Below are 118970 nucleotides of genomic sequence, written 5' to 3'. Positions count from 1 at the left end.
ACGGAGAGGCTTCGCCCCGCCTTAGCCCTCAGTGGTTCACAGGCCCACAACAGGCCACAGCAGTCCATCCACCACACAGCCGCCCCACACTGAACCCAGGGTTATTGTGCGGTTCGGCCCCCAGTGGACCCCCTTCCCGGGAACCTCTCATACCAGACGAGTGTAACCCCTAATGTTTGCGTGGTAGAGTAATTATGGTGTAGGCGTACGTGGAGACAGTGTTTGCACAGCAATCGCCGACATAGCGTAACTGAGGCGGAATAAGGGGAAAAAAACATCCACAGGCTGGCCAGCACACCGGACCTCGACACTAATCAGCTGGGCGGATTCTTGCCGGAGACCGGCACGCCTTCCCACATTGAAGGTACTTACATGATGTAAGTTTAAGGTGGAGCCTGACGTTTCATGATGGTAATCTTACCTCACCGATTGCACATGGCAAACTGAACTCATTACTTATCGATGGTATATATATTTATTTCTAAACACAGTGTTCGTAGCTTCACGAAAAATGAGAGTGATCGATGTATTGTAGCTGTATGTAAGGCGCAGGGACATAAAGTTAAAATCTTTGCGAGGATAGAACATTGCGCGCGTGTCTTGAATGAACATGTTACCACGATTCTGTGTGGAATCTACGACTAGCCGCGAGGTATTAGCCGAGCGGTCTCAGGCGCTGCAATCATGGACTGTGCGGCTGGTCCCGACGGAGGTTCGAGTTCTCCCTCGGGCATGGGTGTGTGTGTTTGTCTTCAGGATAATTTAGGTTAAGTAGTGTGTAAGCTTAGGGACTGATGACCTTAGGAGTTAAGTCCCATAAGATTTCACACACATTTGAACATTTTTTTTTTAATCTACGACTAAACCAGTTGCGCTACACCGATCACTCGGCTTAAATCGTGCTAATGTGGTGTTCTTCCCATAATTACACGAGAGTCAGAAATTTAAATTGTTTTATCCACCTTCCCATCACTTATTGGTGTGGCGTGATCCCAGTCATTTCAATCATAGACAACCGCTTTTTGTGCACTATTGGTTTAATATTGACAATGAACGATGGAAAATTGGTTCTTAGCATTTGCTTTGCCGCACCATGACTATTTAAAAAAGTAAAGAAACCTGTGAGTACTCAGCTCTCATTGATATATGGTGCTCTGAGGTAGGACACAGCGATTTTTAAAGCCATTGTAATTCTTTAATGCTTCAACTTCTTTTACAGATCACCTGAAGATGCATCTCCACTGATGCGAAGCTGGTTGTGAAGTTAATAAAAGTGTCTTTACACCCAGGGCGGAAGATTTTATTCGTCACGTGCATTTTTGGCTGCGGTTGCCCGACCTCTAAAATAATACGGTAAAGCGGCCCATTCACAAGCCGGCCAACAACCCTCCCCCCAACCCCTACTGAGCGGGTCACCGATCCGTCTGACCAGCCGGCACGGTAACTCAGCGTGTTCGGTCAGAGGATAACGTGCCCTCTGTAATAAAAAAAAAACTGAGTTAACAGATCAACAACAAACTTAAATGGATGACTTTCGACGTCCGCCCAGAGCAGATGCAACGAACTAAAGCGAACAAAATGAAAATTAAAAAACAAAAAATAGAAAGACTTCAAGCGCACACTGCGACTTCGTAGCGGACTCTGCCTTGTCGCCTGACAGTTTTCGCCATGCCAAACCAGAAGGAAAAAGGACTGAATGTGGATCTTCAGGTAGATGTGGTGGCTAGCAGGTAGTAGTGCGCCGGTAGAGGTGATGCACCCAGACCCTAGACTCAAAACGCTATAAAATCGTATACCACAAATGAGACGTGTCGTGGCAGACGAGTTCGGCAGAGGCGGTTGGCCGAGTGGTCGGCCCGTGAATAGACAGCTTAGCGCCACGTGCCACGTCAGTCACGTCGGGCGGCAAGCCCTCAGTGAATGAATGAATGTCGTGTGGCTAGGGCCTCCCGTCGGGTAGACCGTTCGCCTGCAGGCCCTCAGTGAGTGCAGGTTGCGGCTAGCGGCACTGGCTGAGCGACGCTAGTTGTGGCGCTAGCCAGTGTACAAATTCTGCTTCCAGCCTGCCTGCCCCTGTCTCTTCCGCAACCATTTAAGCAGCTCAACCTGCCGCAACGGAGACACATGAATACATGTGTACTGCAGCATAGTGGTTAAAGCAGGCCAGCTTGGGTTTCTGTTACCCTGGCAAGCTTCATGGGACCCGTTCAGTCTGCTGCACCTAACAACAGGTTGTGCTGTACGCCCACCGTGACTACAGGGTATCAAGGTATATTTCTGCCTGTTTCACTGCTGCTCATTTACACTGAAGAGCCAAAGAAACTGGTACATCTTCCTAATATCGTGTGGGGCCACCGCGGGCACGCAGAAGTGCTGCAACACGACTTGGCATGTAATCGACTAATGTCTGAAATAGCGCTGGCGGGAACTGACACCGTGAATCCTGCAGGGCTATTCATAAATCCGTAAGACTACGACGGGATGGAGATCTCTTCTGAACAGCACGTTGCAAAGCATCCCAGATATGCTCAATAATGTTCATGAGTTGGGAGTTTGGTGACCAGTGGAAGTGTTAAACTCAGAAGAGTGTTTCTGGAGCCACTCTGTAGGAATTCTGGACGTGTGGGGTGTCGTATTGTCCTGCTGGAATTGCCCAAATCCGTCGGAATGCACAATGGACATGAATGGATGCAGGTGATCAGAGAGGAAACTTACGTATGTGTCACCTGTCAGAGTCGTATCTAAAGGTACCAGGGCTCCCATATCACTCCACTTACTCACGCCTCATACCATTACAGAGCGTCCGCTAGCTAGAACAGTCCCCTGCTGACATGCAGTGTCCACGAATTTATGAGGTTGTGTCCATACCCGTACACGTCCATCCGCTCGATACAATCTGAAACGAGACTCATCCGATCATCGAACATGTTTCCAGTCATTAACAGTCCAATTTCGGTGCTGACAGGCCCAGGAGAGGCGTAAAGCTTTGTGTTCTGCAGCCCGCAAGTGTACACGAGTGGACCTTCTGGTCCGAAAGCCCATATCGATGATGTTCGTTGAATGCTTCGCTCACTGACACTTGTTGATGGCCAAGCATTGAAATCTGCAGCAATTTGCGGAAGAGTTGCACTTTTGTCGCGTTGAACGATTCTCCTCAATCGTCGTTGGTTACGTTCTTGCAGAATCTTTTTCCGGCCGCACTGATGTCGGAGATTTGATGTGTTACCGGATTTCAGACACGTACGTTGTAGATTAATATAGTATGAAAAATAAAATTCGTCTTTGCTACGATGTATTTGGTTAATTTAGAGTCAACTATTTTGGTTAGAATGAATTCAGTGGACCTGCAATAAACATCCTGGAAAAAGTAATTAAAATTGGTATAACTGGAGTCATATTTTGCTGAAACACATTAATGCTACAGAAACTAGACTTCCATGATCTTACTTTAGTCGGTTTTGCAGTATAATAGACATCTTCAGGTTCATAGGTCAAAGGATCTTGACTTTCAGAGATGGTTTTGCTGACTGCAGAAAACGTGTATTAGAAGCGACTTGATGTCGGTTCCAATTGAGAATAGCCAGATATAATCGAACGAGGGTGAAGTTGGACAGAAAACCATTGATATCGAAATAAAAAAATAAGTCCGAAATATACCGAAAAATGAAAAAAAGGACAAATAAAATCCACCATTTTCTCGCCTACGATGACTAAAATGAATATGTAGTTCATTGAGTCTCGTCTTGTGATATTCGGGTAAAAATAAGACTTTTCATCAACACCTGAACCGTACTCATAACGCTGCAATGTAAGCTTACAAAGTAAATCACTACGTAGCGTATCGCAGCAGGAAGACGAGGAGACAAGCAAGGCTCCTGTAGCCTGCTTGGGTTGGGCACAGCTTGGCTTGGATGGGAATAGAGCAGTCTGCCCATTCTGCTGATAATGTGTGGCAGCTTGCCTGCCTGGCTAACAGGCAAGCATGGGCAGCTTTGAAGTGGAATGTGTAAACCTCCGGCCGGCCGGGGTGGCCGAGCGGTTCTAGGCGCTACAGTCTGGAACCGCGCGACCGGTACGGTCGCAGGTTCGAATCCTGCCTCGGGCATGGATGTGTGTGATGTCCTTAGGTTAGTTAGGTTTAACTAGTTCTAAGTTCTAGGGGACTAATGACCTCAGCAGTTAAGTCCCATAGTGCTAAGAGCCATTTTTTTTGTAAACCTCCGGCGCTAGCAGCCAAGTATCCGGTCATAGCGGCCTCGTGGTCCCCGCACGTTACAGAGCGGCGCGGGTAATGGGGGGGGGGGCGACCTGTACCCTCCTATTTAAATAAAGAAGCAAGTGGAAACATCCAAACATTGAGTTAGCTGTGACCATACACTTCTGACTGACAAGGGGAGGCCACGACGTTTGGAACGCAGATTTACTGCAAACTTCGTACACTCATAGTACTCAATGAGGACAACAAAATGTGTAAGCGGTACCGCATACTTCTCAAGCGTTATTGAGAAAATCGCAAGATAATTTCGGTCGTCAAAATATATATCTAAGCGTGGCCATTTTTACCATGAAGCTGCGGCAGCCGAGTGGTTAGCGTTCAAGTACCGAAATCGCTGTATCGAGTCACGATCGTCAGTTTTTTTTTATTTTCAACAGTCATTTTCTTTACTATTTATATTACAATTGATGTAATGGGGAAAATACGTGTAATCGGATAAATTTTTATTAAATTTACAATGTTATTTGGCAGTTTACAAATTTTTATTATCACAAATAATATTACATTCATAACTTTATGTTTTCCATGTTTTGACGAAAAATACCATCTTGCAATTTGTACTCGTAATGTCGAAAGCGACGATTAATTGTACATCTTCCGAAAGCCGTGTGTGCCGCTCAAAACTTTCAGGTAACCGGTAGCTTCGGGCTCCTTCCAGGTATAAGGGATTTCTCAAATCACGGACAAGCATACATTTTCAGTATGACTTTATGCGTTTGGTCGTTTACTAGTCGATAGTTATTAATCTTATTTTATTTGTGATAATAAAACTTTGTAGACAGCCAAATAACATCGTAAATTTAATATAAGTTCATCCGATTACACGTATTTTTCCCATTACATCAATTGCAATATAAAAAGTACAGAAAATGACTGTGTTGAAAATAAAAAAAAACTGACCAACGGAACTCGATCCATCGATCCAGCGGTTACGGAAATTGAACGCTAACCACACGGATGCCGCCGCTTCCTGGTAAGAATGGCCATGCGCAGGTATATATTTGAAGACCGAAATTATCTTGCGATTTTCTCAATAACGCTTGAGAAGTACGCGCTACTGCTTACACATTTTGTTGTCCTCATGGAGTACTACGAGTGTACGAAGTTTGCAGTAAATCGGCGTTCCAAACGTCGTGGCCTCCCCTTGTGAGTAGTAGCTTGGAAGGAGAAACACCTCAGGTAGGTCAGCAGGCAGGCCTGGACCTACACAAAACATCCTTTACCTCAGGCGTCATAGAGCCAGAGTTGCAGACCTCGGGTCGTAGAACCAGTCCCAGTAAGCCCAGAGCTGAATTCTTCATGTTATAAATAGCCCCACAGGTCTGAGCTGGAGTGTGCCAGTACTCCAGCTGTGAGGCAGTATACCTGGATCCTACACTATTAAAAATAGCCCAACAGATCTGAACTGAATTGTGGTACCATAGAGCCTGTCCCAGTATTCCAGTTCAGCCAGCATGGCAATGCACCATTTTGAATTGCCACCAATATACACTTACGACAACCGCTCTGCTTCCAAAGGAGACACACTAGTGCAACTGGGCTATTTTTCTAATTTCCAGCCAATTTTAAATTTTGCTCCAAAATTTGAATCCCCACCCTTTTATACGTAGGGCAATTGGCCTTTGTCAGAGGGGGAGGCGGTGAGAGAAACTCATGACTCATCGGTAACGCCTTCGGTGACACATTTTCCGCTCGTTCTCTCCTCTACGCGTCTCTCCTTTTAGCGAATCCCCTCGTCAGACTCATATGTAGGTTCATCAGTCCTATATTTCGTAAGACACTCCATAATTCCGTCACAAGCGATTCATTTGTGTCGAATTCAATGACTGAGTTCTTTTTCTCCTAGTCAAAAAAAAAGTTCAAATGTGTGTGGAATCTTATAGGACTTAACTGCTAAGGTCATCAGCCCCTAAGCTTACACACTACTTAACCTAAATTATCCTAAGGACAAACACACACACCCATACCCAAGGGAGGACTCGAACCTCCGCCGGGATCAGCCGCACAGTCCATGACTGCAACGCCTCACACCGCTCGGCTAATGGAAAAAGTTCAAGGCAATCGTAAAATGCGTTTTAAACAGCCACGTGCCGAGTAAAACTGTGAGGGACGGGAAAAACCCACCGTGGTACAACAACAAAGTTAGGAAACTACTGCGAAAGCAAAGAGAGCTTCACTGCAGGTTTAAACGCAGCCAAAACCTCTCAGACAAACAGAAGCTAAACAATGTCAAAGTTAGCGTAAGGAGGGCTATGCGAGAAGCGTTCAGTGAATTCGAAAGTAAAATTCTATGTACCGACTTGAAGAAAATCCTAGGAACTTCTGGACTTACGTTAAATCAGTAAGCGGATCGAAACAACATATCCAGACACTCTAGGATGATGATGGCATTGAAACAGAGGATGACACGCGTAAAGCTGAAATACTAAACACCTTTTTCCAAAGCTGTTTCACAGAGGAAGACCGCACTGCAGTTCCTTCTCTAAATCCTCGCACGAACGAAAAAATGGCTGACATCGAAATAAGTGTCCAAGAAATAGAAAAGCAACTGAAATCACTCAACAGAGGAAAGTCCACTGGACCTGACGGGATACCAATTCGATTCTACACAGAGTACGCGAATGAACTTGCCCCCCTTCTAACAGCCGTGTACCGCAAGTCTCTAGACGAACAGAAGGTTCCAAATGATTGGAAAAGAGCACAGGTAGTCCCAGTTTTCATGAAGGGTCGTCGAGCAGATGCGCAAAACTATAGGCCTATATCTCTGACATCTACATCTACATTTATACTCCGCAAGCCACCCAACGGTGTGTGGCGGAGGGCACTTTGCGTGCCACTGTCATTACCTCCCTTTCCTGTTCCAGTCGCGTATGGTTCGCGGGAAGAACGACTGTCTGAAAGCCTCCGTGCGCGCTCTAATCTCTCTAATTTTACATTCGTGATCTCCTCGGGAGGTATAAGTAGGGGGAAGCAATATATTCGATACCTCATCCAGAAACGAACCCCCTCGAAACCTGGCAAGCAATCTACACCGCGATGCAGAGCGCCTCTCTTGCAGAGTCTGCCACTTGAGTTTATTAAACATCTCCGTAACGCTATCACGGTTACCAAATAACCCTGTGACGAAACGCGCCGCTCTTCTTTGGATCTTCTCTATCTCCTCCGTCAAACCGATCTGGTACGGATCCCACACTGATGAGCAATACGCAAGTATAGGTCGAACGAGTGTTTTGTAAGCCACCTCCTTTGTTGATGGACTACACTTTCTAAGCACTCTCCCAATGAATCTCAACCTGGTACCCGCCTTACCAACAATTAATTTTATATGATCATTCCACTTCAAATCGTTCCGCACGCATACTCCCAGATATTTTACAGAAGTAATTGCTACCAGTGTTTGTTCCGCTATCATATAATCATACAATAAAGGATCCTTCTTTCTATGTATTCGCAATACATTACATTTGTCTATGTTAAGGGACAGTTGCCACTCCCTGCACCAAGTGCCTATCCGCTGCAGATCTTCCTGCATTTCGCTACAATTTTCTAATGCTGCAACTTCTCTGTATACTACAGCATCATCCGCGAAAAGTCGCATGGAACTTCCGACACTATCTACTAGGTCATTTATATATATTGTGAAAAGCAATGGTCCCATAACACTCCCCTGCGGCACGCCAGAGGTTACTTTAACGTCTGTAGACGTCTCTCCATTGATAACAATATGCTGTGTTCTGTTTGCTAAAAACTCTTCAATCCAGCCACACAGCTGGTCTGATATTCCGTAGGCTCTTACTTTGTTTATCAGGCGACAGTGCGGAACTGTATCGAACGCCTTTCGGAAGTCAAGAAAAATAGCATCTACCTGGGAGCCTGTATCTAATATTTTCTGGGTCTCATGAACAAATAAAGCGAGTTGGGTCTCACACGATCGCTGTTTCCGGAATCCATGTTGATTCCTGCATAGTAGATTCTGGGTTTCCAAAAACGACATGATACTCGAGCAAAAAACATGTTCTAAAATTCTACAACAGATCGACGTCAGAGATATAGGTCTATAGTTTAGCGCATCTGCTCGACGACCCTTCTTGAAGACTGGGACTACCTGTGCTCTTTTCCAATCATTTGGAACCCTCCGTTCCTCTAGAGACTTGCGGTACACGGCTGTTAGAAGGGGGGGCGGGGGGGCAAGTTCTTTCGCGTACTCTGTGTAGAATTGAATTGGTATCCCGTCAGGTCCAGTGGACTTTCCTCCATTGAGTGATTCCAGTTGCTTTTCTATTCCTTGGACACTTATTTCGATGTCAGCCATTTTTTCGTTTGTGCGAGGATTTAGAGAAGAAACTGCAGTGCGGTCTTCCTCTGTGAAACAGCTTTGGAAAAAGGTGTTTAGTATTTCAGCTTTACGCGTGTGATCCTCTGTTTCAATGCCATCATCATCCCGGAGTGTCTGGATATGCTGTTTCGAGCCACTTACTGATTTAACGTAAGACCAGAACTTCCTAGGATTTTCTGTCAAGTCGGTACATAGAATTTTACTTTCGAATTCACTGAACGCATCTCGCATAGCCCTCCTTACGCTAACTTTGACATCGTTTAGCTTCTGTTTGTCTGAGAGGTTTTGGCTGCGTTTAAACTTGGAGTGAAGCTCTCTTTGCTTTCGCAGTAGTTTCCTAACTTTGTTGTTGTACCACGGTGGGTTTTTACCGTCTCTCACAGTTTTACTCGGCACGTACCTGTCTAAAACGCATTTTACGATTGCCTTGAACTTTTTCCATAAACACTCAACATTGTCAGTGTCGGAACAGAAATTTTCGTTTTGATCTGTTAGGTAGTCTGAAATCTGCCTTCTATTACTCTTGCTAAACAGATAAACCTTCCTCCCTTTTTTTATATTCCTATTAACTTCCATATTCAGGGATGCTGCAACGACCTTATGATCACTGATTCCCTGTTCTGCACTTAAAGAGTCGAAAAGTTCGGGTCTGTTTGTTATCATTAGGTCCAAGATGTTATCTCCACGAGTCGGTTCTCTGTTTAATTGCTCGAGGTAATTTTCGGATAGTGCACTCAGTATATTGTCACTCGATGCTCTGTCCCTACCACCCGTCCTAAACATCTGAGTGTCCCAGTCTATATCTGGTAAATTGAAATCTCCACCTAAGACTATAACATGCTGAGAAAATTTATGTGAAATGTATTCCAAATTTTCTCTCAGTTGTTCTGCCACTAATGCTGCTGAGTCGGGAGGTCGGTAAAAGGAACCAATTATTAACCTAGCTCGGTTGTTGAGTGTAACCTCCACCCATAACAATTCACAGGAACTATCCACTTCTACTTCACTACAGGATAAACTACTACTAACAGCGACGAACACTCCACCACCGGTTGCTTGCAATCTATCCTTTCTAAACACCGTCTGTACCTTGGTAAAAATTTCGGCAGAATTTATCTCTGGCTTAAGCCAGCTTTCTGTACCTATAACGATTTCAGCTTCGGTGCTTTCTATCAGCGCTTGAAGTTCTGGTACTTTACCAACGCAGCTTCGACAGTTGACAATTACAATACCGATTGCTGCTTGGTCCCCGCATGTCCTGACTTTGCCCTGCACCCGTTGAGGCTGTTGCCCTTTCTCTACTTGCCCAAGGACATCTAACCTAAAAAACCGCCCAGCCCACGCCACACAACCCCTGCTACCCGTGTAGCCGCTTGTTGCGTGTAGTGGACTCCTGACCTATCCAGCGGAACCCGAAACCCCACCACCCTATGGCGCAAGTCGAGGAATCTGCAGCCCACACGGTCGCAGAACCATCTCAGCCTCTGATTCAGACCCTCCACTCGGCTCTGTACCAAAGGTCCGCAGTCAGTCCTGTCGACGATGCTGCAGATGGTGAGCTCTGCTTTCATCCCGCTAGCGAGACTGGCAGTCTTCACCAAATCAGATAGCCGCCGGAAGCCAGAGAGGATTTCCTCCGATCCATAGCGACACACATCATTGGTGCCGACATGAGCGACCACCTGCAGATGGGTGCACCCTGTACCCTTCATGGCATCCGGAAGGACCCTTTCCACATCTGGAATGACTCCCCCCGGTATGCACACGGAGTGCACATTGGTCTTCTTCCCCTCTCTTGCTGCCATTTCCCTAAGGGGCCCCATTACGCGCCTGACGTTGGAGCTCCCAACTACCAGTAAGCCCACCCTCTGCGACCGCCCGGATCTTGCAGACTGAGGGGCAACCTCTGGAACAGGACAAGCAGCCATGTCAGGCCGAAGATCAGTATCAGCCTGAGACAGAGCCTGAAACCGGTTCGTCAGACAAACTGGAGAGGCCTTCCGTTCAGCCCTCCGGAATGTCTTTCGCCCCCTGCCACACCTTGAGACGACCTCCCACTCTACCACAGGTGAGGGATCAGCATCAATGCGGGCAGTATCCCGGGCAACCACAGTCGTAGTCCGATCGGGGGATGCGTGGGACGAGCTGGCCGTCCCCGACAAACCCCCATCCGGACCCCCACAGTGATGCCCATTGGCAACAGCGTCAAGCTGTGTGACCGAAGCCAACACTGCCTGAAGCTGGGAGCGAAGGGATGCCAACTCAGCCTGCATCCGAACACAGCAGTTGCAGTCCCTATCCATGCTAAAAACTGTTTTGCAAAGAACGTCTGAACTAATCTACAGAGAGCGCAAACAAATCGACAAAATTTAAACGGTTATTAAAATACAAGATTGCCTAGTAAATGCAGTAATGATGCTACTTGCGCACTGCTGACACTGCTCGGCGGCGGAAGGAGACTACGCGAATTTACACTATTCAGGTACTAAAACGCGATGCTACAACTCTCAAATACTATAATACGCCCGAAATTTATGAATTAAACAATGCAAGTACCAAAAACACGCAAAGAAATCAAGAATTAAACTATGTAACAAATGAGTGAGCTAGGAGTATACATGACATATAACCAGTCCCAGTTTGGCGTGAAATCTGTTGTAGAATTTTAGAACACGTTTTTTGCTCGCGTATCATGTCATTTCTGGAAACCCACAATCTACTCTGTAGGAATCAACATGGATTCCGCAAACAGCAATCGTGTGAGACCTAACTCGCTTTATTTGCTCATGAGACCCAGAAAATATTAGATACAGGCTCGCAGGTAGATGCTATTTTTCTTGACTTCCGGAAGGCGTTCGGTACAGTTCCGCACTGTCGCCTGATAAACAAAGTAAGAGCCTACGGAATATCAGACCAGCTGTGTGGCTGGATTGAAGAGTTTTTAGCAAACAGAACACAGCATGTTGTTCTCAATGGAGAGACGCCTATAGACATTAAAGTAACCTCTGGCGTACCACAGGGGAGTGTTATGGGACCATTGATTTTCACAATATATATAAATGACCTAGTAGATAGTGTCGGAAGTCCCATGTGGCTTTTCACGGATGATGCTGTAGTATACAGAGAAGTTGCAGCATTAGAAAATTGCAGCGAAATGCAGGAAGATCTGCAGCGGATAGGCACTTGGTGCAGGGAGTGGCAACTGTCCCTTAACATAGACAAATGCAATGTATTGCGAATACATAGAAAAAATGATCCTTTATTGTATGATTACATGATAGCGGAACAAACACTGGTAGCTGTTACTTCTGTAAAATATCTGGGAGTATGCGTACGGAACGATTTGTAGTGGAATGATCATATAAAATTAATTGTTGGTAAGGCGGGTGCCAGGTTGAGATTCATTGGGAGAGTCCTTACAAAACACTCGTTCGGCCTATACTTGAGTATTGCTCATCAGTGTGGGACCCGTACCAGGTCGGGTTGACAGAGGAGATAGAGAAGATCCAAAGAAGAGCGGCGCGTTTCGTCACAGGGTTATTTGGTAAGCGTGATAGCGTTACGGAGATGTTTAGCAAACTCAAGTGGCAGACTCTTCAAGGGAGGCGCTCTGCATCGCGGTGTAGCTTGCTGTCCGGGTTTCGAGAGGGTGCGTTTCTGGATGAGGTATCGAATATATTGCTTCCCCCTACTTATGCCTCCCGAGGAGATCACGAATGTAAAATTAGAGAGATTCGAGTGCGCACGGAGGCTTTCCGGCAGCCATTGTTCCATACGCGAGTGGAACAGGAAAGGGAGATAATGACAGTGGCACGTAAAGTGCCCTCCGCCACACACCGTTGGTTGGCTTGCGGAGTATAAATGTAGATGTAGATGTAATCCCGTGCGGCTTTCTCCTAGTCGCCCCAACATATTCGTAATTGTTGCGTCCTGACTATTGAACTAATATTGTTGCACATTAAAACTGCAACACCATAAACATGACATATAACCAGTCCCAGTTTGGCGTGAAATATACTATCATTAGCATTTCAAAACAACTGGAGAAAGTAGGTAGGAGTGGTGCCATCTACGTTGTGACTATAGGGCAAGAGTGCATGATAGGTTTCTTGCTTAGAAATCACATTTGAATGTTGGTTGTTTTTGAGAAGATAATGTTACACCATGTGGCAGAAGGAGAAACGCCTACCAGCAAATGTTGAAATTCGTCAATTGGACAGGACTGTGATCCATGGAGACTGGGGTTTACCGTTGTGCGATACTACTGACCCCACTTATCGGATTCCCACGACTGTCATGCAAATATGAATCAAGGGGTTTAGGAGGACCATACTCAATACCATGCAGTATAGCAGCGGCCCCGTGCAAGGGCTCTCATACAATAGTCTGTAGTGTGACACCTAGGGGGGGAGGGGGGGGAGGAGGGAATGAAGTATTTTTAATATTTTGGAAGACGAATGGCAACTTGTAAGTAGCCATAAAAAAGTTCCAGTTATGACCCAGCTAAAAATCTGTGAAATACCGTACACTACATCATTTTCTTGAAAGAAAATCACCTGACCACACCACATTTTTCCTTTCCCTGAGGGCTAGGGGAGGACCAGGGCGACCTTGATCCCATGCAAGCAGTGCCAGAGAGGACAGACATATTGTTTCCTCACCTGTGTGGGGTCGTACAGCCATGTCACTTACTTTAAGTCAGCAAACTGATTTGTCGGTAGCAAACAAGTGTCCTTTCAAACAGTGAGAAGGCGTATGGAGCACCACGGACTGTCAGAATGGTGACCATAGTTGCGGTTTCCTTTGATGCGGTAACTGAGAGAGGTGGGCCATTAGAGATGTACCTAATGGCAATGGTGGACACAAGAGTATAATGAGAGACAGTTGTTCAGCAAAGGCAAACAAAGTTGTTGCATGCGTAAAGAAGGCATATATTGACTGGAAAAAGGCAACTTTTAAAGAGATAGCAAGATATTCAATAATGAGAGTAGAAATATGATATAATATTTTGAGTTCCCCCCCCCCCCCTCCCCCCGCCCATGAACCATGGACCTTGCCATTGGTGGGGAGGTTTGCGTGCCTCAGCGATACAGATAGCCATACCGCAGGTGCAACCACAATCGAGAGATATCTGTTGAGTGGTCACCCAAACGTGTGGTTCCTGAAGACAGGCAGCAGCCTTTTCAGTAGTTGCAGGGGCAACAGTCTGGATGATTGACTGATCTAGCCTTGTAACATTAACCAAAATGGCCTTGCTGTGATGGTACTGTGAATGGCTGAAAGCAAGTGGAAACTACAGCCGTAACTTTTTCTCGAGGGCATGCAGCATTACTGTAGGGTTAAATGATGATGGTGTCCTCTTGGGTAAAATATTCTGGAGGTAAAATAGTCCCCCATTTGTATCTCTGGGCAGGGACTACTCAGGACGATGTCATTATCAGGAGAAAGAAAACTGGCATTCTACGGATCAGAGTGTGGAACGTCAGATCCCTTCATCGGGCAGGTAGCTTAGAAACTTTAAAAAGGAAAATGGAAAGGTTAAAGTTAGATATAGTGGGAATTAAAGACGTTCGGTGGCAGGAGGAACAATATTTCTAGTCAGCTGCATACAGAGTTATAAATACAAAATCAAATAGGGGTAATGCAGGAGTAGGTTTAATAATGAATAAAAAAATATGAATGCAGGTAAGCTACTATGAACAGCATAGTGAATGCACTATTGTAGCCAAGATAGACATGAAGCCCAAGCCTACCACAGCAGTACAAGTTTATAGGCCAACTAGCTCCGCAGATGATGAAGAGATTGAAGAAATGTACTTTGAGATAAAAGAAATTATTCAGATACTGAAGGGAGACGAAAATTTAATAGTCATGGGGGACTGGAATTGGAGAGTAGGAAAAGGAAGAGAAGGAAAAGTAGTGGGTGAATATGGAATGGGGGTAAGGAATGAAAGAGGAAGCTGCCTGATGGAATTTTGCACAGAGCATAACTTAATGACTGCTAACACTTGCTTTAAGAATCATGAAAGAAGGTTATATATGTGGAAGAGGTCTGAAGACACAAGAAGGTTTCAGATAGATTACATAATGGTAAGACAGAGATTTAGGAACCAGGTCTTAAATTCTAAGACATTTCCAGGGGCAGATGTGGACTCTGATCACAATCTGTTGGTTATGAGCTGTAGATTAAAACTGAAGAAACTGCAAAAAGGTAGGAATTTAAGGAGATGGGACCTGGATAAACTGAAATAACCAGAGGATGTAGAGAGTTTCAGAGAGAGCATTAGTGAACAACTGACAAATATGGGGGAAAGAAATACAGAAGCAGAAGAATGGGTAGCTTTGAGACATGAAATAGTGAAGGCAGCAGAGAATCAAGTAGGTAAAAAGATGATGGTTAGTAGAAATCCTTGGGTAACAGAGGAGATATTGAATTTAATTGATGAGATGAGAAGATATAAAAATGCGGTAAATGAAACAGGCAAAAAGGAGTACAAAGATCCCAAAAATGAGATTGACAAGAAGTGCAAAATGGCTAAGCAGGGATGGCTAGAGGACAAATGTAAGGATGTAGAGGCATATATCACTAGTGGTAAGATAGATACTGCCTACAGGAAAATTAAAGAGAACTTTGGAGAAAAGAGAACCACCTGTATGAATATCAAGAGCTCAGGTGGAAAACCAGTTCTATGCAAAGAAGGGAAAGCAGAAAGGTGGAAGGAGTATATGGAGGGTCTATACAAGGGCAATGTACTCGAGGGCAATATTATGGAAATGGAAGAGGATGTAGATGAAGATGAAATGGGAGAATATTGTGTGAAGAGTTTGAGAGAGCACTGAAAGACCTAAGTCAAAACAAGTCCCCAGGAGTAGACATTTCATTAGAGCTACTGATATCATTGGGAGAGCCAGCCATGACAAAACTCTTCCATCTGGTGAGCAAGATGTATGAGACAGGTGAAACACCTTCAGATTTTAGGAAGAATATAATAATTTCAATCCGAAAGAAAGCAGGTGTTTATAGGTGTCAAAATTACCAAACTATCAGATTAATAAATTATGGCTGCAAAATACTAACGTGAATTCTTTACAGATGAATGGAAAAACTGGTAGAAGCCTACCTCGGGGAAGATCAGTTTGGATTCTGTAGAAATGTAGGAATGTGTGAGGCAATACTGACCCTGTGACTTATCTTAGGAGATAGACTAAGGAAAGGCAAACCTATGTCTCTAGCAATTGTAGACTTACAGAAAGATTTTGAAAATGTTGACTGGAATACTCTCTTTCAAATTCTGAAGGTGGCAGGGGTGAAACACAGTAAGTGAAAGGCTATTTACAATGTGTACAGAAACCAGATGGCAGTTATACGAGTTGAGTGGCATGAAAGGGAAGCAGTGGTTGGGAAGGAAGTGAGACAGGGTTATAGCCTATCCCTAATGTTATTCAATCTGTATATTGAGCAAGCAGTAAAGGAAACAAAAGAAAAATTTGAGGGAGGAATTAAAATCCATGTAGAAGAAATAAACATTTTGAGGTTTGCCAATGATACTGTAATTCTGTTAGAGACAGCAAAGGGCCTGCAAGAGTAGTTCAACAGAATGGACAGTGTCTTGAAAGGTGAATATAAGATGAACATCAACAAAACCAAAACGAGGATAATGGAAAGTAATCTAATTAAATCAGGTGATGCTGAGGGAATGAGATTAGGAAATGAGACACTTAAAGTGGTAGATGACTTTTGCTATTTGGGAGTAAAGTAACTGATGATGGTCAAAGTAGAGAGGATATAAAATGTAGACTGGCAATGGCAAGGAAAGTGTTCCTGAAGAAGAGAAATTTGTTAACATTGAGTGTAGATTTAAATGTCAGGAAGTCTTTTCTGAGAGTATATGTATGGAGTAAGCCCTGAATGGAAGTGAAACATGGACGATAATTAGTTTAGACTAGAAGAGAATAAAAACTTTCAAAATGTGGTGCTGCAGAAAAATGCTGAAGATTAGATAGGTAGATAGGTAGATAGGTGGATTACGTAACTAATGAGGAGGTACTGAATAGAATTGGGGAGAAGAGAAACTTGTCGCACATCTTGACTAGAAGATGAGATTGGTGGATAGGACATGTTCTGAGGCATCAAGGGATCACCAATTTAGTGTTGGAGGGCAGTTTGGAGGGTAAAAATCATAGAGGGAGACCAAGAGATGAATACACTATGCAGATCTGAATGTAGGTTGCAGTATGTACTGGGAGATGAAGAAGCTTGCACAGGGTAGAGTAGCATGCAGAGCTGCATAAAACCAGTCTCTGACTGAAGACCACAACAACAACAACATGTGGAATTAAATAAAATTGTTTGTGAAAATCTTTGAGAGTATGTGAGAAATCATAAGGGAACCCTGATTATAAGAAAGATACAAAACATCTGAAGAATACAGAAGAGAAAGCTGTTTTAGGTGCACATCACATTTTGTCATTTAAGGTGTTAAATGTCACAGGAAGTACAAATAGAGAGAAACCTGCACAAGCATTCAAATATTTCTTTAAAAATTGTATAGTTCAAGAGAGATTTACTCAGGCACAAAGATAGTTAACAAAGAAAATAATGACATCCAGAAACTAATTCTATATGAGATCTGCAAAGCCACTCTAGGTATGGAGAAAGGAGATGTGTCAAGAGATGATGGTGTTTCACTAGAAATGGTTATAGCCAGATGAAAAAGAATACAAAATGAACTTGCAAAAGAAGGCAGTTTCAAAAAATCAGGACAATGAATTAATTGTTCAACTTCATAAGAAAGGAGACAGTCAAGACATAACAAATTACAGACCCATCAGCCTCATGTCTGTAATGTACTAGATATTCACTAAAAATCTTGCAGAAAAAAATTGAATCAAGCAATGGAAGGAATTGACCTTATAAGTGGATGTGGCACAATGAACAATTTGCAACTCATGGACAAAATTACCAAGCAGAACAATCATAATGTCTGTAACTCATAATTCTGAAAAAGCTTTAGACTCAGTTTCAACCAAATCTGTAAGACAGAGTAGTGTTGAGTTATGTTAATTTGCTGAAGAATATAGGCATCAGTGCTGCACTTTCCATTACAATCAATTATAACAGTAGAAAATTCAGAACTGAAAGATGACTTGGGAAAGGAGATTCAATAGCACCAAAACTACAAAAACTATTCTCACCATTCTAACTGAAAAAAAAGAAGAATATTTGGTTAACAGAACATGTTTCAACCATTTTGAAAATGAGATTGTACTTTTTGCTTCTAATACAAAGTAGCTTCAGCAATTAATGGAAGAACTAAGTAGAACAAGTTTGAAAGTATGCCTGAAAATAATTTACCATGACACATAAAAAATGTATAATCAGCCAGAAAAAACTCCAAGAGATGAATGAAGATCAAGAAGATGACCTAATGAAAAGTGGATGTAGGACAAGCCTTCATTGTAAAGAGAAGTGTGGACGTGACCTTTAACCATCAAAGAATTTAGAATGACTGCTGCTGATGGTGATCATAATGGCAGTGTACTATTCAATTTTTAATTAAAATATATTGTTTATGTTTTCAAATTCCCACCTTTTTATTGTCATATGTGGCAATGTTTCTTTTTGTATTAGCTAACATATACTTTTTGAGGGCCACACAGTAAACAGAATCTATTTTAAGTAGTTGGTTTTGTTTTTCAAATAATAATTGTGATTGAAACTTTGCACTAGATGAGAGCACTAGTTGTGGTATTTTTATATTTTTTTAAGAATAATATTCTAACACTGTGCCATTCAAGCACACATTCTCATGTAGTGCATGAGCAGAGAGGATTCTAGCTTATCTGTTGCCAGGGTTGGAACACTATCTTCGTGCCTCCAGCTGATAAAGTTATTTTAGCTTGCTGCCATAGTATTAAAAAATTTATTTCAAATTTAAATTACAATTTACACAAAAACACATTTTGTAGAATATTTTTTTATTCTTGCACATATAATACTGAAACACAGAGTCACAAGTATTTGAAAGCCTCTCACTTACGTAAAATGGATCCCCTTCTGTGTTTGTATGTAAAATAAAATTATTAATATAGTAGCTTTGGCCCTGTGTGATATGCAAAACAAAACAGAAAATATAAGGAAACTGAAAAACATAAAAATAAGATTTAAACCAGTATTAGATCAATGACATACAATAACAAGCATATTTACAGATGAGGAATGACAAAAAAGACCAGAGCAAAAGAAAAGGTACTGGGCAATTCAGAAAGAGAACTTATTCAATAAGGTGACCAGAAAATGATTGACTGAAGAAGTACAATGAGGCTGTAAAAGCAGCAGAAGAATTAGCTTTGAGAAAAAGTTAATAATTAGCTTAGTAATCATTCATGTACTCAGTCTTTGGCAATGCCTATGGAGCTGGCACCCTCAATGCAGTGAATCTCTTTCAATCCTGGGTAGGGTCACCTAGGTTCATGGCCCTATTTTGGCTTCCCTGTGATGCTGTTGGACTAGCTCCCCTAATTGTAAGCATAAATTGCAAGTAGTGTATACCAAGCAAAAGGATTTTTTTCTGAAATAGCCCTTTATCTCTTTGGTAGACTGTTCCCTCATGTTGACCTGCCTTACATAAGACTAATTTCAGTTATGTGCTGGACTGAGACTCAAACCAGGATTGTTGAATGTACTCTTCCAATGTTAAGTCTAACTACTTTGTTGTGATATTTCCATTCTGCAACGTTTTGTGAAGTAGTCAATAATTTTACTTGTGTGTGAGGAGTTACTTAGGTTCTTGTATCTTTTGTTACACAGAACTGTTTGTCTGCTTGTACTGCAAACATTGGATCATGCCTTTGGAACATGTCTGATCTCTTTTAAAAACTTTTACACTCATTATTAGAACAGATGATGTAACTTACATTCATTCATTAACCCATTCATTCATTAACCCATTCATTCATTAACCCATTCATTCATTCATTCATTCATTCATTTATTCATTCATGCACTGATCATGCACAGTGCATAATGCAGGAGAAACTTTAAAAACGTGACACAAATAAAGGTGTAAACCAATAAAACTGTTAGAAAATGCTGTATTATTAAATATCAGTGAAATACTATGTTATTTGTGGTCACACAGACTAAATTTAGCACATGAAATTGGAGAACAGCTACTACCTTGAGAAAAGCAGGTGCTTTCTCAGATACATTAATATTCATCATAAAAATGTGATTACCTATCAGCCATAAGAACAGAGGCCAGCTTTTAAGAATGTTACTTCTTCTGGTATGCATAAAAAGTCTTACGCATCACAAGAGACCCTCTCATTCTCAGATATCTTACAAGAATGGTTGCTGCTGCTATTTATGGTGCATTAGATCATGAGTTTCTTTGTGATCAAAACACTATTTGTGTCCACTCATTTTCAGTTAAGGAAGATATGCTGGTATGAGTTGCAGCTACTATGGGTATTACTGCAATGGGAAAGGGCACTTTTTGAAGGTTACATGATCCATTGCATGACACTGTGATAACATGTATACAGTCTGAAGTAAAGTATTACTGCTAAACTTATAAATATGGAATAATATCTACTTAATGGTTCTTGGTCATTTCACTTATATCTAGTGGGTCAAGGGTGCAGTGATCACTACGAAGGAGTACAAGAGCCATTCTTTTAGTGTTCAGGATTGCAATGGCCCTCCTGCCTGAGCATTGTGGGTTTCATGAGTTGGCAAGGGACACAAGTGTCTGTTAGAGGTGAAGATGGCTTCAGCAAGATAGATGGTGTACATTTAAACTCTTTATTGCTCCAAGAAGCTACAACAGGTACAGGTGCATGCCCTCATCTAGTAGCTCAGGATCAACCCACAACGTCCACACTCCGCGGCCAACGTCAGTCGTCAATTGTGCTGTCCACAGTGGCAAGATGTGGTCTCATGAGGATGGTGGTAGCTGCACCCCTAGCAGTACCAAGGCCTTGTGTGGCTGGCATATTTTAACAATGCTGTGTCAGATCTGATGACCATTATGTTGTTGGTACGCTACTGGTGGAGCAGCTGTGCCGTGTCCGGTTGAGCAAGTGTTGGGCACCGACAAATGACTAGAAAGGTATCAGTTTGACACTTGCCACATATGGCAGTGGTTTACAGCAGGAAGAGCATTGACTGCTGCACAGCAGAAGCCAAAACACAGTTGCATCAATATCCCAGCCTGGCGAGATGGCCACTTTTCATATAAGACAAGGCTGTTCTTATTGTAGTTGTGGTTATGCACATGGCATGCCAAGGGCCATTGAAATGTGTCAAACACTGGTTATTACCCCTGGGATGCTGTGCTTGTCACTACCGGCAAGCATTCTGATTTCAACATTGGGTCCATATTCTGCCTGTGGCACTACACATATGTCTTTTTGCTTCTTTAATATAATACATTCAAGATTCATTTAAAATTCTTTGTTTATTGAGTATGTTAGAAATATATATGGAAAAGACAAGATGAATCTGCTGTAGGATTTGTTTGGTTTTCAGTCTACACACACTGATAAACATATGAAGTAATGTTAGTAAGAAGGGTCCAAAAGTTTGTTTTGGTTATGTGGACTGTAAAATATCTTTCATAAATGTTGTGCAGCTACTTCACATTTGGCAATTTTGCAGTATTGCAGAGAAATTGCAACAAAAATTCCAAAGACAAAATGATCAGCAAATACAATAATGTTACACAATCTGGAACATGAGCTGAGGAAAGCAGCACAAAACATAAAAGTAAAAAGTCTGCAGGCGTATATGAGCTGCCAGATACTGTAGTGGAGGACTGCATGGGTGGCACACAGGCTGTACTAACCACTAACAATTTCACCTCAGGCAACTTTTCAGAGTTTGTAAAATAGATCAGTAAGACCTATACTATAGGAGAATACTCCATAATATCCAGAAAACTACAAGCCTTTTCCCTGCTAGTATGGTTAAAAATTATAATATCAATTGTGAAAAACAGGGTAATGAATTATCTATATAAACATAGCATTCTGACGGAAGTTTAGTTTGGTATTCAAGGTAGTAAAAGTACGAAACTGCCAAATAGCACAGGTTATAAAAGTTGTACTGTACGCACTGGACAGTAACTGTTGTTAGTATCATCTAAGAAGACGCTGCAGATTATGTGATACAGTAAAAGATTTTGTGGGGTGAATGCTGACTGTCAGTTGAACAGGGTAGAGCACATAAACTTACTAGCAAAGAAAATATCAACATGTTATGCCATTGTTGTCCTGTCACATGTCTATTACAGCAGGTATCTTGTGATTATATACTATTTCTATGTGTATTCCAACTTACCCCCTCACACATTGAACCATGTACCTTGCCGCTGATGGGGTGGCTTGTGTGCCTTAATCAGCAATAGCCATGCCTGTAGGTGCAAACACAACAGAAGGGTTTCCATTGAGAGGCCATACAAACTTGTGCTTCCTGATGAGTGGCAGCAGCCTTTTCAAAAGTTGCAGGGGCAACAGTTTGGATAATTTATTGATCTGGCCTTGCAACAATGACCAAGATGGTCTTGCTGTGCTGTTGCTGTGAATGGCTAAAAGTAAGGGGAACCTAAATGATGATGGCATTCTCTTGGGTAAGATATTTCAGGGGTAAAATAGTCCCCCATTCAGATCTCCAGACAGGATCAACTGAGGAGGATGTCACACCAGGAGAAAAAAACTGGCATTTTATTGGATTGAAGCATGGAATGATAGATCCTCTAATCGCACAGGCAGGTTAGAAAATTTGGAAAGGAAAATGGCTAGGTTGAATGTAGATATAGTAGGAATTAATTAAGTTCAGTGGCAGGAGGAACAGGATTTCTGGTCAGGTTAATACAGGGTTATAAATACAAAATGAAATAAGAGTAATGAAGGAATAGGATTAACAATGAATAAAAAAATAAGAATGCGGGTAAGCTACTATGAACAGCATAGTGAACACATTAATGTAGCCAAGATATACACAAAGCCTGCAACACTAGTACAAGGTTTTATGCCAACTAACTCTGCAGATGATGAAGAGATTGTAGAAATGTATAAGTAGATAAAAGAAATTATTTAGATAGTTGAGGGAGATGAAAATATAATTGTGATGGGGACTGGAATTCAACAGTAGGAAAAGGACAAAAAATAGAAGGTGAATATGTACTGGGGGAAAGGAATGGAAAAGGAAGCAGCCTGTGGAATTTTGCACAGAGCATAATTTAACCATTGCAAACACCTTGTTTAAGAATCATGAAAGAAAGTTATATATGTAGAAGAGACCTGGAGACATTGGAAGGTTTCAGGGTAAGACAGACATTTTGGAACCAGATTTTAAATTGTAAGACATTACCAGTGGCAGATGTGGACTCTGACCACGATGTATTGGTTATGAACTGTAGATTAAAGCTGGAAAATTGCAAGAAGCTTTGAAATTAAAGAGATGGGATCAGGCTAAATTGAACGAACAAGAGGTTTTTGAGAATTTCAGAGGGAATATTTGGCAATGGATGACTAGAACTGAAGAAAGGAACATTGTAGAAGATGAATGGGTAGCTTTAAGAGATGAAATAGTGAAGACAGCAGAAGATAAAAAGACATGGGCCAGTAGAAATCATTAGATAATACAGGAGATATTGAATTTGAGTGATGAAAGAAGGATGTATAAAAATGCAGTAAGTCAAGCAGGCAAGCAGGCAAAAGGGAAAACAAGCATCTAAGAAATGAGACTGACAAGAAGAGCAAAATATCAAAGCAGGAATGGCTAGAGGAAAAATGTAAGGATTCAGAAGCATATTTTACTAGGTAAAAGATACCACCTACAGGAAAATTAAAGAGGCCTTTTGAGGAAAGAATAGCAGCTGTACGAATATCATGAGCTTAGATGGAAAACCAGTCATAGCCAAAGAAGGGAAAGCTGAAAGATGGAAGGAGTATATAGAGGGTCTATACAAGAGAGATGAACTTGAAAGTGATATTACAGAAAGGGAAGAGGACATAGATGAGAATGAGATGGGAGATGTGATACTGCGAGGGGAATTTGATAGAGCACTGAGAGACCTTGGTCAAAACAATACCCTGGGAGTAAATGGCATTCTGTCAGAGATAGGAAGAACTGTCTGAGGGAAGATGAGTTTGGATTCTGGAGAAATGTAGGAAAACATGAGACAATACTGACCCTATGAATTATCTTAGAAGATAGGTTAAGGAAAGGTAAACCCATGTTTATGGCATTTGTAGACTTAGAGAAAGTTTTTAACAGTTTTGACTGGAATACTCTCTTTGAAATTCTGAAAATAGAGGGATAAAACATTGGGAGTAAAAGCCTATTTACAACTTTTACAGAAACCGGATGGCAGTTATAAGAGTCAAGGGGCATGAAAGGGAAGCAGTGGTTGAGAAGGGAGTGAGACAGGGTTGTAGCGTATCCCTGATGTTATTCAATCTGTGCATTGAGAATGTGATAAAGGAAATCAAAGAAAAATGTGGAATATGAATTATAGCTCTGAGACAAGAAATAAAAACGTTGAGATTTGCCAATGACATTGTAATTCTGTTACAGACAGCTAAAGACTTGGAATAGCAGCTGAACGGAATGGACAGTGTCTTAAAAGGAACATATAACATCAAAAAAAGAATAATAAAGGTAGGGAACATAGTCGAATTAAACCTTGTGGTGCTGAGGAAATTAGATTAGGAAACAAGACACTTAAAGTAGTAGATGAGTTTTGCTATTTGGTCAGCAAAATAACTGATGTTACCTGAAGTAGAAGAGATATAAAATGTAGACTGGTAATGGCAACAAAAGCATTTCTGAAGACAAGAAATTTGGTAACATCAAATATGGATTTGTTAGGAACTGTTTTTCTATAAGTATTTGTATGTAGTATAGCCATGTGTGGAAGAGTAACATAGCTGATAAACAGTTTAGAGAAGAAGGGAATAGAAGCTTTTCAAATTTGATATACAGAAGAATGCTGAAAATTAGATGGGTAGACCACATAACTAATGAGGAGGTACTCAATAGAACTTGCAAGAATATAAATTTGTTGCACAACATGCCTAGAAGAAGGGATCAGTTGATAGGACACATTCTGAGACATCAAGGGATCACCAATTTAGTATTGGAGGGGAGTGCAGGTGTAAAAACAGTATATGGGGAGCAAGAGAGAACTACAGTAATCAGATTCAGAAGGATGTAGGTTGCAGCACTTATTCTGAGGTGAAGAGGCTTAATCAGGATAGAGTAGAGGGGAGAGCTGCATCAAATCGGCCTTCAGACTTAAGACCAAAATAACATTCCAACTTTAACTATATAAGAGCTTTTTTAGGACCATATGCACAATATATGAACATAATTTTCAAACTGCAGTGAAGGTCCATAATAAGAATAACAATTAAACACAGCAGTCAGTTCATCATAATTACCCATTTAAAGAGATGGATATTCTAGCATAACTGTATGAGTACATCTACTATTCAATTGTAAGTATTAGTAAAAATATTACAAACAGTTCCTTAATTAAATAAGAAAAGATAGGCAAGAAATGCAGGTTTATGGTCTACCTGGCAATAAAAGTGTACGATAAATTGCTCAAGGAAAACACAGTTGTACAACAAACTGTTCAAGAAAATGAAACTGATGACTAAAACATATTTAAAAAGAAAATTAAAGAATAGCTCATAGACAATATATATATGCCTAGCATTGAACACAGATATTATGTCTAGCATCTGTTATGACTTCATTTGTTTTCAATAAATTGATATTTCCATAATTTTGCAGGGATGCTGTTTTAGTTTAGTAACTGAAATACAGCGAGAGGTAACGTTGCTCAAGTCCATAGGTTTAACCTTAAAATACCGTACATGTGCCTACTGGGTGGTGCTAATTGAGCAACAGTGATTACAGGCAGCCAGACTAGCCATAGGATCTCCTGGCAATGACATATCAACTAAATGGCAGAAACAGTTCTTTTCAGAGCCCTTTAACAAGAAACATTCGACCAACTATCAGACTCCTCCAACTGAGTATTGAAAGCATTAGCAGGGCAAAGTGTGATTACCTGTCAAAAGTTTTGCTGGACAACAATATCAATGTCATCACCATTCAGGAAATTCGTGTTTCCAGCGAAGAAATATTCTGAAGCCGAGGTCCAGTTCCTGGATATTATGCACTTGGTGTAACTTACCACAAGGTGTATGGAATTGCTACGTATGTCCATAACAACATAAACGAAGCTTCACTGATTTCTGTAAGTGTGGAGGCAGATATCCATACAGTTGTCATACAATCACATGGTATTACTATTACCACCCAAAGCAACATGGCCTGATTTTGTCCTACACACAGCAGAACATCCTGCAATTTACACAGGAGACTTCAATAGTCACCACGAACTTTGGGAGTACTCTCAAAATGATGAAAATGGGAGCATGCTTGCAGAATGGGTCGAAGACAATAATCTTCATCTAGTGTTTGTTGCCAAAGATCAAGGCACTTTCAGGTCAGCTGCTTAGGGCAAGGATTCAAATCCTGACTTATGCTTTGTTAGCTGCAACAAAAGTGGCTTTCCCATCAATGCTACAAGGAAAGTGATAGACACCTTTCCTCATAGCCAACACAGACCTGTAATAATACAAATTGGCTGTGTGGTTCCTGTGATATGATCAACTAGGAATGCTTGATGGAATTATCAGAAAGCTGACTGGATGAAGTTTTCAACGGAACTGGATAAGACCATTCGCTGGATACCTCCATCACATAATAACTATCACCACTTCATTGGTGCAGTAACAGCAACAGCTAAAAAGTGTATGTCAAGAGGATACTGAAAAGAATATGTTCCAGAATGGAATGATGAAAGTGAAACACTGTACCAACACTTCCAGCAAAGTGGTGACCCAGAGATAGCTACGGAATTATTGTCCACCTTGGACATGTCTGGGAGGCAGAAATGGGCAGAAACAGTCGAAAATATGGACTTTACCCACTCAAGCAGGAAAGCATGGAGTCTTCTGAGAAAACTGAGAGGAAGTGCACCAGCATGCAGAAAAAATTCCGAAGTAACATAAGACCATATTACTTCCCACATAATTACTACCTCAAGAGTGCCTCCTGACAAGAAAAATACAAGACACATCAGACAACAGCTTTGTGACCTGAAAAAGAAGGCATCTCCCTCATCTGAGTATACCCACCCCTTCACAATTTCAGACATTGACTCTGGACTGAAGGACCTCAGACCTCTCAAGGTGCCTGGATTTGATAGTATCCATCCAGAATTCCTGATCCATATGGGAGGAAAAGCTAAGAAATGGCTGGCAGAATTCTTCACTGACATCCTGCTGACTTGTCAACTTCCATTGCAGTTTAAAAAGGCGAAGATAATATCTGTTCTGAAACCTGGCAAACCCAGCAAAATGGTAGAAAGCTATCGCCCCATTGCCCTACTTAGCTGCTGCTACAAGCTTTTTGAAAGGCTAGTATATAACAGAATAAGTAGTGCTATCCTAGAGAACATTCCAGTTGATCAGGCAGGCTTCAGACCAGGGCGTAGCTGCTGCAACCAAGTATTGTCTCTCACATCCTTCATAGAGTCAGGATACAAAATGAAGCAGAAAACATCTGTGGTGTTTGTTGATCTAACTGCTGCCTTCGACACTGTGTGGAGGGAAGGCCTTATCTAAAAATTTCTCCACATCATACCCTGCAGAACAATAGCTCAACTGATTAACAGCATGCTAAGCTATTGGAAGTTCCTGGTAATCACTGGAAGCAACATAAGTAAGGAGAGGAAGCTGAACAATGGATTGCCTCAAGGATCAGTTCTCTCACCATTACTGTTCAACCTATATCTATCTGATCTACCTGACACTTCGTCCAGAAAACACTGCTATGCCAATGACCTGGCTCTAGCCATAAGACACCAGGAAATGAAGACAACGGAAGAGATTCTAACCAATGACCTGTCTGCATTAGATAGTTACTTCAAAATCTGGAGACTCCAACCCAATGTGTGTAAAACAGAAGTATGTTGCTTCCATCTGAATAATCAGTTGGCGAATGTAAAACTGGAAGTAAGTTTCAGAGGCAGAATTCTTCATCATAATTGGAACCCAAAATATCTTGTTGTCATCCTGGATCATACACTATGCTTCAAACAACACCTTCTTAACTTAGCTCAAAAGTTGAGGAATCGAAACAACATTCTCCATAAGCTATGCAGAACTACCTGGGGATCTTCAGCAACCACCCTGTGATCTTCAGCTCTGGGCTTGATGTACTCAAGTGCTGAGTGTTGTGAACCTGTTTGGATGAACAGTCATCATACAAGGCTTGTTGATACCCAGCACATAATATCTGGCACAATCTGATCTACTCCAGTTTATTGGCTTCCACTGTTAACCAGTATAATGCCTCCTGATCTATGCAGATGTACTGCCCTTATGAGAGAATTCCACAAGATCTCCAGGAATTCTAACCTACCCGTGCATAGCGACCTGCCACTTTTAAATTGTAAGAGGCTGAAATCATGCCATCCAACTCTGTGCGATGCTGCTGACATGGTTGCTAAGGATTTCAAACCTCTTAAAGAATGGAAAGGTCGGTGGGAAGCAGTGACAGATGTGCACCTGCATAACATCTTCTCAGGTTATAAACTTCCAAGTGGATTCGACCTACCACGCAAGACCTGGACTACTCTCAACAGAATCCGTACCGGCCATGGCCGATGCAGGGATGCTCTCTTTAGGTGGAAGAAGCTGCCTGATCCAGCCTGTGACTGTGGCACTCCATATCAGACTGTTCACCACATTTTCAGTGAATGCAGGATTCGAGCCTATCACGGCGCCAAAGAAGATTTCCTGCTACCAACTCCAGATGCAGTGTGCTGGATTGAAGGACTGGATATTCAGTTGTAAAGACAAACTTAAGTTTCTTGTGTGTCAATATGTACATATGTATATGTAATTTAATTTCATGATATGTCTGCATTAGCCATGTGCTAAATAAATAATTTGTAATTAGCTCAAATATCTAATACCATTGTAAAAATAATTTATGTACAAATAAACAAAAACTGATTATATTTGCATATGGCATGAGTAAATAATCAAATAACTGAGTTGATAGATGTTACATGCCCTAGGTATCAGTTATATATACACATTTCTGTTTGAACAATTCATTATACTTTCCACATGGTTACAGAGCCATGAAACTCAATAAAATGAGATGTTGTTTATGGTATAAGCTTTCAATATCTTCTCTACCACTGTTTTCTAATGTTATATTGTCACAAATCTAGTTTGTTCATGATATTCAGACTGAGTTTTCAGATAGGTGCAGGGAGTAGAGGAAATGAGCTCTACCTACCAATGCTCAACACTTGGACTGACAGGGTATGTATGACTGGTGGGATGGGGGAACAAGCTGCACTTTCCTCAAGCAGTGCTACCATTATACTTGTGTATACTGATTCAGTGTGGTACAGTACAATGATCCCTTCATAATGACTATGGTACACACAGGTTCTAGTAAGTCTGTCAGTGAACCAAAACGTCAATAGTAGATTAAATGTATCCACAGTAAAATTCTTAATATGTTAAAATTTTTTGTAATGTTGCATATTATTATTGTAACATATCAGTTTTTTAATTTTTGAGATGGCATACCCAGCCATGGCTGGTGAGAACACAGACTTGATAATGAATGTTGGTAGTAAATGGTAATGATAATTCATTATTACATAAAATTCCCTCAGTGTCCATAATTTTTGAGAAGATTTCTTGTGGAGAACAGCGGTCTGGCCAAAAGTTCTTTAAAACTGGACACAGTGTCAACCACAAAAACATTTATGGTAACCAATTTTGGTCAGTTTTTGACCATCCTCAGGTCCTTATAGCATGATGGTAGGCAGTGGTGGTGAATGGAGCAGGTGCTGTAATTCTAACACCACTGCCAACTGTTATGATATGGAGATCTGAGGATGGTCAAACTAGTTACCACAAAATAAAGGTTTTTGCATTTGATACTGTGTTCATTTTTAAAATTCCTCAATATCTGCTTAACTTCATAATATTCCTTTTGTATATCACTTAATTCATTTATATTGTTTCTCCTTGCATGACTTCTTACTCTATTCATATATCACCATTTCTGGTACTCCATCAGGATACACAGGGTGAAGCAAAATTCATGCACTCAGGCTTTGCAGCGCGACTCCTCACAAGCCAGCGATAAAAAAAAAATGTCTCTCACAAAATTTCGTCTGGCGAGTACATGCGGCAGAAAAATGATGTTAGTGTGTGGCAATCTGGCAACAATGTATGGTAACTATCTCTATCAGCAGAAATTATTAGTGCTGTACAGTTGGTACAGTAGATAGAGTTTTGCATTAGCATGCAGGGGGTCGATGGTTCGATCCTGGGTTGAGGCGTATGTTTTTTATTTGGTAAATGTAGTAAAGGTGGTACGGTATCTGGCATCTTAATCATCAACAGCGATTGCAGCAGGTCCTCTAGAAAACATTTGCACTTACATACTACAATTACAGAAATGGAAGATTGGTCAGCCCTTTTATGTCGTAGGCATGAATTTATTCACACCATTTCATCTACTAGGTGTGAAACCTGTTTTCTTTGTACCCTCCTCCAATGGCCCCATAGATTAGTACCAACTATTATTCTTGCTTTGTTCAGGTTCATTACATTTCCTTAGGGCCTACATTACCAGTAGAGCTAGCAATGTGCTGTGCGAATAATGTCCAAACTCGATTACCATTTGTATGTGTTGTCACCATGGTCCCAATAATTATGCCTTTAAACACTGAGTTTGGTAACCACATGCTGTTTAATACGTATCTCAATGCATTAATATTATTATTGTTATTATTATTCTATCGATGTGGAAACCTCATGTCTGTTACTGTTAGGGAAACAGTGTAATTTGAAACCCAACATTTCACAATTAGCAGTATTGGGATGAATCATGCAGAACAATATCTGTCAGAGGGGTAGGGCACGTTAGGTGGAACAGCTCGCAGGACTGATGGCATGTTCATGCTGTTTGCACTGTCCAGCAGACAGGGACTGGTTGCCAGTGGAGTAACGCACCTGTGACAGACTCCAATGTACATGCATACACGTACTGAATTTTCTCATTGTAAACCTCTAAACCAGTGTGGCAGACGTATGGAATACACAAATGATGAGTATGTGGATATACTTCTGGTCCTTAGTGCATCTGACACCTGGGCTGGTGTTGCCATTCATGAATTTGCTGGTAGAAATCCTCATCGACACCATCCAGATCAAAATGTGTTTCTTCGTCTGGAGCTACGCCTTCAGGAGTCAAGTTCTCTCCTTCCACCACTATGTGACAGAGGTTGTCCATGGACTCATCATACTCCAAAACTATTCTGGAGGTCATACACCAAGAACTTCAGTGAAGCACGGCAGCTGCGTGTCTTGAGTGCTGCACGAGCATGGACGGCACCCTATCATTATGCTTTCACGCAACACCTGCATCCCACAGATTGCCAACAGCGGATGCAATTCTGTGAGTAGTTCCAACAACAACAGGAAGACTATGAATTTGTGAACACCGTAATATGAAGCAGCATTCACTCATGAGGGTGTCTTCAATTTGCATTGGTGTGAGGTTAACCCACACATCACCCGCAACCTTGGATATCAAGTTTGCTTTGGTATCAACGTCTGGGATGGAATACTGGGCAACAGAGCTTTGGGCTCCTACATGTTGCCTGATCTGTTGGCTGCACGAAGGTATTATGCACTCTTCTTAAACTATCTGCCTGATACGCTGGAAGATGTTACACTATATGTCTGGCAGAGGATATGGTTCCAACATGATGGTGCACCTCCACACTCTGGAATTAATGTGCAACAGTATTTGGAGAGAACATTTCCAGGGAAATAGCTCAGATGTGGAGGTCCAGTTGTATGGCTACAGCGTTCACCTGACCTAAATCCCCTGGATTAATTCCTTTGGGGACATCTGAAGAGGCACGTGCACTCTACTCCGCCGATGAATGTGGAAGAATTGGTAGCACGTGTTCATGCTGCTCTTGTTAGTGTGGATGCAGCTGTGCTGTGAATGAACTGGAGCTGTATGATATGGCAGGTTGCAAAATATTTGGACTTGCAGGGAGGTCACTTTGAGCATCTGTTATTCTGAGGACAACGTATTCTGTTGTGAAGGTCATGCAGTCATTAATACAGACGTTATTATTGTCACTGGTTGGTAATGTGTGACTCTGAGAGCTCATATTATGTGTAGTATAAATTAAATGTAGATGTTGTGTTATTGGACAGTGCTATCATCTTTAGAATCTTGAAACTGATATTGCTTTTGTAGTTATTTGTCCTATGACACGTCATTTGTTTCAACTGTCTATTTCTTATTTGTCTAACCATGTACTTGTTATGTTCAGGTTTACAAAATGTTGTAAACTTAGGATACATGTGACCTAAGAAATGGTGTATATTGCAGCATGAAATGTCAGAATGAAATTAGCAAATAAAACAAATACGTCCCAACCCAGGATCAAACCATTGACCTCTTGCATGCTAACCCAAAACTCTATCCACTGAACCAACCGTACAGCACTACTAATTCTCCTGACACAGGTATTTACCATACATGTGGTTACAGTGTTGCCAGATTGCCACTCTTAAATGTCCTGTTTCTGCTGGATGTACTTGCCGGAAGAAATTTTGTGACAGAACTTTTTTTATCACTGGGATGTGAGGAGTCACACTGCAAAGGCCAAGTGCATGAATTACACTTTACCCTGTATATTACTGAACCAAGCATTCTCTGCATCCCAGTGTTCCATTTCATTGTCTATATATTCATCAACAATTTCACATCCTGGTATTCCTTAGAAGTGTTGCACTTTTTATAGGCCTTACATATTGCAATTATTGTACCACCTGTTAGCAGCTTTCTTAACTATTTCAAAAGTTCTGTATAACTTCTGTATAAAATTCTTATGACTTTTACAATAAACATACCATATGTTGCTCTCATGTATTACTCTGTTTCTGAGCTATTTAATTTCGAAATCTGGCACTCCTTCACTGAACACCCTGTATTATACAAATTTATAATGGGAAAAATCTCCATAACAAATTCCTACACTCATTTCTTGGGTGGTGGTTCTCTCTTAGGTTCTGTAGCAACAGTGTCTACATACCTACTGCAATATCATTTATTCACAATATCTTGAATGAAGGCTTCCAACCCTGTATTGGAAGAAGCCAGCAGAAACCAGTTGAGTTCAGGGCATGAGTGTTTTGTGTTCAGGCATTAAGGATGTGATGTAAATTTCTGAAATTACTTAATGTTTTGAAAATTGGCTAGATTAAATTTTGCTATTTTTATGGCCTACGTGACTTTACTATTATCTGGTTTGTGAAAATGTTTATGGTTAATAGATCGTAAAAGTATATGGAATATTATTATGCTCCTGTAATCTTAAATCCCCTACTTATAAGTATGGCATCCATCTTGAACTCAATCTTCTATGATTATAAATTATTCAAAATCCTAATTAGTAACTTAATAAATAAATAATTAGCGTTATATGATGTGGAGAAAATATGATAACAAAAACACAGTGCCTAAATCTAGCAGAATTGGTACTAAAGTAATGGGTTCAAATGGCTCTGAGAACTATGGGACTTAACATCTATGGTCATCAGTCCCCTAGAATTTAGAACTACTTAAACCTAACTAACCTAAGGACATCACACAACACCCAGTCATCACGAGGCAGAGAAAATCCCTGACCCAGCTGCGAATCAAACCCGGGAACCTGGGCGCGGGAAGCAACAATGCTACCGCACGAGCACGAGCTGCGAACGAAAATAATGGGTGTCCGCACTTTAAGTTCTAATTATCTCAAAGGTTAATTAGTTTCAAGTAATTTTAACTATGTTCTTGTATTTGTATAGATAAAAAGTCTACTCATCAAGTGGCCACAGGAGAAAAAACACACACACCCACACACCCACACACACACACACACACACACACACACACACACACACACACACACAAGTTTTTACTTATGCAGGCTTTCGGAGATAGTGGCTCCTTCTTCCAGCAGAAGGGTCGAAGGGGAAGAAACAGGGCTCAAAGGAAAGGAACTGGAGAGGTTTAGGAAAAGGAGTAGAGTTTGGGAAAGTCACCCAGAACCTCAGGTCAGGTGAGACTTACCAGACAGAATGGAAAGGAAACACTTCAGAAAAGACTTCCTAACACTTAAATCTATATTTTATGTTAACAAATTTCTCATCTTTGGAAACGCTTTTCTTGGCCTTGCCAGTCTACACTTTTATATCCTCTCTGCTTTGACATCATCATTTATTTTGCTGCCCAAATAGAAAAACTCATATACTGCATTAAGTTTTTTTTTCCTAATTTCCATTTCCATTTCCTAATATAATACCTTCAGCATAACCTGATTTAATTTGACTACATTCCATTATCATTGTCTTGCTTTTATTGGTGTTCATCTTATGTCCTCCTTCCAAGACACTATACATTCCATTTAACTGCTCTTATAAATCCACTGCTGTCTCTGACAGGATTACAATGTCATTGGCAAATCTTAAAGTTTTTATTTCTTCTCCCTGTACTTTAATATCTACACCAAATTTCTCTTTACTGCTTGCTCAATGTACACATTGAATAGCACTGGGGATAAGTTATAACCTTGTGTCACTCCGTTCTCAACCATTGCTCACCTTCTACATCCGTTGACTCTCACAGCTGCCATCTGGTTTCTGCACAAGTTGTAAATAGCCAGTGGTGGCTGCTGTGTGAACACCCTAACTTTTGATACCTTGTGAATTTATTGGTTATTTTTCTTTGAATGCTGTTAATTGTAACATAGATGCTGCAACCTGAAAGAAACGGCACTTAAATCTACTGTGCTACTGCTCCTATACACTCCGTGAAATTTGACACCAGGGTCATGAGCGCACCTTTAGTTGCGCATGTTTTAATGAGCTTTTGTGTGAGTGCACCTCACTTGACATAATTGCCTTACAGGCCAAATGCATACGGATTTGATAAACAATGTGCACTGATCATTGCCACTCAACTAGAAGTTTACTTCAGCACCACCAGGTGGGAGTACACTGCAGCATACTTTTACATAAATCCTGCTACATGATAGCACACTCCTCAGATATGCTAATTCACTACATACTGTAGTAAAATTAGATCGGATGTTGGTATATGTTAAAGTTGTACTGACAGTAACCTATTTTGTGGGTTTCTGAATGAGTTATAGTATATTAAGTTATGAATTTTGTCACACAGTAATCCATTTGAGACACTGAGAATCATACAGGCCTAAAGCACATAACCATTGATTGTGAGATTGTAACATTTATTTATTCTGAAATCTGTGTCATTGGTTCCTCTGATATTCACTGAAATGTGGGACTGTTGATGGTGTGCTTGTAGGTCCTCATTGATTACAGTACCTCATTTGCATTCTAGTCAAGTAACCATGTTGATAGACATTACTATTTGAGTTTAATCATTTCCACAAACAGCACTTTGTGTTTGGAGTTGGTTGATTACTGTTAGGGAATCAGCTTTTATGTGCAGTGTACACATGAACTATGTTGAATCTATATTAAATTATAACAGAAAAGTAAAGCTATGAGAATGGGTTGTGAGTCATGCTTGGGTAGCTCAGTTGCCCATGAACGGCAAAGGTGCCAAGTTCGAGTCTCAGTCTGGCACATAGCTTTAATCTGCCAGGAAGATTCATATCAGTGCACACTCCATTGCAGAGTGAAAATCTCATTCTGGAACCCAAAATTAAATTACTAGGAGAAGTTAGTCGCAAAGGAACTAGGGCCACCAAGAACATATCCTTTGATTGACACAGTGATGAAATCAAATAAACGTGACTACAATGAACATTTAACAAGGAAGTGTACAACTACCACAAGTTATTGTGTGGGTGAATCATAAGAAAGCTGATTTTCAGCTGAAAATGAATTTGTGAACTAATACATCTGTTAGGCATCTTGTAAATATGTCCAAAAAATGGAGAAGCATGAAAACTCCCACTTGCTCAATAATGCAAAATGGAGAGTTGCAAAAACTTACATATTATTTTGTTATTGCCCTAAACTGTACTTAACTATGTACAAAATAGCAAAATTCCAGAAAAACAATTCTTTCTGTTGTCAGGTAAGTCATGCATCTTATTATTATTATTATTATCGTTATTATTACTGTGGTTATTGTTATAGGCAGTGGCTGTAGTTGTATAAACTTGTTTATAAGTGTAACTTTATACAGCAGATGCTATGAAGTTCACATTCTCAAATTTATCTGAATCTAAAAATTTTTGAACTCTCAGAATGTATATTCATGAGCTGCCACTGTAAATAGCCTTCCACTCCTGGTATTTTACCACTGCTACCTTCAGAATTTCAAAGAAGGTTTTCCAGTCAGCATTGTCAAAACCTTTCTCTAAGTCTACAAATGCTGTAAACATAGGATTGCCTTTCCTTAACCTTTCCTCTGAAGTGAGTCGTAGGGTCAGTATTGTTTTGAGTGTTGCTGCATTTCTCCAAAATCCAAACTGATTTTCTCTAAGGTTGGCTTCTACCAGTTTTTTTCACTTTTCTGTAAGGAATTCATGCAAGTATTTTCCAATCATCACTTATTAAACTTATAGTTGGTCAATTTTCACATATATCAGCACCTGCTTTCTTTGGAACTGCAATTATTACATTCATCTCGAAGCGTGAGGGTGTGGGTATTCTGGCTATAGCAACTAATCGCACACAGAAAACTCCAACTTATTACAATCAGACACTTTTATTAAGGTTCATATAGTTACAAAAAACACAAAGCAAACAAGCCAGAGAATCCCAACATGAACATCATAAACCAACTCTCCTAGAACAAGCCAAAGAACCACAAGTCTCACAAACCGCTTTATCTGCACTTTGCAGGTGGCAGATACTGATGGTTGATGGTGACCACAGAGTTTCACACCCCCCCACGGGAGTTTGGAGCACTGGGGTAAGGATGTGGGTGTCTTCCTGTGTAGTGGTGTTGTGGGATGCTCGCTGGTTGATAGAGGCATGTGCGAAGAGTCCATGCTGTCTGTGTAGGGTGGACTAGTGCTGGTATAGTCTGCCATCCAGTGGGGGGGGGGGGGGGGGGGGTGGACGGACGGACTGGTCTGGTCGACCTGCACGCATGAACTGGATTGGCACGGGAGATGTTGGCATTGCAGTACAAGCAGAGAGGGAGATGCAAATCTTGAGCAAGCCGTCAGTGCTGAATGTTATAGCCACCCCGTTTGGCATAGGGACTGTGCGCAGGATGGTGATATGTGATGTGAGTGTGGACTCATACGAAGTGTCTCCTATTTGGAGGATGAAGATGGATCCCTCATGGAGCTGCAAGGAAAGCTCGTTACGTGAACCCTCAGAGGCATTGATTGAGATGCAAATTTCAGGGACAGTGGACATAGAGGGCACTAAGGGGGTGGAGGGAAAAAATAATGTAGTTCAGAAGAAACACTAAAACACTCTGTGGGGGCATTGGGTACCAACACTTGCGACAGGGTAATGTCACACACAACATTTGGTTGGGCCTGAGGTTGTGGACTGTTACACGCAGTGCCTGAGTGAAATGAGGGTAGTGTATCACCACACGCAACAGCTGAGCTGCCCACAGGTGTAGGCTCGGTGCACATATGATCATGGTGGGGCACAGGGGAGTGGGTGGTCTATTGGAGATCGGGGTCATCTACATCTACGTCTACATCTACATCTACATGGATACTCTGCAAATCACATTTAAGTGCCTGGCAGAGGGTTCATCGAACCACCTTCACAGTTCTCCATTATTCCAATCTCGTATAGTGTGCGGAAAGAATGAACACCTATATCTTTCTGTACGAGCTCTGATTTCCCTTATTTTATTTTGGTGATTGTTCTTTCCTATGTAGGTCGCTGTCAACAAAATATTTTCACATTCGAAGGAGAAAGTTGGTGATTGGAATTTCATGAGAAGATTCCACCGCAACGAAAAACGCCTTTGTTTTAATGATGTCCAGCCCAAATCCTGTATTATTTCTGTGACACTCTCTCCCATATTTCGCGATAATACACAACGTGCTACCTTTCTTTGAACTTTTTCGATGTACTCCATCAGTCCAATCTGGTAAGGATCCCACACCGTGCAGCTGTATTCTAAAAGAGGATGGACAAGCATAGTGTAGACAGTCTCCTTAGTAGGTCTGTTACATTTTATAAGTGTCCTGCCAATAAAACACAGTCTTTGGTTAGCCTTCACCACAACATTTTCTATGTGTTCCTTACAATTGAAGTTGTTCGTGATTGTAATACCTAGGTATTTAGTTGAATTTACGGCTTTATAATTAGTCTGATTTATCGTGTAACCGAAGTTTAATGAGTTCCTTTTAGCACTCATGTGGATGACCTCACACTTTTCGTAATTTAGGGTCAACTGCCACTTTTCGCACCATTCAGATATCTTTTCTAAATAGTTTTGGAGTTTGTTTTGCTCTTCTGATGACTTTATTAGTTGATAAACGACAGTGTCACCTGCAAACAACCAAAGACGGCTGCTTAGATTGTCTCCAGACTCGTTTATATAGATAAGGAACAGCAAAGGGCCCATAACACTACCTTGGGGAACGCCTGAAATCACTTCTGTTTTACTCAATGACTACGAACTATGACCTCTCTGACAGGAAATTGCAAATCCAGTCACATAACTGAGACGATATTCCATAAGCACGCATATTTTACGATGAGCCGCTTGTGTGGTACAGTGTCAAAAGCCTTCCGGAAATCCAGGAATACGGAATCTAACTGAAATCCCTTGTCAATAGCACACAACACTTCATGTGAATAAAGAGCTAGTTGTGTTTCACAGGAACGATGTTTTCTAAACATATGTTGACTGTGTGTCAATAGACCGTTTTCTTCGAGGTAATTCATAATGTTCGAACACAATGTATGTTCTAAAATCAAGCTGCATATCGACATTAACGATATGGGCGTGTAATTTAGTGGATTACTCCTACTACCTTTCTTGAATATTGGTGTGACCTGTGCAACATTCCAGTATTCGGGTACAGATCTTTAATCGAGCGAACGGTTGTATATGATTAAGTACCGTATGGAGCTAACGCATCAACATACTCCGAAAGGAACCTAATTGTTATACAGTCTGGACCAGAAGACTTGCTTTTATTAAGTGATTTAAGTTGTTTCACTACTCCGAGGATATTTACTTCTACGTTACTCATGTTGGCAGCTGTTCTCGATTCGAATTATGGAAATAATTACTTTATCTTTTGTGAAGGCATTTCGGAAGGCTGTGTTTAGTAACTCTGCTTTGGCAGCACTGTCTTAGATAGTATCTCCATTGCTATCGTGCAGAGAAGGCATTGATTGTTTCTTGCCGCTAACATACCGGGTGATCAAAAAGTCTGTATAAATTTGAAAACTGAATAGATCACGGAATAATGTAGATAGAGATGTACAAATTGACAAACATGCTTGGAATGGCATGGGGTTTTATTAGAACCAAAAAAATAGAAAAGTTCAAAAAATGTCTGACAGATGGCACTTCATCTGATCAGAGTGACAATAATTAGCATAACAAAGTAAGACAAAGCAAAGATGATGTTCTTTACAGGAAATGCTCAAAATTTCCACCATCATTCTTCAACAATAGCTGTAGTCGAGGAATAATGTTGTGAACAGCATTGTAAAGCATGTCCAGAGTTACGGTGAGGCATTGGCGTCAGATGTTGTCTTTCAGCATCCCTAGAGATGTCGGTCAATCACGATACACTTGCGATGTCAGGTAAACCCAAAGCCACTAATCACATGGACTGAGATCTGGGGACCTGGCAGGCCAAGCATGACGAAAGTGGCGCCTGAGCGCACGATCATCACGAAACGACATGCGCAAGAGATCTTTCACGTGTCTAGCAATATGGGGTGGAGCGCTATCCTGCATAAACATCGTACGTTCCAGTAGGTGTTTATCAGCCAGGCTGAGGATGATGCGATGCTGTAAGATATCGGTGTACCTCTCACCCGTCACGGTAGCAGTTACAAAACCAGAATCACGCATTTCCTCGAAGAAAAAAGGCCCGATAACAGTAGATGTGGTAAATCAAACCCATACCATGACTTTCTCGTCATGCAATGGAGTTTCTACTACAGTTCTAGGATTTTTGGTAACCCAAATTCTGCAGTTGTGGGCGTTGACAGACCCTCGGAGTGTGAAATAAGCTTCGTAGGTCCACGTCACGTTACTCAACCAATCGTCATCTTCTGCCATCTTTTGAAATGCCAACACTGCAAATGCCCTCCGCTTCACTAAATTGCCAGGTAACAGTTCATGATGCCGAAGGATTTTGTACGGATAGCATTGGAGGGTACACCTCTGTGCCAACCAAACAGTAGTGTATGGAATGCCGGTGCGACGTGCGACTGCACGAGTGCTGACTTCCCCATGCATAGACGAACCTGCTACAGTCTCCATTTCTTCCTGAACTGTCTCAGCAGCATTACGCCTTGTGCTCGGTCGGCCACTACAGGGTCTATCGTCTAAACAACCCGTGGCTTCGAACTTCGAAATCATTCTCGCCACAGCTGCATATGTCAACAGACCTTTACCCGTTCTAATCCCCTTCCTATGGAGATAGGATCATAACGCTGAACTAGCACATTTCCCATTCTGATAATACAGCTTCACTAAAAGCGCCTTTTCAGGTAACGTCAACATGCTGCGACTGCTGGTGCATCTGATTTTATCTCTCATTACAGCTCCTTTTATACACGATTGTCATGCACAGTCACTGACGTTTTGTTGTCCAGCGCCATCTGTCGGAGGTTCTAATCAAACCCCATGTCATTCCAAGCATGTGTGTCAATTTTTACCTCTCTATCTACATTATTCCGTGGTTTATTAAGTTTTCAAATTTATACTGACTTTTTGATTACCCGGTACTTCACATACGACCGGAATTTCTTTGAATTTTCTGCCAGGTTTCGAGACAGTTTCGTTGTGGAAACTGTTATAGGCATTTCGCATTGAAGTCCGCTCTAAATTTCGAGCTTCTGTAAAAGATTTCGCGTCTGTTTAAATTTGGCATGTTTGTTTCATTGTTTCTGCAACAGTGTTCTTTCCGTTTTGTGTACCAAGGAGGATCAGCTCCGTCGTTTGTTAATTTATTTGGTAGCCTATAAATCTCTCAATTGCTGCCGATACTATTTCTTTGAATTTAAGCCCCATCTGGTCTACACTTATATTATTAATTTGAAATGAGTGGGGATTCTCTCATGAAGGCGTCAAGTGAATTTTTATCTGCTTTTTTGAATAGGTATATTTGTCGCTTATTTTTCGAGGATTTGGGGATTACAGTGTTCAATCTCGCTACGACAACCCTGTGTTCACTAATCCCTGAATCGGTTTTGATGCTCCTTATTAACTCAGGATTATTTGTTGCTAAGAGGTGAAGTGTGTATTCACAACCGTTTACTATGCGTGTGGGCTCATGAACTATCTGCTAGAAATAATTTTCATAGAATGCGTTTAGCACAATTTCGGATGATATTTTGTGCGTACCTCCGGAATTAAACATGTATTTTCGCCAACATATCGAGGGTAAATTAAAGTCACCACCAACTATTATCGTATGAGTCGGGTACGTGTTTGAAATCAGACTCAAGTTTTCTTTGGACCCTTCAGCAACTGTATCATCTGAATTGGGAGGTCGGTAAAAGGATCCATTATTTTATTCTGGTTGACAACAGTGACCTCTGCCCATACTAACTCACAGGAAGTATCTACTTCAATTTCGCGACAAGTTAAACTACTTGTGACAGTAACAAACACGCCACCGCCAACCATGTTTAGCCTATGCTTTCGGAACACTATTAGGTTCTTTGCAAATATTTCGGCTGAGCTTATACCCGGCTTTAGCCAGCTTTCAGTGCCTATAACGATTTGAGCATCAGTGCTTTCTATTAGCACTACGACAATTTACAACTGTTATACCAATGGTTCCTGTATCTACGTTCTTTCTGTGTTCAGCCTGCACCCTTTGTGACTGAAGCCCTTCTTGTGTTTTCCCAAGACCCTCTAACCTTAAAAAAACTGCCCAGTCGACGCCACACAGCCCCTGCTACCCCTGTAGTCGCCTACTGCTTATAGAGGACACCTGACCTATTCTGCGGAACCCGAAACCCAACCACCCTTTGGCTCAAGTCAAGAAATCTGCAGCCTACATGGTCGCAGAACTGTCTGAGCCTCTGATTCAGACCCTCCACTTGGCTCTGTACCAGAGGTCCGCAATCAGTCCTGTTGACTATGCTGCAAATAGTCAGCTCTGCTTTCATCTTGGAAGCAAGACTGGCAGCCATTGCCACTTCTGTTAGCTGCTCGAAACCAGAGAGAATCTCTTCTGATCCAAAGTGACACACATCATTGGTACCGGCGTGAGCAACCACCTGCAGTTGGCTGCACCCTGTGCTCTTCATGGTATCCAGGAGGACCCTTTCCACACCTGGAATGACTCCACCAGGTATACACACGGAGTGAACATTGGTTTTCTTACCATTCTTGTCAGCCAAGTACCTAATGGGCCCCACAACGTTCCCAACGTTGGAACTCCCAACTACCAATAATTCCACCTTCTGCAAGTATCCGGCACTTGCAGGCTGAGTGGTTTCGTCTGAAACAGGACAGGCGACGGCATCTTGCTCAGTGACAGTGTCAGCCACAGACAGCACCTGGAACCTGTTTGTCAGACAAACCAGAGAGGCCTTACGTGCACCCACCTGGAAGTCTTTCGCCATCTGCTTCGCCCCGGGGCGACCTCCCATTCGACCACAGGTGAGGGGTCAGCCTCAGTGCGAGCAGTAACTGGGTTGGCAACCGGTGAGAACCGACCAGAGTACTCGGATGTGCTGGACGTCTGTTGGGTCCCCACGGGCAGCCCACAACAGTGGTGCCCATACACTACAGCCTCAAGCTGTGTAACTGAGGCCATCACAGCCTGAAGCTGAGAGCAAAGTGTCACCAACTCGGCTCGCATCTGCACACAACAATCGCAGTCCCTGTCCATACTAAAGGCCGTGGAAAACTAAACTATGCAGATAAACGGACTATCGGCATGTGCTGCAGAACTCTACTGTAGAGCCTGACGAAAACACATGAACTGTGTCTAGTAATACGCAGATATTCATAAACCTAACTACTAAAGCACTCAGGTGAAACTAAATAATTTGCACCTGATCAGGAACTTGTAATATGTCAGAAAATCGGTTTACTTTCCGACGCAAACGAAAACGCGACAACTGTGGCTATTAGATATTAAATTTACATTCAGAAACACAAGAAACTGAACTATTAAAGCACACAGATGATATAGTAAAATTCGCTCCTGGTTAGGAACTCGTAAATGACAAATGTGGTTACTTTCCAGTGCTGAATGCAGAAAGACCTGAGGGTGGGTGTGTGGTCAAGGAGGGGGCATGTGGATTGCAGCTATGTGCATCCGGTCATGCTCAATTAGAGCGGAGAGGTCAGACAGGATGACATTTGCTTCGTCGTTGATGAACTCTGCGAGGAGAAGTAGGGTCTTGCCATACAGGAGCTCCGCAAGTGAAGCCTGGAGGTCTGTCTTGTAAGCTGTGTGTATTCCTAACATAACCCAGGGAAGGGCATCAGACCACTCACCACTGTGGCACATAAGGGCCGCTTTCAGAGTCCTTTGCTATTGCTTGACCAGTCCATTGCTCTGTGGGTGGTAAGCCGTTGTGTGTAATCTATCTATCCCACAGAGTACACAGAGTTTGTTAAACAGCAGGGATTCAAACTGCCTTCCCTGGTCAGTGGTGAAGGATGTAGGGCAGCCAAATCAAGTTATTCAGAAGGGTACAAATGCTCGTGTTACGGAATCTGCTGTGATGTCCTGCAGCGGTATTGCATCCACCCAATGTGTAACGAGGTCAATGACAGACAGGATGTACGTGAAACCATCAGACATGGGTAATGGTCCTACGAGATCCAGATGCACATGTCAGAAGCAGCCTTTCGCGATGCTGAATTTGCCTAGACGGAGTTATGTGGACCTGCCAACTTTGCTGCGCTGGCACTGCAAACAAACATGAGTCCAGGTATGACAATTCCTCTTCACTCCCGACCACACAAAGCATTCTGTAACAAGGCACGTAGTAGCCTTAGCACCAAGATGTGAAACATGGATACTTGGTGATGCAGCACACGGGAAACAATATGCCGGGTAGTGCCCATGGACGTATCGCACCACAGTGGCCTGACCAAGCCTGGTAGTTTGCAGGAGATGACCTGGAGGGAAGTGTCTGGGTCCTGTCAGAGGTTGTGCAATTTGGTATCATTGTCCTGTAAGCCTGCCAATTTATCAAAATTAATGGGGGATGAAATTGCATTGATGCGTGATAGGTAGTCAGCCACCACATTTTCTGAACATCGGATGTAATGGATGTCTGTTGTATATTGGCAAATTAAGTCCATCTGCCAAAACCTACATGGGTTGAGGTCAACAGTGGGGTTACAGATAGCCCCCATGAGGGGGCGATGATCTGTGAAAATTGTTATGTTTCTTCCTTTGATGTCTGTGCAGAAATATTTTACAGCTTCATAAACCACAAAATGCTGGCCATTTACGTTGAGCCGTAGATAGTTTTTTGGTTTGGCTGGTGTAATGTCCTAACATCTGCTCCGGTGTTGACAGGAAAATACTGACACAAGCCTAAATCCAAGGCATACAGACATCCTCGTGAGGTGGGGGATCTGACAGAATGCAACGTCTGTGGGCACCCTTCCATTTCAGTGAGCCGTGGTGCCTACTGCGGCCCACGCACGGCGTTTCAGAATGCGCAGGGCAGGAGGCAGTTGCAAGCAGTGTCCATGTAAGTGGAGTGGAACCAGCATATGCGTGAGTTAGCTCTACTCATCCTCCCAGCTGAAATGACAGGTGAGAGGAAGACAGGGTGGGCAGGTGCTGGCCTGGTTGGGGTGGGGAGAGGCTGGCACTGACCCCCTGGCGATTCCCCGTCTTGGCCACTAGATGGCTGCTGTTCCATGTGCTGCCCGCGATATGCATATGCAAAGCCTCTACTGCCTGATGTTGGAAGTATAGTCACAGGATTACCAATCTCAGCAGTATTAGGCACTGTGTTGTGTGAAGGGAAGTGGCGGTGCTGAATAATTGTGTATGTCTGGTCTGCCAGCTGTAGTTTATCCTTGAGTGACGCTGCAATATGTGGAAGCAAATGTAATTGCAGTTCTTGTGGCAGCTTCACCAATCACAATGCCCAGAGCACTAAGTTTGGCAAGATCTCGGTACTGACCTGTGCACCCAAGTGTCGTTACAGCTGTGAGATGGTTCTGTCACCTAAGTCTCGTCATAAATGATATTGTGAGTAATATTGGCTGGCAGAAAAGAAAGGCATTCTATGAGTAGTGCATGTGCAGAGGCATATTTGTTGCTCTTGGGTGGGTTCAGCAACAAGTAACTGATGAAATCAGGGCGGTCATGCAGATGGTTCACTAAACATATAAAACAAGTGCTGTCATCCATAATGTCGTGTATGTCCAACATGTTGTCCACCAAGGTAAACCACGTCACTGGGTTGTCTGGTTGTAACAGAGGCAGCTTTGGAAAACTACCAGGGACCAGCGCTTGCAGGGGTGTAGGAAAGGCACAAATTGTATGGGGATTCTACACAGTGTTTACTGATGCGAACTGTACCTCCTCTGTGATGGGTGATTTGATGTGTTGAACGTCTGGTAGCTGTGCAGGCAAGATGTGATATCCAGTCCTTGTAGGCAGGAAATCTATACAGCCACACAAGCATAGTGCAGCAGGCATGGAAGGATCAATAGATGATGCAGGCCAAATTCCGAGCAGAGGTGCGAAATCGCAATTGCGTGCCAAGTCACAGGGCGGGACCACAGCTGGTGCATCACCCAAGGTGTGCTTGTGGCGGCAGGACAGATGGGTGTATACATGGCCCAGTGCGGTTGCCATGAGTATCCTTTTTACAGCCGTGAATGGGGACATGTTAAACGACGGACCGATCTGAGGAGGGGGCGGCCATGCATGTGGACCCTGAAACTGGACAGCTGTATGGTCCATGTTAGGGTGCAGTAGAAACTCAGGCAAAGGGTTTCCAGAATCTTGTGCTTGAGGAGCATTCTGTCAAGTGTAGAATGCCGTAGAAGGTGTCCGCACCAATGTGTACAATGCCCAGTGTGGTGTGCCGGCAGAGGTTAGGGTCGCCTGGTTGGTCAAAGCAAACACCGGAGACACAAATATTCCCAGTGTATTAATAGCACACAGGGTAAAGCGTTGCGCTTCACAGTCGAAGGTCCATTTTGTGATAGTGATCTCCTGTACTGCAGGAAGAACTGGTGGTTGTGACATTGTCTATTGGCGCGAAACCGGTGATACATAGCGAGCATATGCAACGTATTTTCGCGTCTCAGGGTCACCAATGTGGGTATTCTGGCTATAGCAACTAACTGTGCACAGAAAACTCCAAACTTATTATGATCAGACACTTTTATTAAGGTTCGTATAATTACACATAACACAATGAAAACAATACAGAGAATCCCAACATGAACATCATAAACCAATTCACCTAGAACAAGCCAAAGAGCCACGAGTCCCAAATACACTTTACTCTGCACTTTGCAGGTGGCAGTTACTGGTGGTTGATGGTCGCCACAAGGGTATTTCACACATCTCACACATCTCGTGTACAAGATGGAATATGTTTGTCATGGCTGGCTCTCTCAAGGACATCGGTAGTTCTGAAGGAATGTCGTTTACTTCTGGAGCCTTGTTTTGACTTAGGTCTTTCAGTGCTTTTCTTGCAGTATCATACCAGTATCTCCCATCTCATCCTCATCTATGTCCTCTTCCCTCATGTCCCTTGTATAGACCTTCTATATGTACCTTCCACCTTTCAGCTTTCCCTTCTTTGGTTATGACCGGTTTTCATCTGAGCTCTTGACATTAATACAGATGCTTCCCTTTTCTCAAAGCCCTCTTTAATTATCCTGTGGATGGTATCTACCTTTCCCCTAGTGAAATATGCTTCTGAATCCTTACATTCTTTCTCTAGCCATTCCTGCTTAGCCATTTGGAACTTCGTGTCGATTTCATTTCTTAGACATTTGTATTCTTTTTCACCTGCTTCATTTGCTGCATTTTTTAAATTTTCTCCATTCATTAATTAAGGAGACTTGCACATGAATGCCAAAAAATCGATCTTTTAATTTTTGTCCTAAGAAATTCTCTGGAGTTTTCTGAGGAAGAAAAAGTTTACTTTCAGGAAAATGGACCACAGAAAGTACCAAAATTAGAGGAATTTAAAAGTGGCTGTATGCACCACGACGTCCCTATGGCACACAGTCCGGTATGTTAAAAATAAAGTTTTGCTCTCATTTGTTTCGTTTTTACGACTTTTTGGTCCCTTAAGTTGGCTAACCTGCGAAAGGTTCACAGTTCCTTATCTTTCGTTTATACAGAGACTTTAGTCAGTAGTCACTGTTTGGTGTTGTTTTGGCGCAAATATTTTGTCTACAGTAAAGTAGGGTGAAGTGGGGTAAGTGTAACCACGTTTTGGCATAGTTCAACTTTGACACCAAATTGCCAACTTGTTATTGAAGATATGATTTTGAAATTTCTCATGCTTAAAGTTTGACTTATTGGCTTTTAAACAATCTTCATTTCGTTTTTGAAAAAAGAAATTATATGGTCAATTAATTGTTTTCAAAATTTTGTGTTGTGAGGTTACACTTGCCTCATGGTTCCGGGCAAGTGTAACCCCGCATTGTTGTACCCATACAGAGCACTGTAAAAGAGACTTGGGGTAAGTGACCTGATTACCCAATTTTTACTGAATTTGAGGATTTCTGAATTATTAAAATATCTTAATTTTACTCAAGATATGAACTTTTTTGCACACACCTCTTTGTATATTATGAAATACACAGAAAATGTTAGCTAAACTAAAAAATAAGTGTTAGCCTAAACCATAAAACACTGAAACAGAATGCTTCATAGATGATTGATTTTTGTTTTAGGCCAGTAATTTATTAGTTTAAATTCTACCAAAGTAATATTTTTTCTTTGGTAGGCAATTTAACAAAAATAATAAAATATCTAGTATCAAGAGAAAAGAAAAATTCACTTTATAAGCTCACTTTCTATTATTTTTCATGGTAATTGAACTTCAGTTGTTGGCACTTTGTGTTTAACGCTAAACTGCCCTAATTCAACTTATTATATTCACACTTAGGCCCTAACTATTATTTAGTCACTGAATGTTGTATGAATCAAATGTAACACCAAATGTCAGGTCTCCCCTGCGACTCAAAGTAGGCTCAGGCAGCACTGAAATGACATCAGAGGATGGAACTTCCTTCTCATCTTTTCTATCAGGCCAGTAGAATGTGGTACCATGCTTTGTCTTATTTTTGCATCTGAGGAAAATCACTTCTGGATCTCCTAAATCACTAATTTTGGTAACTTGGCCAATAAAATGAACTTTCTTACATTTTGTTGCAAAAGCTACCAGAACATAGTTTCCAACTGTAATTTTATCTTTGGCTTCAAAAAAGTTTGCCCCTCTTTCTTCTTCACAGTTTATCATTTCTTTCCTGAGATCGTCCAGTGTTATTATGGTCCCATTTTCTTCATCACCACTTATTAAAGATAGGCCTCCTTCAGTTTCACTTTCTTCACTTGTTGATTCAACTTCCAGTCTTTTTTTCTTGTTACCCACATGAGTAATCAGGGATTTTTCTCCACAACATTCCGAAATGCCATTCCGGATAAAGTAAGAGCACTTTGTTTGGAAGATTTACTTTTCATTACCAAGCCCTTTTTTATGTCGATAATGCTTTTTCATTTTGCTTTTGCCTTATTATTCTTGTTTCCTTTGAAATCTTTTTCTTTATAGATGGCATCTTGAAAAGTGATAACTTCAGCTCCTGGTGCAATCCTTTTCTTCTTTGTTTTACCAGTGGGACTACACTGTCGGACTGTGTCATATTTTATAAACGGAAACGTGGTTTAAAAATATAGTAGACTTAAATAAAAAATAAAATATATCTCACACAAACTCAGTAGGCCTACAAATCCAGCACATCATGTATTCTGGTATCCATATGTACAGGAAGGCCAGTTTAGTTGATCTAGTGTGATAGCAAAAACAAGGTTATGGCTTAACCCCCCAGGTTACGCTTGCCCCAGCCTGTTGGTTACACTTGCCCCACATGGGAAAAAGTTGGGGTAAGTGTAACCATGCCTGGCATATCAAGAGCTTTATCAGTAGAGTAAAATGAATCTCATATTTGAAATTGTCATGCAAAAGTTAGTTTGTAACCAAAAAATTGTGCAGTTATCTTTAAAACTGCAAAAATGACAGACCACCAAATTCTGAGCATGTCACTCACTCGCAGTTTGAAAATGTAGACGTCAATTCAAGTCCAAAAATGAATTACCAATTTATGTCAGATTTGACAACTTATGATTAAATATAACAAAGAAAAGAGTAAATTAATGTGTGATAGGTCAGAGGTAAAAATACAGCTTCTTTAAGGCACCATAAGCCGTGGTTACACTAACCCCATGGTTACACTTACCCCACTTCACCCTAATTAAAAATTTATTTCCTGTATATGTATTTGAAATATAATATGTGATATATCTGTTACAGCTGTGCTAGTGATTTATTTTTCACCAAAATATTAAAGTATTTAATATGAAAAATCTATAGTTTTCATACACACCTTTTTTGGAAAATAAGAGTTGGACTAAAATATAAAGTTATGTGACAAATTTTGGATTAACACGCAAGATGATTTGGTTATAATCAGAATTCTCAATACATTAATGGGCAACTATAAAGATGAGTTGTTGGCAGCACCAGAAGATATGTATTGTTATGCTGTTGCACTGTGGTGTCAATAGATCTTCAGAACAAAAGTAGATTGTTAATGGTGTACACAACTTGTCTTGCTATTGTTGTCTGAAGATGCAACACAAAACTTGTTGCAAGCTGTCATTATTTTGCTTTCTGGAATGTAATTTTCAATTAAAATGACTAATATAGTTTCAGTTAAAACTTCTATATTAAAACTGTTTCAAAAATTATGTCATAAATATATTCACACTTAATTGTAGGGGATAAGATACTACTTTCTTTCTGTATTGGCCAATAAAACTATGTATGACTGCATACAATTTTATGGAGCAGTAAGTATTGTTAATGTAGTTGTGGGATGAGTTAAAATTTCTTATCAAAATTTTACTACAAAAGTAATGTGGTGCATAACAGTATAAATGGTGTAGTAAAATTTTTGTGTGGAAACTGATCGTGGTCCATTAATATTTTAGATGCAATATTGACATGAGGTACCACAGTTATTATAGGTGGTATTTACATTTTTTTACATAATGCATTACCTTTAGTAACTTGCACTAAGTTATTTCAATTTTATGTTTCAGTGACACCTGTCCCCTTAAGTTTTTAATTGAATATAAAGTGCTGAGAGTTTGTCAATTTGCAGTGGGCTAAACATTGACTGTGATGAGATTTTGGTTGTCATGTGCAAATGGGTACAGCCCAGTAACAGTACAGACATGCACAAGATGAATAGTGTCATGTAAGCTTATGTTCACCCGAACAAAAAAATTCAAATTTATCAGTTGTAAACGCATTAAAAAATAAAACATTAGTGTCCAAATAGGTGTGTTCTTGCTACGATATAATTTCTTTTCCATTCAAGATAGTAAACAGGACTTGTTGAGTTGTTTCTAAAAATAAATAAGATGTAACCATAATTTTGAAGCTGCTTCACTGACAAAATTCACCGATAAGTGGTCCAAATATGTTGGATAAAGAGGTTGATTTCCTTTATTTGCTGCTTCAGAGCTGTCGCCCCTTATGTGCTTTTTCTCAGTTAGTGAGAATAAATATTGGGCATGTCTGAGAGCACATTGGGGTAGCAGCAGATACGTATTTTAATGAACTGAGCTTAAAATTGTTAACTGGACATTTATTCCTGTTACATCTGGAATCACCACAAACAATAAAATTCCATGGAGCTTCTGACAATTGAACCAACTGAAAATTTAATATCGCTGATTGTGAATATTGGTTCCTGATAATTTTGCAGATCATCTCACTAAGAAATGTGTAATTTTTAGTTCAAAATTTTTGCTCTATTTTTAGATAATAATAATAACCTAATGTTGTATTCACCAAAGTGGACACAGAAAACTATTGACTTGTGAAGCTTGTTGTTAATGACTGCTTTCAGTTTGTAAACAGTAGCATTAACGTACAGGTAATTTTAGTAATAAAAGAAGTTATTCAGTATTAAACTGAATGTTGTTGTGACCCAGAAAGAGTAAAGTATTCAGCAGAGAAAAAAATTGACCACCATTCATGTCAACTGTAGATGATGATAGTAATAATGTAATTTGTGATCATACATAAGTTGAAAAGATTGACTTTCTAAACTGTTGGTCTATTAGATATATTAATTGGTACACCTAATTTATTTCTTGAGTAAACTTGTACTTTGAGATTTGTTTTTGTTTCAGTCAGCTAGAGCATAATTGTGGTAGTTCCGATGCAAGTCACATTGTTGTGATAATATGTAAAATATTTGGATTAAGATTCATAATGCAAATGATTCATGGGATATGAAACTAACTATGAGACGGGTGCATAGTTCATTGTGTCCCTGGAGAGTAACAGCTGTGTCAGATCATGACATTTTATTGAATATTGTATTTACCTTATGGGAAGATTATGGTTGTCGCACATCTTGGAATACCAATGCAGCCTCTCATTTGGTATCCAGGGAGCTGTTGTTTGAAATAACTAAAACGTGCTGCAAATATTTCTGTTAGTAGGAAATATAACTGGGGACCAGTGTGAGAAGAACCAGTCCTTGTTTGAAATCTGAGCCACTATAGATATGTATACTGACTGGTTTTTGTTATAAAATTGATGAAACTGTAGGGGAAAAAAGTATTTAAATTCTCCACTTGAATGTGATTATAACATTCCAGTTGTCATCTGAAACCGAATCCATTAAAATAATTTGCATCTGGGTGAATTTTTAAATAGACAGAACTTTAGAGTAGAAATGTTAAACCCGGGTCTGAGGCAAGTGGATTTTAGCTATTTCCCCCAGGACTTATTTATTTAGTGTCCATATTATCACATTCACAATACTGGACATGTAAAAGGACAAAACAGCATCAAATATTATATATTTACACCATATACAAAATTTTATCATTCTTACCTACACATTTTATAACAAAAACCTTATTCTACTTAATTAGATTATAAAATTATATACGTACTTACAGATAAAATAATGCCTTGGTTGATTTTACTAAAATTTTTAAATACCAGTACTGTAGTTAAACAGGTATAGGAACATATGGTACGAAGGTTGGGTGCATAATTATATATATGTACATTGATGACAGTAGTTTAGTTTTATGTAGGAATACTTAGATAATTATGAATTTTTGTTTAGAGAGGTTATGAGGCAGACCTACAGATTTGAGCAAAATTCCAGATATTAGTTGATGCTGTAGAAGCTGTTGTTAATTAGTAGATTTTTTAGTTCTTTTTTAAATATTTTAATGTTTGGTATTTTTATGTTATACGGGACTGGACTATAAACAACACTGTCCTGATATATTGATTTTCTGTGCACATCCCTATGATAATCATTCCTGTTCGTTGTTTGATAAATGTGGATCTCACTACTCCAAGCTGAAACTTGGTGGTTTTTAATGGAACAGATACTTTCAGATCTAAATATTGATGGTAAGGTCATGATTTTTAATTCCTGAAAGATACCTCTACATGATTCTCTGTAAGCAACATCACTTATTAATCTTACAACTTTTTTTTTACATTTAAAAGACTGCTTTGCAAAAGAGGTATTTCCCCAAAGTACTATACTATACCTCAGTATACTATGCATGGATGCCTTTTTTTTATTTCATCAGTCTACTGACTGGTTTGATGCGGCCCGCCATGAATTCCTTTCCTGTGCTAACCTCTTCATCTCAGAGTAGCACTTGCAAACTACGTCCTCAATTATTTGCTTGACATATTCCAATCTCTGTCTTCCTCTACAGTTTTTGCCCTCTACAGCTCCCTCTAGTACCATGGAAGTCATTCCCTCATGTCTTAGCAGATGTCCTATCATCCTGTCCCTTCTCCTTATCAATGTTTTCCACATATTCCTTTCCTCTCCGATTCTGTGTAGAACCTCCTCATTCCTTACCTTATCAGTCCACCTAATTTTCAACATTTGTCTATAGCACCACTTCTCAAATGCTTCAATTCTCTTCTGTTCCGGTTTTCCCACAGTCCATGTTTCACTACCATACAATGCTGTACTCCAGACGTACATCCTCAGAAATTTCTTCCTCAAATTAAGGCCGGTATTTAATATTAGTAGACTTCTCTTGGCCAGAAATGCCTTTTTTGCCATCAATCCTGATGTTAAGTTTCTCACTCTTCTCATTACTACTACTTCTCATTACCTTTGTCTTTCTCCGATTTACTCTCAAACCATACTGTGTACTCATTAGACTGTTCATTCTTTTCAACAGATCATTTAATTCTTCTTCACTTTCACTCAGGATAGTAATGTCATCAGCAAATCGTATCATTGATATCCTTTCACCTTGTATTTTAATTCCACTCCTGAACCTTTCTTTTATTTCCATCATTGCTTCCTCGATGTACAGATTGAAGAGTAGGGGCGAAAGGCTACAGCCTTGTCTTACACCCTTCTTAATACGAGCACTTCGTTCTTGATAGTCCACTCGTATTATTCTCTCTTGGTTGTTGTACGTATTGTATATGACCCGTCTCTCCCTATAGCTTACCCCTACTTTTTTCAGAATCTCGAACAGCTTGCACCATTTTATATTGTCGAACGCTTTTTCCAGGTCGACAAATCCTATGAAAGTGTCTTGATTTTTATTTATCCTTGCTTCCATTACTAGTGGTAACGTCAGAATTACCTCTCTCGTCCCTTTACTTTTCCTAAAGCTAAACTGATCGTCACCAAGTGCATTCTCAATTTTCTTTTCCATTCTTCTGTATATTATTCTTGTAAGCAGCTTCGATGCATGAGCTGTTAAGCTGATTGTGCGATAATTCTCGCACTTGTCAGCTCTTGCCGTCTTCGGAATTATGTGGATGATGCTTTTCCGAAAGTCAGATGGTATATCGCCAGACTCATATATTCTACACACCAACGTGAATAGTCTTAATATCTGACAGTACTTGCTTCGTTTTTTGTTAAGCGTTTCTGCATGTTTTTCGCACCTTAGATGCTCATCCACCCATAATCAAAAAAGTTTTATGTGATTCTTTTACTGAATTTGACTGTTTGGTAACATGAATTTCATGGTGGTCCTGTTTTTGTTCCTTATATGGTTGAACTTCGTTCATGCAGTTGTCTTGTCATTGACATCTAGACAGTTATCGTTTAACAATTTCCAGCCAGTTTTGCTGTTTTGTCAATTTTTTGCTGCATCTCAAAATCATTATTACCTTTTATAAAGCAGCTGGTATCATCAGTAAATTGTACAGTATCGGTGGTTGAAAATTGTTGTGGCAGTTCATTAATAAAACCAAGAATAACAATGGTCCCAATACTGAGCCCTGGGGCACCCCATAATTAATTTTTTTTAATTTTAATTTTTTTATTTTATTTATTTATTTTTTTTAATAATTAGAATGACACACATTACCATCCTGAGAAATTTGCTGTCTGTTTCATATCAGTTACATATGGCTTGAACCACTCGTAAGAAACACCATGGACACTATAATTATGTAGTTCTGACAGTAGTACATTATGATTTATAAGATCAAACTCTTTGGAATGGTCCGAAAACTACCCACAGGTCAGTTCCTTGTCCTCAGTAGCTTCGTAAAAGTGTTTTAGGAAATTGAAGAGAACCATTTGCATAGATTTGCCTTTTCTGAAACCATTCGGTGCATTTACAAGAATTTTGTTTTTGTTTAGGAAATCGAGCAATCTGCTATACATCATTCTTTCACTTATTTTTGAAAATGCAGATAGTAGTGATGGTGGTCTGAATTTTTTAATGTAAAAACTTGTCACCACTTTTATAAACTGGTATTACTGTTGACGTCTTAAGTTTGCTTGGAAACACACCATTTTCAAACGAGTCATTGATTATGTCCACATGTTGAGAGAGAACATTATTGGTACTATATTTAATAATTTTGTCAAGGGTATCAACAAGTCCACAGGTCATTTTACTCTTTAGTTTGCTGACAGCTCTTTGTACTTCTTCGGGTCTCACAGGATATAGGTACATTGTCCTTTCATTTATTGGAGTTATTTCCTTTGTCTTTGGATTATATTTACTTGTGACAAGGTTTTGTGCTATATTAATACAGTGATCATTAAATATATTAGCTGTTAGAAGTGGATCATCAGCAATTTCCTTTCTGTGTTTTATGGTGATTTTATTACTTGCATTTTCATGCTTGCGTCTATAATTATTAGTAACCTTCCACATTGATTTCATTTTGTTGTCCCTCTTTCTGATATGTGAATCATTGTGCTTCTTTTTTGTAGCAACTATAGCTCCCCTGTGCTTTTTTCCTGTAACACTTTAAAATATGAATTTACTTCTGCAAGTGACTGAGACACTAATTCCATACTTTATGGCATTGAATTGTTCAGTGGTTTGCTCCACTCTGGTCCATCACTCTCGATCGTTCATTGCAACATCAGTTTCCCAGTCCGTTTACTCTGTGGTGCCATTAACGTATGTATTTCTTAGGAACTGTCTGGTTTAATTCGTACCTAACTGGAAGAGTGCAGAAAGTTGAAATAAGTAGTTCTCGTAACATGCAAAGATCAGCACATTCCTCAAACTGGGGAACTATCAAGAATGGGGTTCCACAAGGGTCAGTCTTGGGTCCTTTGTTGTTCTTATTATATATTAATGACTTGCCATTCTATATTCATGAAGAGGCAAAGTTAGTTCTCTTTGGGATATTCACAGTAGCTTCTCAGTATATATACTCTCTTATGAAATTTGTTATTAACAACCAAACCCAATTCAAAAGTAATAGCAGTGTGCATAACTACAATACTAGGAGAAAGGACGATCTTCACTATTCAAGATTAAATCTAACTTTGGCACAGAAAGGGGTGAATTATACTGGCACTAAAGTCTTTGGTCACTTACCAAATAGTATCAAAAGTCTGACAGATAACCAACAAGTATTTAAGAAGAAATTAAAAGAATTTCTGAATGACAACTCCTTCTACTCCATAGAGGAATTTTTAGATATAAATTAAGAAAAAAAATATTAAAAAAAATTAAAAAATAAAAAAATAAAAATAAAAAAACACAAAAAAATAAAGTTGTTATATTAACTTAAGTATGTTGTTAAATTAACCTAATTATCTCATGTATTGGAAAATTTGACTCGTTCCACATCATTACGAAATATCGTATTCATGATCCATGGAACTAATATTAATCTAATCTAATCTAATCTAATCTTTCTTCGTGTTTTACTTGGGTGATGGGAACTAGTGTGTTTTTGTCTATGGGTCATTTCTCACTTTAATCGTAGTGATAGGGCAATTTGGAGTATATCTCAGTGAAGCTACTCCCGAGTAACTATAGAACTAATAGTCTAATAATATGGTATTCCTATGATTAGTTGGAGAGGCAAGGCTCCATTTTGTACATAGTAATAATGAATTAGTTGCATTGTTGGAGTGTAAGGTAATGACATTGTGGTCCTGAATGCTGCAGATTGCTGTAGGCCTAAATAAATGTCGATTTTACTGTCTGACAGTACGTACCAGTAACTCAAAAGGCAGTTAACATCTCCAATCATCAGAAAGATGGAGCTGCTTTTGAAGAATACCTGCCTCACTGACAATGTAGTTAAAGGCCTTATACTAAGAATGTACAGTTTCCCAAAATTATGCAATGGTGGCGTACCACCCACTTCAGTCGTCAGTGTTATTGCACCTTCTACTTAAGGGTTGGCAAAATATGTTACTGAGGTACTGGTGCCTGTGGTCGCCCTCTGTAACCATCATACCATTAATTCAAAAGCATGCAGCTATTTCTAAATGAGACTGTAGTGATCATGAATGCAATATCTTTTATATCGACGCATTGGCTCTTTTAGCAGACCACTTCACATTTGCCATTGTCAAACTTTCCTGACACATTTTGATGCCAATTTATTCTCTTTACAGTGTGAAACATTACCCAAACGATTGATATCACAGTCATAGATTTGAATCACCAGCAATTGACAACTTCTGCATTAAAGATTGTGAAGAATGGACTTTAAATTTAGTTTCACCCCATCTAACCAGTTCCTATTAGTTTGTGGATATGTTACACCAGTTCTTGTTCCACATTAATTCCATTCATCCAAACAGCAGGTTAATGATAGAAGTAAACAGAAAAAGGAGATGCTGATCTTGGACATGTTGGTTGAATGAGAGTCAAATGATCACTGGACTACTGTGTGTACAGAAAGCCAACCTATAGCTTATTTATCTAAATAAATGCTGTTCCCAATATCTGCAAAGAATAATTTTGACCTGATCGTTTTGTATTTAGAATTCAGACAATTTTCTATCACATGAACCTGAAATCTGGTTTAAAATATTTGAAGGCTGTGTTTAAAAGAACATATACAAGCAGTACCAAATTATGTCCATTAGCAAAGAAAAAAAATGTGTGAACCCATTCATTCCATAGAAAAATAGGCCCACAGCACTCCTTCCATTTTACTGAGCAACTCCAAGTAAGGTAGAATGTTTGTTTAGCAAAAATGACATTATACACTATGTGATCAAAATTATCCAGACACCCCAAAAACCACACGTTTTTGATATTATGTGCAAAGTGCTGCCACCTGCTGCTTGGTACTCCATATCAGCGACCTCAGTAGTCATTAGATATCATGAGAGAGCAGAATGGGCCACTCCATGGAACTCACAGACTTCAAATGTGGTCAGGTGTTGAATGTCACTTGTCACATGTCTGTACGCGAGATATTCGCACTCTTAAACATCTCTAGGTCCACTGTTTCTGATGTGATAGTGAAGTGGAAACTTGAAGGGTCACGTACAGCACAAAAACGTACAGGCGATCTCGTCTGTTGACTGACAGAGACTGCTGACAGTTGAAGAGGGTTGTAATGTGTAATAGGCAGATATCAGTCCAGACCATCACGCAGGAATTCGAAACTGCGTCAGGATCCACTGCAAGTACTCTCACAGTTATTAGGTGGGAGGTGAGAAAACTTGGATTTCATAGTCGAGCGTCTGCTCATAAGCCACCCATCATGTAAACATTGGACAACTGAACAGTGGAAAAATGTTGTGTGGAGTAACAAATCACGCTACACAATGTGGCAATCCGATGGCACGGAGTGAGTACGGCAAATGTCCGGTGAACGTAATCTGCCAATGTGTGTAGTGCCAACAGTGAAATTCGGAGGCAGTGGTGTTATGGCATGGTCCTGTTTTTCATGTTCTTTAGCATGGCACTATCACAGCACAGGCATACATTGATGTTTTAAGCACCTTCTTCCTTCCCACTGTTTAAGAGCAATTTAGGATTGGTGATTGCATCATCAGACATAATTGAGCTCCTGTTCATAATGAACGGCCTGTGGCAGAGTGGTTACACAACAATAACATCCGTGTAATGGACTGACCTGCACAGAGTCCTGACCTGAATCCTATGGAACACCTCTGGGATGTTTTGGAACATTGACTTCGTGCCAGGCCTCACCGATCAACATCGATACCTCTCCCTCAGTGCAGCACTCCATGAAGAATGGGCTGCCATTCCCCAATGAACCTTCCAGCACCTGATTGAACGTGTGCATGTGAGAGTGGAAGCTGTCTTCAAGGCTAAGGATGGGCCAACACCATATTGAATTCCAACATTACCGATGGAGGGCACCACAAATTTGTAAGTCATTTTCAGCCAGGTACCGGATACTTTTGATCACACAGTGCAAAACTTTTGTAGCAAGCATCAAAAATTAAAGAAATGTTGCATACAGTGAAATACAACCTTGGTTTAAGAGTGTGTGGCATACATGTGCAATGCGACTTATGAATGCACTGAAAGTAATAAAAGTAAAACAACGCATGTGCTGTCAAATTACATAACACAAGTGCCACAGTGTGTTAAGAAAGGTTGTACAGTCAGCCATAGCAGAGCATAGCTTTGTGAGAGGGCGTAAGATCAACTTTGAACATATGAAGGTCTTCGGCCATGTTTTGTCTTACTGGTACTTTACAGTAAAAGAAACTGCAAAAATTTGCATGTGGACAAGTATTTATAATAGATGCTGTCGGTAAGTTCTTGGTGCAACCTGTGGATGTGTGCTACAGACTGACCAGTAATGAAGACCAAAAATTAAGCACTTTTTGTCAAATGATGGGGAAGAGGGGAGAGGTGGGCTGTATTCCTTCACTGCTGATTTCTGCAAATCGCAAACAGTGTAACCATATGCTTGAAATTGCCACATGATTTTTTTTGTACCTGTTCTTTACGTGGAACTGCTTCAAAAATTTCTTCTAGTTGATTCATAGAGACAAGAGTTTTGCTGCCCTCACCACTACCTAAAAAGACCCTCCAAGACTCCCACCCCCTCAGGAAGTTGCTAATGACTCCTGCCTCAGTATTGTACAGTGCATTGAAATTTATTGTTTTGAGCTTTAATTCAACCTGTAGTGTTTTCATGATCTATTACAGTTCATTATTGTTATCTTTAATAGTGGATTTATTACTGATTTCAGAGCTTCTTTGGATTTGGGCAGAGTGCTGAGATTGACATTGTTTTAGATGGCACAGAGAACCGTAAAATGGCAGATATCAAGTCGGAGGATGGGAAAAAAGAGAGACATTATCTTTTTTACGATGGAGAGACTGTATCTGGGAAGGTGAGTTACACGAGATATCAGCCACATTTAATTAGAAACTAAATTTGGGTTGGATAGCATATCCAATTACACTTGATACTTAAATTAATGAAGGTTATGATACGACAATGGGCTGCGACAGTGACGCCTTATTGAGGCAGAAGAGTTGAAGAGGAAGGAAGAGGGGTGAAGGAAAAGGACTGGATGTTCAGGAAAAGGAATATATTTCAGGAAAGTCACCCAGAACCATGGGCCAGGGGAGACTTACTGGACAGGATGAGAAGGAAAGACTGATTGTCGGGGAGTGCATCGGACGAGATTTGAAAACCTGAGAGCTTAAAGGTGGAAGACAGAGTAACATGCAAAACAGAGATTACAGATTAAACATTGTGCATGAGTTAATAAGAGGTGGGTGACCAGTGGTGTGCACTGAAGGTGTTTCAGTGTTATCCTGGTCTGGAATGTATCAATCGGCTACTTCGACAAGGCCATGACTTCATAAAATCATGGCCTGAGGTGTGATCCATTCTGTGTGGGATTTTGCATGCCACACCCAGAACAGCTTTTTGTCACCCTCCCAATCTTTGTAATATCCTTGTCAGACCGTATGTTCCTTCTGCACCCATCTCCCTACCAAATGGCTCCTACCCCAGTGACTGTCCCCACTGCAAGAGTTGCCTTTGCCCTATGCACCCTCCTATCACTACCTATACCAGCTGGAAAAATATACACTATCAAAGGGAGAGTCACCTGTAAAACGACACATCATATACCAGGTGTTATTTAAACACTGTTCGGCCTTCTACACCGGGATGACTACCACCAAATTATCAATTAGGATGAATGGGCATAGGCATAGGGTGTATACTGGAAACACGCAATATCATGTTGCAGAGCAAGCTCTACAACATGACAGTCATGACCTCTGTCCCTGTTTAACCCCACATACCATATGGATTTTTCCTCCAGCCACCAGTTTCTCAGAACTCCACAGATGGGAACTAGCACTGCAACGTGTCCTTGGCTCTCGCCACCCACCTGGCCTTAATTTACGTTAATTCCTTTCGTCTCAGCATTTCTTCACAGTAACTACTCCTTTCTTCACTCCATTTTAGTTTTCTACATCTTTTATTTTCTTGCGCATCTATTTTTCATCGGCCCCCTCCCACCTCTGTTACATACAATGCGCTTAGCTTTTCACTCTTATTAACTCATGCATTATGTTTTAGCAGCAATCTCTGCCTTGAATATTACCCTGTCTTCCACCTTCAAGCTATCAGGTTTTCAAATCTCATCAGATGCAGTCCCCAACAATCAGTCTTTCCTTCTCATCCCGTACGGTAAGTCTCCCCTGACCCACGACTCTAGGTGACTTTCCCGAAATCTACCTATTTTCCTAGACCTCTCCACTTCTTTACCTTCACCCCTCTTCCTTCCCCTTCAACCCTTCTGCCTAAAGAAAAAGCCACTGGCTCCAAAAGCTTGCCTCTTATAATATATATAAACACACACTAGTTATGCTACCCATGTTTCTTCAGTAAAGACATTTGTATTAGAGGTGCTCTAGTTTGTTCCCACTGCCAGGATAAATTTCTGCTTAGAAATGATCAATATCATTGCTAATTTTGCTCCATCTCTTAATGTCCCATTGTGTAAAAGATCTTAAACCCAATCATCCTTAAAATGGTTTAAACGTAATTTTGTCAACAGTTTCCATTTATCATAAATTGAGTGTTAATTTAATATTATTAATGCATATAACTTCATCATTACTCTACAACCAACCATAAGATGAGTGGTAAAGAATACATAGTGTACTTGAATAATTTTCCATCTTTTCTGTTATATTTACAGATCGTATGTGAGTAGAAATGTTATTGACACCTCCCTACGTAAGCCTGAATTTCTCGAGTTTTACCATTGTGATCATTACAAGAGATGTATTGAAGGCAGTAATACACTCCTGGAAATTGAAATAAGAACATCGTGAATTCATTGTCCCAGGAAGGGGAAACTTTATTGACACATTCCTGGGGTCAGATACATCACATGATCACACTGACAGAACCACAGGCACATAGACACAGGCAACAGAGCATGCACAATGTCGGCACTAGTACAGTGTATATCCACCTTTCGCAGCAATGCAGGCTGCTATTCTCCCACGGAGATGATCGTAGAGATGCTGGATGTAGTCCTGTGGAATGGCTTGCCATGCCATTTCCACCTGGCGCCTCAGTTGGACCAGCGTTCGTGCTGGACGTATAGACCGCGTGAGACAATGCTTCATCCAGTCCCAAACATGCTCAATGGGGAACAGATCCGGAGATCTTGCTGGCCAGGGTAGTTGACTTACACCTTCTAGAGCATGTTGGGTGGCACGGGATACATGCGGACGTGCATTGTCCTGTTGGAACAGCAAGTTCCCTTGCCGGTCTAGGAATGGTAGAACGATGGGTTCGATGACGGTTTCGGTGTACCGTGCACTATTCAGTGTCCCCTCGACGATCACCAGTGGTGTATGGCCAGTGTAGGAGATCGCTCCCCACACCATGATGCCGGGTGTTGGCCCTGTGTGCCTCGGTCGTATGCAGTCCTGATTGTGGTGCTCACCTGCACGGCGCCAAACACGCATACGACCATCATTGGCACCAAGGCAGAAGCGACTCTCATTGCTGAACACGACACGTCTCCATTCGTCCCTCCATTCACGCCTGTCGTGACACCACTGGAGGCGGGCTGCACGATGTTGGGGCGTGAGCGGAAGACGGCCTAACGGTGTGCGGGACTGTAGCCCAGCTTCATGAAGACGGTTGCGAATGGTCCTCGCCGATACCCCAGGAGCAACAGTGTCCCTAATTTGCTGGGAAGTGGCGGTGCGGTCCCCTACGGCACTGCATAGGATCCTACGGTCTTGGCGTGCATCCGTGCGTCGCTGCGGTCTGGTCCCAGGTCGACGGGCACGTGCACCTTCCGCCGACCACTGGCGACAACATCGATGTACTGTGGAGACCTCACGCCCCACGTGTTGAGCAATTCGGCGGTACGTCCACCCGGCCTCCCGCATGCCCACTATATGCCCTCGCTCAAAGTCCGTCAACTGCACATACGGTTCACGTCCATGCTGTCGCGGCATGCTACCAGTGTTAAAGACTGCGATGGAGCTTCGTATGCCATGGCAAACTGGCTGACACTGACAGCGGCAGTGCACAAATGCTGCGCAGCTAGCGCCCTTCGACGGCCAACACCGCGGTTCCTGGTGTGTCCGCTGTGCCATGCGTGTGATCATTGCTTGTACAGCCCTCTCACAGTGTCCGGAGCAAGTATGGTGGGTCTGACACACCGGTGTCAATGTGTTCTTTTTTCCATTTCCAGGAGTGTAGGTTTTTGGAACGGGTGTCCTAAAAATTTTGTGAGTGAAGCTTTTCATTTTCCTGCTATACCTTATTGAGCATATCTGTGGTTTTGTCACAGTGACTGACTAACTGCACCTGTCTTCTTTGATTGTTCATTCTTCCAGTAATCCAAGTTGGCAAAGTTCACAGACTGTTGAACAGTATTCAAGAACTGGCCAAACAAATCCTCTGCACGTGACCTCTTACATGTGCAGGTTTTACTTAGCGATCTTCCAGTAAATCTAACTCTGGGTTTTGCATTCCTCACAGAATTCAGCCATTTGTAGATCAATTTGGTGTAACAACAGAAGACAGTAAAAGGGAAGCTGAAATTTTAAATCTCATGTTAAAAAAATCATTTGCACAGTAGGATCATACAGATATACCACCGTTTGACAGTTTCACATGGAGGACATAGAAATATTCATCCCTGGCATTAAGAAGCAACTGGAAAAGTTGAAAACAAATAAATCACCAGTTCCGATGGAATACCAGTTCGGTTTCGCAAAGAATATTCTTCGCCATTGGCCCCTTACTTAGCTTGGAAGTATCGCAAATGTCTCACCCAGTGCAAAGTCCTGATTGGCTGAAAAAACTGCAGCGTATCCATAAAGCCCTCTATTGTTTAAAAAAAAAAAAAATTGTAACTTGAAAACTATTAGAGACATGGCCATCTTCTGAGACCATCATGACCCATCTGCCTGTCAGGAAATCTGTCATTTGGCACATCCAGTACATTCGAACTCTGACATTTGGGTGCCATCATGTTTGATTACAGATGGCTGCAGCTCTTCAGTTGTGGTTGCAGGAACTGTTAGAGTATTTCCAGCTAAACATTTCCCATTACAATTTGCTCTACAAAGAGAAGAGGGCCAGTTCTGGGCTATCATGGGTGTGCTCACGTGTTTTCAGAGCTCAAAATCATAATGTTATGATGAGTCATATGTCCAGAAGTCGGAACATTGCTTCATCTGAAAAGGGTACTTTTTCAAGTAGACATTGTCATCATCTACGGAGGCCAGCATATGACACGCAAGTGCATATAGCAGAGGACAATCGTTCAGCTATAATGCTTGTACCATTTGCACTTTGTAATGCTAATGTGACACTACAGTTTCCATTTTATGGACAATTGAGCTTGCTTCCTACAATTTGCATGGTGCATGGCAAATTGACTACTGCGGGCTATCTTGAAATTCAGCTTGCTTTTTGTTACCACATGCATGAGACACAGGGATGTCACATTGATGAAAGTCGGACATTGCCTGTCACTTCAAAAATTTGGAACCAGCTCATTAAGCTTGTTTTTGCCAATGGTGCCCTCCCATACTGATATCGATAATTCAACAGTACCATTGTGACAGATATGGATTCTGTGAGGTGACAAATTGTACCTTCTTCTGACCTGTTACCATTCTGATGCATTCCAAGTGAAATCTGCGACAAAAAGCAAAAGAAAAAGTACTTGGAGAGCTACTAAAGTTTCCAACAAATGATGATACCTTAGCAGTTTGCAAGTTAACACTGTCGTCCAGCGAAACCACAGTGGTGTCGTGTGCAAAAAAGCGGTCAACGGCCGGCGACACTACAGTGGTGTCGTGAGCTTAGTATCGCGCAGTGGCTGGCAACTGCACTTTAGTATCTTTTGCATTCTGTTGGTGTTTTGTTTAGGTAACAATAAGTTACACACGTCAACAAGTTTTTTGTTTTTGTAAGTACTTGTGCCCTTTCATCATGGCGGATGAAAGAGACGATAGGGCTGTTTATGACGAATGCGCGAATGTCTTGTCTGATGTTCCGGATGACTTGGCCGATTGGGAAAAAGACATTGGATATCAAAAAAATGAAAGTGAAGCAGAATCATAGGAAGATATTGAAATCCGCCCAAGAAGAATTCGGCGAACACCAACCGTGGAGGAAGGGTCCCAGGCAGGTTCCATTTTCTTAGGTTTCCGGAAAGCATTTGACACAATGTCTCATTGCAGACTGTTAATGAAAGTCCCAGCATAGGGACTATGTTCTGAGATATGTGAATGGCTTGAAGACTTTTCAGTTAATAGACCACAGTATGTCTGGACGGTGAATGTTCATCAGAGACAAAGGTATTTTCTTGAGTGTTCAGAGCAGTGTAATAGCATCACTCTTGTTCTCTATATACATAAATGGTCTGATGGATAGGGTGAGCAGCAATCTGCAACTGTTTGCTGATGATGCTGTAGTATGTGGGAAATGTCGTCATTGAGTGACTGTAGGAGAATTCGGGATGACTTGGCCAGAGTTTATCTTCAGTGTAATTATTGGCAGCTTTCTCTAAATGTAGGAAAATGTAAGCTGATGCACATGACTAGGAAAAACTATCCTGTAATGTTTGAATAGTTTTAGTGGTGTGTTGCTTCACACAGTTACATTGATTAAATATTTAGATGTAACATTGCAAAGTTACATGAAATGAAATGAGTATGTGTCAGTTGTAAGAAAATGCTAGACTTCATTATATTGGGAGAATTCTAGGAAAGTGGAGCTGATCTGTAAAGGACATTGTATATAGAACATGTTGGGGTGACCCATTCTTGGATGTTGGGGATTTGCACCAAGTGAGATTAAAGAAAGACATCAAAGCAGTTCAGAGGTGTGCTGCTAGATTTGTTATGTATAGGTACATAGGTTTGATTAATGTGCAAATATTATGGAAATGCTCTTGAACTGAAATGGGAATTCGTACAGGGAGGAACACGTGTGTGTGTGTGTGTGTGTGTGTGTGTGTGTGTGTGTGTGTGTGTGTGTGTGTGTGTGTAATGCTGTTGAAAGTTTAGAGAACCAGCATTTGTCACAGACTGCAGAAGAATCCTACTGCCATTAACAAACATCTTGAGAAGGAACGCAAAGGAAAGGTAAGAGAAATCAAGGCTCTTACTTTTTTTGCCTTGCTCCTTTTCAAGTGGAACATGAAACAGAATGACAATTATACCCTGTACTGAATGGTGTCTTGAGGAGTATACATGTAGATGTGGATCTTTTACCTTAAATCATCCCAGGTGGCTACTGTGGAATATATGCTGGTTTTACAGATGACAGTGACTGATTACTGATCACAAAGTCTAGTAATATTTAGTCTTTCTGTATATTTATACAAATTACATTACATTTCATTATGTATAGGATCAGCTGCATCATTACATCACATTAGATTTCATTATGTATAGGATCAGCTGCATCACACACAGATCATCAGTAATGTTTCCTTATAGTGTACACATCTATGTTATCTCCAAACAGTGTTGTAGAGCCACAGGCGTTGTCTGACAGGTCATTTGCACAGGTTGAGGCTTCTAAGACAGACTACCCAAAATATATTCTGAAGGAGCAAATGTCAAGGTTCAGTTTTTGTTGAGTCGTAGTGGACAGTGTGCCTAATTTCCTGACATTCACAAGTAATTTTTTACATTTGTAGTTGCCAAATTATGATACTGACCTCTTTTTATAAACTGTGTAATTTTTCCTTTGGCATTGGAAAGAGCCTTCCAACGAGGCCTTCAATGACTTAACTTGTGTGGAACTTTATAAAATAATATCAGGATAAGTGCGGAATGCCACCATCCTGCCACCAGAAGAAGAGGACTCACAAATATCTGCTCTGTTGTACCAAATGGAAGCAAAAAGTTAACTGAAGTACAGTTTGTATGTTTGTTGTTGTGACTGTCATATCAAATGCTTAAAGTATTGACCTTGAGTGTTGATATACATCATAAAGTGATTCCAAGCAGACGATGCTGACTGCTGAATCTTATCTGGGCTTATTGCAGCACAGGCAAGTGTTGTACAGCATTTCATGTGTTGAAGCATCGTTGGTGTGGTCTTATAGAACATGGGTATAAATTTTCCGCACATGCAGGTCCAGAAGTGTGAAAAGTAGATGATTTTTTGTATCCTGAGCAACAAATCCAACAATCTCCAAACGTTTTCATAGAAAAATCAGTAGCCCGCATCTCGTGGTCGTGCGGTAGCGTTCTAGCTTCCCACGCCCGGGTTCCCGGGTTCGATTCCCGGCGGGGTCAGGGATTTTCTCTGCCTCGTGATGGCTGGGTGTTGTGTGCTGTCCTTAGGTTAGTTAGGTTTAAGTAGTTCTAAGTTCTAGGGGACTTATGACCACAGCAGTTGAGTCCCATAGTGCTCAGAGCCATTTTTTTTGAAAAATCAGTAAATATTTGCATGGAATGGGTGGGATGCCTGTCAGGTTGGTACCACATGGATTGTCTTGTGTGTGTCAAGGCAACATATCTGTTTGGAACTATAGCTATTTGTGGCTGTTTAGAGTTCCATCAACAAAACAAGGATCATTGAAGGGATTCCTGGAAAGCCCACACCACGCATTGACAGACTGAGGCTGTTGTTTATCAAGTCCTTTCAGCCAAAGTATATATGGAAGTGACCAGTAGGGCTTTATTATGAAGAACAAGTTGTGCAACATTGGTGAATAATGCATCATCCATGAACAAAACGTTGCATAGAAACACAGCATCACTTCGCAGTTTTCATGTGTATAGTTTGGAGAATTGCCAGCAGGTGGCCTTTGCTGCAGCTGGGTGGCGTCAGGGCAGAAGACATGCGATGAAGCAGTCTCTAAGCATTCACAAGCTCAATTCAACGCACAGAATTACGACCCCAAATCATACCCCTCCCTGGCCACACCATGGGAGGAACGTCAGGCTAAGGATGGCAGCGTATCTTATTCACCCCGGTACCTTGTATGTACGAGAGCTGATGGGGAATCTTTCATGAAAATGAAGCCTCAGTTTTTTATTGAGCATTTAGAGGACAATTTTGAGGAGGTGGAGGTATTGTCCAAAATGAGATCTGGGTCAATCTTGATCAAAACAGCATCCTCTGCCCACTCATGGACGTTACTCACTTGTGACAAGGTGGGGGATGTTTCTGTAACCATTACACTCATTAAGAGCTTAAATAAATATGGTCCAGAATATCATATTTCAGAGGGACCTTTTTTGCAGCCTGGTGATGAGCTGTGCGCCAATGTAGATTGGCGAGGTGTACATTTCATCCAGCATGTCCACCGGGGTCCGAGGGATAATCAGGTTGCCACCGGTGCCTTCATCTTGGCCTTCGAGGGTGACGCATTGCCCGAGGTGGTCAAGGTGATCGTCTACCACTGTGATGTAAAGCCCTATCCCTCCCCCTATATTGTGCTTTAAGTGCTGGAAGTTCAGCCATATGTCTTCTCGCTGTACTTCCAGCATCACATGTCGAGATTGCGGACACCCATCACTTCCCAATACTCCATGTGCCCTGCTTCCCATCTGTGTCAACTACGGAGAGCACCATTTGCTTTGCTCACCTGAATGCAGGATTCTCCAGAAAGAAGGGAAAATTGTGGAGTACAAGACCCTGGACCAACTGACCTACACTGAGGCTAAGAGAGAATTTGAACGCCAGCATCATGTACGTATGAAATCCTCTTATGCCGCCGCTACAACAGTTCTGGCACCATCAGCTCTGCCAACCCCAGTCACCTCTCAGAGCCGGGAGACTACACCTGCCCCCTTGATGGGGGGGGGGGGGGGGGCATTTCCCTCCCTATTGCTCCTGCTTCCTTCTGGAGAATCCTGCAGTCAGGCGAGCAAAGCAAATGGTGCTCTCCATAGTTGACACAGATGGGAAGTAGGGCACATGGAGTATTGGGAAGTGATGGGCGTCTGCAATCTTGACATGTGATGCTGGAAGTACAGCGAGAAGACATATGGCTGAACTTCCAGCACTTAAAGCACCTACTTCGGGAGCAACAGCCCCCCCTCTCTCCCCACAACCATCGGGGATATCAGTCCACACTTCTGCACTGGAGAAGCATAAGTCTTTTTAGGCTCCTCTCGCTAGGAAGGGGTCCCTTTGGTCACTCCTTTCCCATGTTTCTGCTAGTGGGAAAGACGACACCCGCCAGTGGCTGAAGAACCCAAAAGCAGCTGGTCCTAGGGCTTCATGCTCATCCTCAGTCCCGGAGACTGAATCAGTGAAGTCCTCCCAGCTGCAGAAACCCAAGGAGCAGCGAGAGAAACCCAAAAAGCAGTCCCCTAAGACCAAGGAAATTGTGGTGGCACACTCACTACTGCTACCTGCAAGCTCTTCATCTGAGGATAGGGTGGAGATTCTGGTGTCTGCTGAGGACCTAGATCTTGCCAGATCCTCAGACACAATGGATATAGACTGCTCAGGCAATAAGTTGGTGGCAGCAGGTGACTCTGAGGCGTAAACTGCCTCATTGAATATCCATGCCTTCCCAGTCCCACGATGACATCATCCGCCAGTGGAACTGCGGCAGTTTTTTCCACCACCTGGCTGATGTACAGCACCTGTTAAGCTTTACACCTGCTATCTGCATTGCCCCCCAGGAAACCTGGTTCCTGGCAATGCGGACCCCTTCCTTCTGCGGCTATAAGGGATATTACAGGAACCGTAGTGACTATTGTCTAGTGTCAGGTGGAGTTTGCATTTATGTCCTAAACTCAGTCTGTAGTGACACTGTGCCCCTTCAAACCTCCCTTGAAGCTGTGGCTGTGAGAATAAGGACGACACAGGAAATAACTGTCTGCAACGTATATCTTCCTCCAGCTGGTGCAGTACCCCTGAATGTATTAGCTACACTGATTGGTCAACTCCCTAAACCTTTCCTACTTTTGGGAGATATTTTAATGCCCATAACCCCTTGTGGGGCAGCACCGTGCTTACTGGCAGAGGCAGAGATGTCGAAATTTTTCTGTCTCAGTTCGACCTCTGCCTCTTAAATACTGGGGCCGACACACAAATCAGTGTGGCTCATGGTAGTTACTCGGCCATTGATATATCAATTTGCAGCCCAGGACTTCTCTCATCTATCCACTGAAGTGCATGTGACAACCTGTGTAGTAGTGACCAGTTCCCCATCTTCCTGTCACTGCCCCGGCATCAGGCCCACGGTCGCCTGCCCAGATGGGCTTTAAACAAGGCGGACTGGGAAACTTTCACCTCTGCTGTCACCATTGAATCTCCCCCACACGGTAACATTGATGTGATGGTTGAGCAGGTGGCTACAACAATTGTTTCTGTGGCATGAAACGTGATCCCTCGCTCTTTATGGTGCCCCTGGCGTAAGGCAGTCAGTTGGTGGTCACCGGAAGTCGCTGAAGCAATTAAGGAGCATCGGCGAGCTCTACAGTGGCATAAGCGGCACCCTACCGTGGAGCACCTCGTAGCTTTTAAACAGCTCCATGCCTGCATTCGCCAACTTATCAAACATCAGAAGCCGGAGTGTTGGGATAGATATGTTTCGACCATTGCATGCCATATGTCATCTTCCAAAGTCTGGGCAATGATCAAACATCTTTTCAGGTACCACACTCAAACAGGTGTTCCCGATGTTAACATAATTGGCGTGTTATCTACTGATGCTAATGTGATTGCCGAGCACTTTGCTTGAGCCTCTACATCGGAGAATTACCCTACAGCCTTTTGCACTCTCAAATGGCGGCTGGAAGGGAAAGTCCTCATTCACTACATGCCACAGTGAATCCTATAACACCCCATTTACAGAGTGGGAGTTCCTCTGTGCCCTTGCACATTGCCTGGACACAGCTCCTGTGCCTAATAGGATCCACAGCCAGATGATTAAAAACATCTCATCTGACTACAAGCGAAATATCCTCGTCATCTTCAACCGGATCTGGTGTGATGGCATCTTTCCATCGCAGTGGCAGGAGAGCACCATCATTCTGGTGCTCAAACCCGGTAAAAACCCGCTTTATGTTGATAGCTATCAGCCCAGCAGCCTCACCAATGTTCTTTGTAAGCTGCTGGATTGTATGGTGTGTCGACGGTAGGGTTGGGTCCTAGGGTCACATGGCCTACTAGCTCCATGTCAGGGCAGCTTCTGCCAGGGTCATCCATGTCAGGGCAGCTTCTGCCAGGGTCACTCTACCACTGGTAATCTTGTGTCTCTCGAGTCTGCCACCCTCATAGCCTTTTCCAGACGCCAACGCGTGGTTGTCATCTTTTTTGACTTACGTAAAGCATACAACCCGACCTGCCAAAATCATATCCTTGCCACATTGTATGAGTGGGGTCTCCAGGGCCCCTCCCGATTTTTATCCAAAACTTCCCTTCGCTCTGTACTTTCCATGTCCAAGTTGGTGCCTATTCTAGTTCCATCCATATCCAGGAGAATGGAGTCTTGCAGGGCTCTGTATTGAGTGACTCTCTATTTTTAGTGGCCATTAAGTCTAGCAGCAGCTGTCAGGCCCCTCTGTCTCACCTTCTCTGTATGCAGACGACTTCTCCATTTCGTACTGCTGCTCCAGTACTGGAGTTGCTGAGTGTCGCCTGCAGGAAGCCATCCACAAGGCACAGTCATGGGCTCTAGCCCCTGGCTTCCAGTTTTCTGCCATTAAGACGTGTGTCATGCATTTCTGTCAGCATCATAACATTCATCCAGAACCAGCACTTTAATACATTAATGACGATCCACTCACTGTAGTGGAGACACATCGATTCTTAGGTCTGGATTTTGATGCTCATTTGACTTGGCTTCCTCATCTACGTCACCTTAAATGGATGTGTTGGAAGCACCTCAATGCCCTCCACTGCCTGAGCAACACCTACTGGGGTGCATATTGCTCCACGCTGCTGCAGCTCTACAGAGCCCTTGTTCAATCCAGCCTTGACTATGGGAGTGTGATTTATGGTTCTGCAGCACCCTCAGCATTGCATTTGCTTGACCCATTGCACCATTGCGGAGTTCGACTAGCGACAGGAGCTTTTAGGATGAGTCCAGTGACAAACGTACTGCTGGAGGCCTGAGTCCCTCCATTGAAGATCAGAGATGCACAACTGCTCGCCAGTTACGTTGCACACATTTATAGCTCTCCTGAACATTGTAATTACCAACCATGGCAGTTCACCTCCCACATAGGTGGCTCAATTCACGGCTAACGATTGCAGTTCGCATGCTATTGCTTCTGTCTGAACTGGAGTCCTTCCCTTCACCACCTAGCCTCGAGTTCCATTCACGTACACCTCCGTGGTGTAGCTGTAGGCTGAAGCTTCGCCTGGACCTTTCACGTGGTCCTAAGTACTCCGTTAACCCTGTGGCTCTCCACTGTCACTTCCTCTCAATTCTTGAAGTGTTCTGGAGCTCTGAAGTGGCTTACACTGACGGCTTGATGGCTGATGGCAATGTTGACTTCGCCTTTTCCACAGAGGCCATATTGAACAGCATTTCTTGCCCAATGGCTGCAGTGTATTCACTGCAGAGCTGGTGGCCATATCTCACTTCAGTATATCTGTTCATGCCCTGAGAAATCGTTTCTTCTGTGTACTGACGCCTTGAGCAGCCTACAAGCTAACGACCAGTGCTACCTTCGGCATCCTTGGGTGGCTTCCATTCAGGAGTCCATCTGTGCCCTGGACTGGTCCCGTTGTTCAGTGGTGTTTGTGTGGACCCAGGACACGTCGGCATCCCAGGCAACGAACTTGCCGACAGGCTGGCCAAACAGGCTACACAGAAACCGCTTCTGGGGAGGGCATCTCTGAACCTGACCTGCGTTCTGACTTACGCCGCTTCGTTTTTCAGCTTTGGGAGGCAGACTGGCATAACAGTACGCACAACAAACTGTGTATCATTAAGGAGACTACGAATGTCTTCCATGCGGGCCGCGCACAGGTAATCGGTTATCCTCTGCTGGCTCCGTATTGGCCACGCTTGGGTGACCCATGGTTACCTCTTGTGCCGTGAAGACCCACCTCAGTGTCGATGCGGCGCCCGGTCGACAGTGGCCCATATTCTGGTGCATTGTCCCACTTTGACCGCCCAGCGACGAAATCTTGGGTTACCGGACTCGTTGCTGCTCATTTTATCTGACAATGCCTCATTGGCTGATTTAGTTTTACATTTTATTCGTGAGAGTGGATTTTATCATTTGATCTTTGTCCCTCTGTCTCCTCCACCCTAGGGCTTTTAGGGTGTAGGTTTCATGTGTTGCAGAGTGGCTGGCTTTTCCTTTTTATTTTCGTGGGCAGCCACTGTAATCTGCTTTCTTGTTTTACTCTCATCTGTTTCTAGCGTCTCTCTGTTGTTTTCTTTTCCTCTCTGGTTCCTTTTAGTCTTTGTTGCCTTTCCTTCATTCTTATGATTTTTTCCTTTCTTCCCGTTTTGTGTTATATGTCTCATCTGTTTTATTCTCACACTTGTGGCATTGTTTTATTAGGAACAAGGGACTGATGACCTTGTAATTTGGTCCCTTCTGCCCTCTTTTAAACCAACCTCACTGTCATATAATGACCAACATTTGAATTTCCAAGACATGCACAAAGTGTCAGTCGTGCAAAGATTGTGGCTGAATGTAACTACTTAGCCTCTAGAACTGTATACATTTTTTCCTTCTAAATGTTCAATGTAATTTTGATATTTTTTCCTGTTGAAAGAGGTTTCCATAATTTCAGGACTAGTTACTATTTTAAGTTAGCATAATTATAGTTGTCACGGCAAAGTTTCAAAAATTCGTTAACGACAATGGACATATTGCGTCTCTAGCCAGCCTCGGCTTTGGTTTTCTATGACAATCCATGTTTTGCTTGTGTGCTGGTTCTAAGCATTACTCTCATTTTTACAGTAGTGTGTTATTAGTGATTACTCTCTGTGGAAGAGATTTTAGAAATTCTGTAAAGTGGTGATATCTGATACTGAAGAACTTCAAAATCACATCAGTTTTCCTTCAGTGGCTGACAGCAATGATGAACTCCTCCAGACAGTGGGTTATCTCAAGGAGGAAGATTTAGATGAAATAATCATGTTGATGAGCTGATTTTGAGATACTTACTAGCAATAACATTTTGGAATAACATATTTCTTTGTGAAGTCTTGGAGCGAATGCCTCTGTTGAACAAGTATATTGCAGTATTGTGGATTATGATATGAATACAGACTATAAAGTCTTCAAATGAAGCATACCCATCTGTATGTACGTGCAAAGCATAGAAATGAACTGAAACCAGTGGAGCATACCAGATATTATTCTGTGGACTATTTACCATGTTTTGATTAGCAGTGATTGGCATCTAGAGGCAGAAACCTTGGGTGCTAAGCTAAAACACCAAATTAAAGGTCCAACTTTGAATAGCAAGAGGGCACAATAGCTTTCTGCAATTCTGGACAAAATAAATTTTGCGTGAAATACATGGTCACCAGCATAGTTTTACTTTTGTAAAGCTATTTCTAATAAATTTTTGTAACCATTTTGCAAGCATATTATTTAAATGTTTCAGTCCATTAAAAGCAGATGTCACAATAATTTCAGAGATTAAAAGTACACAAAAAAATCCAAAAACTATGAAAAATTATACCTGTAAGTCACAGTGTCCTCTTTAGTGGATGATCCATAACTTGAATAATCCATTTTGGTGTATGCTATGTGAAGAAGTTTCTAAAAATAAGTTTGGCTTCAATACAAAATTACCATCCTGGAAATGAAAAAGAATAACTGTAACTTGTTGACATTGGCGAGATAAGTCTATATTTTGATACATGTTGCCTTCTAACCTTCTTGTACATAGAAATGACATACAACCTTCTTGTACATAAGAATGACATACACCTTTTTCCAGTCCCCTGGCATACTTTGTTCTAGTGATTGATGATCTATGGTGAGCTGTTCCAAGAAGAGGAGTTGGTTCTTCTGCATATTTGATATAAAATTTTGCCCTATCAGGACCAGTGGCCTTTTCACTATCAGTTCAGTTATTTCTATATTGGTCACTTTTTTTTCATCTGTGTGATGGCAAAAGTAAGAAATGCATTGTCATCTTTTGTGAGGCAATTGCAGAAGACAGAATTTAGTATTTCAGGCTTCATTTTATCATCTTCCATTTGGATGGTGTCATGGTCAGTGGCCATTTAGACAGATAACTTCGTTTCAGCAATTGATATGTAGAAACTGATCGTGCTGCTTTTGAATTCATTGAACGCTTCATACGTAGCTGTCTTACGCACTTTTCAATGTAGTTCAGCTGTTCTTCAGCAGCAGAGATTTTGTTTGATTGTGCCATTCAGCTTTCTTTATTTTTGTAGTAATTTTCTAATATTGTTATTGAACTGTGGTGGGTTCTTCTCATCCCTCATCTTTTGTGACACAAACATATTGACCACAAGGCCTGCAGTATGTAGAAATTTGTCTGATTCCTTTTACATTTGTTGAGTGTGATCAGTTCTCTCTGCATCAATGCACAGTGAGCACAGATCTTGACATTTTCTATTTTTAAATACAGATGTATATGTAGATATAGCATATTAAACTCAAAGAAAAAGTAGATTCAAAGCTTTTTTGTGTGATGGTTTCTGTCTGTCTTTGTTATGTTTTAAGCACTTGCTGTTTCTCTTATGACTTTCCTTTGTTATTAAGTGATGTTTGAATTTCAACATTTGTCATTGTATAAATTTATTTAATAAATGACTGGAACTGTGGCATACTCATGTCCCACTTTGCAAATCTGAAGAAAGTGTAAACTTAAAAAATATCAATATAACACACATCATTAGATCAGTTGTGGTGGCTCACATGTGGATTGATATACAAATGCTCATGAGACCCATTATGTTCATTGTGTTGGAAGATTCAATTGTCGCTTCCTTTGGATATGCGAAGTGGGATGTGGTATGTCGAAGTTCACATAATTTTTAACACAAATTTAGTCTGTGCAATGGCACAAATTGATTGTACTGAAGAATGACAGAAATGTTGAAATTGTGATTTGATTCAACAAATGAATACACCATAAGCGAAACGTGATGCCCTTCAGACAGTATGTACAGACGTGCTCCCATACTTTAGAAGTTAACAATATCAATTATTAAATCTGTGTATTGAGATGCTCTACTAAATACTGTGACTATCTCTTCAGTTGCTATTGAGTGTTCTCATCTTTGGAATAATATTTCAAATAACATGATGAAAACTGAGCAAGGTAGTGCAATGATTAACACACTGGACTCTCATTTGGGAGGATGATGGTTGAAATCCGTGTCTGGCCATCCTGATTAAGGTTTTCCTTGATTTCCCTAAATTGCTTCAGGCAAATGCCAGGATGGTTCCTTTGAAAAGGCACTGCCAACTTCCTTCTCCATCCTTCCCTAATCCGATGGGACTGGTGACCTCGCTGTTTGGTCCCATCCCTCAAATCAGCTAACCAACCTAACAGGATGAAATTAAGTGACACATTCGATTTGCATACAAGAGGAGTTTTTCAATTCCGTGTCTCGCCATTTTAATCCTCATAAGTTGTCTGGTGCAAATTATCGTTATTGAGAAGAAATGGTACTGGCCTAGCATGACATAACTGAGGTACTACTGTCTGCTTTAATGTTAGGTGCACCAGATAGTTCCTTGTACAGCCTAACTAAATGGGAAATAGAAGTGATGTGCGCTTCTTTCATAACTCATCTAAACTATTAAATGGTATCAGATCTAGGATATTCTGAATGAAGAAATAGAAAGTTCTGAATGAACGTATCTAATCCAAGTATGATAATTGGAAGTCCTGGTGAGAATGTAAGTAATGGAAGTAGTAAAAGCAACAACATATGAGATACCATGTGGCTGATTTGCACATTAATGAGATGGAAAATGTAGCTAAGGTTTTGGACTTTGTCCTTCAGAGCTAATAGAATACACAAAAACTATCATTTGCTACACTGTTCTGGCCAACTACATCATATTGGCAGTGGAGCTTGAGTGGATAAGGTGTTGTCAAGTGGTAAGAGCAAAGGAGAAAGGTGAGGTGAGGTGAGGTGGAGGACATAGTGTGGGAGACAAATGTGGCTGACGGCTCGGAGAGTCAGACGGTATGTTAGCTGTTGGCTGGGAAGGGTAGCTGTTAGCTGGGAAGAGGAGGCAGCGAGTGGATAGTATAGAAATGTGACAAAGATGAGCTCGTCCTGGTGCCAGTGGGGGAGCCATGTATGGATGATAATTATGTAGAGGAATGGTTTGGGTGGGGCAGATAGAACAGAGGAAGAAGGAGACTTCGGAGGTGTGTGTGTGTGTGTGTGTGTGTGTGTGTGTGTGTGTAGAACAAGTGAAGTGGGGAGTGTAGAGCAGGGGATGGAAGTGGGTGTGGGACAAGGACTAGCTGAAATTAAAGCCAGGAGGATTGTGGAATTGAAGGATGTGTTATGAAGACAAATTCCATCTTCGCAGTTTGGAGAAACTGATATTAGAGGGATTGAGGAAGAGGAGGTGGTATCCAAGTGACGGAGGTTGTGAAGCCACCACTGAAATCGTGGTTAACTCAGCAGTGTGTTCCCCAGCTAGATGGTCAATTTTGCTATTTGCCACAGTTGGCAGTGGCCACTCATTTGGATGAACTGCTATTTGGTAGTGTGCCTACATGAGACTGTGTTGGTACATAGGCCAGGTCTTTGACCTGAGTTTTCCACAGGAGTGTGCCCTGTCTAGTAAGGGGTCATGTTTAAATGTGGCATGTGGGCAAACCGGGATATTTTGTAGATTGGGTAAGTGATGTAATACCATTTTGTGAGAGGTGGGAAGGATTTTGGATAGGAAGTTGCCCATTTCTTGGCACGAAGGTAGTCAAAGCCCCAATAAAGTGTGTGTCGCTGTACATGTGTGCCTCTAATCCTATGATCATCCCCGTAAACTGGATGCAGAGGAGCATCTCCATCATTACCCAGCATCACCCCAGAGTGACATCACGTAACCACATACTTTTATGTGGATTCGACCACCACGAAGCTGTCCACCCAAATGAATGGCCGCCACTAAACTAAGACTGAGAGCAAAATTGACCACATGGTGGCTGAACATGCTGCTGAGCTCGATGTGGCTAGTTTGCACACAGAAAAAGCAAAACTTAACTATGGGGCAAACAGATCCAAAAACTCGGAACACAAGGAATCCAATTCATGATAAGGCACTTGATTTGACACCAGATGCACTGCATCTGGAGTAGAAAAGCCAAAAGTAGCAAAGACATCTAGATCAAAGAAATTTTTAGTACTCGCATTGTTAACCACTAAGTATGTAATGGGACGGAAAGCTGACTTGTAAACTGTGTTGACCATGAATTGGAATCTGCTGTTTATGCTAGCTTACCGACCAACTCTTGTGCATGCCAATGGTTGGGACCCTTGCCAGGTGTACTACTGTGAATTGAGGGGAGAGGCAGTGGCTCCTGTGTCGACTTGTAGGCTTTATGGCTTATCTGTCACCCATACTTCAATAAAAAGTTTGGTCTGGCCTGCTTACAGCCGTGAACAGAACAGTGAACATAACAATGAAACAGTATGAATATAGACGTCCATTGATTTTGGCAATGACTCCTTGGGGTGGGGGAAGAAGAGGAGGATAGACAGTAGAGATGGACATACCACTGCTATATGACATCTTTTTTTACATTTGTGGCAAGAGGCCCACCACTTGTCAACAATGATGACATCACTCCAAACCTCTAATTGGTAGCTCACCATGCAGGAAACCTTGAACAACTGTTTGGTATTCAAAACAAATGCTAACATAGGGCTCTCAGACTGAAGGGCCCACCAACACACCTTGTTATCTGGAGCCAAACAAATAATTGCCTCTATGACTATGGTGTGCACATAAGACTCCTGAGTCTTATCCGTGATGAACCAACACTTAAGACTGCGGCTGTGGAGCTTGGACGCCCAAGCTCAATACAGTTGCTGCAGCTGTTTGTGACATTCATAGAATTCAATGGTGCAGCTGCTACAAGCAGTGATAGGAGGAGAGCAAACTACAGATATTGTCATAAGAGAGCAATGCTGGTTCTTGCAGAGGAGCTAACTGCCACAGTAAGTGATAAATATGAGGGGGTATCCATGACAAGAAGAGTCTTATAAACCTTCATATCAACCACCTAAAATGTCACAAAATGTTGGCAAAGCTGCTTTTTGTCAGTGTTCCAGTCTTCCATGGATTCATCACGGGAAATGGGGGGCTGGAAGGGGGGTGGGGGTGGGGGAGGAGGATGGCCACATGTGAAAAATCCAGCAGCTGAGCCTGGATCAACATAGTCAACAACCATTACAACACAGCCATGTGTGCCTGCTGGTGTTGCACAAGTGACTGGAGTAGAATCTCCATGGAAGAGCCGAACATCGGCAAAACCACCAAACCCATAACACATGAAAATTTGACCCTTGATGTTGCCACTTGTGCTCTAACTAGGAACTCAAGGAAACACATGGCTGTAAAAAAAGATAAGATTTATTGGGTCATGGAGTGACATCAACAAGAATACAATTAAAGTAGTTTACATGTCTCAAAAATATTTAACAACTGAGGGTCCGGAGGCCCTTGCAAGCCCATATAGCGATGCTGTCCTCATCAGATATCACTGGTGTAGTGCTGCTTGCACACAGCAAATCTGGTGATGAGTCGGTGACCATGCTGCCCCTGGTGGCGGCCTCAGGTAGTTGTGGGAACATCATTTGAATATTAGCACACACTGTGCTTGCTCTAGTACCCTGACTTAAGACCACTGTGGGCTGTAGGTGTAGTAACTGGTGGGTTACTACACTTGCTCAACCTTCCAATCCACTGCTGTGTGTCATTGTGGGCCACACACAACTCTCTGCCAGCTTCCAGCTACCCTACTGTCCTATGCTCCCTCCCTCTGCCTGGCTCTTTTGATCCCTCTTCCACTTCATCGGAACAACTTCTTGACCCCACTCAAGTTGGTGTGCATATATAATGTAGTCTTTTTTTGTGCTTGATACCTGTGGAGGGCAACACTGAAAGCATAGGTAGGTTTCAGGCTTTTTTTTTTTTTTTTACCTGTTGACTGCCCAGTCTCACATTGGCACATTGTGTTTTGTTACTTATGCTCTTTCCATTATGCAACTAAAACAAAGATAGTTTCAGGGTCCAGACAAACCACCACTAAAATTGTTAAGGTCCTACTGAGGGTTTTCTTTTGTTTAGTATCACTTCTGAAAGACCCAGAGCTGCTTTTAATGACCTTGACATCATTGCAACATTATACTAACTTCCTCTTCTTCCTCAGTGCCTTGCCCACAAATCGCCCTTTGTCACCGCCTATTTTTTTAAGGTGGCAGTAGGTCCTGCAGATTGCTGCTGGTGTCATTACATGACAGGCAGAATGACAGAAAACTTCTTCAGCCTGGTGTTTGATGTGAGAAATTCTGTTTACATAAATGTAGGATCTTTGACTATTTAGGGAGTTTGCAACTACAATAACACATGTGTAAAGACCACAATAATACTGGAGCTATTTGAAAGGTATTAAGTTGGATATTTTGTTGTCAAAATAATCAGTAGCAGAAGTTAAATCTTTGTGTTGTTGAATGTGGAGTATGTAACCAACAGCAAGTAGCAGCTGCAAAATCTGTTGTGTATTTGTGTATCTGGAACACTGTATTCCAGTTTCATTTGAAACTGTGAATGACTTGTGAACTATGGTATTCCACAGTAAAAAAGATAACAAGAATTAAAAGTAGAAAGCATAACACAAACATAGAGAGTGGTTGTTGTTACCTTAAAAAAATGTGTGAATACCAATTTATATACATGTATAAGAAATCGGGCACAAAATGGACAGAAGAAAGGAAAAGACAATTTGGGAGAAGCTGGAGCACTGTAAAAATAGGAAACAAAGAAAGAAGACAGATTGAAGTTACATCAATATGAAGATAAAATTTTGCATAAGTTATTTTTTATTTGTAGGTCGTGAATAGTGAGTATAAATGTCCCAGTATATTTAACACATTCTCACAAGATTCTTTTGTTGTTTTTAGGTGAATGTAACCCTGAAAAAGTATGGATCAAAGCTGGAATGCCAAGGAATAAAAGTAGAATTCATTGGTAAGATTGAACTCTATTATGTCAGAGGCAATCATCATGAATTCACATCTCTAGTCAAAGAACTAGCTTGTCCTGGTGAACTTATGCAAAATATGTCCTATGCTTTTGAGTTCCTCAACGTTGAAAAGCCTTTAGAGTTGTACACTGGTTCAAATGTACGACTTCGGTAAGATGATTTTAAGTTATTTCTTGTATTTATTTTCAAAAGAGTTAATGAAATGTCTCAAAATTTCGTGATGTAATACGATCATAAAGTAATAAGATTTTCTACTAAGTGGACAGAATCATGAATACCTTCTATACAAGCTAATAATGTCAATTTTTTATTTGTTTGTACTTTAGTTTTTTGATGTCATGGGGCTAAATTCAGATTTTTTCCTATAGTTCACTGACATAATGTTAATATCACTTCTATTACAGGTATTTTTTGAGAGTTACTATTGTGAGAAGGCTTTCAGACATAATTAAGGAAATGGATATTGTTGTTCACACCTTATCTTGCTACCCAGAAATGAACAACAGCATAAAAATGGAAGTTGGCATAGAAGACTGCTTACATATAGAATTTGAGTACAATAAATCAAAGTAAGTTATGTATGAAGGTGTATTTGAGAACCTTGTATCCTCGCATTGCTCATGTATATAAAACTTGAGTTGAGAGACAGCTAAAATAATGTGACGTCTTAGGGTAAAATAATGCTTCTGGAAAGAACAACTAACATTTTGTCTGTTTTTTACCTAATTAAAACAGCATAATTTACAAAGGTTCAAATAACATTTTGTAGCTCTTTTAATAAGCCTATGTGACAAATTGCAATAACTTCACATTATGTCAACGAAGTCTGTGTATTTGTCACTCTTATTACAATAGTATGTTTTACCATGTAGGGTCATCTTTTATTTCCAGGTAGATAAGTTAGTTGGACAGCAACAAAGGAGAGAGAAAGCAAAGTGAATGAGACAGTGGACTGTGAAGGTTAAAAATGACATGGAAGGAGTGCTGATCAACTTAAAGCATCAAATATAAGAACCCATGGCATAGAATTGTGCTTTGGAACATAGAACAGAGTATAAGAAACATAAAGATGAGAAGTATAGAACTTGGAAGAATGACAAACAAGAGAGATGGGATATTTTGAATAAAAAAAGGGAAGATGGGAAATTTAAATAGAATAAGACCATCTCAGTCAGAAACAGTAGTGATACATATGGCATTATATTTCAACTAGCTAGAAATTTATTGTATACCAAAACAATCTGCTCGCTCCTACCGCCGGTTTAGGAGTTTTGTTAATGCATCCATTCTTTCAGAATTGCCTTTCAGGCTTAATGTAGAGCAACTTGCTGAAGTGATGACTAGCTGTGTAGATGAAACATTCACTGATGCACAATCTAACCGGTATTACAACAGTTGGCCTATAATTACTCACAGTGCATTTCATTTTGGCCCCTGAGACAAAAATGAAGCTGTTTTGCGAACATTACTTGCCAATGGCACAGGCTGATTATAAATGATTTACTATTCAAACAAATAAGACAGCTGGTGAGGTCAGACACCATAAAATAATAACCTAATTGGTAAGATACTGTTTTTAAACAAGAGTTTTAACTGTCAACAACATTGATTGAATTCATTAGAGACTATGCAGGAGCTCTGCTGGACAAGTGTTTTGAGGAGAATGAAGAGGCAGTGTCAGTTGTGCCCATATTGAAGGAACTTCCTGTGGTCACTTGAATGGTATTCAGGAAACTACACAAAAAATAATTGATTGTTCAAGATTTGTACCTTTCTTTTCCAGAATAGCAGTCTAACCCTTCTTCATTTGTACCACTTTACTCGGTAATAAATCCGTTGGTAGCAGAGGGCATGTATGGTATCACAGAGCCAGTTTGTTGAGCCAAAATGTAGGTGAAGACATTTTCAGATGTTTCCCCATTCTGTGTGAAAGGGTCTCAAGAGGCTTGATGGGATTTTTTAAACACTGAGAAGGTATTTGGTGACAAAGTTCACTGTAAAGTTCCAAAATCATTCACTAGTGTTGAGTGAGCTAAAAATTTGGGTAATTTTGATAACTGCAGAACTACACAAAACACCTGAGTTACAGGAAAGGTGTTGTTACTTAAGCAAAACATGGAAATGCTGAAGAGATTTATACATTTGGCTTACACACATTGTGTTTATAAATGCAAAACTTCACCCACACCATTATGACAAAATTTAGATCAAGGGCTGTTGAGAAACATAGGGTGGGGTGGCAACTGTTGAATGGAAATTAATCTCTCACATTTTGCACTATCCGCTGAGTTTTTGATGCTTCTCTGCACCTTAGTGCTGATTTGACAATGTTTGTTAAGCAAATGGTGTATAATGTACCTACCAGGGGTCCCACAGGTATGAGTGTGGTACACATAGGGCCCAAAGCTATTGCAGCCTTTCTTCTCTCTTGGGCTGCATACCCTTCCCAATATCCACCCCTTCCCATCCTAACTCTCCTCCCACTCCTCCTGCGCCCCCCCCTTTCCCGTTGTGTACCCATCTGGTTGAGATGCCTGACAACACAGGGATCACACTTCTGGTACCAGGTGTGCCTAGGTGTGATTGCTCATATTTTTGAGGCATCAGAACTCCTGCCAACTACTGCCATGCCAGGCAGCCTTTGCTGCAGCTGGGTGGCACCCACCGGGTGAGCCCCCCTGATTGGAGTGGGTCGTACCAGTACCAGGGTGGATGCTCAGCCCGTGAAGTGTGCTAAACTCCATACTTGTGGGTGCTCTTCCATGGCCGTGTCTTCAGACGGGAATGGTTCTCTCTCTGCTCCTACTTTTGCTTTCATGGCCTTCACCTCTGTGTCCACTCCCTGGGAGGACGCCCAGGCCTGCCAGCTTGGAGCAAAACCCTTTCCCCGTTAACATGGTTTGTGCCAGGACAGACGGGGAGACTTTTACCACTACCAAACCATTCTTTTTCTTGAACATATCAAAGATAAATTTGGTGAAGTGGGCTCACTTAGTAAGATGCGATCTGGTTCCCTATTGATTAAAACCTCTTCTGCTGGTCATTTGGGTTCCCTTTGTGTTTGCAAGTGCTTAGGAGACATCCCAGTGAGCATTACTCCTCACCACAGCTTAAATATGACCCTGGCCATTGTTTTCCACAGGGACTACCTCCTTCAGTCTGATGGGAAACTCGGGATTAGCCTGAAACAGTGTGGTGTTTGTTTTGTTCAGTGAGTCCAGAGAGGTCCTAAGGACAATCATGTTGATACTGGTTCTTTCATTCTGGCTTTTGTGGGGGGAAGAGTCAAAATTATTTTTTACTGTAGTGATGTGAAGCCCCTATATCCCACATCCCGTGCGCTGTTTCCAGTGTCTCTTCGATCACATCTCCGTGATGTGAGGCAAATCCTGTTTGTGAGGACTGTGGCCACTCTCATCACGTGGGGAGTCATTGCACCCCATCGCCCAAGTACGTGAACTACTCAGTCCCACATTCTCCTCACTCGCTGGACTGCCCAATCTATGTAAAGGAAAGGAAGATTCAGGAATTCAATATTCTCAACTGTCTATCCTGCTCTGAGGCTGGCAGAAACTCAACCATCTCCACCCTGTAACTTTAACGGTTACCTCTGCTTCTGTCGTCTTTTTCCCACTTCCTTTTTACCTCTGTCCTGTACCCCTTCCCCTTCCTCCTCCCTGGTGGTGGCCACTCCCTCTCCTCACGGAATCACTCTTTCTCTACAGCTGGAGAAGAAACCTTTTCCTCTGACACCTGCCAGGAATGTGACTCCCTTCCCTATAGGATTACTCCTCCCCGGTGTCTCCAGAACAAGAAGCCTGTTACTTTGAGTCTGACATGGGACACATGCTCTGTGAGGCTCCATGCTGCTCATTCTCTTTTGGGTCCTGATATTACTGTGACTTGCTCTCTTCACGACTACATCTCCTCTCGTCCTGAGGAGGAGGAGGAGGAGGAGGAGGAGGAGATGCATAACCATAAGTCTTGGGATGAGGTCCTCCCCCCCCCCCCCCCCACCCCCAAAGTCATGGATGTCACTCCATCCTTACCAGTGACGGACATGGACTTGGCACAGTGACCAATTCTGGCCCATTCAGTGTCCATCTGGTATCTTCTACTACTCACTCCCAGTGGAACTGTAATGTTAACAATTGTCACATTCCAGAATTGCGGTCCCTTCTTTCTCTACACTCTGTAGCTTGTGTTGTATTGCAGGAATATTGTTTTGTGGGTACTCATTCGCTGACTCTTTGTGGTTTCCAAGCCTACTGTTGGGACCAAATCAGCCCTTTGCGAGCCTCCAGTGGTGTCTGTACCTTGGTCCACACAGAAACTGTCAGTTCCTCTTCGTATTGCACTGGAAGTGGTGGCCGTTTGGATCACTTTGTGGTAACAATACGTAATCCTTATCTTCCCCCACACAAGCCTCCTATGCTTCCTGCTATTCTTGCCCTCTGTAGGCAACCCCTGCCCCCCCCCCCCCCTCCCCTTTCCTTCACCTTGTGGTTTTAATGACCATAACACTCTGTTGGATGGGACTGCGGCCACTGACCAGTGAAAAATTTTTGGAGACCTGCTGGCAGGGCTTGATCTCTGCCTCCTCAACACTGGAGCCATGACACAATTTAGTGCGGTGCACAATACTATCTCAGTCATTGATCTTTCCATCTGTAGCCCTGGATTCCTCCCTGCAGTTCATTAGGGAGTTCATGACAATTTGTGTGACATTTTCCAATTATCTTTCCTTCAGCAACGCTCACCTGGATGCCCTCCCAGTTGGCCTTTTTTAATACGAGTTGGGATTGCTTTTCCTTGGCTGCCATCCCAACCACTCCACGACATGACAGCATTGATGAGTCTGAAGAGACTTTGAAAGATGCTATCCTTTCAGCATCTGCTTTGGTGAATCTGTCTTCCCCAGGTTCAACCTGATGGAAGACTGTCCCTTGGTGGATGCCTAAAATTGCTGTGCCTAGTAAAGGCTACCCTCGTGCCATCAATCGAGTGGGGTGCCGCAGTGGTTAGACACTGGGAGGAGGACAACGGTTCAATCCCGCGTCCGGCCATCCTGATTTAGGTTTTCCGTGATTTCCCTAAATCACTCCAGGCAAATGCCGGGGTGGTTCCTCTGAAAGGGCACGGCCGACTTCCTTCCCAATCCTTCCCCAATCCGATGAGACCGATGACCATGCTGTATGGTCTCCTTCCCCAAACCAACCAACCTCGTGCCATCCAACATTATAAACAGCATCCATCTCTTGACCATCTCATGGCCTTCAAACAGGTTTGTGCCCGGGCCTGTTATCTTTTTTCTTAAATGCCAGAAATTGATTTTTTGGGAACAATATGGCACTTGCCACAGGGACACATACTCCCTCTTCGCAGGGTTGGGTAAAGATCATGTGCATTTCTGGCTGCTGTCCTACAGGTATCCCAGGAATTTCCCTGAATGAGATTATCCTCACCAGCCCAGGCCTCAGCATAAGCCCACTATTCACCCACGTTCCATCTTCTCAAGCACCATCTAAAATGACTCCTTCTATCTTTCGTTCCCCGCTGCCTGGAGCCTTATAATGCCCCATTTAACAAGTGGAAATATGCCAGTGTCCTTGCTCTCTCCTGCAACATGACTCCTGGACCAGACCAGGTACACAATCAAATGCTTCAGCATTTATTGGTGGCTAGCCATCGTCATATACTTGTCCTTTTTAACTGTCTCTGGAGCAAGGGGGAATTCCCTCCCTGGTTATGAGAAAGTGTCATTGTTCCAGTTCTGAAATTGTTTAAATCACCTCTTCAGATGGACAGCTATCATCCAATTAGTTTAACCAATATCCTGTGCAAATTACTTGAATGTATAGTGAGTCAAAGGCTGTATTCTATCCTAGAATCCTAGGAATGCAGCCCAGGGTGATTTTTTCCAAAGCCGTTTGACTGCGTGTAATTTAGTCCATCTGGAGTCTGCTCTTTGAACGGATTTTGCCTGGCATCAACACCTTGTTGCAGTCTTTTTCGATCTGCATAAAGCTTACAGTACTACATGGCACCACCACATCCTAACCACCTTACATCAGTGGGACATCTTTGGTACAGTCCCAATTTTTATCTGGAACTTTCTTTCATATCACACTTCTCAGTTATAGATTGGTGCTCCCAGAGAACCTCCCATCTACAGAAGAATGGGGTCCTGCAGGATTCCGTTTTGACGGTCCCTATCTTTTTAGTGGCTATCAATAGTCTGGTGGTAGTTGAGGGTCCTTTGTTGTCCCCCCCCCCCTCCTCCTCCTCCTCTCTGTATGCTGATCATTTTTGCATTTATTTTTGTTCAACCACAATAGGAGTTGCTGAATGCAGACTGCAGGGAGCAATACATCGAGTGCAACCTTGGGCTCTCACTCATGGTTTCAATTTTTTGGCTGTGAAGACCTGCATAATGCAATTCTGTCATTGCCATACAGTCCATTCCCATGGCCGATTGACATGGTTTTCCCATCTTGTGTCAGTTAAAGTGGAAATGTTGGTCCCACCTCTATGCTCTTCGATGCCTCAGCGACACCAACTGGGGCACGAATGACTACTCTGATGCAGCTCTACAGTACAGTCCCATCTAGATCGTGGGAGTCTTGCATGTGGTTCACTATGACCTTTGATATTACAGTTGGTGGACCTGATATAGCATTGTGGGGTACAACAGGCACCTTTTGGACTAGCCCCATGTTCAGCTTCCTAGTGGAGGCAGGGGTTCCACCATTTCAGATTGTGTTTCAACAATAATTGATCACTTACGCATTGTGCGTTCGCTGCTCTCCAGAGCACCCAAATAACTGTCTCTGCTTTCTAGATATGGAGATCCGCCTCCCACAAAGGCAGCCCAGGTCTTGGGTTACTATTGCTGTCCACATATGGTCACTTTTTTTCTGAACTCCAGCTTTCCCCTCTACTAACACTTCTCAGGGCCAGCTCACATACACCTCTGCGGTGCATCCCCTATCCACAGCTCTGTCTTGACCTATCACAAGGTCTAAAAGACTCGGCTCATCCTGAAGCCCTCTGCAGCCAGTTCTTCTCTGTTCTTGGCATGTTTCAGGATCCAGAAATAGTCTATACTGATGGCTCAATGGGTGCCAGTCATGCTGGCTTTGCTTGCATTCATGCAGGCTGTAATGAACTCTGCTCCTTGCCGGTTGGCTGCAGTGTTTTCACTGCGGAGTTAGTAGCCATCTTTCATGCTCTTGAGCATAACCTTTCCTGCACCGGTGAGCCCTGCCTCACCTGTAGCAACTCTTTGAGTAGTTTTCAAGCTCTTGACCTGTGTTGCCCTCACCATCCCTTGTTCCTGGCTATCCAAGATTCCCTTTTTGCCCTCAAACAGTGTGGACCTTGGTAGTCTTTGTCTGGACCTCGGCTCATTTAGAGATCCTGAGGAATGAACTCACTGACAAGCTGGCCAAATTGGCTACCAGTAAGCCTCCTCGTGAGATTGATATTCTGGAATTGGGCTTTGAGTTGGTATTATGCCATCAAGTTCTAAGGATTTCGAATACAGAACAGCATTTTCTGACAACATCAAAGCAGTGCCAGCAGCAGTGCATGTTACGTTCATGGCATGTCGGAGACAGTAATCTGGCTCATTGAAACCTAAATACCTCCCCCATAAATGGGTGTAGCTCCTTTAGATGTATGATGTGGCATTTTGTTTATAGTTGGGAGATGCGTCGTTTTTGGCCATATACCAATGTTGTCTAGGATATGTCCAAGTATTTGACTTGGAGTTGAAAAAAAATGCGAATTCAAGAGGCTGCACTAAAGCATGGTTTCTTGCTAGATGTGAAAAAAAGAGGTTGAAAATGTTCCATGTGGTCTTTGCTTGTGCCCCCTGTAATGCACAACTGAACATATGATGAGTAATCTGTTGTAAGAAACAATGAAAAATTGTTCAGGCACATGAATTCTTGTGGAAGCTGCAGATATTGGTATATCCCAAGAATTGTATTGACAACTACTTATTGTTTGGCATCATTTACTGGCAGTTCTAGATACTCATCTGGTGACTTATCTTTTCTGCCTATAAACTTAATAAACACCCCTTCAAGCTGCAGAACTTAGTACGTACCAGTTTAGCATAGCTGTGCACAGTTGAAGTAACACTGCTTGGCAAGGACATGTTTCTGTGACCGGCAGTTTATTGACTCATGAGGATATTTATTGGCTCAAAAGAAAAATTAATTCACTGACATGGCATTATTCTGTCAAAAATGCTTATTCTGCTTCTGATGCAATAATGTAAATACTTTCAATTCTGCCTGTGGTAGAAAGAATGCATAATAAAAGTTTTGTTGTGAACTAAAAAAATTTTAGGACAGTCATTTAATGTTTTGGCCTATCATCCCTTGCTGGGCAGAATTCTGAAAAGGAAGGCATTTAGGGAAAAGGCATGGTGGTTGTCCTGGAATGAGATTCAGGAGCAGCAGCGTACAGTTACCCTCTTTGTCCGTGTTCATAGAGCTGAGTGCCAGGTTGGCTTCTTCGAAAAGGACACACTCGGTTTCCTTCCTAATCTGTTTGTCATCTAAGCTTGTGCTCCATTTCTAATGACATTATCGTCAACAGCACACTACACTGTAGTCTTCCTTTTATTTATTCTTTCTTTCTTTGAAAATGCATGTGGCCCTGGTGATATGGTTGGTGCGTTGATGTTCCACTATGATAGCAGTGGCAGTTATTTCTGATAGTGGACCACTAGTGACTGAAATATCATTATTGCTGCTTTTGCTGTTCTGCCATTTCCTGAAGTGTCTGCTGTTGCTGCTACACCTGCAGCAGTTGTGGGGTGATATAATCCAAGTTTTCGGATTTACGTATTATATTACATGAATCCATAACAGAATTTACAACCATTTTTTCTATTGTACAATCACTGGCAATATTCAGAATAAGAGTTACTTTCACTACTTTGCCCATGGATTGGGAGACCAAGAAAACAGCAAAGCATTGTGACTGCCAGACAGTGACCCAATACCCTGTTTAAGAGCACTAATAATTGTGACAAACTACCTTTTCTACTGTAGTTGCAGTGAGTTATGAACAAAAATGGGCCATACTGAGAGGGGCAGTGGCAGTAATTGGGGCGTTACCTATTCCTGATGACAGGTTAATGTTTGTGGACCTACAGATGTCATAACTTTTGTAAAATTTCTGAAGACGTGTGAACTGAAACAATTTTCATGAAATTTTTGAAGACCTTTGAACTGAAACAGAAAGGCTACACTACACAAAGCTGCCTACACTCAACTTCCATATAGTATTAGGCCTGTGTACAGTGAGGTGGGCAAGTAATTACTGCCAATTTGGACACACATGTTAAATAAACGTCTGACACAGCAGTTTAAGTATCATAAGTAATGTAAATAATTTCATAGTCTTCAGTCCAAAGAGTGATTTGTTTCAGATTGCAGCACAAGTCTGTCCTATGCTAGTCTCTTCACCTCTGAATACCCACTGCACCTATGTCCATTTGAACCTGATGATTGTATTCATGCCTAGGTCTCCTCCATCTACAATTTTTACCCCTCACACTCTCCTCTGCTACCTCATTGACTATTCCTTGATGTCACAGAATGTGTCCTATCATCTGATCCCTTCTTTAGTTAAGTTATGTCGTAAATTAATTTTTTTCCCAGTTTGGTTCTGTACCCCACCTCATTAGTTATTCTATCTACACATATTTTTTCAGCACTCTTCTGTGGCACCACATTTCAAAAGCTTTTATTTTATCTTATGTGAATTGCTTATCATCCACATTTCACTTTCATACAAAGGGATACTCGAGACAAATGCCTTCCTAAAAGGTGTCTAATCTCCAAATCTATTCTTTGTTAACACACACTTTGTTTTCAGAAATGTTTTTTCTTGCGATAGTGAGTCTACGTTTTAATTTTATATTCCCTCTCCTTTGGCCATAAACTTTTTATTTTGCTACCTGTATAGTAAAACTCTTCCACTTCTTTTACTGTTTCACTTCCTAATCTAATTCCCTCAGCATCACCTGATTTCATTCGGTTGCATTCAGTTACCCTTGTTTTACTTTTATGTTGTTCATCTTATAATCTTTATTCTGCTGTCATTGATTTTATCTGATCTTCGTGGTGATAATCAGATCCAGCAGAGAATAGATTAAAATTTTCTCCTCCATGTCCTCCACTTGTAGCCATTCACCATGCTGAACGCATTCAGCCTATTCTGAAGAACATAAGCCGTCAATTGGTTAATGCAAATATTAGTATGTCGGTAGTTTTAAAACATGTCTCATTGTGCAACATACCCTGTGATTTGTGCCCATAGAAGTTGTGTTGTGTTGTGTTGAAAATGTAGTAGTTGCAGAACTGTGTGTACTTGTACATTTGCAATACAGTTGATTTCATAACATTTTATGTTTAACTTGAGAATTTCTGTGAGAGTCAGAGGATCCACAGCATGATATTGGCTCTCTTTGCGTTCATTGTCGGGTGTCTCATCATCAACTACTCCTGAAGGATAATGCTCATTTTCCATGACAACTTCATTTGAGGCGATATGAAATACACAGTTTCAACAACCATATTTTTGATGTCTCAAGATTAATTGTAATTGTCTGAATAGCTCTTTTTGACCTGGAATACTGATTTTCATAACATATCCCAAAGTACGACCAGCTAATATGACAATTTTTCCAGCCCAGTCTGGTATACTTTAAAACGGCCCAAACCATTGCTCTTTGCCTAACTTTTTCCTCATATTCTGGTTTAGCCATGTTTTACACAGCAGATGAGGCATCATATTCCTGGATTATCTTTGTCAGTATCCCTGTATCCATTTAACAACAATGTCATTATGCTCCATTAAAATTTTACTTCCTTTGTTTGTATTTAGGTATTTGAATCATAAACACATAATATTCATTATAGTGCGGCAATACTGCATTTGAAGTTAATAGGTTTTTGATATTTGCAGCATAATTTTTCAGTAGTTGGAAATTCACTTTTGTTGTACGTATTAAGGGACATCTGTGAAATTCATTGAAATTTGACATTTTCTGTTTTCTATTCCATAATGTACTTTGACTTTTCTGAGCATTTTGGTATATAATACATTAAAATCGGACAATTGTGAGATCTTCAAATAATATTTTTAATGTTGACGTGAGACTGTCAAATTTCGTGGCTACGCATATACTGTCACAGTTGAGCAGTCATATCTTAGGAACTACACTGTCTAGAAGGCTGTGAATTGCTTTGTTTTATGCCTACTGCTACATCTTAAAAGTTGGCATTACGAATAAACAAATCAGTCATTTGTTTCTGATACTAGTTTTCGTTGAAAGTAGTGTGAATATCTGCTATTTTTGTAGTAAGTTAGCTTCTATTGCTTGTTATACATAAATAAAATGACTAAGCATAAAAGTAACTTCAAGAAATGCAAATGTGCAGGTAACAGATATGAGAGACCTGCATTTTCTTCTGAAGTGCTTGAAAATACGAATATCAGCTGATGAAAAGCCATGTCATGCTTTGTGTCCACCTCCACCAAACGCTTGGTGTAAATATAGGCAAGCTGAATTTTCTGGCACCCTGCATGAATTTACACATAAACATTCTCTTCCTTTGGTAGTAATGGAGGCAATCAATCCTATTTACAGAGATTTTGCAAATCCTGAGCTACTAAAGAAGTGTTAACATGGGAAGACCCAGAATGTGAATGAGTCTTTCAATAATGTTGTGTGGTGCTATGTGCCTAAAAATGTATTTGTTGGCCTTTGACTCTAAAGTTAGCAGTGTCTGATGCTGTAATAACTTGTAATGGTGGGAACTATGAAACACTTAAGATTCTGGAGAAGTTAGGTGTAAGATTTGGACAGAACACAGCTAAAGGACTACGGGAACTGGATGAGTTTCGTGTATGTGAAGCAGAGTTAGCTGTTCAGCAAATGACAAAAGAAGCAAGAAAGAAAAGGAGGAGACAAGCACTGGGCTGTTGTGACACTGAAGAAGACACAGACTATGGGCCAGGGCAATTCTAGTGCATAAAAGATGCAGAAATGTAAGTCTGTATAAGAATTTGTAGTAAAAAAAGTTTTAAACCTCAATATCTCTAAACTACATTTTTTGCAATAAATGACCCGTTTTCTAAAAAAGTATTGATGGTAAAGACACAAAATTTTCACAGCATGCCAAATGTGAGATTCAACACATATGGAACTAGAATAATTAATATATCCTGAGTTGTTTTGTTTTTATGTTCATCTATTTACAAAATTGTGCCAAAGATTTAGTGTCTGGAGGAGGAAAAAAAAAAATGCCCCAGAATACAATTTTAGTAATAATTCTAGTTCAGTGTATCTAGAAACTTGCATTCAGTAATTTAACATTGGCAGCATAGGACATACAATGTCCCCTTAAATTAAAGAATGTTATTAAAGTCTTGCTAATTTGTACATACTCTTCCACACATCCACAGTGCTTAGTGACTGAGTGAATTTGGAATGCTGTGTGAATATCTGTACTTAAATTAAAAAAAGAGCAGTAGCTCAGTTTCCTTCTTGAGGTTTCTGACTATTTTTAGGGACTTCTCACAACTATGACCTTCACCTAGAGATTAAAAAAAATGTATGTTCACAATTCTAGACAGGTAAACTACCTCCTTGGCCAATCTGTTCAATGATTCTCATGCTGATGCCATATGCATTTGAAGTACATTTATAGGACAAGCCAACATCTAAATCAGACCACTGTTTACTGCTTATATCTTCAAGGAAGCTCGAATTTTGTAAATGATGTATCACATTTGTTAATGTAATATTTGTCACCTACAACATCAGAAGCAGTGGCTATTCACAACAAATGCAACAGTTGTTTTGAGAATAATTCACTAAACATTTCTCTATAATCAAATTTAAAGTCTAAATTGACAAAGATCTCAGAGTGTTTGAAAGGCAACTAAATGTCATTGTTTTTACAAGAGTATTCAGTCATAATGAACTTAAATTTGTCAATGTTGGTTTTTGACACTGTCTGCATTACTGAACTATAAATAAATGATTTTATAGTTGGTAATGGTTATTTTGTAATTTTTTTATAGGTATCATTTAAAAGACGTTATAGCGGGAAAGATATACTTTTTGCTTGTGCGCATAAAAATCAAACATATGGAGATTGCAATAATCAAAAGGGAAACCACAGGATCTGGTAAGTAAACATTGTCATAAATATCCACTCTTGGCCCTTGTCTCAGATCTGTCAATGTAATATATATTGATATTAAGCAGACTTTTCTGTTATCGTGAGACTGTCAGGAAAAAGCCTGCAAAATAAAAATCTGAAGATCACAAGTACCAGAAGTGCCATAATCTGCAATCTATGTGTAATATAGTGATATTGACATTCAGTGGATTCAATTAAATATTCTTGAAATGTCAGTAGAAGTATTATATAAATGATTTCAGTAGAAACAACAATTTTGAAGACAGCACAGTGTGAGGACTAGTGACATAAAACCTAAATATGAAATATATGCAGTATTCATGAGACATGCCCATTCAGAGGTAGGTTGATGCGTGCTCTGCATCAACAGTGTGATCCCGAAACCTGTATGCACACAAACTGAAAGTTTTGTTTTCCAGTCTGAGTGGTTAACATTACTGAATGTAGAGCAGCAACATTTTTAATTACCTGTTGATACCCCTCTGTAGCCCATGTCACCAGCACATGTAACCAGTCCATGTGGTGGGGCTATTATGTACCCATCTGGCTGAACTCCCTGACAACACAGAGATCACACTTCTGATAATGAGCTGTTCCTTCCCCATGTATGCATAGGGGTGGCTGTGTGTTGTACTGAAGCAAGGGAACTCCTGGCAGTATCTGTCATGCAAGACGGCGCTTACTGTGTCTGGGTCAGTGGTATCGGGGCAGATGCTCTGCATATGAACTGACTGCTCTTCTACAGCCATCTCTTTGGTTGGTAATGGATCATTTAATGCTGCTTCTTGTGACCCTGCGGCTTTCCCTTCCCTCGCTACACCCTGGGAGAAGGGGGACAGGCTCACCGGCTTGGGAGGAAATACTTTACCTGCTACTTGGTCTGCACTAGCATTGACAACGCACTGCCACCAAACCATTATTTTTTTTTTGGAAAATATTGAAGACAAGATTGACAAAGTGGAGTCTCTCAGTAAGATGCAGTCGAGTTTCCTGTTGATTAAAACTTCTTATGCCACCAAATCTGCAGCTGTTCTTGCTTGTGGTCATATTGGTGACATCCCGGTGTCCATTACACCTCACCAGTCTATGAATATGGTCCAGTGGGTCCTTTTTCATGGGGACCTCATCCTTCAAACTGAAGAACAATTCCAGGCCAGTCTATAATGACTGAGTGGTCATTTTGTTCATTATTTTCAGAAAGGTGTATGTACAGTCCCACTGATGCTGGCGCCTTTATTCTGTCTTTTGAGGGAGATACCCTCCCAGAGAAGATCAAGATTATGCATTACCATTGTGATGCTAAGCCATATGTCCCACCATCCATGAAGTATTTTCGGTGCTTCCATTTTGGGCACGTCTTCCCACTGTATGGCCGACCCTCTATGCAGAGAATATGGACACCCGCTCCATGAGGGGAGCCCCTGTTTTCCATCATGTATGTGTGTAATTGTCATGACTATCATTTTCCACACTCACCAGATTGCCTGGCTTACAAGAAAGAAAAGAAGATAAGAGTATGAGGAGAACTGAGACTCGTCAGAAATTTGACGGACTTACTATCTCTCTCCTGACCTGCTGCCTACATCTGCTGCCTTAACTGCTCTCCTCCCGCAACTTCCCCCTCCCTTCCTCCTCCTTGGGAATTTGAATGCCCATGACCCTTCGTAGGACAGTGCTTTTTCATCTACGCAGTGGCTCCTCATTGACCAATTTATTGTAGAGCACAACCTGTGCCTTATTAATGATGATTCCCCTACTCATTTTAGTGCCATGTGTGGCACTTTTTTTTACCATTGCTCTTTCGATTTCCTCCCCTCCCCTTCTTCCTTCCTTGCACTGGTCACCACAGATGACCTCTGTGATATTGACCACATTCCACTGATTCTCCATTCCAATGGCCAAGTTACCCCAATAGGCTTTCTATCATGCTGATTGGCCTCTGTGTACTTCCCAGGTCGTGTTCACACCTGCTTTCTTAGGTTGTATTGATGAAGTCATTCATGATCCATCCAGTAAGATAATTTGTGCTGCCAGCATTGCCTTTCCCCACTCGACAGGCATCGTTCACCACTGGCCAGTTCTGCAGTTGAGTACAGCCATTGCTGCCGCCATCTGTGATCTTTGTCATGCCTTGCAACATCTTAGGTGGCACCCATCTGGTCTATTGCCTTTCAACATCTTTGCATCAAAGCCTGTTACTAAAACAGAGCAAGTGGTGGTGTTGGGACTGCATTGTCTCCTCCTTAGGTTCATCTGTCCCTTCGTCATGGGTGTGGGCTCCTCGCTGCACACTCCAGGGTTGTGTGTGGCAGTCTTACATTCCAAGCCTTGCCCTTCCTAGTGGCCTTTGTACGGCTCTGTCAGTTCTCACAGAACACCATGCAACCCATTTTGTGGTGGCATCAGTGTCGGCCTCCTATACAGTCTCCTTCCTCATGAGGAAACAGCAGGCTGGAGCTTCCCACTTATGTTGTACTCCTTGTCACGTGGAATCCTAGAGTGAGCTTTTTACTAATGGGAACTTCTTCTGGACATCTCTTCTTCCCACAATTCAGCCCTTGGGCATGATTTCATCCATAACCAATTGCTTCAACACCTCAATCCTCCACAGCAACAATATCTCTTCCAGGTATTCAACTGTATTTGTTGCCAAGGTATTTTCCCTTCTCAGTGGTTCCTGTTCGTCTCCTTTAAGGTGCGGCTTTTGGGAGGGACTGTCTCTGATCAATCATCTGCTTTGATTGGAAACTGTAATTCATCAGATCTCTTCTCAGTGGCGCCATCTTTTTACAGTTCTCTTTGATCTTTGTAAGGCCTATGACACAGCTTGGTACCATCACATCCTCCTTATGCTCCACAAATGGGGTCTTTGGGGACTCCTCCCAATTTTTATTTACAAACTCATGTCCCACCAGTCATTCAGAGACCGAGTTGCCTTGTTTTCAGCCTTCTGTAGACCTAGGAGAATGGTGTTCATACCCCGTAGACCTAGGAGAATGGTGTTCATACCCCCGGTTCTCTCTCTCCCCTCTGGAGGAAGATTTGAGGCTCAATTGTGGGCCAACTCTTGAGTGGCTAGATCCTGTCGGATAAACTTCGTGTAATCAAAGAGATTCCCACCATGTGGCATTCTTCCCTCTGCCTCTCCTGATAGAAGTCTACCATCCTCTGCTGTCTTTGTATTGACCATACTAAGTTGACCCATGGTTTTTACTCCACAAAGAGGTCCACCCATTGTAGTAGTGAGACCCCCCCCCTCATGGTGATCCATATTTTGCTAGACTGCCCTCGCCTTTTGGCTCTTGGCACTGAATACGCCTTCCTAACTTCTTGTCCCAGATGTGCCAGTGTCGTCGTAACTGCCATCGGCTTCACATCTGCTGTACAGCGAGCTACGTAAATTTAAGTATTAACTGTGTTTCTCTTACTTGTCACTTCTTTTTCCGTGTGTTTTTGCTTTTAGGAAGCTTTAATTTTTGAGTACTGGTAAGTGTTCCATAGATTTCGTGTTTGTTTTGAATACAGTTGAGAGACAGGTAGTGCTTATTTTCATTGTTTCCAACAAAAAGTGTCTAGTAACCACAGTTTAGTCAGCTATCAGCCGCCTTTAGTGAATTAGCAGTCTAGTTAAAAGTTGATTAACTCTCTACAGTAAATTGTTGATTTCTTAGGATGGATAGGATGTGTGACTGCTGTGTACAGACGCAGGAGGAGCTGGCCTCTGTTTGCCAACAGCTGAACGTGTTGATGGCCGTGGTCAGCTGTCTTCAGGCTGCTGCCTCGGAGTGTAGCGGCAGTGGGGAGTCTGGTGCATCACATGATACACCCCAGGTGTTACATGCTTCGCCCATGGTCCCTGCTGTCAAGACATCTTCGTGGGTACCGGTCACGGTTGGGCCACCCTCTCCCCAAGGGGAGTGGCGGGTTCAGCGGCGTTCACGTCACACGAGACGGAGGGTCAGTGTGTGGAGGCTGGCCTCATGGCATGGCCCACTCTGCCTGTGAGTGGACATGTGGCCGCTCCTTCAGGAAGGTCCAAGCAGGCACACCGGGGGGGGGGGGTCGTTATTAGTGATTGGGAGCTCCAGTGTTAGGCGGGTGATGGAACCCCTTAGAGAAATAGCAGAAAGTTCGGGGAAGAAGGCCAGTGTTCATTCTGTCTGCTTGCCGGGGGGTCTTATCTGAGATGTGGAGGAGGCCCTGCCGGCAGCGATAGAGAGCACTGGGTGCACTCGACTCCAAATTGTTACTCATGTCGGCACCAATGACTCCTGCCGTCTGGGTTCAGAGGTCATCCTCAGTTCATACAGGCGGTTGGCGGAGTTGGTGAAGGCAGAAAGCCTCGCTTGTGGGGTGGAATCTGAGTTAACTATTTGTAGTATCGTTTCCAGAACCGATTGCGGTCCTCTGGTTTGGAGCCGAGTGGAAGGCTTAAACTAGAGGCTCAGATGATTCTGCAGAGATCTGGGGTGCAAATTTCTCGACCTCCGCTATCGGGTGGAGAAATGTAGGGTCCCCCTGAATAGGTCTGGCATGCACTACACGCAGGAAGTGGCTACAAGGGTAGCATAGTACATGTGGTGTGCACATGTGGGTTTTTTAGGTTAGAGAATTCCCTCCCTAGGCCTGACAAGATGCTTCCTGAGATGCGACAAGGTTGTAGTAGGCAAAATGCAACAGGGAATAACAATATTAATGTGGTAATAGTAAACTGCAGGAGCGTCTATAGAAAGGTCCCAGAACTGCTCTCATTAATAAATGGTCACAATACCCACATAGTACTAGGGACAGAAAGTTGGCTGAAACCAGATGCAAACAGTAATGAAATTCTAAAACTCAGATTGGAATGTATACCGCAGAGACAGGCTGGACAGTGAAGGGGGAGGCATGTTTATAGCGATAGAAAGTGCAATAGTATTGAAGGAAATTGATGGAGATTCGAAATGTGAAATAATTTGGGTGAAGGTCGTGATTAAAGCAGGCTCAAACATGGTAATAGGATGTCCCTGTAGGCCCCATGGCTCAGCAGCTGTTGTGGCAGAGCACCTGAAGGAAAATTTGGAAAATATTTAGAGTAGATTTCCCCACCACGTTATAGTTATGGTTGGAGATTTTAATTTACCAGATATATACTGGGAGACTCAAACGTTTATAACGGATGGCAGGGACAAAGACTCCAGTGAATTTTTTTAAGTGCATTATCTGAAAACTACCTTGAGCAGTTAAACAGAGAACCAACTCGTGGCGATAACATATTAGACCTTCTGGTGACAAACAGACCAGAACTATTCGAAACAGTTAACACAGAACAGGAATCAGTGATCATAAAGTGGTAACTGCATCAGTGATTTCAGCCATAAATATAAATATTAAAAAAGGTAGGAAGAGTTTTCTGTTTAGCAAAAGTGAGAAAAAGCAGATTTCAGAGTACTTGACGGCTCATCGCAAAAGTTTTGTCTCAAGTACAGATAGTGTTGAGGATTAGTGGACAAAGTTCAAAAACATCATACAATATGCATTAGATGAGTATGTGCCAAGCAAGATCGTAAGAGGTGGAAAAGAGCCACCGTTGAACAACCAGTTAGAAAACTGCTACGGAAGCGAAGGGAACCACACAGCAAACATAAACATAGCCAAAGCCTTGCAGACAAACAAAAATTACACGAAGCGAAATGTGGTGTGAGGAGGGCTATGCGAGAGGCGTTCAATGAATTCGAAAGTAAAGTTCTATTTACGGACTTGGCAGAAAATCCTAAGAAATTTTGGTCTTATGTCAAAGCGGCAGGTGGATCAAAACAAAATGTCCAGACACTCTGTGACCAAAATGGTACTGAAACAGAGGACGACAGACAAAAGGCCGAAATACTAAATGTCTTTTTCCAAAGCTGTTTCACAGAGGAAGACTGCACTGTAGTTTCTTCTCTAGATTGTCGCACAGATGACAAAATGGTAGATATCGAAATAGATGACAGAGGGATAGAAAAACAATTGAAATCACTCAAAAGAGGAAAGGCCGCTGGACCTGATGGGATACCAGTTCAATTTTACACAGAGTACGCGAAGGAACTTGCCCCCTTCTTGCAGCGGTGTACCACAGATCTCTAGAAGAGCATAGCATTCCAAAGGATTGGAAAAGGGCACAGGACATCCCCATTTTCAAGAAGGGACATCGAACAGATGTGCAGAACTATAGACCTATATCTCTAACGTCGATCAGTTGTAGAATTTTGGAACACGTATTATATTCGAGTATAATGACTTTTCTGGAAACTAGAAATCTACTCTGTAGGAATCAGCATGGGTTTCGAAAAAGACGATTGTGTGAAATCCAACCCGCGCTATTCATCCACAAGACTCGGAGGGCCATAGGCACGGGTTCCCAGGTAGATGCCGTGTTTCTTAACTTCCGCAAAGCGTTTGGTGCAGTTCCCCACAGTCGTTTAATGAACAAAGTAAGCGCATATAGATTATCGGACCAATTGTGTGATTGGATTGAAGAGTTCCTAGATAACAGAACGCAGCATGTCATTCTCAATGGAGAGATGCCTTCCGAAGTAAGAGTGATTTCAGGTGTGCCGCAGGGGAGTGTCGTAGGACCATTGCTATTCACAATATACATAAATGACCTTGTCGATAACATCAGAAGTTCAGTGAGGCTTTTTGCGGATGATCCTGTAGTATATCACAAGGTTGTGACAATGGAAAATTGTACTGAAGTGCAGGAGGATCTGCAACGAATTGACACATGGTGCAGGGAAAGGCAATTGAATCTCAATATAGACAAGTGTAATGTGCTGCGAATACATAGAAAGAAAGATCCTTTATCATTTAGCTACAATATAGCAGGTCAGCATCTGGAAGCAGTTAATTCCATAAATTATCTGGGAGTAGGCATTAGGAGTGATTTAAAATGGAATGACCATATAAAATTAATCATCAGTAAAGCAGATGCCAGACTGAGATTCATTGGAAGAGCCCTAAGGAAATGCAGTCCGAAAACAAAGGAAGTAGGTTACAGTACACTTGTTTGCCCATTGCTTGAATACTGCTCACCAGTGTGGGATCCATACCAGATAAGGTTGATAGAAGAGATAGAGAAGATCCAACGGAGAGCAGCGCGCAAAAGCGTTACAGAGATGATAGATAAACTCCAGTGGAAGACTCTGCAAGAGAGACGCTCAGTAGCTCGGTATGGGATTTTGTAGAAGTTTCGAGAACATACCTTCACCGAGGAGTCAAGCAGTATATTGCTCCCTCCTACGTATATCTCGCGAAGAGTCCATGAGGATAAAATAAGAGAGATTAGAGCCCACACAGAGGCATACTGACAATCTTTCTTTCCATGAACAGTAAGAGACTGGAATAGAAGGGAGAACCAATAGAGGTACTCAAAGTACCCTCCGCCACTCTTTGTTTGCCCCCTTTTCCCTTCCCCTTGACAGGACTATGCCATTTGTGTTGTTCCTCCCTTGGTTTCTGCCACCTTATATCATGAGACCGATGACTACGCTGCACTCCCCCCCCCTCCCCCTCTTTCCCCTGATCAATCAATCAACCAACCAACAGTAACCTATTTTGCTGGAATAACTATCTGTGATGGGACACAATCCTTAAGATATTTGAGATATTTTCTGTTCTTCCAGAATGCATAGCTGTAATGTTATCCTTTGATGGAACTTCTTGCAGGGATCATAAATGGTATGGACTGTAGAAGACTGCGGCTCCAGATTGTGAAAGCTGCTAGAAAATGTTCGTGTAATGATTATTGTTCTGGCCAGTTGTCTGCCTTTTAAAAGCATACTTATGCCATCATCAATGAAAAGAGTTCTACTTGACAACCTGGATCCACAGTTAAACTGTGAAGCTCTAGTCAGGTGCAGAAAGATATTCAGACTCATAAAAGAAATCTATATGTCAGTGACAGTCATAACCTTCACCCACGAGAGCTTTGGGTCACCAGTTGCCATGGACAGCAGCAACTGCCGTGAAGGGTGTGTGTGTAGCAATAGACAAACCAGTCAAGGTAGGTCAACTCGGTGTCATTTATGGAGAATCATACGACTACTGACAACCCCTAGGTATTTTCTACTATGAGCTGCCAATAGGTCCCAGAATGACTAAGAAACATCGACCATTCTGCACCAATTCAGGTCTGGAGTACAGGCAATACCAAAGAAACAATCTAATGTGAAACACAATTTGCAACACTGGGTGTCATATCCCTCTTAAGTCAGTACTTCGGTATGGTGGCTCCAGCTGAATAATGAATAAATCATATGGAAGTGGAGAAAATTCTGCAAGACATTATTCGGCTGTCAGAAGGTTCGTGAAGAAGAAAGATTGCATGTGGCATTTATGTATTGATTACCAAAAATATATACCTATTGTCAGGAATTTGACACTTTGGACTGTCTTTTTTTATCATCTTCATTCCATTGCTGATAGGGATGTTGGGGCCTGTTTTCAAAATAATGTAGTTTGGGCCAGAGAATATTTGGTACATCTGTGGGGACACAATTTATTTTATCTTTTGTGAGGACACCCTTTGTTGGCTGGTGGAAGAAATGGAAGTCTCGGCATTTGCCTCACAGCCAAAGGAAAACCTCTGCTAAAACCTAGGCTCGGACTGGTAGTGCACTTCTGCGCTGTTTCAAAGCCTTCACTGTGGCATGAATTGCCACCTCAATCCTGTTCAAAAATCTCTTCTCAAGCTAGCTGTAGAGTCTCGTCACTTCTGCATTGGCAAGTGCTTCGATCCTAACCAGTAGCTCCACTCCAGGTTCTTGGTCTTAGGATTCTGGGCTACCTGGTGTCACTACAGCAGCTTTATCTCCTCAGTGTCTCAGTGCTGTCTGCTCTGACTCCACACTGTGGGGGCTGGCCTCCCCTTCCACTGTCACTCGTGGAGAAAGGGGAGGGGGGGTGCCAGCTGGCTACAAGGTTGATGGGCTGCTTCCAGTGCACTGTCTTCTCTGGAGTTAATGTTGTGCATTTCCTATGCCTTCTTCACTGCCTCTTCTTCTTAGCAATTTCTTCTGAATGTGTTTGTTTCTTTTCACCAGCATTATTGTGGGCTTTGAAGGCTTTGCAGCCACATCAGCTCACAATGTGACCCCCCACAGTGAATACATGTTGGCTTTTCTTCTCTCTGCGTACAGTTACAACTGTCATGACTGCCAGCACACCTAATGCATTTTGCTTAATTGTAACAATATTTTGCCACATGTCCTTATTTTTGACACTTACAACATTGTGTCTAACGTCAAATCCTGCTGGGAGAGGCTCGATCTTGGTGTCAAATCCCACGAGGTTCTTCACTTTGAAGATTTCCTTTAGCCTTCTTGAAACTCACTTCTTGTGATGGATCTACAGCCAGAACAAATGATGGTGGTCTGTTCTTGTTTGTTCAGTTGTGTAGTTTCACCATGGCAGCAAATCTGCAGTTCAGCAGTGTGTGACACACTGATTCTACATCGAACCTCCATGGTAGATCATGTATCAGATCCATAAATGGTGGTGTTTTTTTCTGAAGTGCTGTTCTAATTGGTTCTTCCAATACGGTAGTCCATCATAATCTTCCTCACTGTATCCTGGTCATTCAAAGTGAATGTCCAGGTCTCTAGTATCATTATCCATTGGTGTGACCTTGGGACATTATTGAAGTTAATCAGTCAGTTCATGGTAGGTCTTTATTCTGTTGTTTCCAGTATAACAGATGAACACCAAATACCCCAGCAGATATTACCTCTTCTCCTCCTCCTCTTCCTTCTCCTCCTCCTCCTCCTCACTATTGTCTTCTCTCACCCTGCCTCCTCTGGCCATACTATAGTCTTCTTTGGCTTTTTGCGGTTGGTACCTCCCATGCTGTATACTAATGTAACACTGACAATTTATGGTGTTGTCAGAACAGCAAAAACACAGCAGTTTTCTTCTAAAAGCAACAAGCACGGCGAATTTGCAATTCATTATACAGCACACAGCTTAAGAGAAGCTTCTGCTTCAATCATTAAAGCTCTTGCTGTGAAACAGATCGCCTTGGAGGGTGTGTGTGTGTGTGTGTGTGTGTGTGTGTGTGTGTGTGTGTGTGTGTGTGTGTGTGTGTGTGACAGCCCCTATGGCTGCTGGGTAGGACTGCACTGATGGCTGCACTGCACTGAAGGGTGCAAAGTACACACCTCAGAAAGTTTTGTATCACATCGATTCCGAGAGTTCCGGAACCTGCAAAGAAAATTGGAATAGAGATCAACATACCACCACATTTCTGCCCTTCTTATTCCTCATGAAAACTACACATTGCATGTTGTACCACCATACAGTGAGTCCTTCAGAGTTGGTGGTCCAGATTGCTGTACACACCGGCTGCTCTAGTCGAGCAATGTCATTATCCTGAAGGAAGTCATTCACAAGATGAGCAAAATGGGGGTGCAAATTGTCGTCGATGAAGATGAATGCCTCGCCAATATGCTGCCGATATGGTTGCCCTATCGGTCGGAGGATGGCATTCACATATCATACAGTTGTTACGGCGACTTCCATGGCCACCAGCGGCATACCTTGGCCCCACATAATGCCACACCAAAACAGCACGGAACTTTCACCTTGCTGCACTTGCTGGACAGTGTGTATAAGGCATTCAGCCTGACCGGGTTGCCTCCAAACATGTCTCTAACGATTGTCTGTCTGAAGGCAAGCTCGACAGTCATCGGTGAGAAGAATGTGATGCAAATCCTGAGCGGTCCATTTGGGATGTTGTTGGGTCCATCTGTACCACGCTGCATGACTGCATGGTGTCATGGTTGCAAAGATGGACCTCGCCAGGGACATGGGGAGTGAAATTGTGCATCATGCAGCCTATTGCGCACAGTTTGAGTCATAACACGGCTTCCTGTGGCTGCACAAAAAGCATTATTCAACATGGTGGCATTGCTGTCAGGATTCCTCTGAGCCGTGACCCATAGGTAGCAGTCATCCACTGCAGTAGTAGCCCTTGGGCGGTCTGAGCGAGGCATGTCATTGACAGTTCCTATCTCCCTGTACCTCCTCCATATTTGAACAACATCGCTTTAGTTCACTCAGACGTGTGGACACTTACCTTGGTGAGAGCTCTTTGTGGCACAAAGTAACAATGTGGACGCGATCAAACAGCGGCATTGACTGGCTAGGCATGGATGAGCTACCGAGCGAGGTGGCGCAGTGGTTAGCACACTGGACTCGCATTCGGGAGGACGACGGTTCAATCCCGCGTCCGGCCATCCTGATTTAGGTTTTCCGTGATTTCCCTAAATCGCTCCAGGCAAATGCCGGGATGGTTCCTTTGAAAGGGCATGGCCGACTTCCTGCCCCGTCCTTCCCTAAAACCGATGAGACCGATGACCTCGCAGTTTAGTCTCTTTCCCCAAAACAACCCCCCCCCCCCCCCCCCGACGTGGATGAGCTACAGACAACATGAGCTGTGTACCTCCTTCCTGCTGGAATGACTGGAAGTGATCGGCTGTCGGACCTCCTTTGTCTAATAGGCGCTGCTCACGCATGATTGTTTACATCTTTGGGCGGGTTTAGTGACATCTTTGGACAGTCAAAGGGACTGCGTCTGTGATACAATATCCACAGTCAATGTCTATCTTCAGGAGTTCTGGGAACCGGGCTGATGCAAAACTTTCTTTTTATGTGTGTATTTCTTCACTATAAATATGGAGATTAGCTACTAGCAAATTGAGGTTGATGTGACTGACCAATAAGTGACTGGTTTCATAGTACCTGACTGACTCTGAGTTCAGAGATGGGCCATTTGGTCTGCGCAACACCCAAGCCATCTTTGAGAGCGTGATGGACAACCCAATCTGGTGTCTAAATGTATTATGTCATTGTTACCAGGATGAAGATGTTGCTTTCTGAAATATTTCAAGGGTATCTAAGCCTCTTGACAACTGTGCTGAAATGTGTAAATGGAACTGCTTCATCTGAATCTGAGAATGTGCCTCTTTGTCACCCAAGAAATAAAAATCTTTGTGCACCTAGTTAATAAAAATGAAATTCCTCTTCATCAAAAAAAGTAAGAGCAGTAACAGATTTTCGAACTCCTCAGAATATTAGTGACTTTAGAGGCTTTCTTCCAATGTGCTACTACTGTTGCTTCATAAATGATTTCAGTTGTATGACATAGATACTACAAGAACTGCTACAGATAGAAGGCAAATATTCTTGAAGCAAGGAGCAAGAAAGATTTTCTTTATGGTTGAGGAGATGCTGAAATCTTCCCAAGTCCTGTCCCTTTTTATGTGAATACAGAGATGGAACTACACAATGATTTAAGTGATCATGGGCAAGGTACAATTCTAATGCAGTGCTGAAAGAGTACTCTCCAGTTCCAAGAAGAATTACTCTCACAGAGAAATAGTGTCTATCTGTTGTTTGGGCAATCAGTAAGTTCTGCCCCTATTTATGTGGTAGACCATTCAGTGTTCTGACTGAGCACCCTTCTTTATGGTGGCTGACAAGGATGAAGGATCCACAGGACAATTGGCAAGATGTGCACTAAAGCTTCAGGAATACGTAAGCACAGTTGTACCGTATTTACTCGAATTTAAGCCACACTTGAATCTAAGCCACACCTGTGAAATGATACTCGAAATCAAGGAAAAAAAATTTTCCCGAATCTAAGCCACACCTGAAATTCGAGACTCGAAATTCCAAGGGAGAGAAGAGTTTTAGGCCGCACATCCAAATCAAAACAAAGTTGGTCCATTGTAATTCAGTTTAGGTCGAATGAATGACGATACAGCTACAGTAGTTTGGTTCGAGTTTTAAGCTTAGCAGTTAAGCTTTACCATGTAGCCATTGCTATGCATCAGGTGCTCCGTCCGCATTTATACGGGTACCATTCCTTTATCACGTGCTTCGTCTGGTTTGAATTGATTGCTTATTTTTCTTTGATCTGGCAAGTGCCATTATAGGTGTTCACGTCATTCTAAGCTGAAAATGCATTACTGTACTGTGTCATGCATTGTTTGTCGCATTCTGATAATGAGTGTTTACGACCTGCAGCTGCTCGCGGCATGGCTTGCTTCTGTGCGCACAACAGCCGCTTAAAAAAAAAAAAAAAAAAAAAAGAGGAATCGTCTCATTAGCGGAACAATGGCAAGAGACTGCTTGCTATTTGCTATTACTTACACTGATGCTTTCTTTGATAATGATCAACAAGAACCAAATAATGGACTGCGTATGATAGAAGATGTTCTGAACGAGCGTTTAGCGAAAATTTTTCTCCGGTTGAAAATCTTTGCAGATGCCTCTTTAGTACATTACATTCTGTACAGAAATTAGTCATATTAGATTTAAAAATCTTGTCAATTGCTGTGCTTCATTTCTGACTGTATCACTATTAGGCATAAGAACAATACCAATATAAACATGACATGATATGTATATTATTCCGCATTTGCTGTTGTCTCACTCTAGTTTCGTAGTTTATTAGGCAGACAGGATTTAAATGAGATAGCAGCAAACATGAAAGAATACAAGGCAATATGTTTATATTCGTATTATTCTTATGGTGAAGAGAATACTGCATATGATTCACAATTCATAAAAGTTCTTATTAGCAATGATCTCTTGTCCCAGGTAGGAAAAAATTCAGACAAACAATCTTGCCAGTCGAATTTTCGTAGTACGCTGAAATGCTGCTACATTCGAAGATGAACAATATGGAATTTGTATTTACTTTGTTGGATAATGTATGAAAATGCAGTGGTCGAAACTCGGGGCGGTGAAAAAAGCTCGTCTTCCACTTTTTTTTTTTTTTTTTTTTACTGACGCAGGGGTTTTGTCGCCAGCATTTATCTTTGTGCCTGCAAATCATACCTGTGTAGCGCTACATAATTCGACGGAAGAAGTTAGTTGTGGCGGCACCTACCAACATTTTTCAGAACTGCCGCTTACTTTGCACTCGATTCTAAGCAAGCCGCAGGCGGGTTTCTGGATTACAAAAACTGGAAAAAAAGTGTGGCTTAGATTCAAGTAAATACGGTATACAGAAATGGGCATAAACACATGGATATCGACTGCCCTTCACAGTATCTCCTGGTGCTGATGATAACCCACTCATTATTGCACTGACAAACACTGCAGCCAAACAAAATGAATATCCAGCATTCCTGAAGTCCACAGATGCCTTAATGAAGGAAGAAACTGTCACAGGAGAATTCAGATTCTTAGATGGAACATGGTATAAATGGAATTAGGGTCCATTGGGATGGAAATGTTTGCTTGTCATCAAAACTCCTTTGTGGCCCATCATAGTGAAGTATTTTTGTCGATACTCCATCATGTCATCTCAGATTTGCAAATATCCTTGACAGAATCAGAAGTAGGCATCATTGACCAGGTCTCCACCAATCTGTCTGACATTAAGTAAGCCACTTTAATGTCAACAGTGGAAGCATGTATCTCAGTTGCCCCCAGGACATCTGATACCAAATCCTCTTGTAGTTCTTCCCTTTCACTGGAATGAAACTGAATTTTTGGAGTGGTTTTCAAAGTTGACAAATGGGTACAAATGGATAATAGTGTGCGCTGGCTACATCAACCACTACTGTCATCAAGAGTGCCAAAGCTCCAGAAATTGCCAGAATCCTTGTAGAAGGGGTATAGAGCATAGAGCACCATGTGTAATGATTGATGTTTGTGGAAAAGTATTTCAAGCTGTTGGCAGATATTCTCTTTATGTATGTTGACATTGAAGATAGATGTTCAGGTATGATGATGCTTGTGATTTTCACAAACTACACAGCAAATCTTAGGACACCACAGGTTTCATGCCATTTTTCCTGATCCATGGTCTTGAGGCTGAAATAGCAATGGATACTTAGTTTCCGTTTCAACCTTATGGTGCTCAGGAGGATTACACCTAACAGTTCATCACCACAATTGATGAAGCAAGGTAGCTGGTATACATATGGAACTTGGCTGCCCAAACTAAGGACTGTAAGGACTGTGAATGTTAAAACTCCAAACACTGACCTATAAGTTATAAACCAAGCACATTAATTTGGATTTTTACACCTGTGCTGGAGGTCAATCTAATAGAAAAATTATTAAAATGCTACTTTAGTCTTTAATGCATCCTCCGTAATGTCCAAAGTCATGGGTGATGATCCTACATCAAGGAGACAAAGGTGCAAAGACATTACCCATGTCCTTCACATGAATCCCTATCATAGACATGAAGTGCAGTTCAACAACAGGAACTTCCAATATGAGGACCACGTAAGACCTGCCAAGTGATTTGATACTTCAATGGAAGTAACTGTATTTGAATTTAGCAGTGATCTTAATTTTGTGTTCTCACAAGAGGTGTGTAAAAACTGGTTTAAATATTTGTCTTTTAGAATGCTTCATACTAGGCATCAGTATATAATGGTATAGTGCGTTACCCAGATAAATATTGGCATCAAAGTTAAAAACTAGTTTTCTCCATTTTATAGGAAATAACGTAATGGTGAAAGGGTGAAAAAACTCGAAAAAATCTTCAAACATCCTCAAGGACATCACCCCAACTGCCTCATGCAATTCCAGGAACTCAGGAACACACCTCCAACCAACCAATTGAAGATATGAAACGAGAAGACGAAGACAAGGGTACAGTGTCAGGTGCTGAGAATGATTTGAGAAGGAAAGCGCCTGTTGATGGTGACAAGGCTGATGACTGACTGCACAAAAGCCAGATTGTGTAAAGTACTATGCAGATAAGTTCACATGCTCCCATTCCTGATGCACATGGTCATGTGAAATATGTAACTGTGCTTAAGAACTTCGAGTATTTACTACTGGGAGTGCTGTTCTCATTACTCAGTGACTCTGTACATAGCACACATTTGTTGTAACTATATTCAGTGTGCAGTATGTATCAATTTTGTCCTACAAATACTGTGTTTTTCTTGTATGATGTATTGCATATATGTGCCATTATCTTCAGGAGATGTGAAATGTCTGTATAGTCTTTTACAAAGCAGCTTTTAGTAAAAGAATGTTGTTCTCTAAATATTTTGTTATGTGAAAAGACAGCAATCAAATCAGTGCTGCTGTTGAAATGTTATAACTCGAAGTGGGATTTATACATTCTGGGTAACATTATGATTCAATATATACATATTGAATGACATCATGATTCAAAAAGGAAAAATTGAGCCTTTTATGAAAGTAGTTTTTTTGAAGTGTTATTTTATACCAGTGTCTGGCACTACTTTCTTTTTGCAGTGTTTCTGATGTGATATGTCCTTTATGTGTGTTTATGTATTTTCGTAGTTTTTCTCTGTTTTATTTGAAAGAGTTCTGTATGTTTTATTGAAAATGTATTGTTTTCAATATTTTGTTACTTTGTCTGTACTTTATGCTTATCTCTCTTTCATTCTAAATATGTTATTTATGCCCTGTAATTGGTTGAGAACATAAATAAGATGAAATTGTAAAGTAAATAATGTTTTAGCTCGTCATCATTGCAGTTAATACTCGTGGAAGAGTCAAGAATAATTATATTGTGTCTGTTGATTTGCGGAGAATGTTAGAACTTCAAGATGTAAGTGGTGAAAGCAACAATATTTTAACATGTTGCAGAATGTTAAACTATGCAGAGAGTTACTCAAAGAGAGCCTCAGAGTTATATTTTCAGTTTCCACTGTCTCAGTAACTGTGAATGTGCATGTTTGAGAAATGATATGTAACATATATGTTGAGGAAGTAACTAAGCTGTACAGTAATATATGTTGCTTATTAAAGCAATTTTCATAGCAGACTAAGTAATTGTAAAATGAAATGCTGTTATAGTCATACCAAGGTACACCACATGTATCTGAGTGGGAATCTATTTGGAAGTTAAATAGATCTGTTTGTATTTTTAATGTAGCCTTTATTTTCTTCTTTCTCAAGATTCGTTGACAAATCTAATTTTCAATCTGAGAACATTTTATCACAATTATGAAGTGAGAAGCTAAAAATTAAAGTTTTCTTGTGTTGTTGTTGTTGTTGTTGTTGTTGTTGTTATTGTGGTCTTCAGTCCTGAGACTGGTTTGATGCAGCTCTCCATGTTACTCTATCCTGTGCAAGCTTTTTCATCTCCCAGTACCTACTGCAACCTACATCCTTCTGAATCTGCTTAGTGTATTCATCTCTTGGTCTCCCTCTACGATTTTTACCCTCCATGCTGCCCTCCAATACTAAATTGGTGATCCCTTGATGCCTCAGAACATGTCCTACCAACCGATCCCTTCTTCTGGTCAAGTTGTGCCACAAACTTCTCTTCTCCCCCCAATCCTATTCAATACTTCCTCATTAGTTATGTGATCTACCCATCTAATCTTCAGCATTCTTCTGTAGCACCACATTTCGAAAGCTTCTATTCTCTTCTTGTCCAAACTATTTATCGTCCATGTTTCACTTCCATACAAGGCTACACTCCATACGAATACTTTCAGAAATGACTTCCTGAGACTTAAATCAATACTGGATGTTAACAAATTTCTCTTCTTCAGAAACGCTTTCCTTGCCATTGCCAGCCTACATTTTATATCCTCTCTACTTCGACCATCATCAGTTATTTTGCTCCCCAAATAGCAAAACTCCTTTACTACTTTAAGTGCCTCATTTCCTAATCTAATTCCCTCAGCATCACCCAACTTAATTAGACTACATTCCATTATCCTTGTTTTGCTTTTGTTGATGTTCATCTTATATCCTCCTTTCAAGACACTGTCCATTCCATTCAACTGCTCTTCCAAGTCCTTTGCTGTCTCTGACAGAATTACAATGTCATCAGCGAACCTCAAAGTTTTTATTTATTCTCCATGAATTTTAATACCGACTCCGAATTTTTCTTTTGTTTCCTTTACTGCTTGCTCAATATACAGATTGAACAACATCGGGGAGAGGCTACAACCCTGTCTTACTCCCTTCCCAACCACTGCTTCCCTTTCATGCCCCTCGACTCTTATAACTGCCATCTGGTTGCTGTACAAATTGTAAATAGCCTTCGCTCCCTGTATTTTACCCCTGCCACCTTTAGAATTTGAAAGAGAGTATTCCAGTCAACATTGTCAAAAGCTTTCTCTAAGTCTGCAAATGCTAGAAACGTAGGTTTGCCTTTCCTTAATCTTTCTTCTAAGATAAGTCGTAAGTTCAGTATTGCCTCACGTGTTCCAGTGTTTCTACGGAATCCAAACTGATCTTCCCCGAGGTTGGCTTCTACTAGTTTTTCCATTCGTCTGTAAAGAATTCGTTTTAGTATTTTGCAGCTGTGACTTATTAAACTGATAGTTCGGTAATTTTCACATCTGTCAGCACCTACTTTCTTTGGGATTGGAATTATTATATTCTTCTTGAAGTCTGAGGGTATTTCGCCTGTTTCATACATCTTGCTCACCAGATGGTAGAGTTTTGTCAGGACTGGCTCTCCCAAGGCCGTCAGTAGTTCCAATGGAATGTTGTCTACTCCGGGGGCTTTGTTTCGACTCAGGTCTTTCAGTGCTCTGTCAAACTCTTCACGCAGTATCATATCTCCCATTTCATCTTCATCTACATCCTTTTCCATTTCCATAATATTGTCCTCAAGTACATCACCCTTGTATAGACCCTCTATATACTCCTTCCACCTTTCTGCTTTCCCTTCTTTGCTTAGAACTGGGTTTCCATCTGAGCTCTTGATATTCATACAAGTCATTCTCTTATCTCCAAAGGTCTCTTTAATTTTCCTGTAGGCAGTATCTATCTTACCCCTAGTGAGATAGGCCTCTACATCCTTACATTTGTCCTCTAGCCATCCCTGCTTAGCCATTTTGCACTTCCTGTCGATCTCATTTTTGAGATGTTTGTATTCCTTTTTGCCTGCTTCATTTACTGCGTTTTTGTATTTTCTCCTTTCATCAATTAAATTCAATATTTCTTCTGTTACCCAAGGATTTCTACTAGCCCTCGTCTTTTTACCTACTTGATCCTCTGCTGCCTTCACTACTTCGTCCCTCAAAGCTACCTATTCTTCTTCTACTGTATTTCTTTCCCCCATTCCTGTAAATTGTTCCCTTATGATCTCCCTGAAACTCTGTACAACCTCTGGTTCTTTCAGTTTATCCAGGTCCCATCTCCTTATATTCCCACCTTTTTGCAGTTTCTTCAGTTTTAATCTACAGGTCATAACCAATAGATTGTGGTCAGAGTCCACATCTGCCCCTGGAAATGTCTTACAATTTAAAACCTGGTTCCTAAATCTCTGTCTTACCATTATATAATCTATCTGATACCTTTTAGTATCTCCAGGGTTCTTCCATGTATACAACCTTCTTTCATGATTCTTAAACCAAGTGTTAGTTATGATTATGTTGTGCTCTTTGCAAAATTCTACCAGGCGGCTTCCTCTTTCATTTCTTAGCCCCAATCCATATTCACCTACTATGTTTCCTTCTCTCCCTTTTCCTACACTCGAATTCCAGTCACCCATGACTATTAAATTTTCGTCTCCCTTCACAATTTTAATAATTTCTTTTATTTCATCATACATTTCTTCAATTTCTTCGTCATCTGCAGAGCTAGTTGGCATATAAACTTGTACTACTGTAGTAGGTGTGGGCTTCGTATCTATCTTGGCCACAATAATGCGTTCACTATGCTGTTTGTAGTAGCTTACCCGCATTCCTATTTTCCTATTCATTATTAAACCTACTCCTGCATTACCCCTATTTGATTTTGTGTTTATAACCCTGTAGTCACCTGACCAGAAATCTTGTTCCTCCTGCCACCGAACTTCACTAATTGCCACTATATCTAACTTCAACCTATCCATTTCCCTTTTTAAATTTTCTAACCTACCTGCCCAATTAAGGGATCTGACATTCCACGCTCCGATCCGTAGAACGCCAGTTTTCTTTCTCCTGATAACGACATCCTCTTGAGTAGTCCCCGCCCGGAGATCCGAATGGGGGACTATTTTACCTCCGGAATATTTTATCCAAGAGGACGCCATCATCATTTAATCATACAGTAAAGCTGCATGCCCTCGGGAAAAATTACGGCTGTAGTTTCCCCTTGCTTTCAGCCGTTCGCAGTACCAGCACAGCAAGGCCGTTTTGGTTATTGTTACAAGGCCAGATCAGTCAATCATCCAGACTGTTGCCCTTGCAACTACTGAAAAGGCTGCTGCCCCTCTTCAGGAACCACACGTTTGTCTGGCCTCTCAACAGATACCCCTCCGTTGTGGTTGCACCTACGGTACGGCTATCTGTATCGCTGAGGCACGCAAGCCTCCCCACCAACGGCAAGGTCCATGGTTCATGGGGGGGGGGAGTTTTCTTATAAAAAAGTAATTAGAATTACACAGAATTACATTTTTAAAAGTGCCAAGGAGGCTGTTGACAACCAAATTAATTGTAATATACTGAAAATTGTAAATTGAAGGGAAATAATTGTATCACAAAGTAAAATAACACCCAACATTTTGAGTGCATGTAAAGCAATTTGTGTCAATAGTTTTCCTGTTAGAACCTGCTCAAGTGCATTGGGCCTCACCCAGGCCAATTTCCTTCAGTGCAGCTGTAGAGAGACAATTGGTTTAAATTGAGGTTACATCTAGAAAACCACTGTGAATGTGTGCCATGCACTTGGGATAGGGAGGATGAGTGGCACAGCTGGGGCACACGTGTTCATGTATGTCCTGTCCCTGACGTACAAATTTGGAGGTTGTCTGAAAATACTCATTCATCGTCATCACAACTACTTCATTTCACTGAAAATATTTTCCAGGTACAACTTTCTATAATGGTGGGATATGTAGAATTGTGTGTGCCAAAATCTAAATAATATGGTGATACTCATTCATCGTCATCACAACTACTTCATTTCACTGAAAATATTTTCCAGGTACAACTTTCTATAATGGTGGGATATGAAGAATTGTGTGTGCCAAAATCTAAATAATATGGTGGATACACTAAAAATTTGTTCCTCAGTTTTCCTACTACCACTGCACTTTTCTGAGCTGAAGAATTGTGCTAATGAAAGATGATAAAAGTTTATTTTATTTCATCCAGTTGGGCAGGCATATTGGTGTAATATTCACCAGTCATGGTTGTATTATTTGAAAAGGTAGCTGATGAGAAGCTGATGACAACTTTTCCAGCTGTTGAACTTAACTCCACATTGTTTTTGTGTGAATCTGCCCACTTCTTCGACTCCAGTTTAATTTCTTCACTCGTGTTCAAAAGAATATATGACGCACTTGATGTAGCAGTTTAAAACCCCCTAGGACTTGATGGCACTGTCACAGGACAAGCTTCATGAGTGTCTGCTTCCTGCATTGCCACCAGGCATTTTTTTATGTGGCATATACAAGAGTGAGATCTGCTATTGCCATATTATTTACTAAAAAGTCTCATAAATCTTGTGAAATTTTCTGGAAGACTTTGAACCCACCATTGTTGATATTGGGATACTCTTTCATCGAAAACATTATGATGACAACATAAGTTTACTGAACTGAAATTTCAAAACAAAAAGAAAATCTTTGTTCAAAGTGGTCACATCTTAATATTAAATTACATCAATGATTTTATTCTGTTTATTTTTACTCTAGTGAACCCCTAGATCTGACACTTAGTGACAGAATTTCCAATTGCATCTATCAGAAAGAGGTTATGAATAAGGAAGAATAAAAGCAAGTTTAGCATTTAACATTCCATCACCAACAAAGTGGTTAGAGGTTAGAGATGGAGTGCAAACTAGGATGGGGAATTAATTGGTGGGTTTGTTCTCTCTCTCTCTCTCTCTCTCTCTCTCTCTCTCTCTCTCTCTCTCTCTCTCTCTCTCTCTCTCTCTCTCTCCCCCCCCCCTCCCCCCCCATTTCAGGTGAACCTTCCCTGCACTGCCTAAATCATCTTAAGGAAAACCACAAAAAATATGGAAACTTGAATAACTGGACAGAAATTTCAGTTACTGCCACCCTGAATACAAATCCTGTATCTTAACCACTGCACCACTTTGTGTGGTAGCTCGTTAATAAAATACCTAACCTATACACACATATCAATAATAAACACTAAGCTGATTTTTACATGGAAGAGTCATACCAATAATTAACAATCAGAATTTCTAATGTTCCAAATTTTAATTTCATATAATACGTAGAAAATGACACACACAGAATTTAATATAGTATTGTTTTACATTTATAGATACTTGTCAAAAAATGACATATCAAGATTGAAATATGCAGAAGACTCATATTTTTCTTACGTGAACAACTTTTTTTAAATTAATTTTTGACGCCTTCTGTACATGGAAGGATTTTATACTTATGTCATTAAAGCTGATAATGGTTTTACATAAATAATTATCAACAGCAACTGGTTGCAAAGTTTTTCTCTAGAATGCCTGTTTTATATATTTTATAAATTTGCTGTATGTGGGTTGAATCAATAAGCTTTTGAATTTTGAGCTCAGTTATACTGATGTGAAATATGTAATCATAAAGTAAAAATGGGAATCCATTGAGCAACTTTTTCTTCATTCTTGAAAGATATGTCAAAATACAGTCATAAAATCAATGAGTAAAATAACCTTTTTGTCTGAGATTTAATGAGACGTCATTATGGAACTATAACAATAACAAAAATTAGTTATGAGAAACTAAAAGTTACATCTTTTTCTAGTCTGAGAGAAAACAATGAAACCTTGCTGTCCAGAACTGTTGTAGTTGGAAGACTGTGGAAATAATTACATTATTTTATCAAAAGCTAAGAAGTAATTGTGTATGTGATTAAAATGAAATAAGGCTTTTAGTATAAAATTCATTGTCCAATGTTTTCAAGGGATGGAAGAGACAAGGGAGTTACAAAAATCACCTAATGCTCTCCTACATGGCTGAAATAAGATTGTGAAGGTTAAAGTACAACCCTGTTTCAATACTTAGCCTTGAATCATCACTGCCTATACACGCTTGAATGGATTTACCTCTGGAGACTTTACAGCCAGTTTCAAATGCTAATGCATCTAAGTACCTATTCAGCCTAATTGTTTTTTAGACTATGCATGTTGCTGTCGTGCACAAAGTGATTGGTTAGGCATCTCATATGCTGGCTAAATATTTTGAGCAGTTGGTATCTGAATGTATTCTTTGGAGTCCATTGTGGATGAAGTAATCCAGTTCTCTCACCTCAGATGCAATCACCCACTCCCAAACAACCAAACTTATCATTCCTTGGGCGACAATGCACTTTGGACAGCAGTGAGTGTTATCTCTGTGAAGAAAATCTTCCATCCTTGTCCAAAGAAAAAAATCTTTGTCTTTAGGGCATAAAAAGTCCCACAGGTACTTACTAGCTGGGAGGAACTGGCGACAGAATGCTATGGCCACATTTCAATGATGACATACAGTGTCTCAATTTTGTGCGCATTTATGGTTATATGAGCTGACAGCATATTGCCACTGGCAAACAGTAATCACACTCACTGGCGGATATGGCTTTGATCTACATTTGTGCGTGTATTCTTGACACAGGCATCTAAACTCTCTCAATGTAAGTCCCTAGTTGTTTTTGGCCTCCATACACTTTACAAAGTACAATCACCTTCTTCGCCCTCCTCTCAACATCTTCCCACCCACATTTTTGCTGTTACCTCTGAGATACCAATTGCTTTCACAGTATGGGCAATCAGGTGACCGCAGTATCATGTACTTACAATGCAGCCCCTAGTTACCTCAGTCAAGTAAGGCATGATTTGAAAGGTATTGCTCCCTATTACTCATTTCTTCATTTTTATGTTGCTTTGATGCAACTCATATGTAATACTTAAGGAATTTTCTCACTCCAATATTGGAAGTAATGAGAGAAATTTGAGCAGGGAGAAGGGTGGTCCACAGTTGCAATTTTAGCTAGCTGACACCAAAAGCTACATTTGATCATTACTGTATATCTAAATCTATAACCTGTACACCACTGTACGGTGTGTGATGGTAACTAGAAATTGAAACAGGCATGTACATGAACCTTCATAATCCATATTCTAGTCATGTTCAAGAGCTTTAGGTGGGTGATACCATAATTTTTGTAACACCCTTGTCTCTTCCATCCCTCCAAGACTCAACAGAACTTCAGACAAAGAGGGACCATGAATTTTTATCATAAAAACATTTCATTTTAAATTTAATCATTTATAGAGTTATTATTCCTATCTTTTGATAATATAATGTAGTGATTTTCTCATCCCTTGAATTCCAACAGTTCTGGACAATGAACATTGACGGTTTTCACAAATAGGAAAAATACTGTATTGTAAGAATGACTGCCACTAGGCCTCTGTATGTGTTCAGACTTCTTTTATTTTTTTGTTGTCATGATCATTTTGTGAAATGCATGTATGTGGAAGTAATATGTTGTCAGTCTCTTCTCAGAATGTATCTGCTCAGAATTTTCGTGGAAACATCTCTGTGATGCATAGTTCCTCTCTAATAGTGCGTGCCATTGGAAACTGATGAGCTTAAAAATCAAACCCATGACTAAATGTGGTGCTATGCTTTGCACTCTCTCTCTGCTATTAAATCTCTCATTGAAGGGGTGTAGGCAGATAAGCAATACTCAAGAATCAATCAAACAAGGGTTTCATAAACTGCACCTTT

At 41.4% G+C, this 118970-nt stretch overlaps 1 protein-coding gene across 3 annotated transcripts; it reads left to right on the top strand.

Annotated features, from left to right (window-relative positions):
- Positions 1-47122: 47122 nt before the first annotated feature.
- On the top strand, positions 47123-110611 carry LOC124722055 (vacuolar protein sorting-associated protein 26B-like). Of its 3 annotated transcripts, none has more exons than XM_047247248.1 (6): positions 47123-47168; positions 59653-59796; positions 81001-81233; positions 81488-81652; positions 94197-94303; positions 109801-110611. In XM_047247248.1, exons 1-6 carry the CDS (start codon positions 47136-47138, stop codon positions 109824-109826), a joined length of 708 nt encoding a protein of 235 aa, XP_047103204.1. In that variant the 5' UTR covers positions 47123-47135; the 3' UTR covers positions 109827-110611. The 3 variants fall into 3 exon arrangements, with proteins under 3 accessions (XP_047103204.1, XP_047103206.1, XP_047103205.1); XM_047247250.1 differs by lacking the exon at positions 47123-47168 and adding an exon at positions 47338-47357 and having other exon boundaries at positions 109801-110610; XM_047247249.1 differs by lacking the exon at positions 47123-47168 and adding an exon at positions 50315-50424 and having other exon boundaries at positions 109801-110610.
- The last annotated feature ends 8359 nt before the right edge of the window (positions 110612-118970 follow it).

This window comes from Schistocerca piceifrons, chromosome X (genome assembly GCF_021461385.2).
Source record: "Schistocerca piceifrons isolate TAMUIC-IGC-003096 chromosome X, iqSchPice1.1, whole genome shotgun sequence".
NCBI classification, from domain to species: Eukaryota; Metazoa; Arthropoda; class Insecta; order Orthoptera; family Acrididae; genus Schistocerca; species Schistocerca piceifrons.
The sequence above is the reverse complement of the archived record's forward strand: the minus strand, read 5'-3'. Positions and strand labels throughout refer to the sequence as shown.

Coding starts and splice junctions, on each gene's coding strand:
- LOC124722055 (XM_047247248.1), top strand. CDS start 47,136: ATGCACCACGACGTCCCTATGGCACACAGTCCG. Junction 47,169..59,652: donor TCCCTATGGCACACAGTCCG/GTATGTTAAAAA, acceptor TACTGATTTCAG/AGCTTCTTTGGATTTGGGCA. Junction 59,797..81,000: donor GAGAGACTGTATCTGGGAAG/GTGAGTTACACG, acceptor TGTTGTTTTTAG/GTGAATGTAACCCTGAAAAA.